This window comes from Xiphophorus couchianus, chromosome 11 (genome assembly GCF_001444195.1).
Source record: "Xiphophorus couchianus chromosome 11, X_couchianus-1.0, whole genome shotgun sequence".
Taxonomy (NCBI): Eukaryota; Metazoa; Chordata; class Actinopteri; order Cyprinodontiformes; family Poeciliidae; genus Xiphophorus; species Xiphophorus couchianus.
The window spans coordinates 26,971,627-27,111,182 of NC_040238.1; the positions used below are offsets into that span (position 1 = coordinate 26,971,627).

General features: G+C 39.4%; 12 protein-coding genes across 15 annotated transcripts in view; 1 reads left to right on the top strand and 11 right to left on the bottom strand.

Moving 5' to 3' along the window:
- Nucleotides 1-4,694: 4,694 nt before the first annotated feature.
- On the bottom strand, nt 4,695-15,101 carry tmprss2 (transmembrane serine protease 2). The gene is made up of 12 exons (XM_028032112.1): nt 14,984-15,101; nt 13,452-13,541; nt 13,214-13,330; nt 12,989-13,118; nt 10,340-10,456; nt 10,210-10,250; nt 9,879-10,047; nt 7,957-8,123; nt 7,754-7,852; nt 6,996-7,138; nt 5,194-5,346; nt 4,695-4,803 (listed from the first exon to the last, which is right to left on the bottom strand). The coding sequence occupies exons 1-12, from the start codon at nt 15,006-15,008 to the stop codon at nt 4,780-4,782; spliced, it is 1,275 nt and encodes a 424-aa protein (XP_027887913.1). The 5' UTR covers nt 15,009-15,101; the 3' UTR covers nt 4,695-4,779.
- Nucleotides 15,102-15,975: 874 nt separating this feature from the next.
- Nucleotides 15,976-24,244, bottom strand: acat1 (acetyl-CoA acetyltransferase 1). 2 transcript variants are annotated; one of them, XM_028032110.1, is made up of 13 exons: nt 22,984-23,244; nt 22,882-22,938; nt 21,853-21,900; nt 21,609-21,726; nt 21,016-21,111; nt 20,414-20,514; nt 20,109-20,252; nt 19,882-20,032; nt 19,703-19,798; nt 19,016-19,129; nt 18,865-18,929; nt 18,157-18,314; nt 15,976-17,655 (listed from the first exon to the last, which is right to left on the bottom strand). In XM_028032110.1, exons 1-13 carry the CDS (start codon nt 23,200-23,202, stop codon nt 17,535-17,537), a joined length of 1,488 nt encoding a protein of 495 aa, XP_027887911.1. In that variant the 5' UTR covers nt 23,203-23,244; the 3' UTR covers nt 15,976-17,534. The 2 variants fall into 2 exon arrangements, with proteins under 2 accessions (XP_027887911.1, XP_027887912.1); XM_028032111.1 differs by lacking the exons at nt 22,882-22,938; nt 22,984-23,244 and adding an exon at nt 24,092-24,244.
- Nucleotides 24,245-26,680: 2,436 nt separating this feature from the next.
- Nucleotides 26,681-30,809, bottom strand: LOC114152677 (matrix metalloproteinase-18-like). Its single transcript, XM_028030622.1, is given in 11 exon segments — nt 26,681-26,933; nt 27,294-27,391; nt 27,499-27,661; nt 27,749-27,882; nt 27,993-28,239; nt 29,362-29,523; nt 29,622-29,750; nt 29,978-30,126; nt 30,215-30,430; nt 30,432-30,460; nt 30,539-30,809. Coding segments are annotated over 11 exon segments (1,530 nt in total). The 5' UTR covers nt 30,638-30,809; the 3' UTR covers nt 26,681-26,829.
- Nucleotides 30,810-34,068: 3,259 nt separating this feature from the next.
- LOC114153711 (collagenase 3-like) lies at nt 34,069-36,689 on the bottom strand. The gene is made up of 10 exons (XM_028032416.1): nt 36,562-36,689; nt 36,180-36,427; nt 35,938-36,086; nt 35,712-35,840; nt 35,456-35,617; nt 35,224-35,347; nt 34,983-35,116; nt 34,730-34,889; nt 34,474-34,577; nt 34,069-34,363 (listed from the first exon to the last, which is right to left on the bottom strand). Exons 1-10 carry the CDS (start codon nt 36,658-36,660, stop codon nt 34,254-34,256), a joined length of 1,419 nt encoding a protein of 472 aa, XP_027888217.1. The 5' UTR covers nt 36,661-36,689; the 3' UTR covers nt 34,069-34,253.
- Nucleotides 36,690-42,553: 5,864 nt separating this feature from the next.
- LOC114153712 (matrix metalloproteinase-18-like) lies at nt 42,554-55,046 on the bottom strand. The gene is made up of 11 exons (XM_028032417.1): nt 54,910-55,046; nt 54,528-54,775; nt 54,271-54,434; nt 54,066-54,194; nt 53,807-53,968; nt 53,575-53,698; nt 53,335-53,468; nt 53,095-53,254; nt 52,813-52,916; nt 52,544-52,702; nt 42,554-43,085 (listed from the first exon to the last, which is right to left on the bottom strand). The coding sequence occupies exons 1-10, from the start codon at nt 55,006-55,008 to the stop codon at nt 52,593-52,595; spliced, it is 1,434 nt and encodes a 477-aa protein (XP_027888218.1). The 5' UTR covers nt 55,009-55,046; the 3' UTR covers nt 42,554-43,085; nt 52,544-52,592.
- Nucleotides 42,692-45,572, bottom strand: LOC114153710 (collagenase 3-like). The gene is made up of 10 exons (XM_028032415.1): nt 45,443-45,572; nt 45,061-45,308; nt 44,819-44,967; nt 44,593-44,721; nt 44,337-44,498; nt 44,105-44,228; nt 43,864-43,997; nt 43,611-43,770; nt 43,355-43,458; nt 42,692-43,244 (listed from the first exon to the last, which is right to left on the bottom strand). The coding sequence occupies exons 1-10, from the start codon at nt 45,539-45,541 to the stop codon at nt 43,135-43,137; spliced, it is 1,419 nt and encodes a 472-aa protein (XP_027888216.1). The 5' UTR covers nt 45,542-45,572; the 3' UTR covers nt 42,692-43,134.
- Nucleotides 55,047-56,898: 1,852 nt separating the features above from the next.
- On the bottom strand, nt 56,899-71,334 carry LOC114153708 (matrix metalloproteinase-18). The gene is made up of 10 exons (XM_028032414.1): nt 70,070-71,334; nt 66,071-66,324; nt 62,644-62,792; nt 62,440-62,565; nt 62,149-62,304; nt 60,431-60,560; nt 60,217-60,353; nt 59,922-60,081; nt 58,751-58,851; nt 56,899-57,524 (listed from the first exon to the last, which is right to left on the bottom strand). Exons 1-10 carry the CDS (start codon nt 70,205-70,207, stop codon nt 57,394-57,396), a joined length of 1,482 nt encoding a protein of 493 aa, XP_027888215.1. The 5' UTR covers nt 70,208-71,334; the 3' UTR covers nt 56,899-57,393.
- An 8,639-nt stretch (nt 71,335-79,973) lies between these two features.
- acer3 (alkaline ceramidase 3) lies at nt 79,974-92,335 on the bottom strand. 2 transcript variants are annotated; one of them, XR_003597279.1, is made up of 12 exons: nt 92,163-92,335; nt 86,008-86,118; nt 85,866-85,918; nt 85,705-85,757; nt 85,133-85,214; nt 85,005-85,040; nt 83,344-83,402; nt 83,151-83,252; nt 82,795-82,899; nt 82,681-82,726; nt 82,413-82,571; nt 79,974-80,809 (listed from the first exon to the last, which is right to left on the bottom strand). XR_003597279.1 is itself a non-coding variant. In XM_028031476.1 (11 exons), the coding sequence occupies exons 1-11, from the start codon at nt 92,263-92,265 to the stop codon at nt 82,518-82,520; spliced, it is 804 nt and encodes a 267-aa protein (XP_027887277.1). In that variant the 5' UTR covers nt 92,266-92,335; the 3' UTR covers nt 79,981-82,517. The 2 variants fall into 2 exon arrangements, 1 of the variants encoding a protein (XP_027887277.1); XM_028031476.1 differs by having other exon boundaries at nt 79,981-82,571.
- Nucleotides 92,336-93,044: 709 nt separating this feature from the next.
- Nucleotides 93,045-97,882, bottom strand: serpinh1a (serpin peptidase inhibitor, clade H (heat shock protein 47), member 1a). The gene is made up of 5 exons (XM_028031475.1): nt 97,694-97,882; nt 95,108-95,716; nt 94,933-95,031; nt 93,979-94,211; nt 93,045-93,867 (listed from the first exon to the last, which is right to left on the bottom strand). Exons 2-5 carry the CDS (start codon nt 95,703-95,705, stop codon nt 93,565-93,567), a joined length of 1,233 nt encoding a protein of 410 aa, XP_027887276.1. The 5' UTR covers nt 95,706-95,716; nt 97,694-97,882; the 3' UTR covers nt 93,045-93,564.
- A 4,527-nt stretch (nt 97,883-102,409) lies between these two features.
- LOC114153267 (serine-aspartate repeat-containing protein C-like) lies at nt 102,410-103,732 on the bottom strand. Its single transcript, XM_028031669.1, has 4 exons — nt 103,644-103,732; nt 103,076-103,545; nt 102,905-102,978; nt 102,410-102,823 (listed from the first exon to the last, which is right to left on the bottom strand). The coding sequence occupies exons 1-4, from the start codon at nt 103,730-103,732 to the stop codon at nt 102,734-102,736; spliced, it is 723 nt and encodes a 240-aa protein (XP_027887470.1). The 3' UTR covers nt 102,410-102,733.
- A 3,763-nt stretch (nt 103,733-107,495) lies between these two features.
- gdpd5a (glycerophosphodiester phosphodiesterase domain containing 5a) lies at nt 107,496-131,681 on the top strand. 2 transcript variants are annotated; one of them, XM_028032625.1, is made up of 17 exons: nt 107,496-107,769; nt 114,029-114,203; nt 118,998-119,101; nt 120,450-120,543; nt 120,621-120,680; nt 120,775-120,873; nt 121,371-121,464; nt 121,764-121,909; nt 123,098-123,180; nt 123,415-123,565; nt 123,688-123,909; nt 124,808-124,953; nt 125,666-125,813; nt 126,097-126,179; nt 127,608-127,622; nt 129,004-129,116; nt 130,163-131,681. In XM_028032625.1, exons 2-17 carry the CDS (start codon nt 114,087-114,089, stop codon nt 130,252-130,254), a joined length of 1,767 nt encoding a protein of 588 aa, XP_027888426.1. In that variant the 5' UTR covers nt 107,496-107,769; nt 114,029-114,086; the 3' UTR covers nt 130,255-131,681. The 2 variants fall into 2 exon arrangements, with proteins under 2 accessions (XP_027888426.1, XP_027888427.1); XM_028032626.1 differs by lacking the exon at nt 127,608-127,622 and having other exon boundaries at nt 107,497-107,769.
- Nucleotides 131,682-132,111: 430 nt separating this feature from the next.
- The window catches only part of samsn1b (SAM domain, SH3 domain and nuclear localisation signals 1b), a 12,624-nt gene continuing 5,179 nt past the window's right edge, over nt 132,112-139,556 (bottom strand). Inside the window, exons 6-13 of the mRNA XM_028030485.1 lie at nt 139,036-139,150; nt 138,563-138,957; nt 137,467-137,574; nt 135,939-136,071; nt 135,524-135,675; nt 133,827-133,961; nt 133,562-133,688; nt 132,112-132,373 (exon numbers count right to left, since the gene is read on the bottom strand). Of these exons, the coding sequence (XP_027886286.1) occupies nt 132,252-132,373; nt 133,562-133,688; nt 133,827-133,961; nt 135,524-135,675; nt 135,939-136,071; nt 137,467-137,574; nt 138,563-138,957; nt 139,036-139,150 (1,287 nt within the window). The 3' untranslated portion in view covers nt 132,112-132,251. The remainder of the gene's footprint in view (nt 132,374-133,561; nt 133,689-133,826; nt 133,962-135,523; nt 135,676-135,938; nt 136,072-137,466; nt 137,575-138,562; nt 138,958-139,035; nt 139,151-139,556) is intronic.

Consider the following 139,556-nt stretch of genomic DNA (forward strand, 5'->3'; position numbering starts at 1 on the left):
TTAAACATGATCAAACCCGGAAAAAAAAAAGAAATCTGCTTTCTGTTTTGCTTTGTCATCAGTGTTCAGGTTGAAGAGGAATCTGCAAATAGCTCCTGTTTCACACAGGAAAATAGAAGCTGCACCCGCTCAGAACTGGTTGACCTACAAAACCAGCGAGACTGCTGATGTTCACCAACACTGCAGGACCCCGGTGTGTCGTAAAGACTCATGCTGATCTGAGAGGCTATGAGGCTTGACGTGTGACATCGACCTCACGAAGGAACAGGAGGGGGAATAAACACATAACTGCCCGGTAACAGCGGCGCTCTGCTCATTGGCTGCAGAAGAATGTTGCATTGACTGTTTTCACTGTGCATAACCACATAGACAAGAGTACTGTAACACAGACACACACTAGCTTTTGTGAGCACAAAACACACACTCGTGCACATGGACTTTCTATCACCCTCACATAATTAAACATCACAATGACACACTGACAAACTGTTCTAGAGAACTGGAGCAGAGCCACACAGCTAAGCCTCTTTTTAGTTAAATATCTGCTGAGAATTCAGCAGTTTCCTCCCTCCACTTAGATTAGCATTTAGCCCCGAGTAACGGTGCTGTCATTTTGTCTTTACACGTCACCCGCCATGCTTCAGACTTAACGTCAACGCAACTCCTTGGATGCGTTAAGGAGCGGCGCATTGCTTATGCTTTGAAATGAGAAAATTCATTCATGTGTCTTAGCTCCAGTTTGGTGGAACTTTTAAGCACACGGTTCACAAAATGAGACAGCTGAAGAAAATGTTATTTTAGCCAAATCTATAGCGTCAGTACGTCAGACGAGACCAAATCAAATGTTTTTAGCATACATGCAAAACGTTTTGTCCCTGCACATCACACACAGTGATGCTGTGGAAATTATTTTCTTTCGAAAGGAAAAGGAATCTGGTCAGAGTTAATAAAAAAAATGGATGGAGTTAAATCGAGGGCAAGGCACGCAAGAAAACCCATTAGACATTGTAGACCACCTGAGCCTGACAGAACCATCGTTCTGCCAAACAACGGTTTAAGCATACAGCCAGAGCTGTACTGTAATGGTTTAGATGAAACATATTTGGAAGTTGGGTGTTCTACCTTTACATGTAGGGATTTCTCCGGGTACTGGTGTGTAATGTTATTTAACCACTTAAAGCTGCCAAGTGCCAAGGGTGTCAAAATAATGGCTTTCATTGTAGAAAAAAATTGTTCTGAATTTATTGGTATTTCAACAAAAAAAAAAATGCCATGTTCAAAAGTATTGATAACCTTCTCAATAATCAAACCTAGCTCTAATCCAAATGTTTCTAATAATTGCTGATAAGCTTTTTGCATGTCTCCACTGGGATCTTTGACCATTTCTCAAATGTTTTTGCGGCTGTCAGGCCTCCTTACCACCACCTTAACCCTTAGCTCACTTTATAGATTCTCCATCAGATTCACGCAAGTCCTCTGGCTAAGCCACTCAGAAACGTAAATATATTTCTTAAGTCACCTCTTCAGTAGTGTGTTCTGGGTTATTGTCATACTAAGATGTCCAGTGTTGCCCGGGTTTCTCTTCAGACTGCCTGGTGTTGTTGAAAACCAGTTGCGGCCCTGTCGGGTTATTTCCAGCTATAAATCCAAAGTAGACATATATCAAAATATATACAAAGGTATACAAACCTGTGTATTTACATGAATGAAAACAAACAAAGCTACATTATACCATGTAGTGTTCCACTTTTTGTACATACACTTTGCCCTTCTATCCTTGAGGGAAGTAAATTTCTCAGTGGTTGAAGTCAGGGATGCTTTTGAAAGGTTCTTCTCCAGAAGCCAATGCATTGAGGCAATACATTTAGTTGCAACAATGCATATTAGCACCTATTAAAAAAGTAGACTAGTATATCAAAGGGCCTCTTCTAAGGTGTGTTGCGCACTTTTTCACGATACAGCGCTACCATTTAAAAACATTGTAAAACACCTACACCACATATTTATCCTCCATCTCACCTCATCATTCACCTGTCTTAATCCATGCTGGGTCATATCCTGATGTTTGTAAAGGAAGGCAGGGAAAGTAGAACAAAGCGTTAGTCTCGCTACGTTCAGTTAGCTAACCTGTCGACTTGTCATTCAGACTAACTTTACTTCAGCTCCAGCCGTCGCCTTCATGGCGGGAAGATCAAGCTGATGCAGATCAAGCTGCATTCAGCTCTGGGCGCAGCAGAGATCCGCCCCCGAATGAGCGTGAGCTGAAGAGGACCTACTGCGCATGTACAACCTTTAACGAAATTTTTGCGCCCCGGAAATGCGTCACCAATCGGACAACGTCGATGAACGAAAAAAACTTTACTCATCATAAACTATAAACTATTTACTTCACACAACTAAAAATATACATACAAATATTTCGAAATATTTTTATTTTATTATTTCATTTTAATGTAATTTTTAAAAATGTTTTATTGAAGATAACTGGCGAGTGGTCGGCGCCCTTGCGTCCACCCGCCGGCCGCCGGCACTTTTGAAAACCTTGATGTAGTTTTGTTTTATATACCTTTTACCTGAGGTTTACTTGTTGAACAATATTATTAACAATTTTTAACCCAACACCGTGAAGAAACCCATGATTTATTTTATGAATAGTCAAACCTTGGGGGAAATGGTGTGTCTGGAGAGCTAATTGAAGCCCCTTCTCCACGGACTTGGCTTTAAGCAACAGGTGTAAAACTCCAGTCCTCAAGGGGCGGTGTCCTGCAGTTTTTAGTTGTGCCACAGGTACAAAACACTGAAATGATATGGCTTAATTACCTACTTCTTGTGTAAATAAGTTCTCCAGAGCCTTGTTAGTGACCTAATTTTTCTATTCAGGTGTGGTGCAGCAAAGGCACATCTAAAAGTTGCAGGACACCGAACCTTGAGGACTGGAGTTTGACACCCCTGCTTAAGCAGTTCTACCCAGTTAATCCCGGCCAGATTTGTCTTCATGCGCAGGTCTTGGAAACCAGCCAAGCAGTTTTCTGGAACCATCTCAGAGGTGGTATAAGCCGACCTAACCAAGTCTTGCACACAAATGATGTGATTGGCAGACTGCATTCATTGATAGCGCCATGGATTTATGTCAACAACAATACCTCAACTACAATTTTCAATCTGTAACTAGACTGTAGTAGTTGGCAACATGGTGAGCTGATAATAGATATTTCCATTGTCAAATCTTGAGGCCCAATTCTTTTTATCAATTGTGAAATACCGGGTAAACTGGTATAGGGGTAGGACAATCCGCAAAATGACATCTTCAGAGCTCCTGCGTGCAAATGGCCCACCCACATTCCTGCAATGATCCTGCCCATTTTCACATCCACATAGTGAGGAACACACTGCCAATGAAAACAAACCCAACTTGCCTAGAACCAAGTCAGACATTAACCGGCTGGAATTAGACCTGGTAATGGGGAAAGGGCTTTACTTTTAGAGATGGTTACAAATAATATTGGTTTAATAGAGCAGGTCTGCCCACTCACTTGAGAAGCATCAAGAAAAAAGGCCAAACAGATAAAAGGCAGATATGATGCTATGTAGGTCCTCAATTGAGTGGCTAATTGTGTCATCTGTTTAACCCACTGAAGAGGTGTTGGCTCAGTATCAGGGGCCCATTAATTGGTACAAACAGGTAGCAGATGTAGTCTGGGAGATTGAACATCTGCCAAACAGTGAGCCAACCGCCATGAGCAGTGATTCGACACCCAACTGATGGAGAAGGATCAAAGAGAGGACAGAGAAGAAGGGGGAAAAAGAAGACACTTTAAATATGACACACAGAAACCTTTAATTATATCATCAAATGAATTGTATCTGGTCTGTTTCTCTATTCTCCTAAAATGAAATCAGTGCATTTAGTTTACCTGGATGTGATGTCACTCCTACATCTGAACTCCAACTTTTGAAACTGTTTTTAGATTGATTATTTCACAATTTTACAAAAGCAGAACAGGGAATATTTAGAAGAAAATGCTATAAATGTCTCATTCATAAAACAAAACAAAAAAAGCAACTGTTAAGTGAGATACAAAACATTAGCTGTAGCACTTTGTATCAACACCCCAAAAGTAAAATCTAAGATACAAAAAGTTTGGTGACCCCTGGGCCCTCATCTACATGATGTGGATGTAAAGCAGGAGGATTCTATTAAGCACTCTTTTACATGATTGTTTTCTGTTCAAATAGGCTTTAATCTCAGGAGTTCCACAAACATTTGGTGAATCATTTAGAGTTGTTTTACAAAGAAATCACCTCACACGGAGCTTTGCAACAGTGAGAATACACAGAATCCTGAATAAGATAGTTAAAGTCATAAACAAGCAAAAGACAACATGAAATTTAAATGTACATTTCCAGTTAAATAATAAAAAATCTCAGCCTGAACATTTCCTCAAACTATCTCCCTATTTCTCAATGAAGTAATAGATCAGTTTCTGTAAAGTCACACCTTGTAGCATGTTGGGATGTCTGTTTATGTCACATCCAGATTAATGAGTAGGTTAACTGTTCATTAACAGTGGCAGGAATCCACATTCAGACAAATCTCACACATCTGAGCAAATAAATAGCTAGACTTTTTTTCTAAAAGCAAACATTAAATGCCTGCATTGAGAAAAAAACATATTTAATAAGATTTTTTTTTCCCCCGATACCTGATTAAATTTAAAAAAAAACCTCACTGATCACATTTCCCCAATGTTGTGGACTCAAAGTGCATTGGTAGGGACCTCACTCTTCTACTTTCCACTCATCCTGTGGAGATTAAAAAGGAAAGGCAGAATTAGATATTTGTGCTAATGTTTATGGTTTTAAAATCTGCACATTATTCACATGGTCTTAAACCATGTCACAAAGAATTACCAGATTCCACAAAAACACAGTTGAATGTCTTGGAAACACAAAGCAAGATCAAATAAAAAGCTAAAGTGTAGAGTTTAACAGTATTTAGCTGCTGTTAAGAAAAAGTGATTAATTTTAATGCTTAATACAGTTAATCTTACGGCAAAAAAAACAGAAATCTGCTGACATGCAAACATAAAAATCAGGAATAGATGTTTTGTTTTTTAATCATTCAACGGTGAAGATTTAGGACATACAATTAAATAATTAAATTAGACATGATGTTGATGCACACTACTATACCTGCATTTGTTTCTGTATCCACTCCATAAAGAAAGATATATTGCCATACAATCCTGGCTTGGTCCTCAAACCACATCCATAGCCCCAGCTAGTGACCCCTATCAGCCACCATACATTTCCTGAGTTAACCACCAGAGGTCCTCCACTGTCACCCTGCAGGACACAGGACAGAAATTTGTCAGGACAATGTATTTATAACACATGCAACGTCATAAAACAATATGCTGCACAAGCTTTTGCTGCATTCTTGACTTCTGATGTCCCATCAAAACCCTGGAGAAAACAAACAAACAAACAAACACGTCTCTTTTTTATGGTAAAATACCAGCAGCTGTGGCTGCCAGAATTTTTAATTCGGTAAAACTCTGGCAACCACAGCTGTCGGTATTTTAGCATACAGCCTTTTTTTTTACAGTGTAGCATTGCTTTAATTATTTACTTTACTTAACAAAATATAAGACAAGGAAACATAAAGATAACTGAAAACACCAAAGCAGCTGATGTCATATTTGAAGCATTAGCTAGATTTCTTTCTTTTTTTTTCTCCCCTCCAGGGTTTTTTTTTGTGGGATTTAGTGTCCCTTATATGAAAGTAGGCTGACAGGAAAGGGGGAAGGAGAGGGGGGAAGACATGTGGCAAATATCGCCGGGTCCGGGAACCGAACCTGCCTGTTAAGGACTCAAGACCTCCAAACGTGGGTCGCGCTATCCCCTACGCCACCACAGCACGCCCCAGCTAGATTTCTTTTCAACATTTTGATACCAAACATTTTCCTATTAAATTTACATATGCTGTCCTAAAATAGGGCTGCACAGTGGCGCAGTTGGTAGCACTGTTGCCTTGCAGCAAGAAGGTCCTGGGTTCGATTCCCGGCCGGGGTCTTTCTGCATGGAGTTTGCATGTTCTCCCTGTGCATGCGTGGGTTCTCTCCGGGTACTCCGGCTTCCTCCCACAGTCCAAAAACATGACTGTTAGGTTAATTGGTCTATCTAAATTCTCCCTAGGTGTGTGTTTGTGTGTGAATGGTTGTTTGTCCTGTATGTCTTTGTGTTGCCCTGCGACAGGCTGGCGACCTGTCCAGGGTGTACCCCGCCTCCCGCCTGGAACGTAGCTGGAGATAGGCACCAGCAACCCTCCCGACCCCATTAGGGACAAGGGTGCACAGAAAATGGATGGATGGATGGATGTCCTAAAATAAATATCTAAACAATATCAAATTATCCCTGTACATCCAATCTACGAGTTACAGTAGAATCATTTGTGTATTTATTTTAAATGATATTTTTCTTATACGCCAATAAAAGTGATAGCAAGGTAGTTTTTTTTCCTTTTTTTTTTCTCTGAAGAGTTTTTGCGGCGCTAGTGGCACGTATTTTTTTGTACAGTAGGCAGACAGGAAGGAGGGTGAGGAGAGGGGGGAAGACATGCGGTAAAGGTCGTCGGGACCGGGAGTCGAACCTGTGACGGACTAAGGCCTCCAAACGTGGGGCGTGCTAACCCCCTGCGCCACCACAGCACGCCCCAGCAAGGTAGGTTTAAAAGCATGTGTATAGTGTTATCATTGTTGTAGATTTCACAGTGTTCTGCTGTGTGGTGCTGTGTTCTGTAATGTTTATTTTTTTATTTACGCTCATATTGAAGGCTTAAGATAGAGAAACAAATTCACCGCTTAGTGAGTGGTCAGAGAATTATTAACTAAATTATCCTGAAATCACTTGAAATAATTATAATATCTGATTCTTAGTTGTGATTATGCAGCTCTGGCATGTGAGAGCTGTGATGCTTATGAGGCAAAACTAACTTGGCAGGTATCGACGCCTCCTCGCAGATTGCCTGCGCAGAACATGGTCTCAGTTACCCTCCCATTCAACACGTAAGGATGATTACATATCTGTGGCAGATAAATGGTAACCGGAGCTTGATGTAGTGTATCAGGAGATGGACCTGAAAAAGAAAAAATATATATATTTGCAAATCTATAGTTAACTTTACGGAAGTCAAAAGTGGACATTTTACGCACATTCTTTTTCCAGATGGTTTTCTTGAGATAACGGGTACATAAAACCACGGTTTTTTTCAAGACGAGTTAATCTCGAGAAAACAAAATTTGTTGTCTCCACGAGATGACTGGTGTGTGTTTTGATCCTGAATTCAGCCTCAAATGCATGCCGTTGTGGCAAGCGTTTGAAGGATGAAATCGGGTTTAATACACACGCAAAACCATTGGAAAATTAACATGTTATAGCGAGAAAACCATATCCTGAAAACGGGAAATTAACTTATCTTGAGAAAACAGGAAATTATTTTATCTTGAGAAAACCATCAGGAAATTGACTTGTTATCTTGAGAAAACCATCGGGACAAAGTATATATGGGAAATCACCCACTCTCGGCTTCCGTATAACTTAACTTAGTCAATCATGACAATTACTGATCCTCAACATGTGCTGGAAGCAAAATTCAGAAAAATTAGGAAAAAGAAGAAACACAGGGAGGAAAATTTGAGAATGAAAACAGCATGAAATGTCAGGAAAAGCTGGATATGTTCAATCAGCTCACCAGATGAATACAATTGCCCCCATCCAGTGATCCAGGATCCATTGCTGCTATGTATTTGAAGCCCAACATTGGGGAGACACAGTGGTCTCACTGTTCTTTCTAAATAAAGAAATATAATGCATTTTGTCAAGATGAAGTGAATTGATGGTTCTCATAGACGTTAGTCTATAGATGAAACGTGGATTTAAAGAAGAAGCACTTACGTTTGAAAATGATGGGCTTACTGAGTTTTAGCAACGCAATGTCGAAGTCATTGGTCTTAGGGTCAAATTTCTTATGCCTAACGATTCTCTTAGCTGACCTTCTAGTTGGCAGGTTTGACAAATGCACATCCCCATAGGCTACCGTCCATAATTCAGGATCAGAAAGTCTGTCATGGAAAACAAATGCAGTGGATCTCTCTAGACGTCTTATGAGTAAGCCTTACATGAATAATTTTTGTAGTATGGACAACTACCAAGAACAGAACAGATCATTGAGTTGTAAACATGATGCACATTGCTACTGCATGACACCCAGTCATTAAATTAGTACATTACACAGAGCTTAATATTGAAACCAACAAAACTAAGAGGTCCAATATAGACATAATTTATTTGGTCCAAAGTCTGTCCAGATGTACATTTGTAAAGACTGAGTTTTCAAGGAAGGGAAAGCTGTCAGAGAGCATAATTCACATCATTTCTGAAGCAGTTTTTTTTTTCCTTTTTTTTCTCCAAAGAGTTTTTGCGGCGCTAGTGGCTCATATTTTTGCGACAGTAGGCAGACAGGAAGGAGGTTGAGGAAGACATGCGGCAAAGGTCGTCGGGACCGGGAGTCGAACCCGCGATGTCCGCGTCGAGGACTAAGGCCTCCAAACGTGGGGCGTGCTAACCCCCTGCGCCACCACAGCACGCCCCAAAGCAGCTACTTTGACAGTGGGAACAGCAGAATCTTTCACTGAACACTACAAGCCAGTCGCAAGCGATCTTGTTGTCCTGAAAGGGCTGAGATGGCACGGTCAAAGTCAAGTCATAACAAATTTTGCTGGGCGATGAATTGTCCCAGTAATTACTATAACATTGTTGTTTTGAAAACGTTTTCAAGTAATATAGTGACAATGCCACAACAATGCAAATTCTCCCTCTCTGAGACTAATAAATCTTAATTTTGTAGGACTCTCCATACTGAAACTCCATAAATATACGAAATAAAGCAGAACAACCAAAACCGATAACTAAAAAAGAAATAAAAACCACATACAAGCCATAAGAAATGGATTACAAAGTTTCTGTAAAGAAAATATGAATCATCAGAATGAAAATTATTGAGCTCATTTTAATTTAGCATGCAATTAATTGATCAATTGATTAATTGCTTATTGCGACAGGCTTACGAGGATGTGACCGTCTCCAGACATACACAATGCCTTGTAGTTGCATAAGACAACATTAAAAACACTTATCAGAGTTTGATATGGTTCAAATTTAGGGTTGAATTTGAATGGTTGGAATTTGCAGATGACTGGTATCTATACACCCTTGTTCAGGATACCTATGTACCCAATCACCTGAGATATACATTAACCCCAAAGGTAAGATGACCGACCGCCCTTTTAAAAGTCTAATTGCAACTGTTTCCATTGCAAATGTAACAAAATTTTAGTTGATCTTCCACTAATAACAAAAAGACAATTTTGCAATTGCAATTACTGAATAAGAAACTCTATAAAAATCACGTGAGTAAATTTGCTCATGCGCAAATCATTTAAAAAAAACAAAAAAAACACGCCAAACCACAATCCTCCTCCTAGTTCCGGTCGTCTTCTTTTTCATATGACGCAAAAAAAGTTCCCATTTTCGATCCACCCAAAAAAACTGCCTAATCCTAGCCCCAAAACGTTTTAGCAAAAAACATGTTTTTTTTTATTGCTGTGTTTCAATTGAGCAAATTTGACATTTTACAATTTTCGAAATGCCAAATTGTACAATTATATGGCAAATGGAAATGCAGTTTTTGTCATCAGAATGTCACCAGTTCTTAACATACCAATCACATAGTACTAAATTATGCCCAGATCGAACCATAAGACCTAAACCCTTGAGTGTTTTTACGTTTATTTAGAAAATAATGAGTAACGACTCACGTTTGGAAGCAGTGCGCTGCAGTCAGGATCCAGTATGGGCTGATGATGGAGCCGCCGCACACATGCTGATAGTAAACCTGGAGGCTGACTTGCCACGGCCAAGCTCCTTTCACCGCCTCAGAGCCGCCCATGATGCGACTGCTGGGAGCTGCGAAACTCTTGCCACATTCTCAACATTCAGAGTAAAAGAAACAAAAAAATAAATAACTTTGTAATTTAGTATTTCACCCTGTCACAAACACAAAGTCTCTGTACTTGTCTGATTTATTCTGTTATGAGTCATGCACTAATATCTTCTTATCTTGCACTCTTGTGCCAGTTAGAAACTCACCAATGCAATGAAGTTTAACAACTCTGACTGAGCACTCTGGGCTGCAAGGTAAAGTCAGATAAGATTATTATGTTATTATTAGTTCACTCTATAAATCACTATCCATCCTAATATGACGGTGTGGCCATACCTGTGCATGAGCTGTGTCTGTATCGGGGATTTATAGCTACTTCCAGACTTTAGCTTCAAGTATCCCTCTGGGGCTGAGGTGTGAAAGCTGACTTGAGTAGAGCTCTCATAAAACTTGCTGTGGGATACACAGAGAGACAAGAAACAGTGAACTTTTTAGAGTATTCAGTGTTATGATCCATTCGTGTTTGGACGTTTAGCCTCCTCTGTCTATGCTGTAAGCATTCCTTTATTGTTTTATTCCTTTTTTCTTGTCATCTTATTTTATCTTTTGTTTCAGTTCAGTTCGTTTCATTGTGTTTTTCATTCTCATTTCCTCTTTTCTCTTTCCCTGCTCCCTTCCCCAGCTGCATCCGTTCACCTGTTATTATCTCTTTGGACCCTTTGTCATCTCCACCTCCTCCTCAATAGCTAAGCTCTTCCTCATCTGTCACTCATTGCTAGATCCTCTGTTATACCTCACAAATATTTTTATGTTACTTTAGTTTTGTCTCTGCTGGACTGAATGCTATGGGACACTCTGTTTCGTTTGCCTACACTTGTGTCCTACACTGAAGAAGGTTCTGTCTATTATGGACAATAAACAGCACCCTCTCCACCACATAGTGGACAGACAGCGGAGCACCTTCTCACATATTCTGCTCCAGCTCTGCTGTCGTAGGGACAGATACAGGAAATCCTTCCTGCCACATGCCATCTCACTGTACAATAAAAGCTAAATTATTGTTCTGCACTAATCAGTCCAATTTTGCACAACTGCACTGTGGCACACTTGCTGTACATATATTTGCATATACATACTGTATCTGCATTTTTGGAATCTTTGCAAGGACTGCTCTAAGCTGCTTTTTATATTGATAGCATTTTATATTTTATTTTTATTTTGTCTACAATTGCTACTCAGTGGTGGTTGTTGTGTGTCTTGTCTCTATGCTGCTGTAACTGCGAAATAATTTCCCTGCTGGGATGAATAAAGTAATTCTATTCTATTCTATTCTATTACTCTCCACATGACACTGAGATCTTTAAATACAAAAGTTTATAATGAATATATGCCAGATACTTCTACAAACCTTTAATTTTTTACCAGCTAAAAAAATCCCAAACACAGATAGCTGAATGGATGGAACTTTAAGACAAAAAGGACATAAAGTTTGGTAATACAGTTAATAATAATTAAGACAAAATCTTTACTGAACCTTTGCACAGTTGTCAGTTTTAATGTGCAATTTACCAAATTGCTCATGGAGTTCAAGCTGTTTATCTGTCATATAACTTAAAGGAAAATTTACAACTAATCTTGAAATCTGATAGGCCACCTTGCCTGGTCACCTACACTAGAATTGTCAACCACTTTGTTTGTAGCACACGTAGATTAGTGTTTCAAATTGGAATATTCAGACTGGAGACCAATTTAATTATAAGGACATAAAGTAGTTTTGTTCCCTTTTTAACTTCAAATTTTGATAACAAATCTAAACATACAGCCGTAGCTGCAATGTGATGGTTTAGATTAAAGACATATTGATATTTCATGTGCTATAATGGCCTAGTCAAAGTCTGGAACTAACTCTAGCTGAGAATTTATGGCAAAATTAGAAAATTGGTGTCTGCAGTTTAGATCAAGCTCGATCTAAACTGATCGAGCTTGATCTATTTTGCATAAAAGAACAGGCAGAAGTGTAAGATGTGAACAGTTGGTAAATGTGATGGCCAAATCCATGGCCACACTCTGATGTCGGTAACTCTTTTATTATGCACAGTTTATTTTTTCATATAAACACAACAACACTTTAGTTTCAATAAAAACATTTATTAGTTGATTTGAATGCATTTGTTCTATTTGTTAGCGTGCACATTTAGTTAGCATATGCATTTATATCAACTTAAAGTTAATTTTGTTTGCTTAAGATTAATTCTGTTTGTTTTCCCACCGGTACTTACCTGCCTTGGAGTTGCCAGACAAAGGATGGGGCCCAGGGCTCAGCAGGCTTACATGCTGATTGGACTCCACCACTAGTTCCTGCTGGCAGGGGAAATTTGTAGTTTCTTTGTTGAGATAAGTTTTCTATTTAAGTAAATATTAGTATTTAAAGTTTAATATTTTTTATTTTCATTTTTGGGTCTTTAGTTTAGCCAAACTTAGCTGTACTGTTATTTGTTTTTGTGTTATTTGTAATTGTATTCTGTTTAGTTACCCCTATTGTGTCTTGGTCTGATCAGCCAGTATATAAACCCCTGTGTGTCATTTCTTTGTTAGGTCAGTTATTTTTGTTTGTGCAGCCAGTTTGTTTACATTTTTTGCCTGAGTTCAGTTTTGTTTCTTTGACCTCTTTTATGAGCTCAGTTTATCTTTGTCATTTATAATCTTTGGGTTAAAATAAAAACCCTATTTTTCTAATATGTCCTGTGACTCCTCCTGTTTTTAACTCGGTCAATCACAATAAAGATATACTCCAAAAGACTGACAGCTGTATATGCAGCAAAAGGTGGCTCTGCAAAGTATTGAGTCAGGGAGCTGGGCATAAATGTAGGTCACACATTTCAGAGTTTGCTGTGTAACATTGTGAAAACCATGCAAATGAATACAAATACTTTGCGTTCCATTACAGTTTAAGATTCAGTAGATACGGGGATAAACTATTAGCACCTGTCGTAGCCCATCTGCACACACACAGTACTCCCGTAGCTGTCATTCCAGTTCTCAGCACATACAGGCAACCAGGCATCGTCGTCTGATGAATAACTTTGCAGCAGGAAATCAATCCCCTGCAGGCGAACTGTGCAAAACAAACAACCGTACTCAGGGATTACAATGGCGTATTGGTGTGTATGTTAGTGAGGAACATTTAGGATTTCCATCTCAATATCTTACAGCATTGGGACTCATCTTCTCCGTTTGAACAGTCCTGTACACCATCACACCACCGGGTGGTGCCCAGACACTTCCCACCCGGTCCACATGACTTCCCAAATGGACACTTGTAATATACTGCAAAGACACACATAGAAACAACAACAGCTAATAAAAAAAGGAAGTGGAAGGACACAAGCAGAATCACAGTTAAGTTCAAAAACAAAGTAAAGCTACAAAGTTCTCTAAGTGAACGTACAGAAATACCAGAGCAAGATGACGACCACTAACAGGATGATAGCACCAAAGAAGATGGACCTCCGGGGACACAACTTTTTTAGTGCGGAATCTGAAAAATATTCAAATTAGAATGCAAATGAAAGAAGGAACCCTGTATTAGACAGCAACACTGAAAAATACCCATCTTTTTTTCTTACTGTCTGACATAAAATCAGGTGAAACTTTTCATGTTTTAAGTCACGTACATTATTGTAGGGTGCTGTTTTCAAAGTTATACAGTAAAAACAAATACTGTATAATTATAGCAATATTTTTGGTTAATTTAGCTCGTCATAGAGAAAGCAAATATGGGTGTTCATTTTAAAAAGTCATACTTTCACCATGTTACATTTAGAAATGTCAGAGTTCCAAACTTAATGTTGAATTCACAAGCTACGTATACAGTCTACAAACTATTTAGCTTTCAAATTAACTATTTTGTTTGGAAGCTAAATATTAGTGTCCAAACTACATGTTTAAGTCTGAGCTAAATATTTAGCACACACTAGTCTGGAAAATATTTATTTTCCGAACTATATATGTAGTTCCAAACTAAATATTTATTTTAAAACTAAATATTTAGGTTGCTAGCAAAATATTTAGTTCCAAGCTAATTATCTAGCCAATATACAAATTAGCTGGGTTTTGAGGACCTGTGTATAAACTCCGCATCTCGCGGTACTGAATCGTTGCTCAAGTAACATTTTCTTTTCAATCATCGATTCCACTCCTCTCGAGTCGACGTGTCTAACGTGCGGCGAGAAGACGCAGGGGGAACCGTATCTGATGTAACGACGGTTGCACAGACGTTTACTCTGTACTTTGCAGCAGTCTTCCTCTGTACTAACAACAGTCTCACTTTACAAGTGTGAAATAGTTCTTTATTTCCATGCGTTTGACATCATTGAAAAGCTTGTTCATGGTTTTATCGTGGCCAGTCACATTTACAAAACATTACCGGCCTTCTCATTTGTTAACAGACTAATATTTTCATCTCAGGTTTAGATGTTGTGTAATTGTGGGGGAAATTTCAAGGTAGTTGGTCCGTGAGTATTTTGTTAAATGGGCTAAATGATCCTCAGCCTGAAAAGGTTTGAGAAACGTTGTTTTCCAGGAACAGTTGAATCAAGAGACGATAGTACGTTCAAGCCAGAACACTTCCGGTTCATGTTCATTTTCTCTTAAATTGCTTTAGAGCAGCAATCGAAGTTGAAGACTTCCCGTTTATTCATTCGTAAAACAAAATTATGTATGTGAAAATTAGTACGAAAACTGTTTGTTTTGAAAACGTTGCTAGCAGCTCTAAAGCGGCTAAAACGTGAATCTAACATGAACCGGAAGTGTTCAGGCTTGGTTGTAATGGTGGACGCTGATACAGAAAACTGTTGCTATAGAAACATGAGTAAATGTCTGGATAGCGGCTAAAACGGTACGCCCTATGTTTTCAACTAATACGTTGGACATGTCAAGAGAAAAAGAATCGATTATATACATATTAAAAAGAAACTTTACCTAAGCGACGACGGAAGCGACTCATTTCCGCCAGCAGCAGAATTTAATAGAAGTCCGCAAAACCCAGCTTTTATTTTGACATTCCACTTCCGTTTATCGGCAGGCTAATTTGCATATTAGCTAAATATTTAGGTTGCTAGCAAGTTTGAAAATTAAATGTTCAGTTTGGAAAATAAATGTTTAGTTCACAAAATAAATATTTAATTTGGGGCTAAATTTTTTTGCCAATCCCTCTTGCAGTAGAACACTCCAATCACAACACAAGAAATGTCTCCTAAAATGTAGGCTTCTGTTTCTGAAGCCTGTAACTTGGCTTGTTGCTTTGGGTGTAATGGTTTCTTTGTAAATAAGCTGCATCTTAGCCCGAGTCCATATGGGAAACATTTTATTGTGGATAATGATACTTTCTTATGATACTAGATGCTAGTTTCAGCTAGCATCCTCAGAGGGCTTTTTGTTATTGTTAAATCACATGGATGCTCCCTATGTTTTAGCTGTGCAAGTTAAGAAATATAAAGTGTAACTATGTTTTTCTCACAAGTTGTCTTTTTTATTTTGATCTGTTAGTAAAGATGTATTTCATGTATGATGCCATTTTTATTTCTTGCTGTTTCATTTACATTGTATTTACTGAATTTAAGACTGAGTAGTTTTTATGTTATGAAAAATTACTCAAACTAAAAGATATTTTGGAATCTGTTACTTTGAAAATTATTAAATTCAGGACTGCAGACTGAAGGAATTTTACTGCCCACTTTATAGTGTTAACACTGGTCAGCAAACATATAGTAATGGGTTAATCGCAACCATTTATAAAAACAAAATAAAGTAGCAATAAGTTGGAAAGGCTTATTAATCCTTTTAGACTAAGACAACATTTCTATTTACTTTATTTTTTACACAGTAAAACTTAATTGTGTTATAGCAAGCCATCAAGATCAATTATTTTAATGTTTAAATAGTCAGTTGAAGCTGAGGTGTGGTGCTGATTATTAACATGAGACAGTTTTATTCACTAAAACAATGGTTTGATAAAGTATTCATACCTCTTGAACTCTTAAATGTTATTACAGTACAACAACAAACTCCAAATTCGATCCAATTCGATTCGAGCCAATAAAAAGCGGCAAACTATGCAACTGTGTCATCGATCAAAAGGATTCATGAAGTTCAATTAATGTGGTCATTCATTAATAATAATTTCATTTATAAAGAATTTTCTAGAAGCAGAACAGTTTACAGGAGGTAAAATCCATAATAAGAGATACAGAATGAAAGCAGATAAGAATCGATCAGTAAATAATAAAAAAACTCTTAAAAGTACAATTTCAACAAATGACAGAACAGCAAAAATAATCAGCTCCATAACCAACCAAACATGGTCAAATAATGTTTATGGTCATATATGAGCAGCTGCTGCTCGTGTTCTCACTAAAACCAAGAAGATAACAGAGAGCATCATCCCAGTTTTAAAATCATTACACTGTAGCTCAGAGAAGACTTTAAAATACTTTTATAAATGGCTTGTTGATGTTTGTTGCCTGTCTTTCCCCTTCCTCTAGTTACCAGCCTTCCTGTCTTAATAAAACTTAAATAATACTTCTATTAGTTTATAACCAAACAGCTTAGCACCAAATACATAAAGGATTTGTTGTGTCAACCTTCTAGACTACTCAGGCCTTCTGGTTCTAGCGGAGAAAGTCATGACTGTGTGAAACCCAGCGGTGGACAGTATTTACTTGAATACTGTACTTAATTACACTTTTGTTGAGTATCTTTAATTTGGCCATTTATTTTTCAGGCAACTTATGATTTTCATTCCTCTACATTTCAAGGGGAAATATTGTACTTTAGACTCATTTGTAGGTAGTTTGTTACTTCTGTTATAGGAGGATTTATTCTTTGGACTCCAGATATCACAAATGGACCCAGATGTCAAACAATTCAACTTAATACTTTCTCACAGGAAGGCCAGTTACTTATGTAATGGAATCAGGTTGGTATAACAGTTTATACTTACATATTTGAGCTTGTAAAGAAAAAAAACTTTTAAAAACAACCTTACATTTTCATTCCCCTTTTTCTGTTGAGAACCAATTTGATCACATCTTCTCGTTTTATATGTTCCATCCAAACTGCTTAGTCTCTGGCACATAATTAGCTGAAACGTGTAAAAAAAAAAAAAAAAAAACTCGCTGCAGCCTCTAGTGGCAGGCTTATGAATTACATCATGAGTACCTTTAAGTTTCTTCTTGAAGGTTAAACCAGCACTGCAGTCAATAACCACACAGCACTTTGAAAAACTATTTAATCACATCCTTTCACAGCTTAAATATCAATATGTGATTTTGACAAGACATTCCGTCAAACAAGGGAGTGTTTGGAACGTTGGAGTCATGACAATATCAGAGTGTTACGTTTTGTTTGATTAAGGCCCCTGGAACTAAAGTTGTAACAAATGAACTCTCTACAGTCACGTTGATGTCCTAACCACTTGGAGCAACCGGCAACCACACGATGTAAAAGCAGGAAAAACGCTCAGCTTGTTTTCCTACAACTTCTGGATGAGGATGGAAGATGCTCCGCCTCCTCCGTTGCAGATTCCTGCGAGTCCATACTGACCAGACTTCAGGTTGTGCACCATGTGACCCACGATCCTTGCCCCAGACATCCTGAAAAATTCAAGCAGGTTAGGTTTGCTGGTTTTGTAAATGCAAAAGGAAGACTTTTCTTCAGTCTCAAAAGGTTTGATTATCAAAAATAGACAAAATGTTCCTTCTTTGATCAGCAAGTTTGAGAGTTTAACAGAAGCCGTCATCGTATTTTGAATGAAAAGCAGAACTCCAGGCTAACGAGTTGGTACAATACTGCCATCTTGTGGTGACATCAAAACATGACAATTAAGTTGCCATAAAAAAAACAAAAGAAACCCCAAATACAATTAAAAATGTTCCATTCTGGAAACTGTGGATGGGATATAAAACTATCAGTATGATTTAGCTGTCAACTGAGAATTATCTCATCAGTTTCTTCTCCTTTACAATATAAACATATCAACAGAAGGTGAACAGATCCTAAGGTTGGTGTTCTGTAGAACCAGAAGCTGGTTTACTGTCTTGTACACATCCTGGATCACCATCCCCACCGTTGCACTTTTCTGTTTGACCTCTTACCCAATCGGGTGTCCCAAAGACACAGCTCCTCCGTTGACGTTGACTTTTGCCGGGTCGATGTCGAGCATTTTGATGTTGGCCAGCACGACCACGCTGAAGGCTTCGTTGATCTCCCACATGGCGATGTCCTCCTTCTTCAGGCCAGCTGCGTCCAGAACCTGCAACCACAGGAGTACATTTTCTGTATAAAGTTGCATAATGATTTTTCTCTCAGTTTAATTTTGAATCTGACAAATCATGTTCTCTTTTGCAAGTTTGTCTATTTAGTACAGATTTACAGTGAATACATAAACATCCAGTTTACGTATAGAAATATAAAAGGCAATTCTATCCAATCGTTTGAACAAATTTCATCTCAAATGCAAACAGTTAAATTTGATCCAAGTCATCATTCAATAAAATCAAATGTTTTCTTATTTTTAAAAGCCTGTTTGAAATAAATCAAATCATTTTCTTGGCTTCCTTCGTCTTGCTATGATCTTGTGACGATGCTGTTGGCTCCTGTTGGTCAATAACTTTAAAAATCGAACCACAGACGGCGGCGTCCATCATTACTAACATAAACAGTGCGCTGCTGTTTGATTGCTACGTTCTTCTTCTGCTCATGCAGACTTTGAGGTCGTAAACCGTTCAAAAAGAACGGTCGCGCTTAAATACTGGAATGAATGCACTAGAAAATGAGATTAGCTAACTCCACCTTCCACCCACCTTTGGGACAGCGTACGCCGGAGCGATTGGGAAGTCAATGGGTGCGACAGCCGCATCAGCGAAAGCTATGAAGCAAGAAGAATAAATCGTGGATCATCAGAGCTGCGAGTTCGATGGATAATCCCTTCAACTCGCTGCGTTTGGCACCTACAGACGATCCTGGCCAGCGGCGTGACATTGAGTCTCTTTGCGGCGTCTGCCGTCATCAGAACGAGAGCGGCTGCTCCGTCGTTCAGTGTGCTGGCGTTAGCTGCCGTCACCGTGCCTGAAAAGAAGCAGGACTTATTAAAGCTTCAGTATGTAGCTTTTCTAAAAATATGTTTTTTTTCTTATTTGTTAAAATTATCCTTATGTTGTGACAGGATGAGACAAAGAATCGGTGGAAAAATTTAGCTACTCCTTGCTATTGCCGTCTGAAGAAATGCACTGCTCCCGGTCAACAACCAATCAGAACCAGGAGGAGGGACTTAGAGCTGCCAGTCAACTTTGTGAACGCACTGCTAAATGCACTTGCAACAGAAAAACAACTTACTGTTACAGGAAAAACCATTTCCATTTCCTGTAACAGGAAGCCATGCTAACTAGCCTTGGCATCCACAACAGGCTCTGCTGATATAGAGAAGCTATAGTGGAGAGGCACACACACATACATGACTGACAGTGCTAACACCCAGCTCCTGACTCTGATTTTACAAATATGTAAAAAAATATTTTTTTATAGAAGTTACATACTGCAGCTTCAAATGAATGAAGTCCAACTGATCAGCAGTCTGAATATTAACCAGTCAGCCAAAATCAGGCCTGTTCTGCCTATACACATATCGGTTATGATCTTTACCGTTCTCTTTCTGGAAGACTGCCTTCAGTTTGGGCACTTTGCTGAAGTCCACCCTCCTCCACTCCTCGTCCTCGGACACCACCACGTCTGGTTTCCCTACAGAACCACAGAAACATCAGCCCAGTGGAACTTAACCGCTACGTCCTGCCGAGAGCAGCGCTCTCTGGGCGCTCCTGCACCTCTCTGTGGAATGCTGACTGGGACGATCTCCTTGGCCAGCACGCCGGACTCGTGCGCCGCTTTGCTGCGGCTGTAGGAGCTGATGGCGTAGGCGTCCTGCTCCTCTCTGCTGATCTTGCACTGCTTCGCCGTGTTCTCTGCACAGTTGCCCTGTGGAAGTAGCACACGGCAGTGTTGTGGTGCTGCAAAAAACCACAGATTGAGACGATTTTGCTCCAACATTTACCATGTGGAACTTGTTGTAGACGTCTGTGAGGCCGTCCTTGACAATGAGGTCCTCCATCCTCACGCCTCCGTAGGGTGGTGTCTCTCTGGCCATGACGTACGGCACGTTGGACATGCTCTCCATGCCTCCTGCCACCATAACATCCTGAACACACACACACGTTTTTATTCTGAAAGTCTGCAAAGGAGTCACAATCTTGTTGCAGAACATTAGATAGTGAAGCTGAAGCTCTAAAGAAAACAAACAAAACAAAAAGAAAATGTGGTAAAAGTGGACTTTGTTGCTTTTAGCCTCACTTGTATTACCTGATGTCCACACATTAGACTCTGTGCCGCCAACATGATGGACTTCATCCCAGAAGCACACACTTTGTTGATGGTTGTTGCCGGTGTCCCAATGGTCAAACCTGGAACAAAAACGTGAAAAAAATTTCATTTCCATCAGCTTAATAAACTCAGCTAGTGGTGTGTCCTTTGATTTTGAATATTGGTCGATATCTGTACCTGATCCGATACTTCAAAAATACATTTAAAAAATGAAAAGTGAATAAACAGATTTAGGATATCCTGTATTTTTTTTTCTTATATCCACCTTATTTATCATTTAACTACACCGAGGCTGTGTAAGTCAGAGGCAAGTACTTTTTTTTAACTGAGCAAGTTTCGGTAAAAGAACAAAAACATTGAGCAACATGAAAAGTTATATTTACTGTAATCTAACTCATCGGGATGTATCACAAAGATAAAAATAGAAACTATATAAAATTTGACAAAAAAAAAATACTGCAGAGTAAGGGCACAATTTCAACATCTAAACTGGACAGTTATTAAAAATAACTCAAGTCTTTTTTCTCCTTCACTTTAATTTTGTTCTTAGTTTTATAAGAAAAGCACCAACATGACCTTACCTGCCCCCAGCAGGGCCTGTCGTGTGGGAGCCTGACCCTCCGCCGCCTGAAGCACGTTGCCCATGTAAACTTCCTTCACCTCTTCAGGAGAAATTCCTAAGGAAACAAAGTCAACTCATCATCTTGTTTCAATTGAGCAATCTTTGTTTCACTTTAAAATAAAAACAAAAAACATACACCAAATTTTGGCGCAAACTTTCATTCTCCTGTTCTGGTAAAGCTTAGACCTACCCATATAGATTTTAATCGGTTCTGCTTTCTGTTGGGGAACAATAATTTACAAAGATGTAAAACAGTGTTCTTTATTGCTTGTCATTTAGATTAAAAGCAAAGGGAGACAGATGTTACAGTAAAACATCTGTTACATATTTAAAACAATGCACACAATGCTAATGCCGCTTGTAGTCATCTGACTTGACTTGAAATAAACGAGCAAATGTTTATAATCCAAAAGTTTGGTCAGGTAACAAAAAATTAACTTTTTTTGTTTTTGTCATAGTAATGATCCCTGTTCGTTTACAAAGGTTTTTAGCAAACCTCTCACAAACGCATGTCAAATCAGGCTTTAGACGGAACCAACTGTGTGGACACACCTGCTTTCTCTATGGCTCCTTTAATAGCAACAGAGCCCAGTTTGGTGGCAGGAACTGCTGCCAGGCTGCCTCTGAAGGAGCCCATTGGAGTACGCACCGCGCTGACGATGACAACTTCCTGTAAACATGCGATTTTTTTTGTTTTATTCTTTTTTTTTTTTTTTTACATAAAACTGACAGACCGTTTTATGTTAAAAATGTGATCCAAACACAGCTTGTTTACGATGCTTATAGGGGTACTTACATTAAGCGAAGGCCGTGATGTGTAGGTTCTGGCAAAGTAACTGTGAGCCTACAATGACAAGACCGTAGAAAATATGACAATTCAAATAATTCATGAAGGATGCATTTGAAGACTTGTTTTGTAAAAGTGAGGTTGCAAACATAAAAAAATGGCTGCTCTAAGGCTTTACTCAGGTGAACTAAGGCGACTTGGGACATGTGCGAACTTTTTGTCAGATAAGCCAAAATAGTGATAAAAAAAAACAAACAAAAACAACATTATAAAATCCAAAATCACAAAAAAAAATTACTGCTCAAAAATTAACTAATTATGCAATATTTTTACTTAAAAGCAAAGTAATCAGATTTTTTTTTAGAAGTGATGTTGCGCTAAACTTAAAAAGGAGCTAATAAAAAACCCCCATCCAGTTTGCAAATTCTTTTAGGACACCGTTGCAAGGTTAAGAAGATGATAGAAAATTTAGTCTATTCTCAGCTATAACAAGATTTGGGTCTCTGAAAACAAACGCTTTATTTGGTCAGGCTAAATAAAATTTATTTATAGCTGGTTTGGCTGCACTAAAGTCTGTCTTTGACTAAAAATTGGTGTAGAAATCTCATCTTATGATACAAAAAAAACGAAAGTAAAATGATTTAAAAATGCAAATATTTTGTGCTGTACCAGTTATTTTGTTTTTGTGGACTTGTTCAGGGTCTCAAACATAAAAACAAGTGTGTTTCTTTAGATCCGCAACAAGTTGCTCTGAATTTTCCAAGTTTTGTTTTTGGGCTCAAATCGCCTTTATTGAGCAGTAAACAAACAGAAGGGGAAGACATGCAGCAAATGGGCCGACACCGGGAATCGAACCCAGGACAACTGAGTCGAGGACTACATACTGCGCTCTAAAATATATGGGACTAATACAAACTTGCTGATGGAGGCCGTCTCTGCATGCAAACGAATGGGCAATATCAGAATCTGAAAACATTTCACGGAACACGTCTCCAACTCATTCTTTTTATTTTTATGACTGGAGTTTTCTCACAATACCTCTGTTTTCAGAGGAGGCGTGACGCCGAACAATGTCCGGAACTGTGGCGCTGCTGTCTCGGTTGTTGATATCGGGGCTGGAGAGACGAGAGTGGAACAGAACTGGGGAAAACCTTCTGTTTGTTGGCAGCTTGATTTTGCCCTTTTGTGTCTCATGCTTCGCATGTGCGACTCCACTGCCTTGATTCCCATCGTTCCGAGTTTGAAAAATTTCTTGCACAAAATACAACGTGCTACGTACATATTCGCTGGTACCGGTCGCAGCCATGTTGAAAAATTTTGGTTGAACAGCCAATTTTCGTTGAATTTACACTTTCCCATCTGGTCCTGGATAAAAACAATCACTGCTCCTGCTACAAGAGCGATGTGCATCGGCTCTGAGAGTCCCGCCCGCAACAACATCGCTTTTATTGGTTCCGCTATCGGGATCGCGTGACGTTACAAGGAGAGGCATTAGGTAAACCATTGGAGAAAAAAAAGTCAAGTTATTTTAATATTTGAGACGACTTAAAAAAATTAAATCCAATTTACGACATGTTAACATTTTAATATCAATTACGGGTTTATTTTTAAATTGATGAACCGCGGGAAACCTGGCACTTAAGATTTATCTCTGTAATCCTTTAGCACAATTTAAATCACATTTTCTGGCGGGTCAAATTTGTACCATTCTTCACCTGTAATCTGGGGCCAGAGTGGGTAAAAGGTGATCCAGATTTACTAAATACTATGAAATATCCCTTTGTCAAGAGCCACACGGGAAGCTTAGAATGGAACTCCAACTTTACCCGTTGTATTACTGAGGTCAAAACTTATTAATAGAAGCAATGCTGTAGCTTTGGATAAAATGCATGACGGTTGTGCCATAAAGCTAGCAGCAGAAACTACAAACAAGTAAAAGCAGCTCTGCAGCCCCATTGCAAAGTAATGCTAAGTTTAATGCTAAGTAAGTGGACAGTGGCAGTTTACTTATTAATTGCTTATTAATTGTTTTTATGAGTGCTATGATTCACGGTGAGCCCAAATAACACAATGACCCTCTCTGCTGCTGTCAGACTGTCAAAGTTTGGCCAAGGACGCTTCTCAAACAGTAAACACTTAGCACAGCTGCTCCAAGTTACGGCCTTCTGTTGCCATAGAGGTGCTAAAATGACTTTATTTTTGGCTAATATGCGCTAAACTTTACCGTCATTCTCACACTGTGACTTACCAGGCGCCTACACGTCCGAGCCTGCACGGTTAACAGTCTGCCGGGGGACATTTTAGCCTCCAAGACAAAACAAAGCAGGAGAGTTTCACCTTCAAGCAGCACACTGCAAAGGGTTAAGAAAACACCAGCCAGTACAGAGAGGGGTGTGTTTCGAAGACGTCATCAGTTGCTTGGCATTATGGTTGTTGTAGTTTAATCACAGTTTGTTTAGTTAGATATTTTACTCTATAGCACGAAGGAAACAAAAGAATGAAAAGAAATAAAAAGAGGTAAGATGAGAAATAGGGGTCCATTTTACTGAAACATACACAATATAATTGCTTATATTTTATTTTGGTTTTCAGGTGAACTCTTCCGCAAGCTTTTTATGAGAAGCTCAATTCGTCAGCTCTGCAGGCTTTTTCCCCCCAAGATTTTTTAATGAGGAAAATCCTATTTTTTCTTAGATGTTGCCAGACTTATTGTGTTTTTTTTTGTTTGTTTGTTTTGTTGTTTTTTGTCAAGAAGACCTTATTCAGCAATTGACAGGTGGGCACCTGTGTGGTGTTTTTCTGTTCCAGAGGTTTACAACTTTCATGATCCAAAGAGTAATTCTTTCCCTCAGTCCAACTAACTAAAACTCTTTTAGAGCCGTAAATGTTACATGACCCTTCGAAAAAAGACAAAAAAGAGAAGCAGCATTCAGCTTGCACCACAAATCTGGAACAAACTTTCAGAAAACTGTAAAACAGCTGAAACACTGACTTCCTTTAAATCTCGACTATAAACCCACCTGTTTAGAGTTGTATTTGAAACGTAATCAATTACGAATTTAACGATGGCGCTTGACTTAATGTCATGTTTTGATTGTTCACTCTATGTTGCATGACTTTGTGTTTTTGTTTGTTGTCTTGTTGCTGAAATGTGCTATACAAATGAAATTTGATTGATTGATTGATTGAACCTATAATTTTCTATTTCTACAACAGCTGTCATTTGTAAAACCAATCATTTTATTTCTGATTTTATGTTCTAAAGTAAAAATAAAAACAAAGACAATATACACATTGTCTCCTTTGAGCTGTAGATATTTGCTGAAAATTATGTAAAAAAAATTTTTTTGTCAACCTATAAAAAGTATTAATGGCAATTATCTGTAATGGAAATTCATTGTAATTATTACATGAAAAAGCATTTTTTAAAACTGCATCTTTTATTATTTTATGTTTAAAAACATCAACTGGTTCTTTATCATTTTTAGCCAAAGTTATTAAGTCCCCATTTTGAAGCTACAAAGAGTCACTTGTGGCTCCCAAACCCTGTTCTATTAAATCTTTTTTTTCTACTACATTGGTAGTTTCTATACCAAAACAATCTTCCAAAAAAAGAATTGTAATGGTATTTTTCTCCACTGCATGATTTACAGCATTATTGTATATTTAGCAAAAGACATGCAGACATTTTTTCTCGTCTTCTCTCCAAACAAACCAAGGAAAATGTGATTTTCTAGTGCGCGGAAACAATCAGTTTTTACCATGTGTCTCAACCTTTAAAATCCTGAGTGAAATACAGAACAGGGGCTCAACAACCCAGCTATAAGTAGTTCATCAAAGTGTTATGGGCTCTTCTTCGTTGGTAGTGGTATTCTGTTTGTCTTGAGCCGGAGGGAAAGTACAGGTGACCTAGAAAGGGTCAGACGCATCATTGGCATTGTGTTGAGCCACTGCATGATTTTTTTAGAGTGACTGACCTTTAACCGAGCATTTACCTCTGTTCTCAAAAGCAGCATCCACTGTTTGACCAATCCCAGGCAGATGCCTGTGGATGGGTTTGGGGTAGCCAAAGTTAGTTGGAATTGGGAAAAATTTATTGTCTCCAGTTGTTAATAATAGTCAATAATTTTCAGGATTGCCCTGTTTAGAAAACAGCAGTAAGTTAAGATTATGGTATTTCCTTCTTTTTGAGCAGCAACTTTCCCTTTTTTTTAAGCTTGTGATTAAAACAAAAAAAGGTGCTTTTTTGCGATTAAAACAAAAAACACCTTTTTCTTGTGGGGACGCCTCCACCGATCTAGGGAAAGAGAAATGCTTTGGAGTGAATTACAGAGGGAGCTGTGAGACCAAAAAATGTGACAGAACCTTTCTGCTGAAGCCGTTGTTTCATCTGTTGACTCATTTGATATTTACCTAAAACTGTTCAAACTGGCGCTGAATTCTTTGGAAGGCATCACATCTTATATTTCCATCATTTCGTAATTTACCAGCTGCACATTGGTGAACATGACGAAGACTTGTACATACACGGCAGTGCTTCTCAAACATCTGTCTTCATCTTGATCCATGTCAGATTTCTAATCTTGTGGGTGTTTTATTGGAAATTTCTGTGAAACACCAACGCAAAGTAGTGCGATGTTGTCAAGTGTAAGAAAAAGGATATATTTTACTTTAATTTTTTACAAATAAAATGGTTTGTATTTGCTTTTAGCTCATTCTGCTGATACCCTAAATAAAAATGTAGGAATGTTCTTGTGAAAAGAAAACATGACCATAAAATGTTGAATGATAATTCTTTATTCACACATTCATTGGACAAATAATGTTTTCAGCTCCATCTAAATGATGACATTTTTATTTTTTTTGGTTATTTTTTTTTAATTCAGAAGAGTGTATGCCTAAATTTTATCCCACCACCTCTACATTAAATACATTCTTAGATAAGATGAAAAGCTACGTAATGCCAAAATAAAGTAATCCCTTAAGCTAATTACAGCCAAGCAGGTAGGTGTTCTTCAGCACACGTAGCAACTTCCCGCTCAACAGGTCATACATGTACATGTAGAGGCCACTGTAGATGTGAGCATAACCTGAAAAACAGAGACTAAGGGTTAGACTCTTTGATGAATGGGAATAAGACCTAATCCATCAGACTCCGATGTACGGATAAGCAGGTACATCCAATGGCTGGATAGATGGATGCCTTGTATGTCCATATTTAGTATTAAAGTTGAAATGCTAAAAACTGCTGACATGGCCGAATGAGTCAACGGTTCCTGTCAGTCATGTTTAAAGTTTAAATATTGGGCATTGTGGTCATCATGACCAATATTGAGCAGGAGTTTCTGCTCAGTTGATGAGCAGAAACTTGACAAATGAGCATTTGTACAAGCTAGCATTTGAAGTAAAGCTAATATTCCCTTAGATGTTAATGCCAATGCTATATTCACCTTCTTTCTCGGTGGCTGCTGCCACCTTGTTGCTCATTCCGGAAAACGTCTGTCTCACCCAGGAAAATGATTCCACAGCCTTTCTGCTTTCATCAAAACTGAAGCAACAACAACAACAAAAATAAAACAAAAATTATAGATGCATAAAACCAGGGCAAATAAATGATCCATGTTGTAAATGGAGATCAGTGCACATCTGACTCACGTTAAGTAGAAGTAGCCCCCCCAGAACAGATAGGTTTTTCCAGACCGAGCATCTTGAAAAGCAGCGTCGACTTTTGTCAAAAAACTTGGCAGACCGAATTCAGAGAGGGACTTTGGGTAGCCCGGTACCGGCTGGGTTCCAGAGAAGGCCCATACGTTAGAACCTTTAAACAAAACAGTGGCATCAAAGAATGACTAATGCTAAATGTGAAATAGGTCTGATCCGGTGAATGACTAGGGAGGAATATTACCTTTGAAAAGTAAGACGTTGCCAGTCCTTGGGTTCTCGTAAGCAGCATCAACGCTTGTTGGGGCGTTGGGCCAGAAGCTTGAGATAAGACTTTTTTGGGGCGTGCTGCTCTGGGAGCTGCTGTGCCACAAGTAACTGAGAGCAGATATGAACATAAGCATTAGGTGCTAATGCTAAGGAACAATAAACTTCAAAATTTTGATTTAGATGTCAGCATTTTGCCATGGGGGATGAATGTGTAATACCTGTCCTTGAAGAAAAACATTTCTCCTTTCAAGGTGGTGACCGCATCAAACTCCACAGGTGAGCTGCAGACATCAGGGATGGTGGGAGCCTGAGTTGTAGTTGCTCTGGGATCTCCAGAAGGTTTTGAACCTGTTGTAGTTGCTGCGGTACCTCCAGAAGGATTTGAACCTGTTGTAGTTGCTGCGGTACCTCCAGAAGGATTTGAACCTGTTGTAGTTGCTGCGGTACCTCCAGAAGGATTTGAACCTGTTGTAGTTGCTGCGGTACTTCCAGAAGGTGTTGAACCTGTTGTAGTTGCTGCGGTACCTCCAGAAGGATTTGAACCTGTTGTAGTTGCTGCGGTACCTCCAGAAGGATTTGAACCTGTTGTAGTTGCTGCGGTACCTCCAGAAGGATTTGAACCTGTTGTAGTTGCTGCGGTACCTCCAGAAGGATTTGAACCTGTTGTAGTTGCTGCGGTACTTCCAGAAGGTGTTGAACCTGTTGTAGTTGCTGCGGTACCTCCAGAAGGATTTGAACCTGTTGTAGTTGCTGCGGTACCTCCAGAAGGATTTGAACCTGTTGTAGTTGCTGCGGTACCTCCAGAAGGATTTGAACCTGTTGTAGTTGCTGCGGTACCTCCAGAAGGATTTGAACCTGTTGTAGTTGCTGCGGTACCTCCAGAAGGTGTTGAACCTGTTGTAGTTGCTGCGGTACCTCCAGAAGGATTTGAACCTGTTGTAGTTGCTGCGGTACCTCCAGAAGGATTTGAACCTGTTGTAGTTGCTGCGGTACCTCCAGAAGGATTTGAACCTGTTGTAGTTGCTGCGGTACCTCCAGAAGGATTTGAACCTGTTGTAGTTGCTGCGGTACCTCCAGAAGGTTTTGAACCTGTTGTAGTTGCTGCGGTACCTCCAGAAGGATTTGAACCTGTTGTAGTTGCTGCAGTACCTCCAGAAGGATTTGAACCTGTTGTAGTTGCTGCGGTACCTCCAGAAGGATTTGAACCTGTTGTAGTTGCTGCGGTACCTCCAGAAGGATTTGAACCTGTTGTAGTTGCTGTGGTACCTCCAGAAGGATTTGAACCTGTTGTAGTTGCTGCGGTACCTCCAGAAGGATTTGAACCTGTTGTAGTTGCTGCAGTACCTCCAGAAGGATTTGAACCTGTTGTAGTTGCTGCGGTACCTCCAGAAGGATTTGAACCTGTTGTAGTTATTGTGATAACTCCAGAAGGATTTGAACCTAGAGGTGAAAAATTTCAGCACAATTTAAATTCATAATTTCTTGTTCACAGAATAAGGTATAATCAGCATCTTTTTTTTTTTTTTTTACAAGATTCTTAACAATGGTTTGAACTTTCCCCAGAGATGTAATTGTTTAAGCACTAACCATAAAGCGACTGGATGCCTCTGACATCATCTTGGGGCAGAACAAAGGTGTTGGGGTCTTTGTAAGAGTACAGAGGGTACATGAGAGCAGCGCGATTGTCAGAGTGGGACAAGCCCAGAGAGTGGCCGAACTCATGGGCAGCAACCAGGAAGAGGACGTAGCCTAAAGCAGAAAAGTACATAATGAAACGGTCATCTTGGCCAATTTCTACAAAGAAAACAAAATCCCTTCCCAAAATGATGTATAAATGACCAACTTACCTTTGCTTGAACGAAATGTGAAGGTCTCATCGTCGTCAAAGTGAGCGTCTCCTCCGATGTCAGGAGAAGGAGCAAAGGCGTGGGCAAGAGTACTGCCAGGCCCGTCAAAGGGGTAATTATCACCGTGTGCTGTTCGCAAAAAGTGTCTGATTAGTTTGCAAACCTTTTTCGATACAACCTTTTCAAACATGTTTAATGTTTCAACAATGAAGTGACTGAATCATTGTTGTGAATAGTAGTACACAGCAAAGTCTGCAAAGAACTTTTGCTGTTTTAGTTTCTCCCTTTTCATGGAGCCACTAAGGATGCAATCTTACTGCCGGTGAGACTCTACAAGAAAATTTGCTTCCACTCACATCGGCGAGCAAAGGAGATCATGATGTCAGCCGTGCCACTGGTAAGTTTTGTGAACCTCAGAGGAGTGACTTTGGCCCAAACCTCTAGAGCTCTTCGAATGGAGTCATCCACCTCTGCCTGAGACATGTCTGGGGTGTAATTCACAAACCTGTTTTACAAAAACAACAGTCAACCACATCAGCACCATAGCTGGGTATGACATATTTTACTGTACAGGTCCTCTTCAGACCATCCACCTGTATGTGATGGTGTTTTTTTTCCATTTGAGGCCGTCTCCAAAAGTCGAATATCGGGCAATGTTTTCATCTGCGACTCCACAGCGGGGCTTCTTCATCACCTCCACGGTGTCGTTATCCAGAGTCCCCGTTATCTGGAGACCAAAGAATTTCTGCATCTCACTCAGCTTCTTGCTCATTGGGTTGGCTCCTTTCCGAGATAACGGCTCTTTCTCCTGTCAGGTTGAAGAATCTCTTCAGGTAACCCTGTTAAAGGAGACAGCACAACTCAATGTGAAGTCAATGAAACTTAAGGAATTATCCAGGACAGAAAACAAAACATACCTTTGCAAAGCTTTCATCTTGCACTGTTACTTTGGAGACAGGCACACAGCAGACTGCGGCTGCAAAGCTTAGTAGCACGTAGACACCAAAAGACTTCATCCTTCTTTCCTGAGTTGGTTTGTAGTGATACCCACTGAAGTCAGCTGTTATATAGGGTGGATGGTTTGGAGAGTAGGCAGGTTAAGCAACCATCCTCTTGGGACAGAGACACGGGAAACATTGCATGGATGAAAAGGGATCAATGGATCAGAGGAGAGGAAGATAAGTCCAGAAAAAACCTCTGTAATTAGGACAAGACGTCAAATGACAGAGGCATGACAAGACTGATTGCTAAAGTAAATATAATGCCATAATTAAGTCAGTTAAATAGTATTGTGAAACAGCCAGTAATTTGTACTGTATAGATTTCCTTTAAATATTAATATTGATGACTTGAATACATTTTACTTTGATTTTAGTTTGTATTTGAATATGTTTCTAATTAAAATCACTGGTTATTTATACCAAAGGCATCGCCTCCATAGCTACGTTACATTGACCTCTGTTTGCCCTTCCTTGAACACCCTGTTGTTTTGTAACATGTTTTGCGCTGTTGACATGCTAACCTGGAAACACACCATTAATGCATCACAAAAGCCTGTCTTTGTGTCAGCTGCTCTTTTAATCGTCTGCTCCATGCAGGTCGATGCCGGGAATCCAAAGATCTTCACTCACAAAAGTCTACTCCAGCCCTGAGGCTCCTGGCTCTGCCGAAAAGTCACTGATGGAGTCGGAGTGCTAATCTGTACAAGCTGGGTCATGCCGTGAACAAAAGCAGCCCTACTGTCTACACATTTTAAAGTTTACCATAAGTCAAACCACAATTTGAGTCCTTATGATTTTAGTGCAACTGCTGCAACCTGAAAAAGATATAATATGAACGTATGCTGTAAGGCACTGTGTGCTATCTGGGTACATTGTGCACAAAATAATTAAGGTTTAGCAAAGTTCTCTCCAGTTATCACTATTTAACTGCAGCTTTCCATCAATACGTCATAAAATCCTGTGTCACGAAAGAACATCCCATTGTAACACCGCAATCCTTTTGTCCCAGACTGCATTGTGGTTACTGTTTCATAACAGTGGGCACCGGGAGGGGCAGAACCGTCTTCATTGTGTAAAACGTCTCAGTTCTGATTGAACAACACACGTAAATACGCTGTGTTGAAACTGCAACCCAATGAACTGACAGACATTCGTGCTGCTGTGACACGTACATCTTCTGTGGTCTACAACAAAATCTGTCATATCTTTGACTAGTTTTGATGAAGTGATGAAACTTTCGTCTGTCTATCGGTCGTGTCTTAGCGTCTTATTTTAGCCCCACTACTCATTCGTCATCAATCATGACTAAATATGTTGTGGTTATGATATCAGGAAGTAGATCCGCACGGAGAAATACCCCTCCCACACAATATTATTCAGCTGTTTTTCTTTTGTTCAACACTTAAACATAAAGAAATATGACTAATTGTAGGATTAATATAATTACATGAACACCTGATGTTTTGAATCACAACAAGATGTACAAAACGTAAACCTATGTGTTTTATTGATGAGATATCTGGAGTAATTTAAATAAAAGCATGTATTTGAATCGAAATCATGGCTCCACAAGACTGGGTGAAGCTGTGTTGGTCAAGGCACTAGATTGCTAATTTCCCCGACATGTTTATGAGTGTATCATGACAGAAAGAAATGCACTGCATGTACGTAAAGAGAGACGACAGAACACACTAAAATATAATGAATTGCTGTGACAAACTGATTGTGTCGTGCGAATAGTGGAAGTATGACCGTCTGAATCATCATTCCTGAAACTGCAAAAAAAGCATTGGAAACTGTTTACCCTCTGACCTTTAAGATTCAGAACAACAATAACCAACGGAGAGTTAGTACCACACATACACACACGCACACGCACAAATATATTATATTAACATTTACGAGTTTGTATCCCTATCTTTATTAGGAGATTGTTTTGAGTTAATTTTACTTGCGTATCAATCAATCAATCAAATTTTATTTGTATAGCACATTTCAGCAGCAAGGCATTTCAAAGTGCTTTACATCATAACAAACACAGAAATACAACGCAACATAGAATCAACAATCAAAACACGACATTAAGTCAGGTTTCATCATTAAATTTAGTGTAATTCAAACCCTCACAAACCAAATTCACATTTTAGTCCTCACACCAACCTCCAAACCAAAAAATAGTTTTCCACCTCAATGGGTTTCAGACCCATAAAAGTGATTTTAAAACAGAAAAAGTTTTAAAATGGTAACAAAAACCATAAAGCACAAATTTGCATTCATGCATCATTCAGTATCAAACCGACATGCTAATATTAACATCTCATAAAAATCCCAGTTCTTCAAATAAATATTTGTGAAAGATACGTAAGATCCAAAACCTCACAATGCTAAAATATGTGATGAATTTTCAGACCAGCTTCTTCTTTTTGATATGTTTTCCTTACAGAAAACATATCTTCCTCACTCTTTGCTATGTCTTTCTCATAATATAGACTTTGTTATGTCTGTGTTACGGGGAATCAGATCATCTTCCTGGAAATCTCTATCATATATTTACCCTTCTTCTGGATTTAAAATGTAAGAAATGTATTTATATATTTTTTAGTTGGTCTGCCTGCGACATGGAAACACACAGTATATTAGCATATTCAATATTCTGGAACTTTATCATATTTCATCACAGTGCAACAAACCTCAGTTTATTTTATTGTGATTGTACCAACACAAAGTGGCACAAAAGACATAAACACATAATTGTGTGAAGAAAAAGGTTTTCTCTTTTTTCCCACAAATCTAAAGATCATGTTTGTCGCACAAATTCTCATTTTCAACAACAAAATGTTCAGAAAACTTACAACAGAAAACAGTAAAAAATCATAAAACAGTAAAAAAGAAAAAATCTAAATAATTACAAAAGTTTTCATTTCTTTTTTCTGCTGCAGTGAAATCAAGTAAAATTCTCCATTCTTTGATATTTACCATTTCTTGATTGTCTTTCTTATCTGCAGATTTACATGTAAATAAATTACCTACTGTAACCAGCAGTAGGAATGATCTCAGAGTGGAAAATCTAAATAAAACTCCCCACGGCATTGTCTACCTAACTTTTTCTTCAGAGCCACCATGAAAAAATTGCCACTCTCCTTCCCTTCAGTCGAGCAAAGTTATACAATCTTACATACACAGCATGCATGCACAGGATCTGGACGCTGGTACAGGCTTAATTTACTGTGACAAGCTGAATACTCTGGCATCAACGTAAAGCTGAACGAGACCATAACCTGAATCATCATGTCATTTTATTTTTATCACTTTTTCGTGCAGACAGTCAAATAGTGCTGGAAGTGAGACATACAAAAATACTTTTTTTTACAATTTTATTTGATTTATTTAAATAGAAACGCAAATAGCAACACAAACAAAGCAGACATAATTAAATGGTACAAATAACACAAATGTAATACTTAAAAAAAACACTGTCATTAAAAAAATCCACATTAATAGAATACAAAAGGACAGATTATATTTCTAAAGTGTGGGACAACACAACAACATAAAAAGGTTTTATTATTATAAATTATGGATGTAATTTTGGCATTAATTGAACCTTCATTGGTTTTCTTCAAAAGCTGATCTAGTAGTTGTTGCAGGGCAGGAAGTAGCTGTTTCTCAGTAGACGCAGCATCTGCCCCGTCCTCGAGCTGAACTCGTACATGTAGGGACCACTGTAGAGGTAGGTGTAACCTGCAGAGCAGAGATGATACGTGTTAGTGAGGAAAAAAGTACTGGATTGGACAGAATCACTGCAGTCATTTAGTCATTTCATTAATCATGTGCTTTTGGAAGCAACTCACCTCTGTTCTGTAAAGCTGCTGTCACCTTCCTGGTCATTCCAGAGAAGGTTTTATCAACTCGCTTTGGGAATCCTGAGTCCATCGCCTTTGTAGTCTCATCATAGCTGAAAAGGACAAGATAAAATATAATAATTATTTCTTATTAAAAAGCAGGAAAGCATGTTGCTTGGAAAAGGAGAACAGACTCATAATTTTCTTGGACTTTACTTCAGGTTCACACAATTCACCACTGATTTCTGGTCTTGCTTGAACGCACCTGTAGTAATTGCTGTCAACGAAGAACAGAGTCTTTCCAGTCTCTGGGTCATTGAGGGCCGCATCGACTTTCTTGATGTCCTTTGGCAAACCGAAGCTGGAAATCGATTTGGGATAATCGCGTACCAGATCATAGCCACTGAATGCCCAAACTTGACGACCTGTCAAGAAAAAGTTTAAAGTAGTTATTTGGGTGAAGCTATTTGGGTAGTGTATAAAAATACCTTCAGTCAACAAAGACAGAAATCAAATACCTTTAAAGAGAAAGACTCTGTCTGACTGCTCACTCTCGTAAGCAGCATCAACACTGTCAGGGGCGTCAGGCCAGAAGTTTGCTATGAGAGTTTGCTCAGGGGTGTTACTCTGGGGGTGGATACGCCAGAAGAATCTGAAAAAAGACATAGAGAAACTTAAAACACATCTTGGAGCAGATTTTTAGCAAGATAAATAATTGAGTCCAGCTGGCGTTATTGGAGACTTAAGTTTCTGCCATACCCGTTCTTGAAGAACAGCATCTCTCCTCGTAGTGTGGCAACAGCATCCAAGACCAGGGAGGAATCACAGGCATCAGGAGTGGGGGGAGCAGTTGGTCCAGGAGGAATTGGATCCTCGTTTTTGCCTGAAAAAATAGATGGTGTATTACATCACACCTCAGGAATAATGGAGAGGTTCTTGAACAATTTTAGTCTAAGCTAGTTTGTTCAAACATGGATTTTATGATACTAACCATAAAGCGACTGGATGCCTCTGACATCATCTTGTGGCAGAACAAACGTGTCTGGGTTTTTGTACGAGTACACAGGGGCCATGAGAGCACCAGGGTCGTTAGAGTGGGACAAACCCAGAGAGTGTCCGAACTCATGGGCTGCAACCAGGAAGAGGACGTAGCCTAGGAAACGGAGGATGGGTTACACCTCTTGTAGTTTAAATGAGGTAGGAAGGGCTGAGAGAGTGGTTGCTGACTGTGTATGGAATAAACCTACCTTTGTTAGTGCGGAAGGTGAAGGTCTCATCTTCATCAAAATGGGCGTCTCCTCCGATACCAGAAGAAGGAGCAAAAGCATGGGCAAGAGTACCGTCAGGGCCGTCAAAGGGGTAAAAATCACCATGTTCTGTTAGAAAGGACATATTTCATTATGATTGAAACAAAGAAAGAAAAAACTTTTACAACTTCTAATATAATAATTGCAAAAAGAGTTTGATACTCACCACCACGACCAAAGGAGATCATGATGTCTGCTATGCCACTGTAAATCCTTGTGAATCTGAGGGGAGTAACTTTGGCCCAAACCTGAAGAGCTTTCTCAATGGATTCATCTACCTCTGCTGCAGACATGTCTGGTGTGTAGTTCTCTATCCTGAAGAAAGAAGAAAAATGTTCCACATTAAACCACAGACAACATCTGTGATAGCACACATCACTGAATAGCTGATCTTCTGAGATCTCTCACCTGTATGTGAGGTCATTCTTGTCCCATTTCAGATTGTTTCCAAAAGTGGAGAACCGAGAAACATCTACGTCTGGGACACCACAGCGTGGCTTCTTCATCATGGCCAAGGTGTCAGCATCCAGGTTCCCTGTGATCTGAAGGCCAAAGAATTTTTGCATCTCCATCAGCTTCTTAGACACTGAGCTGATGCCACTTCTGAACGTTGGACCTCTTTCCTCTGTCAGGTTGAAAAATCTCTTCAGATAGTTCTGGTGGAGAGAAAGAACAGAGAGGCTTCAGTCTGCTGCTCTATATGTGCTAGTCAACATATCATTTGTTGAATTAAAAGAGCATTTAAGTTTCTTACTACAAAGTACGTTCAATAAACGTCAAATACACATACCTCTGCAAACGTCTCATCCTGCTGTGTGGGCTGCGACACCGGCATGCAGAACACTGCAGCCAAAAGGCTCAGGAGAAAACTCAGCGTGAACGTCTTCATGTTTCCTTGTTGTACTCAACCTGTGTCTCCCATCTGGAGGGAGCCGTTATAAAGGACCTGGACAGGGTGTGTTGAGCAACTACATGCTTCAGAGAGTGACTCTTGACTCCTTTTATGGGTAGTAGAGGAAGTTTACAGCTGATTGTTCACCCGACACAAAATTTCCCCAAAACAAGACACTGTAATTATGACATGTGCTCTGTATTGTTGCCACATGCACATGGGAAGACTTTGCATGCATCATAGAAAGTAATAAATATTGTAAAGACGTATATAACGTTGTAAAGCTTCTGTTAGTGGTGTTAATATATTTTACCACTATGTTAAAGGATTGTTAAAAAATATAAATTTGATTTGATTAAATAATTTGATGTCACATAGAAAAAAGTGTGTATTACAAACAATTTTAACAACGTTACCTGTCTTCATAAACCGATTTCAATAAATTAAAGTTCTGAATTAATTAATTGCAATTAAAAAAAATTTAAATGATAAAAAATGACTAATAAATGTTACATACTGAAGCCCACGATCCTCTGCACGATTGAGGGTTGTGGATGTCAGTGTCTGTAACTAAGACCGAAGCTCACAAGCTCATCCTTGTGAGACAGCCTTCGGTACATCATATCTTTTTAAAATCAATCTGGAATAAACAGGAGACACATTTTCTTTTTTTTTGTTTACCCCTCCAGGGGGTCTCTTGTGGGCTCTAGTGTCCCTTATATGAAAGTAGGCTGACAGGAAGGGGGAAGAACATAGGGGAAGACATACCGCAAATGTCGCCGGGTCCGGGAGTCGAACCCGCGACGGCCACTTCAAGGATTCGAGGCCTCCATACATGGGCCACGCTATCCCCTACGCCACGGCACGCCCAGATTTTTTTTTTTTTTAACATATGATAGAAATGCACGAATGTGCCTTCCAGTTCTACTTATTTTCAAACAACAATTGCATTTCATTGTGGCTTCCAAATTAATACTTTGGTATCATGTTGATACTACTATGTTCAGATCATAAATCTGCAGACATGATTAATTCTACTGCAACTTTGATTGCAGAGGAATGCTAAGGTGACATCCGTTGATTCATAGGAAATCTAAACTCTGACAGGTTAGGGAGTTTTGTGAGTCAGCATGTAGATTCACTATCCACTCCCATAGCTTTATTAATCCAAGCCCAGTATGTTCTGCATTGTGAATGGAAAGCTACGTTCTGTCAACAGTTGCGCAACACGGGACGCTGAGAGGAACGATAATGACTGATAAGCAATGTGCCGTCTACAAGGATTTGCTCAACCGCAGTAATTGCAGATACGTTAAAAATGCGTTACAGTACTAAAAACACACATATTGTGGCATTAATCATAAACATAATTAAGGTTTTCTACATAACAGGCACTATTAACATCTCTATTTTGGAAAGAATCTACAGTAAATGTAGATATAATTTCTTTATGTTACATATTTAATACAAATATTGTTCTCATTCCTTTTATTCAACAATTGTTGGAGATCTTAAAAAGTAAAATACATAAAGTGCAAACAAATTAACCAAAACGACAAAAAACATTTTAAATTTGCAAATAGCTTCAATAGATGGTATAAATTCTTTCTTTCAACACTATTAGTCACTGAGGTGTTACTTTTAATCGGTTGCAGTATTTATTAGTTTCCCAGTGTTGCCAACGTTGTGGTTATTGCTAGAAAGATCCGGTTCCTCGTGAATATACACTCTCTACAATGTCATCATCAGGATATTTCATCATCAGAGTACGTGTGTGCATAATTGTGTGAAGAGAAAGGTTTTCTCTTTTTCCCCATAAATCTAAAGATTATGTTTGCCGAACAAATTCTCATTTTCAACAACAACCTGTTTAGAAAACGTACAACAGAAAACAGTAAAAAATCATAAAACAGTAAAAGAAAAAATCTAAATAATTACAAAAGTTTTCATTTCTTTTTTCTGCTGCAGTGAGATCAAGTAAAATTCTCCATTCTTTGATATTTACCATTTCTTGATTGTCTTTCTTATCTGCAGATTTACATGTAAATAAATTACCTACTGTAACCAGCAGTAGGAATGATCTCAGAGTGGAAAATCTAAATAAAACTCCCCACGGCATTGTCTACCTAACTTTTTCTTCAGAGCCACCATGAAAAAATTGCCACTCTCCTTCCCTTCAGTCGAGCAAAGTTATACAATCTTACATACACAGCATGCATGCACAGGATCTGGACGCTGGTACAGGCTTAATTTACTGTGACAAGCTGAATACTCTGGCATCAACGTAAAGCTGAACGAGACCATAACCTGAAGTCAGCCAGTCTCAGCTCTGCAGCTTGTAATTTGACAATTAAACGTGTTTCTTGTGGTTCCTGTGGTTGTGTAATCAGATGAGTCCTGATTGCAGAACCCATCCCCATTTATTCACCCCAACAAGAGAGAAACACCACAAAACCAGAAACATTTTCTCTCTGTTTCTGCTGGTTAAATTACCTGTAATAGCACAGCATGTAAGCGAGTGCAACCAAAAGCTTCTTCCAGCTGAGTAGTGCAACCCTCCACCACCTGTTGCTGTGAGATACAATTTAGCTGACTGAAAGAACAAACAAGCGTTTTGGAAACAATTTAGAAAAACATGGACTAACTTGGGATGTTGTTGCATCATCGATGCATTTAACAAATATACAAAATGTGTTTTTTTCATCATGTCATTTTATTTTTATTACTTTTTCGTGCACACAGTCAAATAGTGCTGGAAGTGAGACATACAAAAATACTTTTTTTACAATTTGATTTGATTTATTTAAATAGAAACGCAAATAGCAACACAAACAAAGCAGACATAATTAAATGGTACAAATAACACAAATGTAATACTTAAAAAAAACCCAGTCATTAAAAAAATCCACAATAATAGAATACAAAAGGACAGATTATATTCCTAAAGTCTGAGACAACACAACAACATAAAAAGGTTTTTTTTATTATTGTTATTATCAATTATGGATGTAATTTTGGCATTAATTGACCCTTCATTGGTTTTCTTCCAAAGCTGATCTAGTAGTTGTTGCAGGGCAGGAAGTAGCTGTTTCTCAGCAGACGCAGCATCTGCCCCTTTACAGTAGACGAGTGTTCTTATTTGGAATAATTGTGTTTTGAAACTAATGTCTTCAGCAACTTCTAAAGTCAGTGTGACTGCAAATGAAACAACCTCTTACAGGTTCAGTATCAGGGCAGATAATATCCCTGACTGCCAGAGGTCGCTATTGCTTTTCACATCACAAGTACGTCTCCATTAACACTCAGCTCCCAAGTAAAGACATGTAAGTCCCAAACTCAAGACATGCAACTCTTAAGTCAAACCCTAAACTTGTGTGGATCCACTGCCTGTGTTTGGGTTTTTCTTTTAAAACACAAAGACTTGGAGTGTAGATATAATAATAACATGAACTAGAAAATCATGACATTTTAATGAAAGAAATACTGGAAATTTTACCATTTAATTTTATTATTGGGAAGTTTTCAGATTGCAGTGCTAACCGTTAGAATTAATTGCCAATTTATTATTTCAGGTAATAAATAATGTCTAAATAAAAACTTGAAACTCCATAAATACGTATAAAAGTGATTCTTCAGGTCCCATGACTCAATTAGCTTTCAAGAAACACCTTAGTTTTTAAGATAACAATAACCACATCTAAGTTGTTATGTTAACTAGTATTAATCAGGATCCTAAAAAAATGGAGCATATTATTGAATTAGCCAGCAAGGCTATTGGAGTTGAGCAGGCATCTGCAGCTGAGCTGTACATTGAGCTGACTTTTTAAAAAGAATGAAATTCTTGTGGCTCCATCACATCCTCTGTTACTGAAGTTTGTCAGTGGCAATAGCAATAGGTCTACAAAGAAAAATCAGGAAATTTTAGTCTTTTAATTCACCCCACTGCACATTTATACAACATCTTTAAAGGGATTTTTTGGGTATCTGTTGTGTATGATTTTAGTTAAAGTTATCTGATTTCTTATCATGGTTGATAGTCCATATGTTTTACTTGAATTGCTGTTTGATCACTTTGTAATGGAGTAAGAAAATTAATTAATCTTCATCACTTGTGTTAGTTCTGCAGTTTGTGGGTGGTTACTACAAACTGTCTGCAAATTTAAAAAACTTAAAAAATGACCAATTTCAGAAATGTAAAATAAACACTTTGTTTATTTTGGACCATTAGACCAAGGTCGTACAGGGACTCATCTTCAGCCTTTCATTTTTAAGCCACCCGCACAAGATGCTGCCCTGGGCGTTTGCCCATTTTGGCCATATTAGAAACCACCACTGAACCTGCGCTATTACTGCACACCGGTTCAATTAAAAACAAATTTAAAAAAAGGTATAACCAGCCCTTGTGACCCAAATATTAGATCGGTCAGTGGGATTTCCCCTGAACCTCTTGATTAGCAAATCCAGATCTGCATTGGTCCCTGTGAATACAAATTACTTTATTTAATAAGTAAGCTGTAGAATAAATTTTGCATGAGAAATTTAGAAAGCAACAAACAACATCCCGTCCTAACCAACCCAATTTAAAAAATAAAAGATGCTCTCTGTTTCAGAGCATTTTGAGTTGACCTTATCATAAAATTCATTGCCACACATTTGTGGCAGCTCTGGCATTCTGTACAAATGTTAATATAACAATTGGCAGCAATCACATCAATGTCTAGGCAACTGCAAAAGGATCAGTCTTAAGATATTTGGTTAAATCTGTGTTACTAAAAGTGTCTTAATATTATTGAATAGTCAGGGCGTGTAAAGGGGGGAAAAGTTAGGATAATTTCAAGATCCCCTGACTGACGGGGGTCCACCGCAAAAATAGTTTTTTTTCTTCATAGAAATAGAAGAAAAATCGGTGCCTTGTCAATTACAAAATGAATTATGTCGTCTTTTTTTTTAATTGTTTTTATCAATAGAAATTAAATGTTACCCCTTCTAGACCAAAAAGCTCACATCCATATTTGCCCTGAACACCCCCGTAGATCCGCATGAAATGGTTCGTTCCTGCTTGGCGGCTTGCCGGTGTTCAGCAGAAGTCAGCAGAAGACAATAACGGCTATCGCAGTTACTATACTGCTAAGAAAAATGATAAAGTCAGGTTTTCAAAAGGAGAGAGAGAAAAAAGACAAGAGGGTCAATTTGTAGCCCAGTTTTTCTCCAAGAGAGGTGGGTAGACTGTGAGAGATTATCAACCATTTAGCATAGTTAGCTTAGCTACAGACTACTGTTTGCCTCCATTTCACTAGCATTTACAGAACAAAGGTAATAAAATCTACCAACATATTGATATATTTAACTTGTACCTGTTACCACTCTTAACAACAGATGAGTCAGACAGCAGCAGCTCCAGCCACCATATCAGAATAATCCCTCTTCCCTGTCCCAGTGAAAACGGTGAGCAATACTGTGTTCAGTGACAAGCTAGTTAGCATCATTGCAGGGAGTCTGTAGATTTTTCCTGCCTCACTGCTCTTTTTACAATTACACAACAAAACAGTCAAGTCTAAAGTTATTAAACTTGTGACTCAAACTTGTAATTTGATTCCAAGTTCCATGAGTCGCGTTAACACCTCTGCAAACTAGTAAAATGCAAAATCAGTTGATCAAGCTCCCGATTCTGTTTTAAAAACATCATCTGTGCTAAGTGTTATGGTGGAAAAGTCAAAATAGCTGTAAATATTTTATATATTTACATGATTTATATGTTTACAGCCATAGTCAGAATCAATATTTCAGACTAAATTGAATTGAACTTTTATCCAAGTTTGCATATTTGTGTTGAACTGATAAAAAGAAATAGTTTCATCTCATAGAAAGTCATTAAACAATCAAAATCACATATTTGATCATAACACATTTATTTCATTTAGATGACCTGGTGAATGAAAACATGTAAAAACGTACAACTCGAATTTTGGGTATAACATGTCAGGGGATCAACGTTATAGTTGATGCATGGTCATGTGCTTATCATGAAGAAATTGTTTGGTTTCAAATGATAATAACTGAATTTACAAAAATACACAAAACGGCATTTTTTATTGTGTAATTCTATTTGTAATATAACTTTGTTGAGGCAGTCAAAAGGCCCACATTTGTACAACGAATGTAATAAATTAACTTATAAAAAGCAAAGAACACAAAAAAAGGACTGTCCAATAATCTTAATAAATTATAATAAAAATAAAGTTAGAATAACTTAAAAAAACCTTTTTGGCATAGAACCTAGAATACATTAACATTATAAATAAACATTAACAAAACAAAAAAAAACATACACTTAGTATAAAGGTTCATTATTTTCCTGAAACTACATGACAACACAACAACATAAATAGGTCCTATTATTATTGTTACTATAAATTATGGATGTAATTTTGGCATTAATTGAACCTTCATTGGTTTTCTTCAAAAGCTGATCTAGTAGTTGTTGCAGGGCAGGAAGTAGCTGTTTCTCAGTAGACGCAGCATCTGCCCCGTCCTCGAGCTGAACTCGTACATGTAGGGACCACTGTAGAGGTAGGTGTAACCTGCAGAGCAGAGATGATACGTGTTAGTGAGGAAAAAAGTACTGGATTGGACAGAATCATTGCAGTCATTTAGTTATTTCATTAATCATGTGCTTTTGGAAGCAACTCACCTCTGTTCTGTAAAGCTGCTGTCACCTTCCTGGTCATTCCAGAGAAGGTTTCATCAACTCGCTTTGGGAATCCTGAGTCCATCGCCTTTGTAGTCTCATCATAGCTGAAAAGGACAAGATAAAATATAATAATTATTTCTTATTAAAAAGCAGGAAAGCATGTTGCTTGGAAAAGGAGAACAGACTCATAATTTTCTTGGACTTTACTTCAGGTTCACACAATTCACCACTGATTTCTGGTCTTGCTTGAACGCACCTGTAGTAATTGCTGTCAACGAAGAACAGAGTCTTTCCAGTCTCTGGGTCATTGAGGGCCGCATCGACTTTCTTGATGTCCTTTGGCAAACCGAAGCTGGAAATCGATTTGGGATAATCGCGTACCAGATCATAGCCACTGAATGCCCAAACTTGACGACCTTTCAAGAAAAAGTTTAAAGTAGTTATTTGGGTGAAGCTATTTGGGTAGTGTATAAAAATACCGTCAGTCAACAAAGACAGAAATCAAATACCTTTAAAGAGAAAGACTCTGTCTGACTGCTCACTCTCGTAAGCAGCATCAACACTGTCAGGGGCGTCAGGCCAGAAGTTCGGTATGAGAGTTTGCTCAGGGATGTTACTCTGGGGGTGGATACGCCAGAAGAATCTGAAAAAAGACATAGAGAAACTTAAAACACATCTTGGAGCAGATTTTTAGCAAGATAAATAATTGAGTCCAGCTGGCGTTATTGGAGACTTAAGTTTCTGCCATACCCGTTCTTGAAGAACAGCATCTCTCCTCGTAGTGTGGCAACAGCATCCAAGACCAGGGAGGAATCACAGGCATCAGGAGTGGGGGGAGCAGTTGGTCCAGGAGGAATTGGATCCTCGTTTTTGCCTGAAAAAATAGATGGTGTATTACATCACACCTCAGGAATAATGGAGAGGTTCTTGAACAATTTTAGTCTAAGCTAGTTTGTTCAAACATGGATTTTATGATACTAACCATAAAGCGACTGGATGCCTCTGACATCATCTTGTGGCAGAACAAACGTGTCTGGGTTTTTGTACGAGTACACAGGGGCCATGAGAGCACCAGGGTCGTTAGAGTGGGACAAACCCAGAGAGTGTCCGAACTCATGGGCTGCAACCAGGAAGAGGACGTAGCCTAGGAAACGGAGGATGGGTTACACCTCTTGTAGTTTAAATGAGGTAGGAAGGGCTGAGAGAGTGGTTGCTGACTGTGTATGGAATAAACCTACCTTTGTTAGTGCGGAAGGTGAAGGTCTCATCTTCATCAAAATGGGCGTCTCCTCCGATACCAGAAGAAGGAGCAAAAGCATGGGCAAGAGTACCGTCAGGGCCGTCAAAGGGGTAAAAATCACCATGTTCTGTTAGAAAGGACATATTTCATTATGATTGAAACAAACAAAGAAAAAACTTTTACAACTTCTAATACAATAATTGCAAAAAGAGTTTGATACTCACCACCACGACCAAAGGAGATCATGATGTCTGCTATGCCACTGTAAATCCTTGTGAATCTGAGGGGAGTAACTTTGGCCCAAACCTGAAGAGCTTTCTCAATGGATTCATCTACCTCTGCTGCAGACATGTCTGGTGTGTAGTTCTCTATCCTGAAGAAAGAAGAAAAATGTTCCACATTAAACCACAGACAACATCTGTGATAGCACACATCACTGAATAGCTGATCTTCTGAGATCTCTCACCTGTATGTGAGGTCATTCTTGTCCCATTTCAGATTGTTTCCAAAAGTGGAGAACCGAGAAACATCTACGTCTGGGACACCACAGCGTGGCTTCTTCATCATGGCCAAGGTGTCAGCATCCAGGTTCCCTGTGATCTGAAGGCCAAAGAATTTTTGCATCTCCATCAGCTTCTTAGACACTGAGCTGATGCCACTTCTGAACGTTGGACCTCTTTCCTCTGTCAGGTTGAAAAATCTCTTCAGATAGTTCTGGTGGAGAGAAAGAACAGAGAGGCTTCAGTCTGCTGCTCTCCATGTGCTAGTCAACATATCATTTGTTGAATTAAAAGAGAATTTAAGTTTCTTTCTACCCAGTACATTCAATAAACGTTAAATACACATACCTCTGCAAACTTCTCATCCTGCTGTGTGGGCTGCGACACCGGCATGCAGAACACTGCAGCCAAAAGGCTCAGGAGAAAACTCAGCGTGAACGTCTTCATGTTTCCTTGTTGTACTCAACCTGTGTCTCCCATCTGGAGGGAGCCGTTATAAAGGATCTGGACAGGGTGTGTTGAGCAACTACATGCTTGAGAGAGTGACTCTTGACTCCTTTTATGGGTAGTAGAGGAAGTTTACAGCTGATTGTTCACCCGACACAAAATTTCCCCAAAACAAGACACTGTAATTATGACATGTGCTCTGTATTGTTGCCACATGCACATGGGAAGACTTTGCATGCATCATAGAAAGTAATAAATATTGTAAAGATGTACATAATGCTGTAAAGTTTCTGTTAGTGGTGCTAATATATTTTACCACTATGTTAAAGGATTGTTAAAAAATATACATTTGTTTTGATTGAATAATTTGATGATGTCACATAGAAAAAAGTGTGTATTACTAACAATTTTAACAACGTTACCTGTCTTCATAAACCAATTTCAATAAATTAAAGTTCTGAATTAATTAATTTCAATAAAAAAAAATCTCAATTATAAAAATGACTAATAAATGTTACATACTGAAGCCCACGAACTTCTGCACGATTGAGGGTTGTGGGTGTCAGTGTCTGTAACTAAGACCGAAGCTCGCGAGCTCATCCTTGTGAGACAGCCTTCGGTACATCATATCTTTTTAAAATCAATCTGGAATAAACCAGAGACACATTTTCAAGAAGTTGCAATGTCAGGATCTGTGTTTTTCCTTGTTTATTTAGTGTTCTGTGTCCTTAAGTCTCTTCGTTGTCCTGTCCTCCCCTTGATTGTTCCCAGGTGTGTCTCGTTTCTGTAATTACCCTCCCGTGTATTTAACTCCACCTGTGTTCCTTGTTCCTCGTCGGGTCCTTGTCGTCGTCAATGTCTAGTCCATTCGTTGTCAGTGTGTCCATGTGCCTGCTGCTCGTTGTTTGGACTGAGTTTTCTTCATTAAATTTCATTATTCATCATACCTGGGTCTGCTGCGTCTGCCTCACCACACCGTTCCATGACATGCAATATTAATAATTTATTAATTTATCCATCCAAACCCAGAGATCCCTCTCCTTAACCAACACTTTCCAGGTCTTTACGGGTGGATACCAAAATACTTCCAGGTCATAAGGGGGATACAGTTTCTCCACTGGGTTCTGGGTCTAACCTGCGGTCTCCTAAAAGAGTGGGACATTCCCTAAAATGAGGAGCTCAGGAAGCTCCCTGATCAGATGGTGAAATAAATTTCATTACTCATAGCTTTTCTTTGTACAAAGCAGCTCCACTTCAGGCTGTTTCCAAATAATTGAGCTTCTCACCCTTTCACTGAGCCAGCCCCGCCTCCCCACACAGAACGCTCCTTTCAGCTGCTTGTGTGGCATCTCAGCATTTAATTTACCGCCCATAATTCTTGACCAAAGGTAAGTGTCAAACCGTCAATAGACTGAGATAGTAATAGCTTTGCTTTACAGCTCAGACTTTTGCATCGAACAAGACACCAATATTCTCGGAACTTCTCAGCTTGCAGCAAAAACAGATCCCCTAGTTTTCAGCTTTTTCTGATGGAACCATTTATTCAGACTTGATGCACTTACTCTCACTATGAACTGCTCCAGTACACTCACTTTTGTGACCTAAGAACACCAAGAGAAAATCATGAGCCAACATGAGACCCTGAAGTTCCTGACCCACATGCTTTACACTTAAATATGTTTGAGATCAAGCTCATAAACACCACACACAAGATCCCCCACACAAGGGACAAGACGCAGTCCTGGTGACGTCCAACCCACATTGTGATAAGCTCTTGCTTCATGCCAAGATTGTAGACACAGCTCTTGCTTTGGGGATGAAAGGGTTAAATAACCCTTTGACAACTCTGGTTCCCCATCTTCCCTAAGGACCAAACAATAAACCAGACCTCCAATCTCTCTTGACCCCCTTGGAGAGCTACCAGACACTTGTCATACATTTAATGGGACACATTTATGGGGCATTCAATCAATGAAATTTTATTTGTATAGCACATTTCAGCAGCAAGGCATTTCAAAGTGCTTTACATCATATCAAACACAGAAACACAATGCAACATAGAATCAACAATCAAAACATGACATTAAGTAAAGTTCCATCATTAAATTTGTAATTGATTACGTTTCAAATACAATCCTAAACAAGTGGGGTTTTAGTCGAGATTTAAAGGAAGTCAGTGTTTCAGCTGTTTTACAATTTTCTGGAAGTTTGTTCCAAATTTGTGGTGCATAGATGCTGAAAGCTGCTTCTCCTCGTTTGGTTCTGGTTCTGGGGATGCAGAGCAGACCAGAACCAGAAGACCTGAGAGGTCTGGAAGGTTGATACAACAACAGCAGATGTTTAATGTATTGTGGTGCTAAGCCGTTCAGTGATTTGTGAACTAACAGTATTTTAAAGTTTATTCTTTGAGCTACAGGGGGCCAGTGGAGGGACTTTAAAACTGGTGTTATGTGCTCTATCTTCCTGGTTTTAGTGAGAACGCGAATAGCTCGAAACCTTCTCTGTACAGTTCGCTATTCGAAAGCCTATTCCTGAATCACAGTTCAGTCAACTCTAACATATGCTGTCGGTTTTCGTGCGTCTCCCACACATCGTAGTGTCCTACTTTAGGATGGCCTCTTGAAACCTTTGAAACCTGGCTCTTTCCATCGACATTATCTTTCAACGACAAATAAATCAATATGTTTTTCATGTGTAATGAGTTTTGTTTTAGGCTAAAGTAATTTGGTTGTTGAATTTCGCTCTTAGGGGATTCAACATGGACGGACCTTACAGGCATTTGCCAGATTTTTTTTTTTAAACATATGATAGAAATGCACGAATGTGCCTTCCGGTTCTACTTATTTTCAAACAATTGCATTTCATTGCGGCTTCCAAATTAATATTTTGGTATCATGTTGATACTATTATGTTCAGATCATAAATCTGCAGACACGATTAATTCTACTGCAACTTTGATTGCAGAGGAACGCTAAGGTGACATCCGTTGATTCACAGGAAATCTAAACTCTGACAGGTTAGGGAGTTTTGTGAGTCAGCATGTAGATTTACTATCCACTCCCATAGCTTTATTAATCCAAGCCCAGTATGTTCTGCATTGTGAATGGAAAGCTACGTTCTGTTAACAGTTGCACAACACGGGACGCTGAGAGGAACATAATTAAGGTTTTCTACATAACAGGTACTATTCACATCTCCATTTTGGAAAGAATCTACAGTAAATGTAGATATAATTTCTTTATGTTACATATTTTATACAAATATTGTTCTCATTCCTTTTATTCAACAATTGTTGGAGATCTTAAAAAGTAAAATACAATAAAGTACAAAAAAATTAACCAAAACAACAAAAAAATATTTTTAATTTGCAAATAGCTTCAATAGATGGTATAAATTCTTTCTTTCAACACTATTAGTCATTGAGGTATTACTTTTAATCACTTGCAGTATTTATTAGTCTCCCAGTGTTGCTAACGTTGTGGTTATTACTAGAAAGATCCGCTTTCTCGTGAATATACACTCTCTACAATGTCATCATCAGAATATTTCATCATCTGAGTACGTGATGCAAGTATTTATCCCATGTGATGCAGAAAATCAAGAATCCAAAACGAGGTTCAGACGCAGCGCTTCAGAAAACACTCACAACCTGTAGTTGCTTCCACATTTTGTCAAGTTGCAACCATAAACCTTATGGAGGTTTTCTGGGACTTCAAGTAGAAGACCAGTACAATTTAGTGAATAATTGTAAGACGGAAGGAAATGGATGCATTCACAGTTTTCAAAATGTATTTATTTATTAAACACTCTGTATTTATTAATAAACAATGTGTCATGCTTTTGTCTTCTACTCTACCCCATTTCTTCTGATTCTCCTGAAGACAATTCTGTGTAAGGTACTGAATTTATCCTCAAACCAGTTGCAGTGAAGTAATTAGTAAACAGAGTCCAGCTGCATGTAATTTAGTAGGAATGCAGCTGCACTCTGAAGGCTTCAAGCATTTGTTAGGGATCAGTAGATATTTAGCAGTTATTCTCCACATGCACATTGTTTCTCCTATGTCCCTGCTTCTCCAGGGCCTGTCAGTAGACGTCAGTGGTACAGGTGCTTACTTTCAGAACATGCTTTCAAAAAGGTGTGTGCAATATAAGAAACAGTACAAAGCTTATTTCTGCGGCATAACAATGTACAACAAGAAAAAAGTTGCTGTTTTCCCCAAAATGGCAAGTAAAAGCAAGTGCCTCCAAACTCATCTCTGTTAAATTCCCAGCCTTAAGGCAGTGATGCAAGTTCTGTCAGGCAGTTACAAGTAATGCAGTAATCTGTCATTGTGTCGTTGAGCAAGAGGCTTCACCCGCCTCTCCTGCTGGTGGTGGTCAGAGGGCCGAGTGGCACCGGTGCACGGCAGCCTGGCCTCAGTCAGACTGCTATCAGACTGACTGAGGCTGATAGTTATGAATATGGATAAATATGTTTATCCATATTCATAAACTGCCACCATCAGCGAGTGAGTGTGAATGAGTGAATGACCGATTTGTGAAAAGTCAATTTCACAATTGACTTTTCAATTGTGACTTTGAATTGAAGTCACAATTGAAAAGTTGTGACTTCAATTCAAGTCATAACTTTGACTGTTGTGAAAGTTGGGGCCCTCTGGTCTTTTAAGTGCTGTGCAAGTACAGAACACTTAGCAAACTTGGTTGTGGGCACAACAAGTCAGCGGATCAACTTTTATCATTTAAGATGTTTTTATTTCAAGGAAATCATTTCAAATTATAACATTGATGTGTGACAATACACAAAATGTTTTTTCCCCGATATCATTTCCTTTAGATGGTTTAGTCATAGAGATTTATTCATACACTCAAAAAGGAATCCACATTCATGCAGCTAAACTGACATTTGATTTATTTATTAGAAGCAAACAACAGAAATGGTTAAACAATTGAACAGTCTAAATAATCAAAATAAACTGAAATAAACAAAGATAGTAGGGGTGTAGCAATACAATAATCTCACAATACGATACGATATTCTGATCACGATACGATATATATCACGATATTTGGCAATCGATACAATTCAATGCACTTTTACGATTTTCTGAAAGATTTTAGAAGGACAGAATGATTTTAGTGACATTTTCTGTTCCATAGACGTGGATTTAATTAACTCAATACTGAAGGTAAGCACCAACTACAATACCTGACTCTGATTGGACAGAGTCTAACAGTCTACAGCTGGACAAAATGAATCAAAGATGCAGTGAGAAAATTAGTTTCTGTCATTTAATTCATGTGGGTTTGATATAAAACTCAAAGTTTCTACAGTGATCCAGGAGCTGAGTGGGGAGATTATCAGCCTCTGTAACTCTCAATATGCAAATGATTGCACTTATGTTTTTCTTTTGGACATATTGTGGATGCATTTTGGAGTACAAAAAGTCTTTTGGACTATAGGGAAAAAGCTTTTCTACCTTGTCTCCCGGAGTTAGCCATGTGTACAGTTAGCTGTTTACTACTAGCTGCTGGGGCAGTCTCTCTGCATCACCCCATAGTGATCCAGCCGCCTAGCTTACATTCCCTTTTCGTTCTGTCGGTGGTACAGTGGTGATGTCAGGGACTGAAGGCTGAGTTATAGTCGCTTTCAAAAGTTCGGGTTGAACATATTTTTGAGCCAAGACAGCAATATCGAGTTTATAGTTAAGGTTTACATTGGAGTTGCCTGGAAGAGCATCTTCCAGATCGTCCAGTTTGTGTGAACGGCGGCGCACGCAATCCGAGCCGAGTTACAATCATCCAGAGGTGCACGGGGTGCTGCGACACACTGCGCATGCGGGGCGAGCCTCTGCGTACCCGGTTCAACGCGTCAACAATAAACGTAACTTCAGCAGTTGCTAGCTGCTCCAAGCCCTGAGTTGAAATTGATAAAGTGTTAAAATGATCTGATCGCTAGTCGCGGTTCTGAACTGATTTGAATTTGTGTTGTTTCATCATTAGTGACCAGTAGCCTGATGTTTCTGTTGTTCTCTTGGTTTGTTGTACTTCATGTCAGATGGATAGCTGAATGATATAGTTGCTCTCTGTGGTGGTGAAACTTGTAAGATCCGCTGTTGCAGGCATGTCTATGTTGTAAAGCTAAATTATCATGAGCTTTATTATTTGGGTATAATGGGCCCAGTCATTAGCCCCGCCCCCACACCTGATTCTGACTTGTTCCGCTAGTGCTTCAGGTAATCCTTTATATACAGAACAGAAACCACTAAGCTAAAATCAAATTACGAAGTGGATGCCACTAGTTGCTCCGATATCCAAACTTTGCATTAATTTCGCGATCTTATTGCTTTTGCTGTTACTCCGTTTGCGCAGCTACTCTGTTTCGCTTCTCTTTCACGGTTACTTGTGCAACTTTACTTCATTTCTTAGCAACAAAATACAGCCAATTGTTATTTGTTGAAGATTTGAGATTTACAAAACCAAAGGAATCTAATGTTGCGTTTCATTTTTTACGTTTGGAAGCTCATTCTCTTTCACATAACCGGAAAAGCCGGTTTTTGACATTTCTCTGACATTCGGAAAAATATGGTTTACTTATTTTAGCATACCTCCGGTTTTATTTGGCCTATTAACACAATTTAAAAACTGGTGGGTAGTTTATAATGTGGACTTTAAGCACAAGTTGAAAGTGAGACTGGGGGAGGCGGAGTCTTGCTGCTACGCCGTCACAAACCAGACATGTTAAAAAGACGGTATAAGCCTATGGACCCCTATGGTTTAACGTATTGAAACTCACGGATGAAAAATTCAATACCTTCCAATTGTGGAAAAAAATCGATAAATATTGTACAATCGATATAATTATACAGCCCTAAAAGACAGTGTGAAAAAAAAAATTCAGATCAATATATAAACATAAACTTTATAGAAGAAGGTTCATTATTTACCTGACACTATGGCACGAAACAATGGCATGAAAAGGTTTTACTGCTATAAATTATGAATGTAATTTTGGCATTAATTGAACCTTCATTGGTTTTCTTCAAAAGCTGATCTAGTAGTTGTTGCAGGGCAGGAAGTAGCTGTTTCTCAGTAGACGCAGCATCTGCCCCGTCCTCGAGCTGAACTCGTACATGTAGGGACCACTGTAGAGGTAGGTGTAACCTGCAGAGCAGAGATGATACGTGTTAGTGAGGAAAAAAGAACTGGATTGGACAGAATCACTGCAGTCATTTAGTCATTTCATTAATCATGTGCTTTTGGAAGGAACTCACCTCTGTGCTGTAAAGCTGCTGTCACCTTCCTGGTCATTCCAGAGAAGGTTTCATCAACTCGCTTTGGGAATCCTGAGTCCATCGCCTTTGTAGTCTCATCATAGCTGAAAAGGAAGAAACAGATAGAATCAGTATTTCTCCTCAAAAAAGCAGGAAACACTTTGGTTGTGTGCAAACTAGGAAAAAAATAATCCAAGAGAAGAAAATTGACAGCAAACTCTGTTGGACTGCTCTTCACATATAAACATTTCACCATTCATTTCTGGTCTTTCTTGAACACACCTGTAGTAATTGCTGCCCATGAAGAAGAGAGTCTTGCCAGCCTCTGGGTCATTGAGGGCTGCATCGACTTTCTTGACTTTCTTGGGCAAACCAAAGCTGGAAATCGATATGGGATAACCATGTACCAAATCATAGCCACTGAAAGCCCAAACTTGACGACCTGTCAAGAAAAAAATTATTTTGGTGAAGCTATTTGGGTGACATACAAAAATGTAATCAATGAACAAAGATATCAAATACCTTTAAAGTAAAAGACTCTGTCTGACTGATGACTCTCATAAGCAGCATCAACACTGTCAGGGGCGTCGGGCCAGAAGTTTGCTATGAGAGTTTGCTGAGAGGTGTAACTCTGGGGGTAGATACGCCAGAAGAAGCTGAGAAAAGACAGAGAGAAGCTAAGCTACATCTTGGAGCCGATTTTTTGAAAAGTTAACTGTTGACTCCAGCTGGCGTTATTGGAGACTTAAGTTTCTGCCATACCCGTTCTTGAAGAACAGCATCTCTCCTCGTAGTGTGGCAACAGCATCCAAGACCAGGGAGGAATCACAGGCATCAGGAGTGGGGGGAGCAGTTGGTCCAGGAGGAATTGGATCCTCGTTTTTGCCTGAAAAAATAGATGGTATATTACATCACAACTCAGGAATAATGGAGAGGTTCTTGAACAATTTTAGTCTAAGCTAGTTTGTTCAAACATGGATTTTATGATACTAACCATAAAGCGACTGGATGCCTCTGACATCATCTTGTGGCAGAACAAACGTGTCTGGGTTTTTGTACGAGTACACAGGGGCCATGAGAGCACCAGGGTCGTTAGAGTGGGACAAACCCAGAGAGTGTCCGAACTCATGGGCTGCAACCAGGAAGAGGACGTAGCCTAGGAAACGGAGGATGGGTTACACCTCTTGTTGGACCAATCAGGTCATAGGAAGAGCTGGAAGAGTGGTTGCCGACTGTATAAAGAATAAACTTACCTTCGGTGGAGCGGAAGGTGAAGGTTTCATCATCGTTAAAGTGTACATCTCCTCCGATGCCGGACGAAGGAGGAAAGGCGTGAGCGAGATAACCGCCAGTACCATAAAAAGGACTATTGTCACCATGTGCTGTTAGAAAAAAATTACTTTAAATTTGAACAAAGAGAACTTTTTCAAGAACGTCCAATAAAATAAGCATAAAAACGAGTTTGATACTCACCACCATGACTAAAAGAGATCATGATGTCTGCTATGCCACTGTAAATCCTTGTGAATCTGAGGGGAGTAACTTTTGCCCAAACCTGAAGAGCTTTCTCAATGGATTCATCTACCTCTGCTGCAGACATGTCTGGTGTGTAGTTCTCTATCCTGAAGAAAGAAGAAAAATGTTCCACATTAAACCACAGACAACATCTGTGATCGTACACATCACTGAATAACTGATCTTCTGAGATCTCTCACCTGTATGTGAGGTCATTCTTGTCCCATTTCAGATTGTTTTCAGCAGTGGAGACCAGACCAAGGGGTTTTTCTAAAACGCCGCAGCGTGGCTTCTTCATCATGGCCAAGGTGTCAGCATCCAGGTTCCCTGTGATCTGAAGGTCAAAGAATTTTTGCATCTCCATCAGCTTCTTAGATACTGAGCTGATGCCACTTCTGAACGTTGGACCTCTTTCCTCTGTCAGGTTGAAAAATCTCTTCAGATAGTTCTGGTGGAGAGAAAGAACAGAGAGGCTTCAGTCTGCTGCTCTCTATGTACTAGTTGACATACCATTTGTTGAATTAAAAGAGCATTTAAGTTTCTTACTACAAAGTACGTTCAATAAACATTAAATACACATACCTCTGCAAACTTCTCATCCTGCTGTGTGGGCTGCGACACCGGCATGCAGAACACTGCAGCCAAAAGGCTCAGGAGAAAACTCAGCGTGAACGTCTTCATGTTTCCTTGTTGAACTCAACCTGTGTCTCCCATCTAGAGGGAGCCGTTATATAGGGCCTGGACAGGGTGTGTTGAGCAACGACATACAGGAGTTACGCTTTTTCTGGAGAATTTTGTTCATTTGACACAAAAGTTCCCAAAATATTTCCCTGTAATTATGACACATTAAATACTGTCCACATGTACCATGGAAAGACCTTTCCTGTATCATAAAATGCAGTACTCCTGTTGTGTTAGTGCTGCTAAGCATGGTGAAGAAAACACATCGATTCTGCTTAAATGGTTTATTTATATCAGATAGAAAAGATAAAGTATATATAACAACCTTGTAGTGACTTGTAAGTGGGAGTCGGGTCATGGAGTTTGAAGCTTACAGGGATGTCCTTGTACAGAGCTGTGCATGCATTATACTTTTGTTATGAACATTCTTTAAACTCAAGACACATTTGCAAGAAGTTGCAGTTGTACTGTCATTAATAAAGATACCAAGACACTGAGACTGCTCTGCTTTAAGAAGAGGCTCAACCTCCAGTCTGCAGGGAGCAGTCAAGCTGTTACTAGTTGAGAATCAAGACTTCAGAGGTGCTGTCTCTCATCCCAGCTGCTTCAAAGTGGGAACTGCTCTAGTCCAACTGGAGGGTCATGGCCTTAAGACGCCAACAGAATATCATCCACAAAAAGTAAAGATGAGACCCTCAAGTTCCCAATCCAGAAACTCTCCTCCTGCTGGGACACTGGCTATGATGCTTCTTCACCAGGGAGGTGTCCTAACCAGTCCTTTTGATGCAGAGAAGCAGTGGCTCTGTTTTGAGTCCCTCTCGGATGACCCTGTAGAGGAAACTCATTCCAGCAGCCTGTATGCATGATTACGTTCTTTTGGTCACTACCCAAAGTTTGTGACTGTAGATGCCTGTGGGAACGGAGATCAACTGGTAAATTGAGGCCTTCGCCTTTTGACCCACCTTTCTCTTCCCCACAACAGATCAGTACAGCGCCCGCTTCTCTGCAGATGCAGCACTAATCTGCCTATTGATCTCACACTGCACTTTTCCCTCAGTACTGAACAAAATCCAGAGATACATAAACTTCTCCCCTTAGCGCAGGACCTATATGCCAACCCAGAAAAGGCACTCCACCCTTTTCCGGCTCAAGACCATGGCTTTGGATTAGGAGGCACTGATCCTTAGACAAGGTGCATCCCCAAAGACCCCTCATGATGATTGTCACCAGTGGAAGCAGAGTTCCCTCTCTCAGATGCTGGCATTTCAGCCATGTAAAGCTGGGTACAGCCTGAAGACAAGATTTGGGCTCCCCTTGAGGAGGGGCGGGGTTAATGTATTTGACAGATTTTTTTTGACCTTGTAAAATATGTGAATGTAGCTCATTCTGGCATCCTGCTTTAAAATAAATAAATAAAAGTTGCCGCTTATTCTGCCTTTCAAAGAAAGACTTTGGCACCAGGATGGGAGTCTAATGTTTACAAATCTAACAAAAACATGTTTGATTCTACCATAATTCTGATCATTAGACATGTGACTCAAAGGAAAAAGGCTTTATTGGAGCAGAGAGTTTTTGAGTCAGCAGGTTGGTTTACTGTTTAATCCTCATAGTCCTGTATTAATCTAAGCCTTGTATGTTCTGCATTGTGAATCTAAAGCTACATTCTGTCAGCAGTTGCACAACACAGGACGGTGAGAGGAACGACAATGACTGATGAGCAATGTGCCGTCTGCGAAAAATTGATCAACAGCGATTGCAGATACTCACAAAAACATTTCAATAATAAACACTTACTAGAATATGAAACCAGATATTATTGTTTTATTTATAAAAATATGTACCAGACTTGAGGCTTTTCTATATTCCAGGTTACAGACCACAAAGTCACAGTTTCAGAAAGAAGAATAATTGACTTTATTCATAATGCCCCTTTTATCAAATTGAGATCTCAAATTGCACGTTCACATGCTGGTGATGGCAAGCTACTGGTCTGTAGCCACAGCTGCTCTGGGGCAGTCTGGCAGAAATGAGGCTGCCATCATGACCACCACCAACAAGGTGGGTGAAGTGACTTGCTCAAGGACACCCAGATACATGCAATCTCTTTTTGTTTAGAAAAAATATCTAATACAGGTATTGCTGTCATTCATTTCATTCAATATTTGTTGCAAATCTTAAAAAAAAAACAAGTAGAAAAATTAAACTAAAACATGTTTTTAAATAAATTTCCTTTCTTTCAACACTATAACACACTGAGGTATGACTTTTAACCACTTCCCTACAGTATTAGTTCCCAGGGTCACAAATACTGTCGTTGCTGCCGGAGAGAGACCTTTTCCTGTGACTATACACACTCTGCAATGTCATCGTCAGGCCATTTCATCATCAGGATATGTGCTTGTTACCCTTTCCCATCTCGCAGTCCATTAGGTCGTTAGCTCTGTTGACGGAGACAACACGGTTCTGGCCAAAGTCGTATTTATATTGCTTGTTTCCCTTGAAGAAGTTCACAAATCCTGCAGGAAATGAAGAGTCGATTATGAGGTTCAGACAGAGTCCTTCAAAAGGCATTCACAAGCTTTGCTCTAAAGCAGGGGTGGGCAACTCAAGGGTCAGTCTCCTGCAACTTTTAGATGTGTCTCTACTTCAACACACCTGAGTCAAATAATGAGGTCATTAGCAGGACTCTGGAGAACTTGACTGCACTTAGGAGGTGTTTCAGCTGTTGGATTCAAGCGTGTTGGACCAGGGAGACATCTAAGAGTTGCAGGACAACGGCCCTCGAGGACCAGGATTGCCCACCCCTGCTCTAAAGCAAAGTTTGGTTATAAAATAATATCTCAAGAAGCTACTAGGGTTCTGTTTAATTCATCATCTGAACATGAAAAGGTACAACACAACTGCAGCCCTTCACAAATATCTATCTAACCTGACATGCCATGTAAAAAGAGCGCCCATGATCACTCTGGGGGAGCTGCAGAGATCCAGAGCTCACAAAGGAGAATTTGTTCATAGAACAAGAATCATTCAAACACTCCATAAATTTGTATTTTATGGAACAGTAACAACAAAAGAGCATTTATTGAAAGAAATTGAAATTTATTTAACTTTAAATGTGTGGCAACATGTGAACATTTTTGTCCACCTAAACTCACAGAGACTGAGCTGTTGTGGAAAGAGGAGTTTGGCGTAGTCTATAGCTGTAAAGCTGGTAGAAACAAGACTCACTGTAGTTTTCAGATTTTATTTATAAAAATATTTTAAATTCTTGCACCATTTTATTCTCACCAGGTAAATTATCCACTATAAATAATAAATAATCAAGGGGTATGAATGCTTTTGCAAGATTCTCTATGTAACAGTACTCATTGAAAATGACTGTAACAAATGTAGGTTTAATGTTATTGGCCTGAAGCTAATTGTGCCATTAGAAGGGATGTTTTTGGACATTCTTCATGGTTTATACCAGGCTTGAAAAACAGCTATTGACAGATGATAACACGGATCTGTAGGTTTATATCCTGAAAACAGATTCTGTGTAAAAAAAAAAAAAAAAACTGCAACAAGATTTTCAAAGTGATGACCGGAAAGTCAAAATTCAACCTTAAAATACAGTGGAAGAAAATTAGGTCCCCCCCCCCCAAAAAAATGCAACTTTAAAAAACAACTGAAATCGCATTTCCTGTGCATTTTGTTTCTGTAAAGCCACAAAAAACAAGCAGAAGAGAGATTATTTAACTACCCTCGTAGTAGACAGCTGCGTCTATAGGGAATGGGATTTCCAGCCACTGTTGCTCGATGAGCATTGGTGATCCCTCCATCACGGCCCGCAGTTCATTGTACCTAAATATGACACACATTTGGGTAAACGGATGTTATTTGCTTCTTGGCATCATTGAGTAACACCATGATACACTGTGTGAGTCAAAATATTCTTCTGCATTCACATGGGAAAAATGTTCTCTTGTTTCATCAGAACCGAAAAGGAAGCAGAACATCTGGTCTACTCTGTACCCAGTAACAGAGTTTGTCAGAACAGGGCTGCTGTGAATTCCCTCCTAAACTCAGTCCAGCCACCTTGCAGTGGAAGTTCCTTTTGGCCACTTATTTCCAGGTTCTTGTTCTCAATAATCATAGGTGAGAGTTGGAATACAGTATACCGTATTTTCCAGACTATAGAGAGCACCTCACTATAAGCTACATCTACAATTTAAAAAAAACAACAACTGGAAACGTACATATATAAGCCGCACCGGGCTATAAGCCTCTGGTATCTCCGTATCTCGATTTTGGACAAAGACCTCTGCAGCCCTCTGTATTCGTTAAGGACGTAGCCCTGCGTCTCCAACGCTGAACCATGGAGACGCAGCGGCTTGCATGCCACGGCTCTATTTCCCTCCTGTACTGCCAGATCGATTGCCTTCAACTTAAAAGCGCCGTCTTCGTCTTGTTTCTATGATGAGGGGGTTTGAGTTTGAACACATTTCTCCGTCGTGCCTGCTGCTAGCATGTGCTTGTTCTAAATGAAAATCAGCACTTTCTTCTTTGATTTCCAATTTTGACTTCCAATGATTCACTTCCTGCTAAAGAGCCCCCTGGTGGTTGAAGAAAAATCCACAGAAAAGCCGCACCGGGCTATAAACTGCATGGTTCAAAGCATGGGAAAAAAGTAGCAGTTTTTAGTCCGAAAAATACGGTAGACAGATTAGCAGATTAGAACCTGGATTATTTTCAGATATCCATCTCCCGTTCCCCTTCCTTCCTACAGTACATTGTCGCTTTTAGATGAGATATGCAAGTGGATTCTATGTTGATTTTACAAATTGAATGTAAGATCTCTTCTAAATTTGTCCCAGCATGACACAAATAGCCAAATCAAAGAAAAAGATGGGAAATGCGAGAATGTGACCGACCTCCAACACTCATGGCCGGTGAAGAACACAGTGTAACGATCTCTTCTGAAGTGCAGAGCAGCATCCACTGACTTTATTCTGGAGGGGAAGCCCAGGTCTGAGATGTTTCTGGGAAAACCTTCCTGTAGCATTAACTGCTGTACTTTCCAGTACTGATCACCTACAAGAAAAATATATATATATTTTTTTGTCTTCAAAACCACCACATAAACATCTCGTGTGCTTGTAATTCGGGTGAGACTCATTTTAAAACTCATGTAGAGCTTCTGTCCTCATTCCATCATGTCTTACTTACCTTTGAAAAATAAAATAAAGTTTTTCTCCACGTTCTCATACACAGCATCCAGGTGAGACGGTACAGAGTCTGACCACAGGCTGCTGATGAGGGTGATGCGTGTTTCAACAAAACTGGGATGTTTTCGCCACATGAATCTGCAAAGTCAGAAAGCTCTGGAGTAAATCAGTCATCTTCAACAGAAAAAAAAGCACACTCTTGAGGAAACACACACCTGTCTTTGAAAAACACCACCTCTTGTTGTAATTCGGTCACAGCATCAAAGGACAGATCTGGATCGCATTTGTCAGGGGTTTTGGGAGGAGGCCTTTTTAGTGACTGTAAGTGGAAGTTGGGGTTTTCACCTGAGGCAACCAAAGAAAACAACATAACCTTAGAAGAACTGTTTTATCCCACCCCGGTGGAACCACTGTTTACAGTGCTGAGTAAAAATATTACTGAGTCAAGTCACTAAATAATAGCCCTGTTCATTCAGTAGGACTGTAAATGCCTCGTTCAAGACTTGCCACAGGAGATTAAAGGATTCCTCAAACATGCGTGAAAGAATCAAGGCAACACTCCAGGGATGTTTATTTTTTTTTGATGAGGAAATTATAATATAACATTATAAAAAGAGTTAAGCTTCAAAAACAATTGATTTTGCATAATACTGCCTCTTTACTGACTGTAAACAGAGATGTGTGCAGAATGAGAAACCTGCGTCTGCATCATGGCGAGACAAAGAATTTTTTTGCAAAAGATAGAGAGCACGAAATGATCTTCATTTAGGCTGAATCGATTTCTTTTGTGACTGTGGTTTTAATTGTTGGGCATGTCTGTGGTGTCAGCGGGTCGAGGTCGGAACAAACAAATCTGAGGAGCTTGAAATAAACTTTGAAAAGCTTTTGATCATATGTTGCCTTCAGCTTGTAGAGAGGTTGCAAATGACTCTTCAAAAGTGTGTAGAGTTACTTTCACACTGTTTCATCATCGTTCACAACTTCTTCTTTTCGCCAACTGGCCCAGTTAAAATTCTGCTGGGATTCCAGCATAATGGGAGAAATCCCAGACGAGGCACTGATGGGAGATTGGAATTGACCAAAATTACGTTGGAAAGCAATGGCTGAGCAAGAAGAAACTAGGATTTTTAGGAAAGTTGATCAAATTATGGACAGTATTCATTGCTAGAGAACCTCCAGGTCCACCTCCTAATCTGGCCTCACCAGATAGAGTTTAAAGTCGCAGTATTGTGTAAAATCAACTTTTTGAGCTTTATATCACGTTATAATGTTATTCCCTCAACGAAAACTTACTTTGATTCTTTCATGCATGTTTCAGAAATCCTTTAATCTCCCATGGCAACCGTTCAGCTGTGCAAAACGCCTTGGAGGATGAAGCTCCTCCTCTGTGCTGCAGCTTCCAAGCTTCCCCCTAACAGAGCAGCCGTCGCCTACGACTCCGCCACTCAGCTCCTTCAGACTAGCCAGCAGCAATTAGCAAACACCTGGTGGAACTGATCTGCTGACATCAGTATATGAGCTACTTCTCAGTGCAACGCTGGCAAAGACGCTGTTAAAGGGCGAGTAAAGGAGCGATGGACTGATGAATCCCAAATGCAGAGTTTCAGAAAGAGCAGGAGTTTGTTTTTAAAGACAGACAATTTCAAAGCGTCAAATTACGATGCCAGATTTCTTTTACATAGTGCATTATAATGACAGTATGTGGAAAATACATAGTACTGCCTCTTTTAAAAAAGAACCAAACATGAATGAAAATCTGTGTGTTCACCTGAAGAATGCTGTGGACAAGAAATACAAACAGAAATTCAATCTGATGGCTTTGGAGAATTTTCTGTGGCCGAACGCAAGATGCGGTATGTAGAACATACGACTGACTAGCTGAGAAGGGACTTCTCACAACCCACACAGCATAAGCCTTCGGATTCACGCTCACCGTAAAGGTGCTGGATGCGCTTCACGTCGTCAAAGGAGAGCTCCAAACTGGGTGCAAAGTTGTAAGCTGGGTACATAATGGATCCAGGGTCGGGCGAGTGGGAGAGACCAAGAGCATGGCCGAATTCATGAGCTGCAACAACAGGCAGGCTGATACCTGAAGCGGGATGACGGGTCACACACATTCAAAATCAGTACAAACCCTCAGAAACCCAGAGGAATGTTAGGAGTTGGTGCCAACAGGAGTGAACAGCAAGATTCTAGCATTTAACTCCTTTTTAAAATCCCGTACCAGTAGAATTTAAAGTCCATTCCTCCTCAGAATCAAAGTGCACATCCCCTCCTATTCCTAGACCAGGGAGGAAGGCATGAGCCAGAGTTCCCCCTTTGCCAGAGAAAGGAAATCCATCGCCATGGTCTGCTGAAAACACCGCTGTGTTATCGATTTAGATGATACACTTTTTTAAAATCATCAGGGGGTCATCACAAAGCTCACCTCCGCTGACAAAAGCAATGCCAACGTCAGCCTCTTTTGCTGCCCTCATGCGGAATCTAATGAGGGAAACGCTGGACCACAGCTTCAGCGCTCTCCTGATGGCTTTGTGAGTCCTACTGGCTGGGAAAGGGAGATTTTCACCAGCAATCCTGCAGAGACACATTTTCATTTAGTTTACATGAAGCCATGTGAAATATTTAATCGACATAAAGAAGAGTTAAATATTCCTCAGCTCTGCCATCGCAGGTTTGATAAGCGAAGCCTACGAGAATACGTGTAAACTTTTCTTACACCTACTCTTGTAGCAACAGTTTCATACATTTGAGATCTCACCTTTAAACACATGACAAGGTTTTCAAACTGATGCCACAGGGAGCCACTTCATTTGTAGGCCTGTAGCCTCTGCCTTGCCTTTCCATGATGTATGAGTGTGCACACACACACAAAGTGTGCACACTATTGGTGTCGACATGACAAAATGAAAACAACTTTCCTAACTATTCCTTTATTGTTCTTAGAGAATTTTCTTTTGAAACAAAAAAATTACTTTCTTTGTTGTTATTCTTCATTATTTATCATCTTACTGTGACGAGCTTGATTCTGTAATATGTCTTTCTTATCCTTCTGGAAATTCATAGAAAAGCAGCTAATGATGCTACTGTTCTTTTGATTCATCTTAGTGCATTATTAGGTAACACTTTGTTTGAAGGGGTGTGCATAAGACTGATGTAACACACGTCATGAACAAGAACGAGTCTTCATGAATGTCTGACATGGATTGTCATTTGGTTAATAATGACGCTTAATGGACTTTTAATGCAAATTTTAATAATAGCATTGAAAGGGTCATTATTGACCAAATAATGCAAAGTTTACACTTTTAATTGACTTCTTATGCAACTTCGAGTGCAACTTTGCATTAATACTGTCATTATTTATCGAATGACACTTGGTGACAATAGTTGTAAACATTCATAAAGACTCCTTCGTGTTCATCACCGTTGCTATGGCACGTTTCTGACAGTGTCATGTCAGTCTTATGCACACGTCTTCAAAGAAAGTGTTAACCATTATCATCTTAAAAAAAGTACAAAGCAAGTTGACAGGCTGTTTGGTATTTAAGCCCTTCAAGAACAACAGGCCTCTACAAATGTTTTAATAACTGTTAAGTTTGTGCCATTAATGCAGCAACTTTGTCACATAACATACATCTCACTTCCGCTCTAAAATTGTGTAGTAGTGACTCAGTGGCATTTCTACGTAATATTGTATGCTATGCAAGCGCTCTGTCTGTACATATGACGTAAGAGGCATTACCACACGTGGCTTGCCTGAAGCTTGAGGCTGACAAGGGACTTTTGTTCTGCAGACGCTGATTCTGGCGTCAGTGTCAGAGTTAGATGGCTGTTTACAATTTGCTGACAGCTGTGGTGTTTCAGACACATGTCTAGGTTGGTGTGTCTGAAATGATTCACAGCCTAAGTGGCATTTGGGTCGACAGAATTGACCCAAATAATTAGAATTACGGAAATCAGTTTGCTTAATGGAAACATACCAATTAAAAAAAATCAAACCTTTTTGAGCTATGATGAGGCAGTTCTTCGGCTGTATCAAAACCAGTGTATGTTGCAAAACTGAAATGGAAACACTTTTTTCAGTTCACACGAGTCACGTGACGTATGTATGTAACCTTTATTTAACCAGGCCTGTCTCATTGAGATTAAAAATCTATTTTTCAAGAAAGACCTGGCCAAGACCGGCAGCCACACACCGACATTTACACATCAGAACAACCGGATGTAACTACTGGGCCATAAGATGAAGAAGTGGACAGGAAGTGGTCAGAGGATGATGGCACGGCATGTTTTTAAACGACTTGCTGCATGAGCAAACGTATTTACAACTCACGAGTAATTTTAACTGTGCTTCTTATTTAATGGAAAAGCTGCAATTATGAAGTCATGTTTTTTTGACATTAGCATAAAATTGAGAAATATGTAGCTACTGTGAATTCCACACCCTTGATGCGAATATACATGCACTATTCAGAATGGTAGAATGTCAAAAGCAAGACTACTTCAAAACATGCAACATTATTTAAAAAAAAAATCTTCTCAAATTCCTCTTGTTTACACCGACATGGCTGTGATCAGTTCACCTCCCCATTAATAGTTGGTGTTTGTTTTTCTTAAATATTATATGCACACACTTTGTGTATTTTGATTCATGTAGATCTACTTGAAAGGATTTAAACTTGGTCGATTAGATTATTAATTTAACTTTATGATGTTGTTTTGCTCATCACTGCTCAGCGTGTTCAATCAGCCTCACTGGGAAAAATCACAATGCCTGCAGGGGCTGAGCTGCATTTGGGCTCAGATTACTGTTTGGCTGTGAACTAAACTTGTTAAAATGGAATGTAAATATGTAAATATCTTGTTTCTAGAGATTTAATTTAGTCGAGTGTGTGTGTGTGTGTGTGTGCATACAGAAAGCAAGAATTTCTTTCTCCATGTCTGTCATTAGCAGCGATACGGCCTGCAATGCTTTAACAGCCGGGTGGTCTGAAACAAGATCTCTCTCTCTCTCTCTCTGTCTCGTTGGGGGTTAAAGAAATGGGAATCCATGCCCGTCAGCTGTCAAAGTTTAGGAAAATCATTTTTTGGAAAAGTAAATAAAAACAATATGGAGTTCTGCTCAATCCTGTCTGATTTTTTTTTATGGTGTGTGTTCCCCCCCAACCCCATCCTTTAACTAGAAGGTTTTTGATTTTGGTCTGATATGGAAAAATTACAATAAGGTCACACCTGCTAGCTGTATTGCTATGTGTTTTTCCACAACAGATCTCAGCCTTAAACATGATTTCCGTTTTTCAGTATGTCAGCATAAATATCAAGACTAAACCTGTATGAGGAAATTAGGACAAAAATATGACAGAAACTAAGTTTGAGTCTCCCCTTCCATAACCTACTAACTCATTAATGTACTTCTTAATGCAGCATTACATTTTCACTTGTTGTTTTGCTCACTCTCTGATTTCAGTTGAGAAAGAAAATAAAACCACTTTGTTTCGGTTAGGAGCCAAAAGTTTTAGATTAAACTTGACGGATGCTTTGCTTCATGTAGAGCTCATGATTATCTTTGTGAGACTTGTGTAAAACGTTGTCTTGCTTACACTAAGATTAATCTCCTAACTAATCAGGCGTGTCGAAATTTTTAAAGAAATGCCCACAACAGACTGGGAAGTTTTATATTTTATTAGGAAAACGGGGGTTACACTTCAAATTGGTTGTATTTTGCATCAACAACTACCATAGATTCCACCAAATACACTGTAAAAATATGTTCCTGTGGACTAATCTTTTATAGTCACATGCTTATTTTGGCTTTTTAGCTTGAAGTGCTAAGTTGTGAGCTCTTGTCTCACCTGTAGCTGATGGTCCGTTTTCTCCACCTCACGGCTCCCTCGTGAGGCTCCACATCCGACAGCCCACAGCGCGGTTTCTTCATCACAGTCAGAGTCTCCTCACTGAGTTTTCCATCTGGACTCAACCCAAAGAATCGTTGCATTTTCTTCACCTTATCGCAGAAACCCGTCTGATTTGAATCATCTCTGGAGGCTGCCGCCCTTTTTCGTCTGTCTGGTTTGGGCTGGTAACCATAGAAGTGGTGCAGATATTCCTGTGGAAAACGACTCGGATTACACCAGTGGCATGAAGCTTACTCTGTCGTACCTGAGCAAAAGAAAAACGCTACATTACCTTACTTCTGTCTGAGCAAACTACAAATGTGTAAAGTTTTATTTTAAGGCAAAACTAAGATGGCGATTGCAGTGCTTTGTTAAAATATTCATACCTTCGGATTTTTTCACACACTTTGGTCTAATTTATTGTCCTCTAGTCTATTTTTGTGAGTGGAAGTGGAAGAATAAATACTACAAGGTAGTGCTTGAAAAAAGAGAGGAAAGAAAATCTGCTTTGTGTTTTTAACTGAGCATCAACTTTCTTTCAATAATATGTTTCTCCATACCATTCTTCCATTTTGTGCATAGATTACCCTGGTTTTTATGTAATATTCTAGATTTTGACATTTCTTTTTGAATTGTAGGCCAGTTTGGTTTCATAACACCAAAGCAAATTTTCCCACAAGATTTTGGGACATTTTCAACCTGGATATTTTGGGGAAAAGGAAATTTTATGTCCATGACATAAAATCCCAATTAAATACAGTATTGTTATTCTAAAGTGGGAAAGTATCGCAAGGTACTCCATGAACTAAACATGTTTTCCAACACCTTTTTCTTATCTTCATAAAGACGAGAGCTGTTCGATCTGAGATCACGATGAAACCACATCCTTGGAAATTCGATGGTTTGAAGGCATCATTTATGTGATTCAGCGGAGTGCAATGACTCGTGTTTAAACTCATGCGGACAGTAAACATTCCAGACGTGTTTTTTTTTTTTTTTGTACATTAAATGACAGGATGTTGCAGAAACTTTGCTGCAAACATGTAATCGTAGGTGTCAGCGTTGTGGGCTGCTAAAACATGCTCCGCCTCCTCCGACCTACAGCATTTCTACTGATTTGTAAACACATATAACTTTTCTTTGTTTTTCAGCCTGCAGGTATTTTGTCAAAATAACTTCATGGTTAAGAAACTTTAAAAATGATTAAATTTCAAACCATATCTGTTCAGTTCTTAAAGTAAATAATTGCTTTCCCAAAACATGACCTGCTTTTTTAAGTCTTTGTTGACTCATTTTAAGTTTAGTAACTTAGTAAAAGTGTAAGAACTCTCAGAAACTTGTGGCTGAGAAAGTTTTTGTGCAAGAACTAATGCTTGTGTTCAGCTGTGGAGAGACTGCTAAAGCTAAAGTGAAACTTAAACGCAAGCTGAGCCAACTAGTAAACATTCTGGGGACGCCATACACAGTTTCTTGCTGATTTTACGGCCAAAAGTCTCCACAAAATTAAGTGGTTTAAGATGGGGTAAAGACCAGTGAGTGAGGGAAACAAATCTGATCGGACCTGAGTCACACTCAAACAAACATGTTTGAATTTGTGGAAGTGGCTTTGATCCCAGTTGGGCACTGAGATCCAACTGCGATCATTTGTTCCTGACAGCCAATGAAAAGAGAGGCTGGCTCACAGCAAACAAAAAAACCCAACGACGGCACACTCAGGTAAAACATTTCAGAACAGTTTCCACCTACCACAAAACCACACATTAATGTTTATCACCACGATCCAGTCCAAACTTGACACTGTCATGTGTTAAGATGGAAATAATGATGTGTTTAAACTAAAACGTAACGTTGGAAGTCATTTCAAATCCCACAAACATTCTCACCACATCAAACACATGTTGCAACCTCTGACCATGAGCACAACACAGCACACAAACAGCCCCAAGCAAATCACACTCACTTGAAAAATGTTTAACTTTCACATCTTTCTGTTTATGGATGAAGTGGAAAATATTATCAGCTAAATTGTGACAGTATCTTCAATTACTGCCACTCTTTCTGTACGAGTTCCTGTGAGGCTTTGATGCTCATTTGGCTGTAGTTGGTCTAAAATGTCCAACTACAGTTGATGGATCACATGTAGAACGTGATCCATCAGCAAATCCAGTGGTTAAGTAGATGATCCCCAGTTTTCCAGTCAGAAAATTTTATATTTTCAAAATCTGTCAAGACTATGAAAGTTGTGCAGTGTGCCGAACAGCTGTAGCTTCCTGCTTAGCTAGTTGCTCGGCTTGTTGTCAAGGAGATTCTTTTTCTGCCAGCTTGTTAGAGTGGATTTACCATTTCATCAACATTGAATTCCTTAATCGCCAATCACCTCTTAATTTTTTACCATGGAGGGTAAAAATGAGTCAGATGACTTACCCTAACCGATATCTAAAAAACTTATAGGACACCGGTAGATTATTCAGGATTAAAGCATTGGAAATACATGGCAACATCCTGTTGCTTCAGAATTGTTGAGTGTACAAATGTTTGTTCTTCCATTTAACTAAAAAAAAAAAAGTTAACGTGTCTCTTTACCTTATTTTTGAGTCAAACATAAAACAGAATACACAAAACAAAATTGACAAGGCAGACACAGAAAATAAAGACTGGATGTTTTAAACACTGAACAGCTCTGATTGGTGGAGCAAGGAGGATGTAAGTTTTAATTAGCAGAAGGTGGTCATTTTTCCTGAGCTCTGCCCAGCCATGTTCTGTCTGGAGCTGAGGAGAAATGACTAACTGACACAGGAAATGTGCAAGGAAAGCATTGGAGTCAGGGAAGCTCAGTCAGCAGGGGAAAGCACAGCAAACATAACCAAACGACAAGACAATCTAAACACCAGAACCTAAAAATGTACAGAAATACAAGAATAATACGAAATTACACAGTAGCTCCTTAGCATCCTGAAACATGGCTACTTGTGACACAAAATCTAATGGGTTGAATTTGTTGTAATCCAGAATAAATGTAAGCATTAGCTAAAACAAGAATAATGTTGCACTACTACAATCCTGAGGGATTGTGCTTTTTGAAAGAGTCAGAACTGAACAAATGAACATTGTGTTGTCTTTACATGTTTTACAGCTGTGCAGCATTATAAAATAAATCTGTCATTCTGTACATTTATGTCACTCTTTACAAAAAGAAACGTTTTAAGTCAATTCAGCACTGTTTATCCGTATCGGATTGGGGGAAAAAAAGTGGATCGCTGCATCCCTAAAGACTATTTTTTTCCTGAAGCAACTCAGTGTGTGGCTGTCTGTATAATTTGTCTGCTGTCACCACAAGATGATGCTGACTGTGAAGACAAACCTCGTCTCCCACTGCTGCTGCTGTTGCCTCCTGCAGAGGAGATCGAAGGCAGATTGGGGAATTGGCAGCCGTAAACAGGAAGAATCCCGCCTGCCAATATCACTGGACCACATTTCGCTTCAGGTGAAGCTTCACAAAGAGATTCAGCTGAGATAAATTAGTTCTGTGATTATCATTCCAAAGAATGATATGGGTCTGTTTTACAATAACAAAACTCAAAGAGGGGAAGAGCCACAGAGAACATTTGAGATGTCAGCAGGCGAAATATAACCAAAGAAAGTCACTTTTCATTATTAAAGAAAGAAATATTAAAGACCAAATTAAATATGGCTTGATCTGGTGCCACTTTTCTTTAAATTGTTTCTTTGAGAAGAAGCTTTATCTTAATAAAAAAAAAATTTAAAGCAACTTTAAGAATCTTGCATGGAACATCACCACGTCCTGCACTGGAAATCGCTCAGATTTGATCAGTTATATTTTAAAGAGGCCCAAAAATGACTCCCAACACCCTAAACCTCACTATCCAAACACAAAAAGTCTGCAGGAAAAGCAGCATATAAAAACATATTGATCCAGCAGGTAAAAAGTTCAATTACCTCCGCAAATTTCTGGTCAGCCTCAGACGGTCCAGCTGGAGGTTGTGGAGGAGCAGCGGGGATGCGGAGGGGTGAAGCCCCCGCAGGACTCTGGTGGAGCTTCATGAGAGTCAGGAACGTCATGCAGAGCAGATTCATGTTGAGCCGGCAGGAGCGTCAGTGAGCGTATGGGCCGACGCTGCGCAGCTTACACACAGAGCTGGATGCAAAGCAGCAAAAAACCACCTGCTAATTATGTGAGAATGCTCCTGTCTCGACAAGAACAGCAAGGTGGCTTTTCCTGTGCCTCTCCTTAACGTGTCTCCAGATGAAAAAGAAGACCCCTCTTCTGCAACCCCACACTCCCGACTTTTATAGACCTTCCCAGAGGACAGAAATGAGAGCCAATCAGGCTCATTCTGAGCTTCATATACTTTATCAACATTCCTGACTGTTTCCAGCCACCCTTATCTCCACCGAGGTTCACTAGAACCGCAGAGCTGCCTTAACCTGCAGGGGGGACACCTGCAGCAGAAAACACTACTGTGCTCTCTGTTGGTTTTGACTGAAGAAGACAACAAGGATCTTGCAGAGATTACATGTGAGAGATAATCTCCATTTGGAGTTTGTGACAAAGAGCTGAAGAAATCTTGTGTCTTTTTTTGTTTTTTTTTGCACAGAAAGGTTCACCAACAAATTCAGATTGACTAAAGGAAGGCTGGTGGTTCGAGTAAATAAGTGACAAATGATCTCACTTCTGTGTTTTACAGATGAAAATATAGATAAAATTCTCTCAGCTCTGTTCTCGAGATCAGCTCCCGAAATGTCCATGTTCCAACTTTATCATATTCTCCTTTTGCCATTGGGTCAAAACTGTGACCAAGTTTGTTCCTTTAGATAAGAGACTGATGACATCACACGAATCTCATCTCTGGTCAAGATTCCAGGAAACTAGATAGAAAATTCATCCAAGAAGTTCATTTTGCACTTGTTTTCCTTCATCCATCTTTGTTTTCTGCCGTCCCTCTGTGTACTTGCAGCGGAGTCTGTTTTGCAGGATCTTATCACGCCCTCGTCGTTGCTTATTCAGCTTTGCATTGGTGGCAGAATGATTTTGCTGCAAACTTCCCGGTAAGACCCTTACAGAAGGAAAATATATTCACCAATTTATAACCAATTGGGATATAAATGTGTTTATACATCCCAAAATGTTGTGACATATAAGTTGCATGTGAAAAAATAGTTCATATGTATATTTTTTTACAGTGATACACACATATATGGTCAATGCTCATATTGAGGAAATACAAACATTAAATGGGAATACATTGCTTGTACTGTATGAAGCAATCTGATTGGTTCATATGGCTCCAAAAAAGCTCTTCCCTCCCCAGCCTCAATGTCCTACATTTAAATTGATTTTAATGAACTCCGTCTTTTGAGGTATCCATTGGTAACACAAAGATTTCAAACACATCTTCATCTCTTCCATATTCATCAGTCTGCAGATTAGAATGATAGTGTGATTTCCCAGCTTCAAGTTCAGTATACCAACAGGATGATCATTTTAGTTCAGGATAAAAATGTAAAGCAAAAAAAGAAAGTGTCTTTTTTTAACATGAAAGCAATGTGAAACATGACTGGAGACAACATGGCTGCCTTTTTCAGTGTAACCGTCTCAGTAAAGTTTCCATGGACCGGAACCAGATTACACACAGGCGAGATCAACCCGAGTTGGATAAACACAATAATGTTGACAGACATGAAAATAATCTGTCTTCCTTTTCCTTTTTCACATTGTATTTTTTTTTATATTGAGAATATTATCAATCAGAAAACAAAGAGGAATATTTTTGTGAACTGGAGCTCACCCAGGAGTGTCACGTTACAGCTGGAAAAGGAGCCAGGGACTTTGCAGAGTGTTTAGTAAGAAACAAAAAAAACCCCTAAAAACTCTTAAAAACCATCACTTATTAAAATTCAGGCCAAGATAGAAATTTGATAAAACTCCCTTTACATGGGAAAACAGAGATTTAGGGTCCTGTGCGTTACAGTCTGCTTCAAATAATGCTCCAAAAGATCCACATACTGTATGTGTCTGACATAATTCCCAACAACTCAACATTATCTTGCGTTTTAATAATTTTATATTCTAATTAGTGCTGTCAATTGCATAAAGAATTTAATCTGATTAATCTGGCGCTGTGATTAATTACTATATCTAACGTTTTAAGCTTGAAATATAAATATGCACATAGTTGTGGTTTTTGCAGGAATGGTGCCTTGGGCAACCGTCTCCTTCTACCGCACTCCAGCTAATTAAAAAGCAAACAAAAACTGTTTTTTTTTTTATCCCCCCCTGTTTATTTTTTCCCCTTTCTTTTTTTGCAGCAGCAGCTGCAAAAAAAGCTCCTTTAGTTGCTGTTACTCAGCAGCAAAACTTACTCTACTACACATGCGTACAAGTAGTGGCAAACATGTTCAGGGAAGAACTGACATAAGATTTCATTTTCTAGCTCCTGGGTGCTCCGCCCCTTTCTGATGTCACCCTGGGCAACTGCCCATATTGCCCATTTATGAACCGCTACTGTATGCATGTTTTCAAAAAATGCTTTATTCTTTTTTGGAAGCTTCTCAGTTTTATATGTATAAAGTTTTAAAGGAAGACGTTTCGTTTTAAACGTTAATTTTTTGTTTTTGGGCATGTGCACCGACTGATGGCACCCTTTGAATTTCGTTGTCCTTGTGACAATGACAATAAAGATTTATCTTATCTTAATTTAGAAATGTCCCTCCATTCATTTCCTATGGAACTTGTGCGATGAGAGGACAGTCACTTTTCCTCATCCAGCCAAGTGACTGGAGTTATTCGTGCGTGGGGATATTGGACCTCATGCACATAGATGCGCACATGTGTGTCAGGACTCGTCATCATTAGTGAGACGAAAGTCCAGCCAAGCCCAGATGAGCAGTAATCAGATGTTTTATTTCTGTAAACTAGCAACTTCCTCATATAACGATGCAGGCATGAGCAACATGGAGGATCCCACAACAAAACAGACGCATGAATTTAAATATGCTCAGAGAAATCAAGAAAACAAAAACAGCTGCGTCAATTACGCGCAGGTGGTGGGGATGACGATAAATACTAAGGACTAAAAACCCAATCATGACAGCAACCCCCATCAACGACGAAGGAAAAACAGGAAGATGGTTTTATAAAATTCAGAGGATGGCAGGAGAAAGAAGAAATGGAAGACGAAATAGAAAGGAGGAAAGAGTGATAACAAGGTTAAGATTTGGACATACAGGACTTAATTATAAATTTTTTAAAATACAAAAGCATACTACTGGCAAATGTGATTACTGTGAAAAATATGAAACAAAGGAACATGTTATATTGGAATGCCATAAGTATGAACGAGAGAGAACATATATGAGAAGAGAGTTTGAATGTTTTAAGGAAAAGGTTAATTTATTAGATATTCTGAAGAAGAATTTGGGGAGTAAACATATACAAATAGTTATTCGATTTCTAAAGAAAACTAAATTATTTCATAGAATTTGATTATAGTAGGTGTTTTTGTGAATGGGTGCATGATGGTGGGTAGAACATAAAGTTATATATAAGTATGTATGCGTGTGTGTATGAGTATAGATAGGTATAAATATTTACATGTATAGGTAGGATATATTTATGTATTTATTATTAGTAGAAGTAGATAGATAGATAGATAGATAGACCATTACGAACCACACTCCATACCAGTAAGTGGCGGTAATGCTACTAAAAGTTTGTTGCCAACCGCCATTAAAAACAAAAAGAAGAAGAAGAATAAATCCAAGAAGAAGAAGAACCCCGTCAACGACGGATACCAGACGCCAGAAAAAACAAAAACAACAACAAAAGATACTCGGTTCTGGACGCCCCCCTGTGGACGAAAAGAGACGAGCCCAGGAATGTCTGGATCCCTACCCAAACCTTAGAGGACACCCGGTCCGGTCCGGTGGGCGATGGTGCATCGGGAGGAATGCAAGGCGAGGGTCCGGCGGGTGATGGCGCCTAAGGCGGAGCCGCCGGGCGCCAGTCAACCGGCTCCGATAGAAAGGATGAAGGAACCAGAGAAGCCTCAGCTGAAGCCGGCGGGTGATGGGTGGTCCACGAAAATGGACCGACCAGGAGCGGCGTCGGCCCTGGGCCTCACTGGACCCACCCACTGATGGGGAAGTTGCGGTTGGTGCAGAGGACGCTGGAGACGCCTCGGGGCCGGGATCGGCGGCGGCACGCAGAGATTTTGGTTTAGCCTTGGTCGGGATGGCCCCGGACCCCCGCAGAAACATTCCGAGGCATCTGGGAAGTTTGCCGCTGGGTCTAAACCGGAAGGCTGCTCCAGATGGGCGTTGGAAACGGCGGGGTAAAATGCCATTTTCAATAGACCGGAAACAACAAGCCGCTTTTCCCCCGAACACGGAAGGTGACGTATGGCACAGAGCCCATTCCTTACAGGAAGTTGTGGTTGATTTGAAGCAATCTGATTGGCTGACATGGGTCCCCGCACTGCCCCCTAGGGGTAGGGCATGTTTACAACAACACTCAGGGACATATTTGTGCTGGTTCATATGGATGAAAACTTTTCCAGAAATCGATTCCATGTGTAAAATAGTATATTTTTTAAATAATGTGAGTTTTTATAAAGTCCTGGCCACGCGTTCAGGGACCTTAAATGATGAGAGTCCTGATTACTGGAAAGGATACAGATGGCTGATTGGACCAGGTCGCAGGTGTGAAGGAGAATCAGAGGGCAAACAGGCAGGCTGAGGGGATGAGACTAATTAACAGGAAGCAAATGACAATAACAAAGAAAAAGTAAGAACACACTAAGCTAAAAACAACAGAGAGAAATAAGAAGAGCATAACTAAAACTACAAACAGAAAAAACTAAAACTACCCAAATACCCAAGAGAAAAAGTTCATGACCTTATCCTCTGTGTTTTATGAGTTAAGTTAAACTTGTCAGAGCTTGCCATTGAAGGAATCCTCACTCTTAATTAAAATATGACTTTACATTACTAACTGTATGCTTACCTCTTCATGCAAAACCAGAACCCAGAACTCTGGTATGTCTATTTAACTACTTTGCAGTTGTTTGAGTTTGGTTTCTTTGGTTTTTAAAATAACAGCTGGGCAACTCACAGACGTCACATAATGAGCTGGTTGTTCAGTGCAGGCAGCATGAAGCCACAAGGTTTAAACAGGAAACCACATCCTTATCCCTTTAGCTTCCACAGTGATGCAAGTTTGTTCTTTTCTGTAGCAGATTATAGAATTGAGGGGAAATTCAGGCGTAGCAGGAGTAAAGTGACAGGACATCGAGGCATGTAGGTTCACGCAAACATAAGTATTAAAAGACATATATAAAAATATAATGTATTGTATGGTGAGAGGAAATTCTAACATAATAAACTGTGCAGTTATAAAAAAACAGAATACTACGATCCAAAGAAATGTGCAACTGAGTAGGATAATTAAAAAAACAAACATTTACAAAATGAGTATTTACAACATATGAAAACACTAACATAGTGTTTGCATAGAGAATGCTTCATTGTATGGTGGGAAAATCATCATTAGTGTCCTCTAGGCACATAGCAAACTTAGTTTCTTAACCAAAGGATTTAAGTATACTGTTGCACAATATTCACGCGTGGAGTAAAAAAATACAATAAAAATAAATTATATATATATATATATATATATATATATATATATATATATATATATATATATATAGGATGTACTTCTCTATTTTGGATGGATGTAATGTGTGGATGTTATGGACATAGAATAATTTCGGTATCGATGCAATACCAAGTAAATTCATGGGCAGTATTGCTGAAAATAATACAGATACCGATACTTTTAAAAAAAAAAATCATCACTGATTAATTTATAATTTGGTGAGTCAACTTAAATATGGCCGTAATCTCAGCAGGAAAAACTATTTTCCTTCAATGGTTAAAATTCAGTTTTATTCACATACCAGGTTTGAGCAAAAAACTTTGCTTTTGCCTCTGGTGCTAATACTTTCAGATTGTATCTGAAAGAAAGCAGACACTTTTTAGTGCAAACCTTACAAAGGTGTGAAATCCTGCTCTCAAACTGAAAATATAAACCCTTTATGTTTAGCTTTTTAATTCCTAAATGTTCACTGGCATGAACTCTGAGGAAATTTGAGCAATCAAAGGACAAATAGATACTACTTTAAAAAAAGTATAAATTTTATTACGCTAGTATCTATCAATTCTCTAACAGCACATAATGAGTGTCGGACTTTAGGCTATGACTCAAACTTTTATTTGAGTATATTAAGGTGTGACGCAGGCAGACCTTTTGAGAGATGCAGTTGACAAAAACACATAATGCACTAACCACACAATACATACTGTAACATCCAACAATAGATGCTTAAACGAAGAAAAACAAAACAAAAAGAGACAATGGAATTTTCTCATTGGTAGTAAAACCCTACAAACGCTAAAATAAATGGATCCAGATCAACGATCCGTTGACTAACAGGCAGCACCTTGGAAACAGTGTGTCAACTGCGTGAACGTAAACTGAAGTGTTTTCATTCAGCTGAAAGGTAGGGATTCCCAACATGAGTCATCCAACAGGTCTCACCCGGATTAATCCACTTGTGTGTGTAAAACGCCGACCTGCACGACTCCTACGCTCTTTATTCCTGCACATGTTCATTATTCAGGTGCTGGCACCGATTCTGAGTCAAGTACAGTAGTCACCGAGGGGAAGGAGGGAAAAGCTTGCATCAGGACACACATCCTGACACTGAGTCATAAAATCTTCCCCAGCTCCCTTCAGGCCAAAACAAGAGAGGACTATAACAACATTCTGAGAATGAAGCGCTGTTGTTTCTCAATAGCTGGATGATGAGTGAAAATTACTCTAATGTTTCTTGCTATTACTCTCTAATGATATTTCTAGATGGCTTATGAGTGATACTCTACTCCACATTTTGTTAGTGTGCATAAATATGCACTTTCATAACACACCTGAGCAGAAATCTAAACTCAGTCCGAGGGATAAATTCTTAGTGAACCCCATCACAGATTTAAGGAAGCAAGGACATTCATAAAGATTTATCAGTATTGGAGTGAAAAACAAAGATTTTATAGAGAGAACAATTAACTGATAAAGAATCTAGCTTTTAGTAAATACACTAAGGTTTACTGCCTAAGTCATTTATATATATATATAAAAAGATACACACACACAAAAGCTAATAAATAACAGCATGCATTTCTACACAAATACCAAAGGCGGAAAGTTTGGTGGAGGGAAAAAGGGAGAAAAATACAAACATTCTAAGCCACCTGTCAATCTTCGGCATCTTGCAACAGAATTGCTATCCTACGACAAACACAAACATAGTGAGTCTTTACAATGTGAGTCAATACATTTTGGTATTTTATATTTTCTCAGTCCAGAACAAGTCTGTATCTTTGCCCCAGTTCTTACACTTCCGTCACTCTGCTAACTGAACGCTGGGTGGTTCTTCTGTCTGAAAACCATTTGGATTCCCCTGGCTACGGTTTAGTCTGCTGGGAGTCCCGGCAGGTCCTCAGTTTGGAAACCTGCAGCCAGGGGAAGGAGGACCTGATCAGCCAATCAGAATTGAGCTTGGGAAACACGCAAGCCATGCTATGTTCAACAGCCAATATGTCAAATTCATTTATTATTATTTTTAAAAACAGATAGACTTTGAATGTAAATAAACTATTTATGTAAATAAAACTATGTCATACGTCATGCTTTCACATTCAATGTTTTGGAAAGTCCGATTGTGTAAATTGGATGGTTAAAGAAGGTTATGTTTTCATAATTAAAACACATTAATCAAAGCTTGAGGCTTATTAATCATTTCAAAAGCTCACTCACTTCCATGAGTGAAAGTTCAGAGCTGGTGTTTTCTGTTCAATACAAAAACTTCCATACATTAAAATAGAACAAATCTCAGGATTAGATTTTTTTTTTTTTTAAAGAAAGACTTACTGAAAATGTCAGTAATTTAAATTGAAAAACAAAGTGTTAATGTGCTCTGTTATTCTGAGACCCGTCTGGTGTAACAGCTGTTCGGTTCTGATTCAAGCTGTTTTACTGGAAGGAGTAAATACACTCGGCGTGGGCCACGGCTGGACCTGTGTACAACAAACTGGGACGATCGTGGAAGGACGTTGCCGTCTTTAATAACGCCAAGGAAAAAAAAATAACACTGACTGACGACCTTTTACACAACACAGCTTACGGCTAACACCCCTGGAGGAATGTGCTGAAACGTATGGCTGTTGTAATTATTCTGTCTGTACTTGTTCCTCTTGAAAAACTTGGTACTTTGCCAGCAGAAGCCGACAGCCTCCGCTGTGCTCTCTGAATGTTGCGCATCATGTTTGAGGGTCAATAATTAAGGGATGCGCTCCAAACCAGGCAGGTTTCCTCCATTTCATCCAACATTAAAGTCAACTTGGTGACTGAACCTTCCTCTGAACCTTCACCTTTAAAAACAATACCTATTATTAACAAGAACCAGGTTGCATTTTATTAGGCGCCAGATGTGATATCAACTCTGGCACAAGGTCAGTGTGCCAAAGGCGCTACACTCATTTAATCTCAAGAAATTGTGGGCAGCAGATGGATCAATAAAAGGACTCGATGACTAAAGCAACAAAGTGGGATTTGGACTGCGGGGGAGGGAGGGACGTGTAGGGCGGTATCCAACACAAACAACTTGGGTTCAGGAATGAGTCCTCAGTTTGCTTCAAAACCGGAGGACAACAGCAGCAGCTGTGTTTCCATTAAGAATAAAATTGCGCAAATTGATAGGATTAAAATAAATGTGGCCAATTTCGGTGTGGTTGTGGGGGCGAGGGGAGAATAATTTATTTTGCTGTTAAAACGGTTTTATCGAAACGCTCCATTGACTACAATTTCCGCTATTATTATTAAGCGCTTCCAAATCTCTTCAACGCCTGAATAATGTGATAATCTGATGGCTGATGAGTGAATTATGAAGGTTAACTGTTTACATCCATTACTACCATGATTTGTCTTGACTTATCGCGTGAACAAGCCTCTTCATGTGCAATTTTAATTTAATTTTTTGTTTAATGGAAACACAACAATTGCAGTTATGTTTTTTCAACAATAGCAGAACATAGATAAAGATTTGAACACATTTGTAATGGAAACAGCTACTGCCACTTACGCTTTGTTTACATTCTGTCTCAAACACAAACATCATTTTATTGGGATTTTTGTGATTCTGCCGACAGTCTAATTGTGCACGACACAAATCTGGCTTTTATGGAAAAGTGTCACTAAGAGAGTTATCAAGAGAAAACGACACAAGAAGTCCGATTAAAGTTGGCCACAAGCCATTTAGGTGGATGTGTTTTGCTCTAGATCAAAGCATATTTAAACATGTGTTAAAATGGCCCATCAGTATCGAACCGAGAATCGGTGGCAATTTATGTTCACATTTATGCTTCCGATCCGACAAACTACAAAACCGGTAGCTGTAACGGCAACAAAATATGACTCTACATAATATTGGCTAAGAGAGATGAATACAAAAGTCATACTAATCATTTCTGCATTTAGAAAAATAACCTGAAAACTATGAATCATTCATCTACTTCCCAGTTACAGCAAGGCGCTGTAATCTCTTTAGGTCACCTCAGTCCTGCTTTAGCTGCAACGTTTTGAGTGGAAGTGTTTTTTGCTATATAGAGTTTCTGCAAATACTTCCTGTTTTTTGCTAGCCACTGTGAAATCACTACCAACATCCAACGTTGGGTAACCACCATTGCAATATCTCCTGTAAGGCGCCCAACAACTCGAGTCACAGGATTTCAAGAGAGTTTGACACAATATTCTTTATTTGACATCAACAAAGACTGATCAAATTACAACAAAACTGTTGGCAGAGTTTGGTGTTCTGGCCATAAACACAGAAACCGTTACAGGATGAGATCTTTGTACAGGCAAAATGTACACGGAACAGAGTGGAAGTTCCACACGTGATCTGGATGGGAGGCCAAAGAGTCAGGCACAGACTTAACATTTAAAGCCGTAAACGTTGGTCCTTCTGAGGCGTCGGTGGCTGATAACCGGAGGGGAAGGGCGAATACACCGGATGAAATGAGAGGTTTATCACAAATATCAAGGCAACTTGGGTTACACTGCAGTGATAACAATAAGGCACCCTCTCTGAGATCTGCTCAGTTCTTACTGATGAGCAGTGACTTCGAGATAACACAGAGCAAAGACTCACAAAGACACCTGGAGGAGGCTAATACTTATGTTTCATATATTGTGCTTATGGATGTTTTTAACACTGAAAAAACCCAACTGCATGTGTGTATCGTGAAGGACGAAGTGATGCGTCGTGTGCTGCCTCAGATTACACAAACGTAGCTCCTAATGGCTAAAATGTGCATATTCCAGATATTCAGTTTTTGATGCTAATGCGTCTGCACCGCTTCACAGTAACAAAAAAACACTAAAAGCCCTTAGTTGAACACAAAATCTAAGACATGAAAGCAGAGGCAACGATTCCTGCGGTTCTGCAGTAGGAAGGTTTTAGACCGCATGTTCCGCAATGAGCTGGAAAGGTGCGCCATCCAGTGGTTGAATCACAAACTACTCATACTCCTCTGTGCAGTCATCTGGATGAGCTGTGATGACTAAAAGCAATAAATAACAGAAAAGAATGCAATAAATAAGTGTTTGAAGTAAAATGCAGCACAGTCAGTGATGTTAAAGTGTTGCGTTCAGTCATGTGATGAGATTTCTTGTCTCTCTTAGTAAATGCTGCTCAGGCTTGTGATAAAAGTGAAATCTTGTTCAGTTTTAATAATTGGATTTTGACTATGGTCGACAGTCTTTAGAAGCGTTGTTGTGGTAACTAAGCACGGGGCAATGTTAGACTGTATAAAAACTTTAGAGTTTATTTATATAAAGTGAGTAAAATGCATTGATTGATCTCATTGCTAATGGAAAATTAGCTATTTTCCTGCTAAAATAATGCACCTCATTCATTTTCTACAAGGGATGTCCCAATCTGATCCAGATATTACATATTTCTGATTATGGCAGTGTTAGAAATTACAGTTTTTGGAGTTCCTGAAAAATTTTATGCCAGCTGCACCTCTAGGAATGCATGACTATATTTGATGCAGGTAATGTGCAGCAATATAGTTTGCATCCTCTAACCTGTTCATCAGATCTTGGTTTTCTGTTTATATTAATATTCACAAACAGATAGAGAGGCTGTAGCAGCTTCCTGTCTGTCTCTGTCAGCAGATGGAAATAATCAACAAGACGTATCAAAACGGAATAAATTTGCTACTAAGAAATGATGAAAATGCACATTTTGGGTGACATGTCGTCAGAATCTGCTGATCGTTATTAAACGATTGGTTTGGTATTGGGAACAAACATCCTGATCAGGACATCCCAAGTTAATACATAACTGTATGTAGCTATATGTTATTGTTTCTTATTGTGAGCCTGAACGCTACAATTCAGTGTTACAAGCTTTCATTAAAACATTGCAAGGTAAACCAGTAATACATTTCACACATTGGATCACAACTAAATACAAGCGAACATGTGCAACTTTGGCAATAAAGTTAATTAGGATTAAAAAGAAAAAAAACCTTCATCTGAATTCCAGTTATGGCATGTAATTTTGTGGAAAATTCAAGTAAAATTTGAATTTTTACTTTCCTCATTAGATTAAAACACAGTCACTTGCACTTTAAGTTTCTTTTCTAAAACTATACAATAAACTGATTTAGATTCTTAAGAAACTAAGCCTAAGCAATGATATTATCTCATTTGAATGGGGCCATAAATATATTTTGGCTCATATTTGATTATTTACTTGATTGGTCATAAACTGAATTAATTACAGCTGTTCAATTAATTTACAATGAAACCTTTATAACTCCTTATATAATTGCCACTAAAGTGGGCTGAATCATTCACTCACTGAAAATGGTTGTTTGAAAAAAAAAAATAAAGAGGAAAAAAAAGAAACTACCCACTTAAAAATAACTTAAACATACTATTCATCCATCCATCCATTTTCTGTACACCCTTGTTCCTAGTGGGGTCAGCAGGGGTGCTGGTGCCTATCTCCTAAACATACGAATCTAATAAATTATAATCAATGGAAAGAATCTTCAGTTTCTTGAAATAATTCAGTGCTATACTTAGTCATTTTCCACAGCTCAGAACCAAATGGTCCCTAGGTTGGTGCCCTGTGGAACACCAGCTGCTTGCCTGTGGGCCAAGTTCCCAGCAGTAGCAAGGTGACACAGGCAGGTTTCTCCCATCAGTGCCTGGTTCGGCAGTCACCATCCTTAAGCTGCTCCTCATCTTCTCACTTCAGCTCGTCTTCTGTGGTTCAATGTGCAAAGTGGGCCAGACGCCACACAGAAACTGAACAAAGGGAACATCCAGCAACAGGTGAGGACTCAAGAGTGTCAAGCTACAAACATTTCATAATCTCTTCAAAGATTATCCCAGAAAAGTAACAATATTGGCATACCTTCACTTTTGGTCTATACTTGAGGTAGGTGGATCTGATCTGCAAGCTGGAGGGATGCAGGCATCGTAAGTCATCATAACCGAGCACTTTGCTGACACAGACTAAGGATCTTACCTGAAGAGAATGTGCAGGTAGGAACCAAGACCCGTGAAAATATGCCACCAAGCATGGAATTGTGTCACCACTCCAACACCAGGGGGCAGCACTTGTCTACTGGCTCTGGGTTAGGAAAAGGAAAAAAAACCCTACTCTTTCAGGCAATTTTATCAACTTTGATCAACAAATATATCCAAAAGAATTTTACTCAGTTTAATTTATAATCTTAAAAATGTCTACACATCTTAGATATTTTTCAAAAAAAAAAATTACTATTCTTTTACATCTAAGTGATCAATTTGATGAAATCTGTGATATTTCACTTGTCTTTTTTACTGTCAACATGACATTCCTAAAACTCTAACTTTGCTCACCTTAACGAGTCACAGAAAATGTTGTCGATGTTCCACAGCAGGAATCCCAACATAAAGATCCCTAAAGAGGTGTAACACAGGCCCCTGAGCCACGGGTACACCCTGAAAACACAGGGCCGAACAGCCTTTCATCAGGACGCCGCTTTATTGAATACGTCTGAACTTTTCCCTTCACATGACTGGTGTTACTTACCAGGTAACAATGAAGACAGAACGCATCACCAGGCACGCTACCAGGGCACCATACATGACCTGAAAAGAGGATCCGTACTTAGATCTAAAACAGTCCATAAGCAAATGTTTGCTACAGTTTAAAGAGTTACGCCAAGAGAAGTTTTGCTGGGGAGAAAACCGTCTTTTTAATGTGTTTTCATTTGGCTTACTGAAAGTGTGAAAGGAAAAACCAAAGTGTCAGCAGTTTCACTTCTGCTTACCGGGTAAATAAATATCCTGCAGACTAATTGGTGGAGGAATGTAAGTAACACCAGTTCAGGAAAGTGCATCACCTGGCCTGGAAGGCAGAAAAACTAAGCAATTTGTTTACTTCTGTATTTATAAGAAAAAAAGTTTTAAAATTAGCTTTAATTTTTTTTTTACAAAGGTCAGAAAAACCAGATTAACGTGTAAATCCAAATTAGCTGCTGCTGGCCACGCCGCCCAACTCAATCTTTAAGCTCTTACGTGATAACGGCTGCAAACAGATGAACTGTTATGCAACCGTGCATCTTTGAAAAGCAGAGGTGGTGCCTCCTGCACAATCAACAAGAACCCAGCAAGCAGTTTCTGGATGGTACGTCAAAAATAAAACTCTTGTATTTTCTAGCAGCCCAGGAGCGGTTTCTTGGTGACGGACGGTGCTGCTGGGGTTGCCAAGTAACAGGCTGGGCTGTGCTGGGATCAGAGGAGCAGCACCTGCTCATTTGTGACATTACATTCCAGAGGTTTTTGAAACAGGTAATGTTTGAAACCCTAAAAATCATTAATTTATTACCAAAAATTGGTTGAGTGGTTTTTTTTTTAAGTGACAAGGTCGTTTGTAGAAGCAGTAGGGACCTAAATGGAAGAACTTAGTGCACACAGAACAACCCCGGTGAACCAGAGGAGACGGGCAATCCCAACAGAGACAACGCAGGTAGTGGATTGTCTACATATTTAAAACAACTCCAAAGTTGGCCTGTGACGCTAACAAATTTTGCTGGATGACAAATTGTCACAATAATTATTGCTATAAATAATAATATTGTTGTTTTGGGAGCATTTTCAAGTAATATATCAATAATGAAATAGTAATGCAAGTTTGCCCTTTCAAAGACTAATAAATAATATATACACAAACCTGTCCTTCAAAAATATACAAATCATTAGAATGGAAATTATCAAACAAATTTTGATTTTACCCATCAATTGCTTAATTGCTTAACTCCGTATTGCCACAATAAGGAGTTACTCCAAGGGGATTTAAACGTTTGTATTTTCAGCTACCAACTAAGTCTAAGATAAAAATTCCTAAATAACCTTGACCATTTTCAGGTGGTTTTAATGTTGTGCAATTGATCCAGGGACTGAATCTACCTATATTATTGAAAATAATCAAACCAAATCTCCAGTCAGTTCTGTAGTAGCTACTCTTTGAAGTTCATAAACATAAGAAAAGCAAACAAATTAAAACAAAGTTAAAAAAAAAGTTCTTATGATGGAAGAATACCAAAAATGCACTGAACCGTGTATATACTGCCTACCAATCAGCATCTACCATCTAGAGCGCGCCTGCTGTGTGGGTGGGTCCAGTGTTTACATAAGTTAAAGGTGACCTACTGCACCCTGCTAGCAAACAAGGGCAGATAAACACCTTACCTGGTGAAACACTGGCTCTTTCCACTGTAGGTACACCTGAACAAGATATACAAAGAACGAGAGGATATGACTGTTTTTGTTTACTATGTTTACAGTAAGCAACTTTTAAAGTACTTGCAGGCACTCACCAATGTGACCGAGACGCTGAAGATTATCAACAACACGATAGGAAACACACTGATGCTGTTCTCTTGCTTGAAGCACTCGTACCTGAACAAAAGAAATATGTCCTGTCTTTTAGCTTCAGCTTAAGCTGCGTAAAAAAGTGACGCTGAAAGAAAGTGGTTCATGAAGTACACACATGGCTGGAACATTGTAGTTCCCTGTAGCAGTGAGGCATTCACTTGAAATTGGATTCAACAGGTCTTTTTACAGCCCTATGTCACATTATACAGGTGTGGACAAATTGGCTGCCTTGGTAAAAATAAAAATGAACTTAAATGAAATCCTTTTTTACTGCAGTAGCAAAACAAGGGAAACAATTAGAAAAAACTCTAATTTAATTAGAGAACATATATTCAATCAGGAAAAACACTAAAAATTATGTATTTCTTTCTGTAGCAGAATTATTGCTAACCCTAATAATTCATTTACATAAAATGTTACTGAGTATTTTAGACCAGCTTTCAAAACCAACTCATCGGTAAAGGACCTTAAATGCACCAAAAGAAGAAAATTAAATAAAATCTGAACCACTTACAGACAGTACACAAACACACATGTACTGTAAATCATTGGCAACTCGTCCAGCAGCTGGAAAAGAGCAGAAAGGAAAGATAAATAATAATATAATATTGAGAACAAGAAAGCTTGTCTGTGGATGTCTGGAGTGTGAGAGGATGAAACGGCTGCGTATCCCACCTGCATCTCATACAGCAGCGTCATGTGGAAGCACCAGGAACCGACACCTACGGCTGCATCCCACGAACACACAGAAAGAAACGGAAAGACGTTTTAACATCCTGTTGTATGAGCGGCGTGACCAGCAGAAGCATCGGCTCACCTGAAAGACCAAGAAACGAGCAGATATAACGAAACTCCAGGCCGTCCCGGAACGTCTGGACGGCTCCATATATGGGAGGAAGAATCATTATCAGGTTGCTGACAGTGTTCCCTGTTCAAACAGAAGAAAACAAGTCAGTGGTTCTGACTTTAGATTGAAACATCTGCAACTACTTCTATTGTTGAGCTGCTACTTCTAGATGGTACTCTACTCCTGCTTTGTTTAAAGTCTTCCTGTTGGTTTAAAAAGGGCCCGCAGTACAAAACAGGATGTGTTCAATCCGGTTTCCAAGGTTACTAATTAGGTTTCCACCACGTTCAGGCTTTTCCTGGTCTAATCAGAGTTCCTGTTTTCTTTGAGGTCTGACCTGTTGATTCCTAATTTGACTCAAGTTGGCCAAATATTTGCATTTTCTATCACTTCTTTTAACTTCACAGGTTTATTTTTAAGTTAAAGTTCAGATAAAAGATGACAAAGATATCCAACCTTATCAAACTTCTAGTATGGCCAAACTGTTGCTTTACAAAGTGCCTTTGCAACACTATAAATGCATGTGGCCTGACTAAATATCAAATTCTAAACAGCTCAACACCACAAAATCCTACCAAGTATTTTTGGTTTTGTTTCTACTGCAAATATCTCAGTACACTTGAAATAAGACAAAACTAACATTCAAGTAGCTTTTTCAGTAGAAAAAGTTACTTTTTTTTGAAAAAGTAACTTCTAGGGAGTTTGTTTGAGTAAATACTGTAATTCCTTAAGATTGACGAAAAAGTACTTGTTCACTTAGCAGCTTCCCTTATAACGAGATATTTTTTCCCATGATGTAAGTGAAATAATCTGCCAATGGAACAAGTACTTTTTCATCAATATTAAGCAATCATCGACTTAAAACAAGTTCCTCTATCTTGGTAAAAAGTTATCTATAAGTTAGTTTTATCTTATTTCAAGTGTACTGGAAACCAAACCAAAATTACTTGGTAAGCTTTTGTGTTCTTGCGGTGAACATAAACATGCGGCTCATGATGAACATCTCCAAATAAAAACAGACGCCACTAGATGACGTTATCAAAACTCCACCAGTCGGACAAAGCAACAACGACCTGAATAAAACGCAGGTGCACCATCAGACATATCAAGGAGAACAAACTGTTTATCTCCAGCAGAGGCTCATTAAGGTAACATAACCCTGTCGTTGTTTCTAAGACTAAACAGATAATGTTTTTATGGCTCTGTAACACTGCGTGAAACAGGAATGCTACGTTATAAGAACTGACTCAATCAAGCATCAGACCCTTCAACGTTTATTTGTTCAAATTATTGCAGAATCCACTGGTTCCTGCAATAATTTGGCACCTCTAAGCCTCTTAGCGCTCTTGAATGGGCCTCTGCTGCCTTTCAGTGGGAACACAACTAGTTGCTGAGTTGGCAAAGCAGTCACCTTCCTGGGTCAACTCAGGAGGGTTGCTTTTATTAGGCTTACAGCAGTCAGATAACGAACCGTCATTTGTTGAACTTGCTTCACAGTCCACGCCTAAGTGGGACAATGGGTCTGTTTGATTCTGTAGCACATGTGGCTGGTACAGAACTCAATATGGAAGGTTTCAATCTATTTCTCTCCTTCAAATTATATCCAGAGAAGTGCTTACACTTCTTGTTGTAGAATTACCTTTGACTGACTTGGTGTCCATGTTGTACCTGCTTGTTGTACTACTTTAACATTATCAGAACCACAGGCAATGTGATTTTAGTAATAATCACAGTCATGTATGTTCAAGGTTTCCCCCAGAAAACTTGCTAAGCCCGGTGATAGGGTGCTGGGGCAGTCATTCATCCGGCAGTTCGTCGTGTTTTTGAGTTAAAAAATGTTTCAAGTTGTCAAGAAAATTTGAAAATATCACTTGATAATTATGTGTTATTGAATGATTGGAAGATTAATACCTGAACACCAACTGTATAGCCTTAGAAATGCAAACATTTTAAAAAGACTTAAATAAGCAATGCTTAGCCTGGTGGGGGCCCAAAGAAAGCCTGGTGGCCCACCAGGCTTATAATACACTGGGAGAAACCCTGATGTTTAACCCATGCACTTAGGTGCATTTTTATAAAAAATGTACAAATGTATCATCTATAGTGCTGAGTAACAGACGATTTCTCTTTTGCTGTTGTTGTTGTCAGTTAAATATTTCACATCATCAAACAATTTCCAATTTCCAATAAAGAGAACCTGATAAATATAAAACACAAACAACACCGCAGCAACGCATTCAGATTTATTCCAGACTTCGACTTTGGCATGAGCGATAAATTGATTTTTATCAATTAATCAAATTTTCTGTTTGTGAAGATATAACTTTTTGGAATATCTGGATTTTGTTTTTATCAACAATGAACTCCTTGGATTTCCACAGCTCAGAGTGAAGCTAGCCCACCCAAGAACCACCATCTTTTTTTATGACAGCGTCTATTTATTTCAACTCTGTGTTCAGGTCAACTCACAGAAGGAAGGATAGAAATAAAAGCTAGTTTAAAAGCCAAGATATTTTCTGTAATTTGTACTTTTTATAAAAAAAAAAAAAACGAGCAAGAAAATTTGATAAAAATTGGAAATCAAATTTTGGATATTCTATTTTTAAGCAATATCACCCAGTTCTACTATGAATAGGCTACTCCGAAATATCTCTTTTTCCTTGTTTGTTTTTGCTGATGTGCTTCAGATTATTATCCTCCTGCAATAATAAGCGTAAGGTCAAAAACTGATGGCAGGACATTCTCCTTGATGATTTTCTGCTGGAGAGCAGAATTAATGGGAAGTTGTCCACAAACCTTCACACCCAGAATTGATAAAAAACTAGAAAACTACTTTATATGTGCTCAGGCTTGCAACATGACTTAGAAGGGAATTAAGTCTCGTCTAGAAGGATAATGGCAGAAAGGCAAGTTGTAGAATTCAGCTCATTGTAGCAATTAGAGCAAGCCTGGATAAGCTGCTAAACGCTGAAAAAATAATTCCTGTGCAGAAGTGCAAGGAACAAGGCGACCATTATTTTCTGAAAAAGTTCTATATTAACAACAGGTTGGGAAGCCTTGCTGTGGATGTTGTTCTGGGTTTTCTGTGACTTCCTGGTTGAGTCGTTGATGAGCCTTCAGTGATTTTGGTACCACAAGGAAGCGTTAGCGCCCCCTACCACCTGTTCTCCCTGTTTGCAGATACTTGCTCTCACTGAAACCCCAAAGTCTTTGCAGTCCTAATTCCAGACTGAATTAGGTCTGCAATCCCGTTTGTTTTTTATCTTCAGATAAGAGAATGACATAGAGATGTAGAAATAATCAGGGAGTAACTGGTGAAATGGAGCTTAATTTTGTTTTGTTTGTTTTTTAATGTTTAGTTACAATTAAATTATGATTCACTGAGAGGAGCAATCCGTCTTCAAAATTTAAATCATCATTTTAAAAGTGCCTTTTAGTTTTTTTCAGGTTATCTTTGATACAAAATTTAACTCAAAGATCTGAAACATTTAAATGTGATAAAAAAATATGAATAATTTGTAACAGCGCAGCATTAATCAAATTAATTCTCCATATATTGAAATTGGTCTGACACAGTATTCACACTAATTTTTATTGTACATGCTGTTTGGGTCAGCTAGCTTTTATAAACTAAGACAACCTGATTAGACTGAAATAACTCCATCTAAAAGACATTATTTATTGCATTAATGTAACATTTCCTTACATTAGACTAGGAATCGATGTGGAAAAAGTGGGAGCGAAACAAAAATAGTCCTTTAGTGGTTGTTTCACTTCATGCTCAACTTTATAACCAATCCTAAAAATTTAAGAAATGACAAAAGTGGTGCAATGAGAGGCGCCGATTGTGGAAACAATCAGAGATGACCCAGAATTTGAACATAAAAGTTAAGGCATGTGCCATTTTAAAATGCATGCTCTGAGGCAACGGATAATAAACGCGAACAAACCCTGAGCATGCTGCAGCGCGTCACTGTGGGTGCGCTGTTTAAACATTTCAACGACAAGTGCAAATATCTGAATGGCATGTGTGCTGCGATGTCCCTCACAGCGGCCACGCTTCGCTCCGCCGTCACAGAGATAATCCACTAACGTGACGCCTCAGATGTGGGCTGAACGTTCCGGCCGCTCCAGGAACAAAGCCGCATTCCGGCCACTGAAACCTGAACAAGGGTCGTTTAAATGCCAAGCCATTCTCCTGCAGCTGACAACCACCACCTGTGCGGGGCCAGCGTGTGTTATTTATGCAAACAAAAGCCTCAACTGTTGGTATTCAGCAGGTGTGTTGTTGGTGGCGTAAAGATTTAGAAAACCTGTCAGCGATATTCTGCTGATTGTCGCTACAAAGGAGGTCTGAACTCTGACCCAGCTGGCCTGACTTCTCTCTGAAAAAAGTTGTTGCTTCAGGCAGACATAAACCAGTTTACCTGGACCAACCTATTAACTCTGCACATTTTAACTAATTATTTTCCCTTTCTTTATTCTCATACGCAATATACGCATTGACGAGTGATATTTAAATAAACGATCCCTGCGATGTTAAATGCTGCTGAGATGTTTGTGCGCGTGTGAGTAAAAGTGAAGCTTTTGCCATATCGTTGCATCGTCCTGCTGACACGGCAGCTGTTTAAATGGTCTGATAGGAGCACTGTTTACACCTTAGATAATGGTGCTCGAGGAACCAGTTTTTGTCGTTAGACCAAACAAGAAGACTCAAACAGAACTGAAGGAATGTTTGATCAGCTTTAAAGATGTGACTGAGAATCACGCACCCTAACTAACTTAAAATCAGAGGCAGGTTTAGACATTGAGCCCAAGGAATTACCTAACAAACGCATGATAAATTTAATTTATGAACTATCTGCTCTGTTGTGAGTCGTAGTAGCCAACGCTAATTTCTGGTGAGGTTATATTTGCTCTGCCATACTTTCTCTTTGCTGCTCGTAAACAAACTTTAGCTTAGCTTCTGCCACCTACTGAACTGGAGGGTACCAATTAGTGTTACTGGAGTGCGAAATGATGGAGCTGCACCCTTTTAAAAATTAATTAGTAAGTACATATCTGCAAATAGATGAATCTGTGGATACCGAATCCTGACTAGTCGGACGTCCGCTGAAGTCAAATGCAGTAATATATTTTTATTTTATGTATCTCATTTACCTATAAATGTCTTATTACAAAGATATACTTATAGCAAAAACAAAGTACATTTTCTGTTAAGCCACACTACATGTTTAAAAATAGAGACAATGCCGAATGGAAAAATCCCTAAAAAAACCAATACATTTTAAAACATATGTACAAAACGCATGAAACCTTAGAAATACATGCCGTACACTTTTTTTTAAAAACCAGAACTTTATGTATACATGAACCTCGTAATGCCGAAACCAAGTAATAGTTTAAACCTTTGAGGTTAAAACATTTATTAGCATTAGTTCACCAACCACATCCACAGAAACTGCAAACAGGGCTATAGGTCAAGAGTCCCAAGATTTTTATTTTTATAAAATGGCTAGAGAGATTTTTCTTATATCAATTTATAAACAAGGACTAATTGTAGAAATAAGATTTAATTAGAGTTTAAATAAGTTAAAGTAAATATTAAAAGAAAACCAAAGAAAAGGGGCATTGAGGGGAATAGGGGGGCAACCTGGCTAGTTTCGCCCAGGACTCCAGATAGCTAACAACCACCTCTGGTTGAAATACAACACAGCTGCTGTGACAAAGAGTACGGTAAATGTTTTAGGATTTTGCTAATGATCACATTACCCAGCTGTCGCTGCACTGCACGAATCGATCTTTAGTAAAACTATTCGTCAGAGAGCAGGTTCACCACATTCACAATATGTTTCTGTTTCCCTTGTTACCATACAGTTTTTATGGCAGGTCAGGTGCCGTACATGCTAACACTTAGCATATAAACAGAGCCGAAATTAACGCGGTATTTCAGACACGCTGAATAATTGTTCCAGTTGTGTAGCCGTACATGCCCAGTCTCAATGTTTACGTTATTACGGGCGACTGTACGTGTACAGTGTGACTCTTACCGCCGAAAAGTCTCTTAAAAATGAACCCCTGGACACGCGGCTTTCCGGTAAAAGGGACAGAAACGTCTTACTCACAGAACTCCGCGATGTAGAAAGAGACGACATAATTCTCCTCGCACCATTCCAGCGTTGAGGTCGGCCGCCCCCAGTATCCTTGCCTGTCTATCGAGGGAGCCATGATGGAAGAGGAGGAAGCGGAGGGCGCTAACGGGTTTTTGTAGTCCCATCACAGCGCGAGCTGTGCGCGCGAGCTGTGCGCGCGAGCCCTCCTCCTCTGGAGCTCGAGACGGACTGGCAGATAAAAACAGCTAAACTGGACCGCAACAACGCAAACAACAACAACACAGCACAACATGCGCGTACAGTCAGGATATTTGCGAAAAAAATAAAAAAAATTTATTCATTTGGTTCTAAAAATATAATATGACGCGTACTAGTTGAAAACAGTAATAGTGAAAATCTAGGCATGAACACAAAAATGAAAACTACACCAAAGGTAACCAGTTAATAGCACAGTTTTTACTTTAAAGTATTATTACCACACTTGCAATATTTAGACATATGTGAGGGTAGTTTGAAACATACACAACTGTTGTTGATTTCGTTTGGTGTTTCAAAGTTTATTTTGTTATAAAGCGTTTATGTAATAATGTAAAAACGGCAACATTACTAGATATTATTTTCTCTCAGATTAAAATAAAAGTAGGGGAGTTTCACGTTGGAACAGCTGTATCCGTATGTAGTTTAGCCATATAGCTGCTAGGTGGCGCTAAAGGCACTGAAACATTAATATGTACAAAAAATAATAATAATTCCAATGAGAAAAACATAACATCAATATTACTGTTATTATTTACTGTTTTCCATGTGTTAATAGGATAAACCTCACATTGGGGATTGCTGACATAAAATTACACATGCAAGTAATTACATAATAAAAAAACAAAACACAGCTACTTGTTTTCTCACATTTTTTATTTTAAAAGAAGGAAATGCCTCACAGACGTTTTTTTCTCAAATATGAAAGAGATTATTTTAAAAAATGAAGAATATTTAGGTGAATCATCTGTTTCCAAGTGCATCAGGAGAGCATGAAAAAAATAACAACAGACTGCAACAGTGCGAAGAATAGAAACAAAAAATATAGTTACCACTTTTGGAAAAAAATATGGCTTTGTTGCCTTTTTCTATCTCAAATCTTAGAATTTGCCAAAGACAAACACTGAAATGCTTCATCTTGAAAATAACCCAGTCAGACATTACAGTTTAACAAATATCCCATAATTGACCGCAATAATCCAAATTGTAGTATTTTTATTTTTTTGTTCTCAATCTATTATGTAAAAATATTAAGTAATTTATTGTCAATTGGAAACATACCTAACACAATTCCCACATTCTGTGTTTTGGAATGGATTTTATATCAGTGGATTGCAATTATACAACATCAAAACATATCCAGAACATACAAATTCAGTTATAACTCATCTCTCATCTTTTCTCCTTTGGGCCTGACCATCCGGCCGATGAACAGTAGGGAGTTTGTTTTCTTGTCCTTGATGAGGAAAATGAACGGGTGGTCAGCATAAAACAGCCTTGGGTTTTTGAGTTTCTCTGTGCCAAAGATGCTGGTATCAATTTCATTTCCATGAGTGTCCCATTCCAAGGCAGCAGCATGGAGTACGCCGGACAGATAGAGATCCTTTTTCCCAGAGACGTTGGACAGATCAGCTTTGGATTTGTCCACAGCCTCGGTGAGGCCCAGGTCCTGAAGGTGCTTCTAAAAATAAAAAGGAGCAGAAAGATTTGATGTGATGAAACTGTAAGGGTGAGAATCTGAGAGTGATGAATTTTCTCCAAATCAAGCCTCATGAAGTGTGGCGTGTTTCACCTGCAGGTTGTGACTAACTTCCATGCTGACTTTAGGCAGAGAAACAGCCACTGCTGTCTGTTTCATTTTTCCCATCCATGTGTCCAGCTGCTTTTTACTAAGCATCTTCTCTACTCTGTCCAGAGGCTCCATGTGGTGTGGCATGACGAACACCACTGTGGACTTCTTATGAGCCAAAGGCATGCTTAGAAGATACAGTTTATTGGTTGTGTCATCATAGAAGTCAAATAGACCTGAAAAAACAGTGGCACAGATAGAGATCCAATATCTGTTCTTACACCACACCCTGGGGAACCTCTTAAAGGGGCATTATTATGTGTTTTCCAGGCACATAGTGCCATTTTACAGTACAGTCATTAACTATGTTAACTTCAGTTGTTATAAAAATGCTATATTTTTTATTTTTTACACTTTGTGCAGCACTTTGTGACCCTGGTCTGTGAAAAGCACTATAGAAATAAAGTTTACTTACTTACTTACTATATATGTCAAATATGACTAAAAGACATTTGACTTTGTAATGTAACGCCTTAAAATTGGGTCTCTTTCTCTTTAAAACTCCTGCTCTTTCTGACACTCCACCTTCAGGAAGTCATCACAACATTTACTCCTCTATCAACATTTACTGTACGAATTAGCAAATTTGGGTATAAATGAGTATAACTTGGACCGCTAGATGGCGTCAAAGCGTTTCCATTACTTTTTTTCTTTTTGCCAGTTTGGGCTGAAAATGCAGCAAACATTTTATAGGGGTTAATGAAATGTACAATAACACACAAAAAACTATCCCTTTAAGTAAAATAGTTTTGTGTCATATCTGTAATTTGCGAATCGATCTAAGCAGTTAGTGACCAAAAATTGTTTTTCCACAGTTTTTGTAGCGTGAACAGCACAAAAGTTCCTTATGTCTATTTTTTCCCGCCAGCAGAGAAAAATAGAGACTCTGTCACCCACCCGTGCGGTGCATCATCTGTAATGCCACTGTGTAGCTGCGGGACACCAGGAACCCTCGGTTGTCCACCATGGTGGGGTGGAACTGCTCATCCCAGTGAGCTGTGAGGAAAGGCCAGGCTTATTTACAGTTCTTTCACATGAAAGAGTTCAATCCCACACAGAGATACACACTTACGTTTGAAAAACATAGCATTGATGATCATTGCTCCATCAGTGTTTTCCACGTCTTTGGTGACCTCGGGCAGCTTGCCGCCGGTGGACTTGGCCGCCCACTCGTTGATGGAGTTAACAGCACTCTTTTTATCTCTGAAGTTGATCTTGGAATGGTCACATTTATAATGCTTTTTGCTGCTCTTCACAAAATCTTCCGCAAAGGTGACGGAGCTCGGTCCGTAGAGGCGGTTGCTAATCTTCCAGGTGACATTGCGCTCTTTCGGGTCGCTCACCTCAGTGAGAAGTTCTGCCAAACCGGAGTGCAGCTGCTCGTCCTGAACCTTGGCTGCGTTCAGGATGGTCTTCACTTGGGAAGCAGTGGAGCCCTTTCCCCCGAGAGCCACCAGACCCAGGGAGGAGGCCACCACCACGGGGGAGATGAGGATGTTCTCTGCTCCTTTTTCCTTTGCCATGTTCTGGTAGAGGCTGATAGCCAGATTGGCGCTGTTGTCAGCCAGAATGGTGGCATGGTTGCTAAGGACTTTATCTGCTGTTGTAGCCGTGGCAGCTGAGATCGCCGGGGCCAGAAGGGCCAGGGACACCAGGAATGTTAGCCACATTGTTACAAAACCTGGAAAGAACATGAAGTCATTTATCAGTGTAACAAGCAAACGCTTTCTCAATTATTTTATTTTTGGGTTTTTTTGTTTTTTTTATTGTGTGTCAAACTTCTACAGACAGAAGAACAAACCCCCACTACTGTTTAGTCAAATGTTTGTTAGCAAGTAAAAGCTTTGTAGCCCTCTCCATAGTTTTGGCATAATTCTGGGAGGGTAATAGACTTCTAAAGACCATCCCCTCGTACTATCTGGCTTGGTACGTACAGAGGGTTTGGGCTCTCTGCTGTTGAGAAAAGATTGCTTCCTGGAGACATGGACTCTGATGAGGTTTTAAATGTTATCCAATCGCTAACGTTTGCCTGTGACACATGTAATGCAGCGGTTCGATGCTATGAAGCTTACTGGAAATTGCCTGCACTGTAAACAACCATCCTCCACTGCGAGGAGAGGGAGGCGAAACAGACGGCTGTTTAATGTTAATTCAATATTTGGTATACTGAACGACTTTGTTCACTTTCTCGGCTGCCATTGCTTAAACTACCGGCAGACGACAATTGTAAAACACTGCAGAAAAATATACCTCATTCTTCCTAACTTCTCCTTCTGTTCGGTGATTGGCCCCGTTGAAATTCTACCGGAGGGAATCCGAGTCAATGGGAGAAATCTCACACTGAGCTGTGAACCAAGATTTGAATCCTGAATAGTGAAAGAAGGCAATGGCATGACTAGGGAGGTGACTATTTCTTTAATTGTTATTCTTGGATGAAGAAACTACTAAGGCTTAAATCTGATGTGAACATAAAACTACTTAAAAAAACAATGTGTTTGTATTTGAGCTTGTATGTATAATTTGGACCATTGTGGATCGACAAAAATACACCACAAACTCAAATATTCACCTTTCTTGTTGAAATTTATCGAAATTCTTTTGGAAGTCAGAACTACGTATAGAAAACTCCCAGAAAAGACTTGAAATTGTTGTGCAGCCACGTAGACAGTTGTGGATCTATCTGAACCAGAACCCTGGTCTACTTGATCTGAGACGCTCATGACTGGGCACTGCACTGGATTTCAGGTCTCAAATGTCATCTTCCAGTGGAATGAATGTGGTTAAATCTGATTGGCTCCGTTTTGTGTGGGAAAAGAGGCTGCGTGCTGCTACTTGTGCTGTAAAACGTTTCCTCTGGTTCCCTGTCAGCGTCTGTGAGCCTGAAGGAGCGTAGATCTGCTGCGTGACAACAGGCTGCTTGTGTGCTGCTGCTACCAGGCATGTTTTCTACACGCTGATTTAAGCCTTGAAACCAAAATAAAAAGATGAAGCGATGTCTGGCTTCACCTGGGTTGGTTTTTTTCTGCTCAGCAACATTTTTCTAACCTTGGTGTAGCTTGGATACTGACTGTTGTTGGCAGCTTTCATGAGATCTAAACGCAATGCTGCATATGACACTTAAAGATTAAACTCTCTTCCTTTAAATATCAAATGAATAAGTGACGCATTGTCTTAGACTAGCACAAGATCTCCATTTCAGAGGTAAAGTTGGATCACAACTGTCTCTATAGAACAATTGTTCTATAGAGACAGAACAACTCTATAGAACAAAAAAAATTCTTTCTTTGTTCTATAGAGACAAAAAAAGCTTAAAAAACGGTTTGAATGGATATCAAGGATCTTGACACGTTTATGTCCAGATTAGACATAAGCATTATTATCATGTGTTTATAAACAGAAAACCACTGAAGAAGAAGAAACATCCTGCTTCCTAAATGAAACCAGATCCAAAGCTGCAGCCATCTCACATGACTACACCCACCCGCTCATTTATTCTGGCTTACAGACTTCAACATCCACTCTCACCAGCAGGTTTCAAACACCGTCCGTACATGTGCAACAGAAACTTTAACACCAGAGCATAGGCAGACAGACAGACTAAATGTCTGGACATTTGTTCTCCAACACTCCCTCCCTCCACCATACTCCCAATGTTTACCTTATTAGGCCTTTGGAATAATTCAGCAAGTTTGCTGTCTAGTTGGGTTCACATAGGTCCACAAGCTCCGGCCTTCTGAGCATGAAGTCAGAGTGTCTCACAGAAGAGAACAAAAGTTTGGGAAAAGGAGTTCCTGCGCTGGGAGAGAACAAAAATCTGCCCTGGGCTCCTATTTCTAGGCCGTCCCACCCAGAAGGAGCAGTGGGAGAACAAAATACCCCGCACCCCCAGGTCCTAAAGCCTGGATCTGAAGTTCGTAGCAACAGTATGGAAATCAAAATATGTTCTTCAGTTGATAAATTTCGAAAAGTAGCTTTTAAAGTAGGTGAAAAATGTTCTATTTTAATACAACTTTAGCTTTATTTAATCATATTTAGTGCAGCCTCATAAAACGCCTTGCAAAAGTATCCATACTTTTGAATCTTTCTGACATTACTAGATATTATTAGTAAAGAATAAACAAAACGTGTCTCATTGACCTTCACAATTTGGTACAATTTTGTGTCAGTGTTTTTCATAAAATCCCCTAAAAATTACATTGATGTTTGTGATGGTAAAATTACAGTTTCAAGTTTAAGGGACAATAATACTTCTGTAAGACACTTTTCTCTAGTTTAAACTTCCTTTTCCTTCCCTTCCTCTTCCTGTAGCTGCATATTTGTGTCGTCATCTAGGACTAAGGAGGTCGTTGGATGTATTTAAATAAGAATCAAAGGGTGATGTTGATTTTAACACCCTTGGTGAGGCTCCATGTGTGAGTCTGTGCTAAACTAAAATTACTGTCAAAATATTAAAAGAAGATTATTATCTTCACACCCTATAAATTGCAGGGCGTAGGGTTAAATGTAAAGGAATCCCACCTCCCATGTCACATCCTCCTGAGAGTTGCACATTGTTTGGAAGAGGATCATACTGCAGGAAGTAGCAGAAGCAGCGGATGTATATCCGGCACAAAGCTGCCAATACACTTAGTCACTACAGCTCTGGAGCCATTTTTATTCACTTTGGGTTGGATGGGAAAACCAGACAGACTTGATGTCCATGAGAGATTTAGGTAACGTTCAAAACAGTCAGTTTGACATTATACTGCCCCTAGCAGTAATTCTGTTGGATGCAGAAAATGTTAGTTAAATAATGAATAAATGACACCATTATAACTTGTCAACCAGTTCAGCTATTTGACAAGAATGGTAATGTTGTTACCTTTGTTACTTCCCTTGCTAGCTAGTTAATGCTAAAAAAATAAATCCAATCCTCTTTCTTTTCTGTGCAGACGTTGTGCTCACTGTTGCCTGATAAAGAAATCTTTGTTGACACAATAGAAAGAGCAAAGGCAGGGAGCATTAGACAAGAGGCCAGCAGCAGGGATGATGATGATGATGATGATGATGATGATGATGATGATGATGATGATGATGATGCAGGGTCTTCTCAATTAAGGAGAGATTACAACTTCACTCTCATTCATGCTTACAATATTTTTGTCAGTACTCAGTAGATAATCTGTCATACAGCAACTGTATCTTCATTCAGAAGCTTCTTCAGCTTCATCAGTTTTCAAGACTGACTGCTACTGGAGATCCTTCCTCCCCCATCCATAACAACCCATTGAAGATACTTAGATGATATAAGTCACACCATTTATTTTACCTTTGGGACAAATAAAGTATCTTTGAATTGAATTGAAGGTTCATCACAGTGTACAAAGCACACAACAAAGACACAGACAACTCATTTCAAGCAAATTCAGTTTATTTATGTAACAAAACCAGCTGATTGCATGAATTCGTCAACACAATCCCCCATCGTGGCAAGCACTGGGCAACAGAGGGGAGGAAAAACTCCCTTTTAACAGGAAGAAACCTCCAGCAGAACCAGGCTCAGGATGGGCGGCCATCTGCCTCGACCGGCTGGGGAGTGGAGGTGTAAACCAGGGCGGAGATGGAGGGAGGGAGGAAGAGAAGGAGTGAGGAAGAGAGGAGTGGGTGGAGGGAGAGATGGAGGGAGGAAGAGAAGGAATGAGGAAGAGAGGAGTGGGTGGAGGGAGAGATGGAGGGAGTAGGAGAGGAATGGGTGGAGGGTGAAGAGAAGGAGTGAGGAAGAGAGGAGTGGGTGGAGGGAGAGATGGAGGGAGGAAGAGAGGAAAAGATGGAGGGAGAAATGAAGGGAAAGATGGAGGGAGGGAGGAGGGGAAGGAGGGAGGGAGAAAGAGAGGAATGGGTGGAGGGAGGGAGAGATGGAGGGAAAGATGGAGGGAGGGAGGAGGGGAAGGAGGGAGGGAGAAAGAGAGGAATGGGTGGAGGGAGGGAGAGATGGAGGGAAAGATGGAGGGAGGAGGCGAGGGAGAGAGGGAGTAAGAGAGGAATGGGTGGAGGGAGAGATGGAGGGAGGGAGAAATGAAGGGAAAGATGGAGGGAGGAGGCGAGGGAGAGAGGGAGTAAGAGAGGAATGGATGGAGGGAGGGAGGGAGGAATGGGTGGAGGGAGAGATGGAGGGAGGGAGAAATGAAGGGAAAGATGGAGGGAGGGAGGGAGGGAGGAGGGGAAGGAGGAAGGAAGAGAGGAGTGGGTGGAGGAAGGGAAAGATGGAGGGAGGAAGAGAGGAAAAGATGGAGGGAGGGAGAAATGAAGGGAAAGATGGAGGGAGGAGGCAAAGGAGAGAGGGAGTAAGAGAGGAATGGGTGGAGGGAGGGAGAGATGGAGGGAGGAAGAGAGGAAAAGATGGAGGGAGGGAGGGAAAGAGGGAAGGAGTAAGAGAGGAATGGGTGGAGGGAGGGAGAGATGGAGGGAGGAAGAGAGGAAAAGATGGAGGGAGGGAGGGAAAGAGGGAAGGAGTAAGAGAGGAATGGGTGGAGGGAGGGAGAGATGGAGGGAGGGAGGAAGAGAGGAAAAAATGGAGGAAGGGAGAAATGAAGGGAAAGATGGAGGGAGGAGGCGAAGGACAGAGGGAGTAAGAGAGGAATGGGTGGAGGGAGGAATTGGTGGAGGGGGGGAGAGATGAAAAGATGGAGGGAGGGAGGAGGGGAAGGAGGGAAAGATTAAGAGAGGAATGGGTCGAGGGAGGGAGAGATGGAGGGAGGAAGAGAGGAAAAGATGGAGGGAGAAGGCGAAGGAGTGAGGGAGTAAGAGAGGAATGGGTGGAGGGAGGGAGAGATGGAGGGAGGGAGGAAGAGAGGAAAAAATGGAGGAAAGGAGAAATGAAGGGAAAGATGGAGGGAGGGAGGAGGGGAATGAGGGAAAGATTAAGAGAGGAATGGGTGGAGGGAGGAATTGGTGGAGGGGGGAGAGATGAAAAGATGGAGGGAGGGAGGAGGGGAAGGAGTGAGGGAGTAAGAGAGGAATGGGTGGAGGGAGGGAGAGATGGAGGGAGGGAGGAAGAGAGGAAAAAATGGAGGAAAGGAGAAATGAAGGGAAAGATGGAGGGAGGGAGGAGGGGAATGAGGGAAAGATTAAGAGAGGAATGGGTCGAGGGAGGGAGAGATGGAGGGAGGAAGAGAGGAAAAGATGGAGGGAGGAGGCGAAGGAGAGAGGGAGTAAGAGAGGAATGGGTGGAGGGAGGGAGAGATGGAGGGAGGAAGAGAGGAAAAGATGGAGGGAGGGAGGGAAAGAGGGAAGGAGTAAGAGAGGAATGGGTGGAGGGAGGGAGAGATGGAGGGAGGGAGGAAGAGAGGAAAAAATGGAGGAAGGGAGAAATGAAGGGAAAGATGGAGGGAGGAGGCGAAGGACAGAGGGAGTAAGAGAGGAATGGGTGGAGGGAGGAATTGGTGGAGGGGGGGAGAGATGAAAAGATGGAGGGAGGGAGGAGGGGAAGGAGGGAAAGATTAAGAGAGGAATGGGTCGAGGGAGGGAGAGATGGAGGGAGGAAGAGAGGAAAAGATGGAGGGAGAAGGCGAAGGAGTGAGGGAGTAAGAGAGGAATGGGTGGAGGGAGGGAGAGATGGAGGGAGGGAGGAAGAGAGGAAAAAATGGAGGAAAGGAGAAATGAAGGGAAAGATGGAGGGAGGGAGGAGGGGAATGAGGGAAAGATTAAGAGAGGAATGGGTGGAGGGAGGGAGAGATGGAGGGAGGAAGAGAGGAAAAGATGGAGGGAGGAGGCGAAGGAGAGAGGGAGTAAGAGAGGAATGGGTGGAGGGAGGGAGGGAGGGAGAGAGGAAAAAATGGAGGAAGGGAGAAATGAAGGGAAAGAGGGAAGGAGTAAGAGAGGAATGGGTGGAGGGAGGGAGAGATGGAGGGAGGAAGAGAGGAAAAAATGGAGGGAGGAGGCGAAGGAGAGAGGGAGTAAGAGAGGAATGGGTGGAGGGAGGGAGGGAGGGAGAGAGGAAAAAATGGAGGAAGGGAGAAATGAAGGGAAAGATGGAGGGAGGGAAGAGGGGAAGGAGGGAAAGATTAAGAGGAATGGTTGGAGGGAGGGAGAGATGGAGGAAGATGGATCTATCTCTAGATAGATCTATCTCTAGGTAGATCTATATAGATAGGTAGATCTATAGATAGGTAGATCTATATAGATAGGTAGATCTATAGGTAGGTAGATCTATAGATAGGTAGATCTATAGATAGGTAGATCTATATAGATAAGTAGATCTATAGGTAGGTAGATCTATAGGTAGGTAGATCTATAGATAGGTAGATCTATATAGATAAGTAGATCTATAGGTAGGTAGATCTATAGGTAGGTAGATCTATAGATAGGTAGATCTATATAGATAAGTAGATCTATAGGTAGGTAGATCTATAGATAGGTAGATCTATATAGATAGGTAGATCTATAGATAGGTAGATCTATATAGATAGGTAGATCTATAGATAGGTAGATCTATATAGATAGGTAGGTATAGGTTAGTTTTCAGCTTGATAGTACACATGTAGGCGTTCTTACCTCCATACTTACCTATCCATCGCTCTGTCCTGTGTGCGGATCTGATTTGCACCTTAAAACACAGACACACAGTTAGTGAGAAATTATAAACTACAGAGAAAATTGAGGTGCGATTTCAGTGATAATCGCTGAATGCAATGTCCTGTCCTGTGATACTACTGCTAATTTATGGTGGGTGACAGTAGTCATTTGTTGTCAGAGTCTTCATCAGCTCTATTGGATCCATTATCTTCCCTTTGCAGTATGCATTGGAAGCCTGTGAATGAGAGGAGAGTTAGACATGATTTGACTTATGTTTGTATAGTGAGAATAAAAAGATGTAATGTTGAAAACATACCATGTCCTCTGCAAAAAGGGATGCAGGAGACTCTTCAAGTGGGAAGGTCATGGCATAAATCGGGTAAGCCAGAACTGATTAATGAGCAGAGACAAAGCAGAAGACAGCCAGGTCAATGACATTTACTTTAAAACACAGAATCTCAAAATGTTTGTTAAATAAGGAAGTTACCAAAAACCACGAGGCATGTGACAAAGAACAAGCTAATGTTCCCGTATTTCTTTTTGGGGAACAGCTTACTTCCGACGGTCCTCCTTCTGTTTTCAAAGTGAAATTCTTCTTCTGCTATCATCCTTGCTTCAGTATTCATGTTCAAGTCTGGGTGACGGATGGGTTCTGTGTCTGAATCTCTGTCCGAGTCTATGTTTGTGATGGTTTCTGTGTCTGAGTCCATGTCTAACACCGTGTATGTGACGGTTTCTGCGTCTGAGTCCGTGCCTAAGTCTGTGTGTGCGATGTTGTCTATCTCTATGTCAAAGTCTGTGTACGGGATGGTGTCTGCGTTCGTCTCCAAGTCAAACTCAGAGTAAACGATGGTTCCTGAGTCCGAGTCCGTGTCTAAGCTCAAGTTCATGTCTCTGTGAGGAACGATTTCTGCTTTCGGGTTGGCAAATCTAGGCTTCCTTCGCTTTCTGAAGATTCTGCATGAGTCAAATGAAAGAAAAAGAGAATAGTTACATTGGAGACAGCAGAGGACTGTGCTAGAAATATACGTAAAGCTGGACATATTGCAGCTTACTTGGATGAAGTCTCTCTGTAGGAGACGATCGGCAGTCCGTCTGAGTTGTAGTAACCCAGTGACTGTAGTCGAGTGCTTCTTCTCATCATGACTGTAAACAGAAAGCGAGACATGGAGAGAAAATCAGTGATTCGCTTAGACAGAGCACGTTTCTACACCATATTACTGGACTCTAGCATTGCGCTGCTATTGGTGGCAGCAAGTTGCTCTGATACATTATTTCTAGTTTTATGAATTTTGTAGACTTTGGTTTATAGACACGTTGCTTTTAGAACAATTTTTCCTTTCGAAGTTTGATGATGTTCAACTGGGTGTATTTTTACTGTTTATTTATTTTTGTTGCTGTTGGATAAATGGTGATAGTAGAGAATGTGGACTAGCAATATTTGTCAGTAACAGATTATGTCATCCATATGCTTGTGTGAAATATTGAAATTGTTGCTTTTAACAGCAACAATTGAGAAACAATTGTTTGTGGACAAACAAACAACATCTTTGTTTGTCCACAAACAGAGATGTTGTTTGTTTGTCCATATGATGAGCAAACAAACACGATGTGGGGTTCCTCAAGGGTCGATGTTTGGACCACTTTCATAGAATTTTACATGCTCCTCCTTGCTTGGCTTATTAGAGCATTACATCTCTTACTTCGCCTGTGAAGATTAAACACTGCATCATTTTGGGTTAGATTAGATTTTTGCTTGTAAAATAAAAAGTAAAAATAAAACCGTATAACATTTAAATCCACAATATATTGTGGATTTATTGCTGATATCTTTTACATCCACTTTGTACGAGATGTTCATGGTTATTGGCATTTATTTATTCATAGATACCTACTTTTTTAAGGTTAAACCCATTAAAATAATATTATTTAAAGTTAGTTAGTTAGTTAGTTAGTTAGTTAGTTACTTACTTACTTACTTACTTACTTACTTACTTACTTAGTCAGTCAGTCAGTCAGTCAGTCAGTCAGTTAGTTAGTTAGTTAGTTAGTTTGTTTGTTTGTTTGTTTGCGTGTGTGTGTGTGTGTGTGTGTGACTTCACGAGGAAAAACACAGGTAGAAAAAATATTGTTTTCCTGTTTTTAGTAATTGCACTTTTTTTTCTTCACTTAATTTCTTTTCTGTTTTCTTATCCAATTATTCCATATTTTTCTGCATACATCCTATTCAGTATCTTAATCATAATTCTGCAACTATTTCAGACCACACGTTACTTGCTTTTTGTTGTAATCTCGACAGAAACTGTAGAGCAAATCCAAAGCTTGTCCAGCTTCTTCAAAGGATCGACTCCTTCTGGCTGCACAGAAGGAGCTTTGTTCCAGAAACTCACCTGTTGCGTCACGTTCTCAGTCGCGTCACGTAAAATTCAGATTTGACCCAAAGTTCCGCGCTCACGTGCGCGCAAACGCGACTGAGATATACCAGTTAGACAGCATCGTATTTTATTTATTTATTTATTTATTTATTTATTTATTTATTTATTTATTTATTTATGCCGTAGGAATTCATTCCCTGTTCAACGAATCCATCTTTAAACTCTTACTAAAGTCACTTTGTACCTGCTTAGGAGCCAAAAGACAGCGAAGTTAGCTTCAGATTAACTTCAGAAGTTGATAAAGAACTGCCTTTCACTTATTTATAACGACAACAATAATAGTAATAATAATAGCTTGTTATTATTGCTAAAAATACATTTGATAATGAGAAAACTGATATCAAATCTATTGTTTGTTATTTATTCATGTATTTATTTATTTATTATGAAAGGATGACTAGCATTCTGTAATTTAAACCAATTATTCACTCCTTAAAGCTATTGTTTAAACATCTTAGGGTATATCTATTTTATTTTAGGTGTCACATTACAAACAAGGACTAAATGAATAATCATTATTCGAGTTACAAATAATCGTAAATACACCGTTCTCGTTATTAATCACTTAAAGTAAAGTAATGACTATTACGAATGTATATTCCACCATAGGATCTTTGGAAAATGTTCTTTCTTCAAGTGTTTTTTACTACTTCAACGTTGTCCAGTAAATGTAGTTACTGTAAGCGGCCACTAGAGGTCAACAAATACCTGTGTTAGAATAAGAAGATAACAAGAAGGCCTTTTAGGAATCCGTATTTTCCGGATGAAGTTACCCTAATTAATAACGTTGTGTTGGCTACTGTGAGATCACTTATATTAAACGTTGAAGTTAAAAACACAAAGCTCCTTTTCCCTTGCTGGGAAACTTCTAGTTAGAAGACCTTCACTGCCAATTGTTTGGGATTAAAGGGATCTGCCGTAATTATCCCAAACCAACAGTTAATCTGCTACTGCTGAGCCGGGAATAGATAGCTTACAGGATGTTACTCATCTGCTCCAACTCTTTGCCTGTGCTCCACCTTATGATACTGAGATGGTTCTCTTCTGAACAGCATCCAGGTGGAGAGAGGAAGGTGGAGGATCGGCATGTTCTTGGAAAGTTTCACTTTATTCTTATAACCCAAAGGTCATAGATCAGCAATGCGAAATCGGAAATGTGACAGTAAGACTGTCATGCAAGTTAGTGGGCAAGATGTAGAAAAAGATTCGCAAATATTTAAACTTCACAACAAACACAGTTGTTTTGAAGATATAAAATAAGGAGTATACGGAGATCTGAGATTTTTTTGTTGCGTTAACAGACAAACTGATGATCCATTCTGTGAGTTATTCATTCCTCTCAGTCAGTGGAGGTACAATGGCTGCTGGGTGAGCGCCTCCTATTTCAGCTAAACACACACTGCCCAGTGAAGCCCGCTGATCTAAAGCCTTTTCTTATGCAGTAGAAGAATAAAAATGCTAATATGGTCAATGTCAAATGTTGAGAAAATATCTGAAAGATTTATCTGTAGAAATTAAAGTTATGAAAAAAAGAAGAAAAAAAACCTATGAAAGCCTGTTTGATTTTGCAGCACTCAATATTTGTATTTATGGCTGCAATATATACAATATAAGCTGAAGAAATTAAATGTTAAATGTTTCTGTCAGGTATAATAAGAAACAATTAGTTTTTGTTAAGAAAAAACACAGAAATATCACCTCAGATGATTTTGCATCAGGTTTGCAGTGAGGTTTAAACCACCAACATTTAGTTCCTCCTGGTGGTTGAAGTCAGAGTGAACACCTGGTGAAATATAAAGAACTGTCTGAGGTTTTCAGGGCAAAAAAAACTGCAGCAGCTTATGAGTCTTGAAATTTTAAGGCAGCGATTTCCCTGTATGAAAAATGAGCTGGGATACCGACAGATACTCTCTTGATACCAATATGAAAGTGGCATATTGGTATCAATATCCAAGACTTGATAAGTCTAAGACTTATCAAGTCCAAGACTTGATAAGTGTCAAACTGAATTATTTGGACATTATGTTTGACAAAAAAAGAGAAAAAAAAATCCGTACTGAGGCTGTTTGCATATAAGAAAAAAAGAAGAGTACATTTCAGCCCAATAATAATAATAATAATAATAATAATAATAATAATAATAATCTCAGAAATTCGCTTGTTAAAACACATAAATACTGAGAATAATCTCAGAAATTTTCTAGAAGAAACTTTGAAATTTCTCAATTTCAAATGTCAAAATTTTTTAGACTTTTGAGAAAAAGATTCATTTCAAAATTTGAGGGGGTTTTTCTCTAGACAATTTTTGAACTCCTTGTTTTTTCTGAAAGACTATCCGATAGTCTCAATATTTCTGAGTTTTTGTTTTGTTTATTGCTGAAACTTCCTCTTGTTTTCTATCTACAACGACTTTACTACGCCGTCGTAGTTAGCTGCTGCTGCTGCTGCTGCTGCTTCTTCTTTCTCCAGTGTAATTCCTAACTCCTCCCACAGATCGTGTCACACGGATTAACAACTGCAGCTCAGCCGTGCACGCTCAGGTAGAGGAACCACCTCAGGTTCTGGACAGTCCGGTGTTGTGAAGGCTGATGTGGGCCACTGGTTCGCGGGAGAAGGCTGCTCAGTCATATTCCTTTTCTGTCTGAAGCTTTTATCTGCGAAGAGATGTGAAGGTCCGTGGAAATAAATAGGGAATTTGTAAGTGTTCAACACCTGAGAAGGTGAAGAAGTCTGCAGAGAAGACAAGGTGAGTGTTTGTTCGCTCTTTATTGGATTATCTTCATATAATCTCTCTTGGCCCGCAGCGGGATCATTGTTGACTTCTTGTAATAAACGTAGTTATGGTGGGATATTAAACGTACATTCAGACAGTTTCACTGTCAAAGCAGGACTTTTAATATACGATAATAAAAATTGATTGAATTTCTGAAAACGTTAATTGTTATTGTTGACATAAATAATCACAGACAATTCAGTCAAATGTTATATTTGCTCTACAGATGGATTAAAAAACAAACAGCTTGAATCGGTTTAATGTAATTAAATTGATTCAACTGCAAATAAAAGCTGCATCAAATAAAATTAACGAAAAGTAAATATTCTAATTCTTTAATCCTGTTCTGGTCCATAAGTAAGCTGAGAAACGTTTAAAGAAAAAAAGTAAATAAAGTCAAATGCTCAGCAGATAAATGTTCAACAATAAAAAAAAAAAGAGAAGTTCACTTTTAAAATGTTGAGTAAATACCTTCCTCCTGCAAAACGTTGTTTATTTATTTATTTAAATCTTTATTCATTTCATTCAACACAAATAAAAAAAATAAAAAATTTAATACAAAGAAAAAAAACAAAACAATTTAAAAATGAAATGAAAGGTAGCAGAAAGAAGAAAATAATCTTATAATATCTGCCCCTTTTTCTCAACTATGGATCAAAACAACAAAAAACAAACATCCATCCATCCATCCATTTTCTGTTCACCCTTGTCCCTAATGGGGTCGGGAGGGTTGCTGGTGCCCATCTCCAGCTACGTTCCGGGCGAGAGGCGGGGTACACCCTGGACAGGTCGCCAGTCTGTCGCAGGGCAACACAGAGACATACAGGACAAACAACCATTCACACACAACACTCACACCTAGGGAGAATTTAGAGAAACCAATTGACCTGACAGTCATGTTTTTGGACTGTGGGAGGAAGCCGGAGTACCCGGAGAGAACCCACGCATGCACAGGGAGAACATGCAAACTCCATGCAGAAAGACCCCGGCCGGGAATCGAACCCAGGACCTTCTTGCTGCAAGGCAACAGTGCTACCAACTGCGCCACTGTGCAGCCCAAAAAACAAACAAACAAACAAAAAAAAAAACTAAAATTTTTTTGATTTGTCTTATGTGACAAAAAAAAGAAAACAAAGGAAGAACAAAGAAACAAGGTCAATCATCAATCTCAACTGAACAATACTATACTTTGACTTTATACTATTTCATACTTCTTCAAAAAAACAATCTTTAACATTCTTTTAAACATGTGTAATGATTTAACATTTTTAACATCGTTTTGCAGGTCGTTCCACAGTTTGACTCCTTGTATCGAAGTACATCGTTCTTTCAAACAAGTTCTGAATTTAGGTTTCTTAAAAATCTGTGTCCCCTTAAGGTTATAACCACTCTCTCTCTTTTCAAATTTTTTTTGGATGTTTAAGGGTAATGTTTTTAGGTGTGCCTTATACATAACCAACAAAATATTATAATCAACTAAATCATTGAATTTCAAAAACCTCAAATTACAAAATAATGTATTTGTTGGATATTTACCATGTTTTCGAGCAATAACTCTTATTGCCCTTTTTTGCAAAACAAAAACAGATTTTGTACTAGTATAACATGCCTTTCCCCATACCTCAACACAATAAACCAAGTGTGGAACAATTAGTGCATTATACAACATAAATAGTGCATGATCATTCAGAAAATCCCGTACTTTATAAAGCACTGCAATTGATTTTGCTAATTTTGTTCTTAAATAATTCAAATGGAATTTCCATGATAATTTCTCGTCAATTATCACACCCAAAAATTTCACCTCACTAACTCTACAAATCTCTACACCATCAACTTTAAATGGAGTGTTTACAGTTCTTTGTCTCCTTGTAAATAACATATAATTTGTTTTGTCCAAATTTAAAGATAATTTATTAAGTTTGAACCATTTATGTATTTGCATAAATTCTATTTTCATTTCTTTTAACATCCCTTTTATATCATTGCCCTGACAAAAAAAAGTGGTATCATCCGCAAATAGAATACATTTGAAAAACCCTGATACATTTACCAAATCATTTACATATAAGATGAACAATTTATGAGGCTAATATGGTATAAATATTACTAAATGAATCTGTGGGATGAACCAGTACATCACTGGTCTATGCTTCTTGTAAACATTGCTCAATTACACATTTTGCACATTTTGTCCTTTTCTTTGAATATCCTACACAGTTGCACATTTTTGGGGAGGCATATTGTACTTAACTGTATTTCTAATAGTCTTTTTATGTTTTCAATTTATTTTATTTTTTTTATTTTCTAATTGTCTTTTTCTGTTTTTATTTATTTTTATTTTTTTCTAATTGTCTTTTTCTGTTTTTATTTATTTTTATTTTTTATTTTTTTCTAATTGTCTTTTTCTGTTTTTATTTATTTATTTATTTATTTATTTTCTAATTGTCTTTTTCTGTTTTTATTTTTGTGTATATCAAGTTCCAGTCATTTTGCTCCACCTGAATTTTCCCCACCAACAGACAATAATTGATGTCTTCTTCTGTTGCTCATTGCTGAGGATTTTGCAGTCTTGTGTGGTTGTTTAGCAACAACAGGTCTATGAACGCCGAGGGCTTAAATCAGCAAAGCAAATACTAAAAAAAATAAGCAAACTTAATTAGAAGATATATCAACACTTCTCATATGTGCAGCATGACTAAAACTGTGCTGTTGCCTCGGTCACTCACTGTCCTGGCAGAAAGCTCTGCCGGAAGCGTCTCACCTCAACTTGAGCTCTTCTCGTGTCCTGCTTAGCTCGGCAGCTGCTAATCTCATTGCCTTTGTTTCCTGCTGGAACCCTCCCACGGTTTCCTCTGAGTGGGTATTGAGTGTTTGTCACCGATGGAAAGCGCTTTCAGGCCAGGTTCAGTGGGAGATTAAAGACGTTATCGGTGTAAGTATTTGTGACAGAGTGGAAACAGACAACAGTGTCTGAGATGATAATGGACAAACGCAATAAAGGCTTTGTGGAAGCTGAGTGGCTAAGATTAGGGATTATTGTATTGTTTGAGTCGAGATTCGGTTCAAGCCCCGATGATGAGAAAGCAAGGAGGACAAAAATAAGACTTTTTGAGAGGGATTTTGACTAAAGCCAATGAAGATGTTTGCTTAGTAAAAAGGCAACTTTTCCACAAAAGCACAATTGAACGTCGGTATGTTTTATTGTCACTGTACACGATAAACCAATACAAAATAGAGCACAATTGTAAAGAAGAAACTAAAAAATGCTTCTTCTTTCTATGAAGATGTGTGTTTATTTGTATCTAGCGCCCTTCACCATGACACCCCTAAGTAAAATCCAAGGCTACTAATAGAAAGTATCTGAGGAGTGTCTCTGGTTAGGGTGGGTGATATGTCTGAAAAACATAACATGTTACAAGCGTTTCATACCAATAATTATTGATCTGGGGGTTTTTTTGTTTTAAATATCTGAAATACTGCCAAACTGTTGACATGACCGTTTCTGTTTCCTCTCAAGCTGTTGTACTCATTTTCTGTTTTCATTCCACGCTGTTGCTTTTTATTTGACACTCCCTGTTTGTTTTTTTCCTGAACTCTAGATTGGACATTCCCAAAATTTGATATATATATATATTTTTTTACCTTTTATTTTACTGATTGGCATTTGGAGCTGTTCAGAATTTCATTGACTTCAATGAAAACCTCAGAGCTGGAAGCAGGAGGACAAAACACAACCAAGCTTTGTCTGAAATTCTTGCAAAAAACTTACAATTGTTCCTACGGCTTGCTCAATAATACATGAGTATTACAGCTGTGCAACCACTCTACTTGTTTTCTCAGTTAAATTGGATTGTTTAATTTCAAGGTCTAGGTTCTGAAGGAGCCCAACACCAAACTGGATTCTATTGACAACAATCACAAGTTTTAATAGAAAAAAAAAATGTATTTATGTCATTAAGAAGTAAACAAGCAAAAAAACAAACAAACAACACCTTTAGTTACAAGGCCCCGTTTCCAGTTCAACAATAACAAAACAAATTTTAAAAATATTTTCACAAGTTAGAGTTTAGAACAATTTATTCAGAATCCAAGTTCTTCACAAAACGGTTATTTTCTCACTGTTAGAGATTCCACGGGAACATGAAATCATCCAAAACAAGTCTGACCTATAAAAAGGTTAAAAAACCCCCAAAAAACAACACCTTTAAACATCTATTTGATTGTAAAACAATTCGAAACAAATGTTAGGTTTGCCTTTAGCTACAGCCTCCATCTTGAGTTAAACTCAGAACAATAAATATATCGGATTTTTTGAGATTTGTTTCCATCTCACACAAAATCATTAAACTGAACCCTGGATCACAGCTACATACAACAATGATTTAGTGCTTTGATTATCTAAGGATTTTGATTTTGATAAATGGACCAAAATACAGACCATTTGTTGAATGTGTTAGGAGTTTTCAGCAGTCTCATGCTGTGTCATGGAGGAGCACAACAAGCTTATATTAGCTGCTATATTGTGTTGCTCTGGTTAGTTATCTGCTCAGGTTGCAACATGCAATACTGCAAACTCACTTTATTAGCAAAATACACATATTTGCTTCTGTTTTGCTGTGAATAAAACAAGCAACAATCCAAACAGCTCAAATGAGTAACGTAAGTGTAAGGAGTTTCTCAATGTAATTTTATTTTTAACTGCGTCAGTCTAAGCAATATTCAAGCATCTTCAGTGCTTAGCAAAGCACTTTTTTGCTGTTATGATCTGCTGCACATATGGTTTGTTGTCCTCAATTAGACTGCACCCTCATTGAAATATCAATATGTATAATATTCATATTGCAAAGTGAATATTATGAATGCAGCAGTGGTTCGCTATGGCACTGTGTGTCAGAAATGAACACTTTCATTGTTATCTTGTTGGATGAAGCCTGATCGCAACGTTCTTGCAACATTTAACTCTAATATTGTTTTGATTTTCTAATATTGTGTGCCTCTAATGCATAGCCAGACTACAGCTTGGGTGACACTGTCTCCCAAATCTTTTTCTATACTAGACTGAATCCATCGTTTGCTCCACACACTGCGGGTTTACAATCCCAAAAGATGACAAGCAAGGCTTAGATCGTGAAGAGACCACAATGTATTTGGTCACCATTGTGATTTTCTTTGCCTTTTGATCATACTTTGTTTTGGTTTTTTTTTAAGTTTATGTTCCACACAAGTGGAAATGAAGCCGTCCACAGTCAGGCAGATTTAGCTTGGCCGTCCTCCATGTTGTAATTTTTCCCGTTAAGAGATAAGGACAAAGGAGCAGTTGGTTTTGTCGAAGCTTGTTGACCAGGAAACCGACCCTTATCTGTGAAGGAAATTACTATTTGTTCCAGGATCTCTTCAACAATATGGGTGAGGAAAATGCTGATTTCAGAGTAGATAAAAAACCTCCTTACAGCTGATTTGGTTGTTAAAAAGAGACGAAGCCGGGTTTATATGTGCTCTGGATCACTTGAATTGAGTTAACATACTGTAGTTTCCAAAACACACAGAAGAAAAGGAGCAAACCTTTTACAGGTGTGTTTAATATATGTGATTATACATCTGTCTGTCTTTTTGTGTTTAATCATGTCGTTTTTCAGCCACACAGTGCAAGTATAATACCTAAATTTATGACCATCAAAGAAATATTCCTCACTTGTTGAAAAAGAGCGATTTAGCTTGGTCGAGTTATTTACTTCCGTCTGTCTTCTTTAAAACTAATACACAACACACTTCACGGCAATCAGAATGAGCTCTAGTGTTGAATAACACTAAGATTACAGATAGAACTATGAATGTACATTTTGTCATGTAGACATTATTTAAGAAACAAGTAGAAAGGATTGGTGCTAGACATTGGACAGACTGCTTTCTCCTTTTCACTACCAACCCACTGATTTCTCTGTTTTAAAAGTGAAACAGTACCTGATCTTTAAGTCTGACTCAAAGGTGGTTAAACAGAAACCATATCATTATGGTAGACAAGAGTCACCTGTAAACAGCATGTTGCTCTGCGCTTACAAGTGTCGTCACACAGAACAAGGCCGAAGGCTGGCAACATATTGATGTTGTTGGGCCAAAAAAGGTGTGCGTACCTCATGACATAACATCAGGCAGAGGAAAGTGTAATTAGCTGCTGAAGGATGAGGATGTTTTTCCAAGGTCTGCAGTAACTTCCTCATGCCTTCTTCAGGGTTCCCAGTCGTGTGTGGGATGTTAACGGACTGGAGGCGCGTTGAGGCTGAAGGAGCATGGTGAAACACCAACCCTTACAGGTCTACGAGAAGCAGGTTCTTCTGTCTTTGGTCACCGGGATCTACGGTTGCCGCTGGAAACGCTACCAGCGTTCCCAAGACGAGAGCTCCAAGGTGAGAGAAGAACAGAGTATGGGAACCATAAAATGGCTATGATACAAAGAAAGTTGTGTCTGCATCTGTCAAGATCATCTTTTTTTCTATTTTTTTTTAGGGAAAAAGGCAGAAAAGTGTTTTGGACACTTTTCTAAAACTGTATGAAAACGATTTATGGAAATAATTTCTTGATTTTTAAAGTGGAAACATAAAAAACTGTCTTACTCACAAGATATCTACAACAAAGAAAACGATTATGTCCAATTTTAGTTGAAAAGCGAAAGCCAGAGGGCTGACCTGTTTAGCAATGGCATGTCTACATCTATACACAATACTTGATATAGGAAAACTGTCTACTACAAGTAAAGCATTAACAATTTGGCTGCACAGTTGGAGGCAAAAAGACGTAATTGCAGTGTAAATAAGGATGCATATAAAGACCTAGTGATGAGTAAATAGTAATATGATTCATCATCAAAGAAAGGATTTTTATCCATGACTATCTTGATGACCACAGATGTAAGTTGAGGGTAAAATATTTTCACTTCAGAGACAAAATAAAATGACTTTCCAGCCACTCAGTTTTTTAATCAAAAATAAATATTAGCTTACTTACGTTCTGTTTAGCTGTAAATAAATTTACCTCTAAGTACATTTTAAGTTACACCGAATATAATTAACAGTCTCTTAGTTAATAATTCAACATTTTTTAGGCGTCATCCTTCACCACAAGCAGATGTTGTTTGATTATAACTCAAATCACCTGTGGTTCGAAGAATTTTGATGAATCCTGATACTTTTTCTATGCACATTCTATGCACAAGTGTCACATTTGAAAAGACAAAAATTGGAAATAACTTTCCCACTTTTTGAACAAAGGTTTTTATGCTCCTTTAAGATGTTGTTTTTTGTTGCTTTTCTGAAAAATATTTAATTGGCAAAAAGGGGAGATTTCCAAATAAGTTCAGACGTAGCAAACATTTAGCTCAAAGTGACTTTTCTTTCTCTGCGTCGCTACATCATCACTAGTTGACATAACAGAACTATTAAAACTTGAAGTAACATTCCTGAAAACCTCTCTCCATCTTTCTGAGACGTGTGATCCATGCTGCAAGACAACATTTGATGACGTTGGTGATTGGCTTAGCCTGGTTGATTCACTACAAGCCACTTTCAATACCGATACAGTTATCTGTATCGGTATCGGTACAGGTATCTGTATCGGTACCTGTTTTTCTGTATCAATACCATAACAGATACCTGTATCGGTATTGAATACAATACAGAAAAACAGTACTGAATTGACTTAAAACGCTTCTTTTTGTTTTAAATGCAGACATACATTTACTGAATTCCAAATTTATTTATTTCACAAGCTTGGTGAAAAACAGCACAACTTTAATTTGTTCAGTCAGTGCAATTAGGAGCATAACAGCCAATGGAAAATAAATAATAAAAACAAAAACAATAGGTTGACTACTTTGGTCAAACATGTAAAAATAAACTGCAACAAATTTTCTTTCAAATGGTTGATAAAGTACAATTAGTCATTTTAAACATAATGTAAAATAAATAAAGCATGACATCGCTCAGAGCACAAAGCATAGAACCAAACTCAATAGATCTACCCTTATAGATGAGGCACATTGTCATCAATATCCAATCTATGTTTGTTTGTTTGTTTTTTTCAATATTGCAACCGATACAGATATTGATATCGGATGACATCTCCTTTTACTTTCTGTGTCTCCGTGTCATGATCTCATTGCTCAGCTTTGGACATTTGGATTTAGACGACTTTCCGTTGTTATTTCCAACAGTCTGAAACAAAACCTTTAGATCTCATTCTTTCTATGTGGTGAATTCTTACAGGCCTCCCAGATCAGGCCCCAGTAACTGCAGGAGCTGATCCTCTTCATAAAGGCTGCAACAAATTTAGTGGAGCACTGAAATGAACCAGACATCCAGCTGCGTTTCGGTTTCCCACTGCGCTGCCACATCCCCCGCTGCTGCACGTCTCATTTTATCACAGAGCGACAGCAGCTCTGCCATAAATTAGCCCATTTACTCAGTTTCAGAGCTGGGAAGTGTCGATATGTAAACCAAGAAGAGGAAAGCCATCCGAGCACGCAGCTGACTCGCCTTTATGTTGTCTCCCTCAGTGTGATCAAACTCTGGCAGAGTCCAGCATTCAGAAAGAGAAACAGTAGCTGTGTTTCCTTTAGCCTTAAAATTCACAATTTGACATTTCGAAGAAAAAAAAAAAAAAGAAAGTCGCTTAACGGAAGCACACAATAACTTAATGTTTCAATATAAAGTATAAAGAGGTGATTTTGTTGGCCTTATTGAAATCAGTGCAATGGAAACATTTCTTTCTTTTCATAACCAGATGTTACTACTGGTGGAAAAGGCAAAGAAGCGGCACGAGGAGCAAGTCACTTATCGCATGAACAAACTTATTCACATGATTTTTATTTTTTGCTTTTCTTGTTTAATGGAAACACTGCAGTTGCAAAATTTTGAGTTTTCTTTTTTCGACTTTAGCAGAATATCAACAAAGTCCCGCGTACATTTGTAATGGAAACACAGCTATTATCTGCTTCCACTGCAGCGCAGAGTGACAGTATTAGAAGAGGAGACGAGGCAAGCAAAGTGGCAGTGCTGTGCACAAGAATAAGTGGTGGGTTACATGTGGTCACTTTGTCTCTGATCAGTGGAACCAGAAGACAAACCCCACAGGAGGCCGTGAGTTACAGCTCAGAGTGAAGAATTGTTCTTCTCATTTATCTTCACCAAGGTGATTTTCTCATCTTGTCTTGTTAGTCACGGCCTCGTTTGAACTCTTCTTCACCTCTTTGCCTGAGACTGCAAATCTAACCTGACAAAGAAACTGCCTCCCTGAGAGCCACAGACGTAGATCAGCACAGAGCAACTTGAGTAACGCTTCAGGAAATTAATCGGTTCCATTCTGGAAATCTTCCGGTATCATCTGTTGGTGTGATTCAGTTCACGGTGCTGTTGTTTCTCACTAATCTGATTTAAGCACTTTGTATTACCTTGTTGCTGAAAATGTGCTATATAAATAAAATTACCTTACCTTTCCTTTTCCAGATAGCGACAAAAAGAAAAAGAAAAGAAAAAAAGACACAATTAAATTTGTTATTGTAATAACCAAAGCCAGTGTTGGTTGAAGTGAATTTTATATTTTCATTTTTTATAACAAATTTTTGTCATGGCATTTTCTGTCACCCTTCGCTTCTGTCATTTCAGAGCCTTTTATATAAGCTTCTGGAAAAGGGATAGTCAAGGCACAGTGTGCTGAAAAGTTAATCTAAGCTTACCTATCATACTGGACTCCTCCCCCTCAGCTTGGATTAGCTTCTAATCCGGTTAACCACTGAGGGGAAGAGTCCTTCAGTGTCGCAGAAGGTCTCTGTACCTTTGCTACACAAGTCAGGACATCACAGGGGAACACAAAAACACACAGGACAAACAACCATGCATTCACACACTCATACATAAGGACACTTCAGAGCAGAGGTGGGTGGAGTACCAAAACAATTGTACTCTAGTGGGAGTAGCACTACTTCAACATATTTTATCTCAAATAAAAGTAGCTGTCCAAGAAATTACTAAGATATGAGTAAGAAAAATGGGCAAGAAAGGGATACTTAAATACTGAGCAGCTGAGCATAACATCTGATTTAATATTTTAAAATAATGCCATCAGACAAAAGAAAAGTTATGTGCAAAGTTTAAATAACATAATTATACAATAACAAATTAAAACAAGATACAAAAAGTTTTTTTTTTACAAAGCTAACACAATAAGTAGCGTACATGTATGTTAGAACAAGGTAAGTATAATGTTTACTGTGTCTTGGTGGTACTGGCAGATGAAAATTAACATTAAAGCAACAAAGCTGGTGTTAAAAAATAAGTCTGACTAATATAAATGTTATGAGTGTGTCTGTGTGTGTTGCATTTTTCTTTAAAACATAATTCTTATTCATTCAGTGAAGTTACTTTCAGAAGTTTCATTCAAGTGAGAGAAGCAACACTTTATGATAATATTGCTGAAGCAAATTCACCCAACAAACATGTTTTTTAGACTGTGGGAGGAAGCTGGGGTACCCAGAGAGAACTCACACATGCACAGGGAAAATACGCAAACAGATTCAAACCCAGCACTATTTTGTGTACCTCATTTTCAAAAACTAGTGTTTTTTTCTTTCTTTTTTATTTCCATTAGCTTCCATTAGTAGTTGACGCCAGCAGTGAATGGTAACACAACATAGCTCTTCATATCTTGCAGTTGAGAGCAAAGTGCTGAATGTACTTTTGAGTACCCGATTTAAGATAGAAATATTGCTCTAATGCATTTATCTGATTGGTTAAAAAAAATAGCACGGAGTCAACAGCTCAATAATAAAGGTGTGAGGTTGTGGATTTCCATCCATTCCTGGATGTTGTTCCAGGGATCATGAACAACATCCTGATCTCTGTTGTTCCTGAGGATCTCTGGATGCTCCAGTTTAGTCTTCCAGTTCATGTAAGGTTGAATGCTGGTAAGTTGGCTGAAGTTTGAAGCATTGTAGCGTCCTGTTTTCCTTGTTAACTGTCTGGAACTTTTACCATTAAATCAAACAGATATAGAATATGGACAAGCACAGTATGACAAGTTGCAATGATAAAAACGTTTGCAGAACTGAAAATGCTAGAAAGCATTAGATACAGTGTATTGAACCTGAATCAGACTGTACCTGTCAATTCAGATAACAGTTTTGGTTCTTTCACTGTTTTTCTTCACAGTGGGAGTGTGCATGGTTCACCATCTTGAGTAGTTCCTTCCTTCTCCTTCTCTTTTGGACCTATTTTTGGTTGGTGGCTCAGAATGATTTCAATGACTTCAACTGGTAAGTGTTGTCCTCTCTGATGTAACTTACTTATTGGGCAAAATATTGGATATCTGAAAGGTCAGGGACTTAATCTAGATTAAGTTGGGATCCTAATTTACCTCACAATACCCCCCAACAACATATAGGGACATAGAACATTTCTTTTTAGGTTTTCTTTGAACTCAGTGATGTAAATCATGATCAAACATCTTATCTTTGGTCTCAATTTTCCAAAAGGACACTGGTTTTAGAAGTCCATAGGTGTGCTCAGATTGACACAAGTCATTTTTTGTTTTGGGAGAAGAAAGGAGAGTTGTTTTCTCCTGGCAATCCATTCAACAAAGACGGGATCTTATTCATCCATCCATTGTCTTCCTCTTATTTCAAGTTGTGTTTGCTAGAGTAACAGCATCAGAAGGAGAAACAGAGACATCACTTTTCTCTAGTTCATTTTTGGGAATCCTGAGTCATTCTCATGAGGGATAATTCCTTCTATAAGGGTTTCTCCCAGTAGACATCCTGATCATGAAGTACAGGAGATCAACTACAACTTCCTCCTGGATGATGAAAGTTCACACTCCATCTCTAAGGTTGGAAGTTCAGCTCAGCCACTTGAATTCAGGACTTTATCTTTTCCTTGTGATCCCTATGTCAAGACCGTAGTTGAAGTTTCGCACAAGAACCCTCTGGGTTGGGGGTCAGTCTCTCTCTCAAAGACAGGAGTTTAAATATCATCTTGCTCATAAGTAATGGCAGAATGGAGCTAGAAATGGCTAGACCAACTCTGGCCTCATCTGCAGCAACGCCTGCTGAAGAAAAGGTTGAGGCAAATGGCAAAGTTCTTGATTTAGTGGTCCCTCCAAACAATCCTACCCTGGTCTTACATTCTCTCATTGCATTGTCATGAACTTTATTATTCAACATGTTAGCTGTATGCCTGTAGAGTCTTAAATGTGACAGTTGTGTTTTATGTCGGCTTTGAACTCAGCTACTTACCCCCTTCATTTCCAATCGAAGCAATCTCATTTGGCAAAAGCACGAGTTAAATCAGCGATTCTTGTCAACGACTGGTGGTGTCATCCAAGACTTGTTCCCAAACCAGTCTCTACTGGGTTCCTGTAAATTGAGCTGTTAGCATGCTACAGCAGTCACGAGGATGTCAAACGTTAACAGTCTTCAGCTAGAAGCCTATTCTGATTCTTTGCCAGACTGACTGCTGCCAACAGCATCAACAATGACTCTTTCACAATACATAAGGTATTTTTGAACTGGATTGACTTGAACTGAATATTTTGAAACGCAGTATAGTCTTGTTTCATCATGGCACCACCTTGGATAATTCAGTTCTTATTTGTTCATACTTCAGGTCGGTGTATAATCATTCTGGGGAGTGGAGAGATGAGACCATTCCCATCGTCACCTCCACCACTGTGGGATTCATCTATATCACATTCCTCCTGGTAACAGCATTTTCCAAACCTTTAAGCAGCTTCAACAATGATCACTTGATGTACAGCTCACTGTTTGTACTTTTTAGATTTTGGCACTTTTCCATATATCCTTGGGTCAACAGCTCAATCTCTACTGGGTTCACAAGGTGCTGTAAGATGACCTCTGAAGCTATTACCACAGATGTACCCGATTTACACTTCAGAACCACAGCTTAGGTTTACCAACCCTTGTCTCTACAGATTGGAGTACTGGCTACTCTACTCACCATTGTCTCTGGTTTTGTCTCTGTCGATGACGTCTGGGGAAATGAGTGGGAAATTATTCTTGTTTCACTTCAGGTGGGAACACAATTACACCATATAAATCACATTTTCACAATTATAGCCATTTTGATTCTGTAATACGTATGAAAGAAGACAATGAAAATGTTACTCCAGGTATAGCTTCTGGGGGGAGGTTAGAAACTACCTGGTATTATACTTATTTATCCAAAACGGGAAAAACTAACAAACTATGAACCAATGTTATGCTAAGATGTCAAGCTTTACAAATATGCTAATGTAAGCCACTGAATACTATTCCTTGCTAATAAATAGCACCAATGCAAACTGCCTGAGTGACAATTCAAATGCTTAGCAATTTGTCAGACTGTGCACAACACCATCTTAAAGTCCCGGGTCAGTTAAGCATCACAACTGACCCGGGACTAAAATATCACTGACTTGTGATATTTTATTATCACAAGTATTCATTCCATTATGAAGTCCCTATTTTAGATTCAAATGTTTTCTGATGACTTCACACATTTAAGAGCAGCCCTATTCTTTCTTACTAGTTCACTGCTCCTTTCCTGCACATTGGAGGCCTGATCACAATCACAGCTGTGAGCTGGCTGGTAGCTGGCTATGTGGTTCGCAAAGAGAGATCCAGTAAGTATTGATGTTTATATGAACTGAACATTGTGAAGGATCCAACCTTCAGTTGCATTAATGTGTAGGGAATGTTTTTTTTTTTCTTCTTTTTTGCTCTGTTAGGGATTGAAGTTTGTACTTTGTAATTGTATGGATCTAGCTGCTCTATGCATTTGCTGATACCTGTCCACATAATTAACTGAATCCTTCAAGAACTAAATACTCAAAAAGCAAACTAACAAACAGCGAGTATGTAAAAGTGGGTAAAGGTGATAAAAATTACCTCTAAATCCGTCTTGTCTTCTTTTCATTATTAGATTTCCAGGTGATGGTGTTGGCGATCTACATCCTAGTGCTCCTGGCCCTTTGCCTTGCACCTCTTACCTTCACCTGCCCCTGCATTATGGACCGCCATGTCCTCAAACCACCACCAGTCATTATTGGTCGACGGGGAGCTCCTATGGTGAGCTGAGACTCCAACTGTTAAAACAGAGGCCACTGAACTTTCAGAACCAAATTAGAGGGCCTCAGTTGGTATTCTGTTTAGTTTTGTAAATAATACAGCAACAATGTAATATTTTAATACTTGTTGATCTGATCTTTTCTCTCAAAAGGTGACATTATGAAGCTTCTTTAACATACAGAGTGAAAGTGTGCATGTTTCAAAGCGGAAGATAAGATGTAAAACTGAATAACAAAATAAGCCTGATGTTGTTCAGCTTGGTGCATGATGGTATGGACATACTGGTCAAAATGGTTGACTACAAATGCAGTGATGTTCAGAGCTGTGCTTCTCTACTGAGATTATGGTCAGTCGACAGACTTCTCTGCAAGAATAACAGCCTCCAACTAGCCTGGCCGACGCCTTCCTACGCAATTCCTCTTGATTCTCATCTCCCTTTAGTTCTCCATCTGGAATTTCTTCCATTGAGCTCGATTTCTCAGGATGAATTTCATCCTGGTCAGACAGCAAACAGAAGGAGAAGTAGTGAACAATGACATTGATTTTCTGTGCTGTTTTCGAATTGTAGTCTGCCTGTGGTTGTAGTTTGGTAATGACAATGGATGAAGCGAGCAAAGCCCTCCAATCCCTGTTGGTCACGACTCCAGATATTGAACAATTACAGAGAAAGATGAATGTTTAAACTCTTTTATCACTGGCAAATATATCACGACCCCTCTCATTAACAGCCATCTTGTTCAGCTTGGTACTTCTCTCTTCGCGGTGGGTGATGGGTCTTTACATCGCAATTTTCATGCGAAATTGCGTGCTTCATAGCTTAGCTTCCTTCACGACCTACTTGGCACATTACATGGTCATCAGCAGAACTCTATCGTTTTATTTTGTGGTGTTGGAATAAAAAATTGGCTGATCAGAAATGCGTGGCATCAATAAATAAATACATAAACGTAAAAGAGAACGATAAATGTCAAAATTTCAGGTCTTACCAAAGACCTGAAAAAACATTGCAACACCACAGTATGCATTGACCAGAGCATCTAAGCTTCCATTTTCTTCTAGTCAAGTCTGGCAGTTCTCAAACATTTCCATGTCAGAAAACACAGAAGATCTAAGATATTTAATTAGCAGTTCAGTTTTGGTATTTTCTATACTCTGCAGAGTGACTGACTGTGGCATTCTTTGCTCTAGCTGGCCCCTGAAAACACCATGATGTCCTTTACCAGAGCCCTGCAGCACGGAGCCAGCTCTCTGGAAGCAGACGTCACCGTCAGGTGATTAATTACAAAATAATGACTTATTCATATTTCATGGTTCTGAGCTTCTATATATAGATCCTGGCTGATATGTGGAATAGTGATTAGAGATTGATGTGAGAGATGCAGTAAAACTGTAATTCATCAAACTAATAAATCATGTGTTGTATCTGTAAGTTAATTTTGCTCTACATTTATTAGGAAATGTATATACTGGAGATAAGGTAATGGATGTTTTTTTCCCTCTGGAAGTGTGGATGGAGTTCCTTTCCTCATGAGGGACCACACCTTAAGACGGACCACAGACGTCAGTAAGGTCTTCCCCTCCAGAGACCATGAGGACGCCTCCTTCTTTAACTGGACAGAGATTCACTCTTTAAATGCAGGCCACTGGTTTTTGGAGGTACTGGATTCCACTCTGGCTCAGGCAGCTTCCAGTCTAATTCTGAAAACACATAAATAGCGATTAGAACAGTGGAACTTGTGTGATCCTCAGCCTCTCCGTTTGCTCCCTTCTGCTTCCAGAGTGACCCCTACTGGACGGTAAAAACCCTGAGCCCAAAGGATCGCAGCCGGATAGGAAACCTGACGATTTGCAGCCTGGTAGAGATGCTCCGTCTGGCAGCGAGGGCCAACAGCTCCGTGCTGCTCAACATCCGCAAGCCTGCGCCGGAGCACCCGCGCTTCCGCAGCTGGTTTATGGACACGTTGTGGACGCTGCAGAAAGCAGGGATTTCCCAGAGAAAGGTGATGAGCTAGAAATGCACTGAGGAACTGGCTGGTACCCAAAACCTCACGGTTTTCAGCTTGATCAGGCCCTTACCGATAACCGGCCGATCTGAAACTGAAAAATGAATCCTTTTTCTGGTCAGTGAACGGACCATATGCTAGGGATGGTGACCTGAGTAAAGACTTCAGACTTGAGTTAGACTTGTGCTCTAACAGCCCAAGACTCAACTGGATATGAGGTGTTGGACTAGAGTCTCAACAACAATCTTTACTGTATGTAATCAGCAGTAAGTGAAGATCATTTGAGTAAATGATTATTGTTGTCCCATTTGATTAACCATTGTGGTTGTCATGGTGATGTAAGACACAGTATGCAAGCTACCGTGCACAGTTTGGAGGAATCCCTAAATGGTCATGCTTTAGATTAGCCTGATGATTTGAATTGATAACCTACGAGAATTTTGAGATTAGATGGTACGCATCTCATACAAGAATATTCATTTTGATCATTAAGGACTTGACTTGGACATGGAAAAAATGACTTGTGAGCAACAAAATTACAATTTTTTTTGTTTTTTAGAAGGACTACTCTATCGAAGACATAGTGGGGCTTCACTTCTGCTTCTAATAAAATTCATTGATCACCACTACTGGCAGCAAGGCTCAGAACAACAAATATTGCGAATACTGTTTCATCATCGTAAAGAGAAACTGCAGTTGGCTAAAACCAGGCAGAATAAGAACTCTACAGCCGGAAAAATCAGAAATTGGGCTCAAAACTGATCAGTGTATTTGTAGTTTGAAGTCATTCAAGTAAGGGTCAAGTAGCAGTTTCCCCCTTATATAATAATTTTTTAACACCTTATCTGCACACTGTTTAGTCAGGATTTTTTCACGTTCTGCTTCTTCTTGCCAGGTGACCTGGGCCCCTGACACGGACAGAGGAAGGGTGCGAGGTCTTCTGCAGACAACAAATGAGAAACTGTCAGTGGAGGAGATAAGGCACAGAGGAATTACAAGTCTGACCATCCACTACAGAAAGATCAGCTACCAAGACATTCAGTAAGAGCGAGCGACTATTGCTTAGCAACCGATAAAGGGCTCAGAAGCAGTCCTAGGAAGATAAAAAAGGAGCTTATTTTTAGCCGAGCTAATGATATCCAGCAATGAATCAAGTTTTAACTTTTTTCTCGTGAAAAACCTTCATCGTACAGAGCAGGTCAAATTTGTCTCTGGACTGAAATGTTTTTCACATTTTCCTTGTGTTCTTCCTTTATGTCTTGGCTGTTGGTTTTATGGTTGTATTTAAGATCAGAACATGTAAAAGCAATGGAGCAAAAAGTGATCATCCTTTAATTACACTCATTGGTTCAAACATATAATTCAGTAGCATCCCATCATTAAAATGTTATCTCTGCAGTTTAAAGTGCAGTTTATTTTGAGAAAGCCCCAAAATCGAAGGTAAATAAAAACAACAGATAGAAGTAAAAATGGATTTGTTCTCCAAAATACATTTGATTTAATAAATTACTTTTTCAAACTAATACTATGAACTACATACTTTGTTCACATGTTCTATAGAAGAACACTTGCTACTGAAAAACCTACAGTTTCAACAGCTTTCATCAAGATGCTCCAGTTCTGACCAGTATTATTAGCCATATAAGTTAGTTTTAATAGTTCTAGCTTTCCACTGACTGCAGAGAGACAAAAAGAGAGTTATAGGACCTCTGTTCTTACTGCTGACATGTATTTTTGTTTTCCCCGCCCTCAGGGTTTATCTGGCTAACAACGTGAGCGTGACTGTCTACCCTGTGAATGAGCCCTGGCTCTACTCCATCCTGTGGTGTAGCGGGGTGCCTTACGTGTCTTCTGACGCCCCTCAAGTTCTTCAAAAAGTGCCTTACCCCGTCTGGCTCATGGTAAACACCTCTCTCGTCCGACAGCACACACACTTCAGCTTGCAGACGAGGTCACTCAGAAACACAAGAGGACAGAGGGGGAAAGGAAAGAGACCGATGATGGCCCAGCGAGGCAGAGATGTGGAATAAGTCTGTAGTTCAGCACACGACCCTTGAAAGAAGCTGAGAACAGATCGGAAGTGATGATGCTGTCCTGAGCTGTTTTTGTTGTAGTAGCTTTAGATATGTGGTGACATCTAGTGGCAACAGCAAGAAATTACATGACTTCTTTCCTTCTTCACAGAGTCACAGTGCTTACAACTTCATCTGGATCTCTTCAGACCTTGTCTCTGTCGCTGTCATCATGGGGATTTTCTTTTTCCAGAAGTACGTTCATTTTCACAGATATAAAAGACTGTTCAAAAGCCTCCAGTCAGTCCTCTTTCTTTAACGTGTCATTTATGTCCAAGTAGCCAGATTTTCTTCTAATCTTTCAAAGTGGTGTTGATCCACCATTCTCTAGCTTTGCTGAAGGTATTTTTGGGTTGTCTTATAAACATTGCTTCTCTACTCAAACATACTGCTTTACCTACTGTTGCTAATGGTGGAGAATTTGTGATTCTGTGGGTCTGTTTCCTTTATTGTTAGGGCTCTTTAAAATATCTGGACATTTTAAATAAAGATTGTGTGGCCTTTGTCAGTAAACCATACTTTTGTGATTAATGGGTCTTTCAGCAGGTAAGCGATCCATAGCCAGCTCGTCATACAGAAGGTTCATCAGACGCAAAACTCTGCCATCTTCCAGGAGAAATTTATACGACGGCATATGACCATTGTAGATAGAAAGAAGTAGGAGTAAATTTATACCAAAAATAAAAAAAATACTCCAAAGAAATTTTGAGCTCAATCTCAGACATTTACTAGAAAAAAACGTGGAGATTTCTGCTTTTGCAAAGTTGAAAATTTGCCAGAAAAAAAGTTCTAGAAAAAGCTAAAAAAATGTCAGCGTTTTCAACTGTTTTTTTCTTGAAAATTTCTGAGCTTTAACTCAAAATTTCTGTTTATCAACAGAAATCTCAGGTTTTAGAGCGGATTCAAGGTCTCTTGGCAAACTCGTCAAAACGTGTAACATTTCCCAGTCAACATAAATGTAGCCTCAGTCCTCAGACTTAAACTCTATAGAAAAGCTGTGGAGAGTGCTGAAGAAAAGACAAGAGGAGTGTAGCATGTTATCCTTCTACAGACAACCTTGTAGCATGTTTTGCTTGGCTAATGTCTAGAGAAAGAAAACTGATCGTCAAACGAAGACCGAATGTAGAGTGTTTAACTCGAATATAAAACGTCCTGCTTTGCAGTGTGGATTATTTCTGAAGAGCTGAAGTTTTGGAAGGTGGGGGCAACGTTTTCGTTCAGTGAACTTCCTGACTTTTACAGTCTTCTTGCAAAGTGCCTGGTTTGAAATGAGTCTGTAGTGCTGACACTGAGCTTCACCACATGGCTCTTTATGCTTCTCCTTAATCTCAATCACGATGAAAGCCAACTGAAACTTGTGTCGGAAAACATAAATATTGTTTTGATAACATTTTGGAATTTTCAGCGACAGTTTGTTGTCCAGACAGGATGTGTGTTGAACTGGACCAGATTAAAGTTTTGTCCGCTGTAGCTCGTCATTCTCATCATGTCGGCCATCTTCGTCCTCTGTGCCGCGACCTCTCACTGTCCTCCTGTCTTCTTCTTCTCTCACGCTCTTTCTTTGTCCTGCGCTCTGCCTGATCTGCATTCAACCTTCCTCTGCTGCTCCCTGGCATCTGTCAGCTATCATATGATCAGGTAACCGTGGCGTCCCCCTTAGCCTTTGTTTCCACCTCTCTCTGTCCTCCTCCTCGTGCTTTGTACGCCTGCCACTGTTGGTCTGATCCTGCCTCCCTTCACTGTCCTCTCATATCTGATTTTCACCCATGTGTGTCTACGGTATAGTACTCAGCTGGCTTAAATCTTACCTGTCCAACAGAACCTTTTGTGTGCCCATAGGCAACTTTAAATCCAAAGTGAACGAAATTACCTACGGAGTTCCCCAAGGTTCCATCCTGGGGCCGATTCTTTTCAATATCTATACGCTTCCATTAATTCAAATTATACAAAATAATAAGATAGAATACCACAATTATACCGATGACACACAGCTATAGATTAGTCTTTCACCAGGAGATGACAGTCAGGTTCAAATACTCACTAAATGTATTGAGCAGATTAATGTCTGGATGGGCCCAAAATTTTCTCCCAACTAAATAAAAACAAAACTGAAATATTAGTGTTTGGACCAACAGAGCATAGATTAAAAATAATCACCCACCTTCAGTCCGTTGGTTTAAAATGCTCTGACAAAGCCAAGAATCTGGGAATGATCATGGATCCTGATCTGAACTTTAATAACCACATCAAATTTATCATAAAAACATCATACTACCATCTAAAAAATATTGCTAAAATTACACAACTCATGTCCCCACAAGATTCTGAAAAATTAGTCCATGCCTTTGTTTTTAGTAGACTCGATTACTGCAATGGCATTTTTTACTGGATTATCAAAAAAAAGCAATAAGAGAGCTCCAGCTTCTCCAGAATGCTGCTGCAAGAGTCCTTACTAAAACAAAGAGAGATCAGATTCCTGCACTGGCTGCCTGTTGCTCAAAGAATAGAATTTAATAGTTTACAAAGCACTTCATAATAGAAACCCAGACTACATATCTGATCTTCTTCAACCATTTATACCACTCAGACCTTTAAGATCATCAGAATCAAACCTACTAACTATTCCGAGAGTCAGAACTAAACATGGTGAAGCAGCTTTTAGTTTTTATGCTGCAGCGGTCTGGAATAAGCTTCCTGCTCACTGTAAAAATGCCCTTACCTTGAGTTTATTTAACACAAGGTTAAAAACTTTCTTATTTGATATTGCCTACTCTTACATTTAAAAAAAAAAATCTATTCATTCCTTACACTCAAAATTTTAATATTTATTTTTTTAATCTGCTTGATTTTTTTTTCTTATGTTTTTAATTTGAATTTTAACTTTGAATTGTCTTTGGCTGAAAGGTGCTATATAAATAAAGTTCCCTTGCCTTGCAGTCGCTTGAACACAAAGCGGGTTGCTCCTTCTATCCAATACCTATATTTTCTCACAACGGTTTGAATGTGTTTGTCGCAACAGGTGGAGGATAAGCGGCATGCAGAACTATAACCCAGAGCAGATCATGCTGAGCGCGGTGGTACGACGGCCCAGTCGAGACGTCAACATCATGAAGGAGAAGCTCATTTTCTCAGGTGCAGCTCAGATCCCAGTCACTGTTTTCAAATTCATAATTAAGCTGTTCAGTGTTTACTGCTAGCTATAATGTTAGCTAAGCTGCTGATAGCTACGGGAGCTGAAAAGGTGCAGTTCACGATATTTGAAGCAAAGTTCTGTAAAAGTAGGGCGATAATAATGTCTGATAGCGTATGAAACAACGTCACTGAACTCCAACCCAGAGCCGCACGGCATTCCGGGGGATGTAGGCAGAGGAAAGGCTTCAGGAGCTCAGCCCCTCAATGCTAGCACGGTTGGTGGCATCAACAGACACTCGCTCTTTGGTTACCTAGCAACAACCTGTTGAGTAACTCGCGCAGTGCAGTTCCAGGTTTCGCCACCGTGCCTCATAACTGCTTAAAAATTAAAAACACCTGCGTGGAGTGAAAAGAGAAGATGAATGCAACAGCATGAGAGCAAACTGTGAATAAAACAAGAAAGGTCACATCACCAGTTTAGCAGTATTTCAGATATTAAAATAAAAAATCAAGTATTTTTCAGGTATATTGTCTATACCTATCTAATAGGTCATTTATTAGCAGCTAATATCTTGCCTGAGATAGATAACTCAGATGCATCTTTATCCATTGATTTATTAGTTTGAGACCTCTCCAGAGGTTGAAGCTAATTGTTAATATAAGGGGGGCAACATCAAAGTTGTCTTAAAACTGGTCCACTTAAAAAAAAACTCGTAGGGGTTTAAGCAAACACTGTTTTATCCACATTTAAGTCACCATAAATTTGTGTCTCTGGTGATTATTTACACAGAAGGCGATGATTATTTATCAGGAAATTAATGAAGGAGGTAAGGCGTGGCGTACCGCCAGTGACGACTCAGCTTATCTGTTACCTCAAAGAATTGTACATAAATTTAAAGGATTTGTTTTATCCGTGCCTACTCAGAATACAGTTTGGGAAATGTAAAGTGACGACATTTTTTTTTATTTTTTTAAGTTAAGCCAAGTGAATGATTCCAGTGTTGGGTGAGTTTCCGTCAGTTTTCCTGTCTTCCTGCGTCTTCCAGAGTTGAACAACGGGCTGGGCAGCACAGAGGAGCTGTCTCTGTATCCTGAGAACGGCCATGTTAGATATTCTCACGGAGGCCTCAGCTGCTGAGCGACACAGACAGCTACAGGAACGGCTTGGATTTCGGCTGCTTCAGATTTTGTACTCTGAACGCGCTTCCCGACGGGGCAGACAAGAACGTATCCTTGCAGCGGTAGGGAAATCATGAGCGTGTAGCTACCATCACAAGCATAAATCAGTTGGTTTTCTAGTTTAAATGTTATAACAACGCTGTTTTTTTTTAAAAGATCATTTTAATGTTTTTCATTTTAAACCACATTCTTTTAATGTAATGCCATACTTCCATTAAATCCAGCGTTTTTGTCTAGGAAAAAAAAAAAAAAAAAATATATATATATATATATATATGTATAAAAGCATCATCATCATCATCACTACCAAAGTACTAATTTAAAGTATGAAGTATGCTGCTATGTGTCTATCACTTCATGAATTAAAGTACCAGCATACAAATAACTGACCTTTAAAACATAAAAAAATAAGACATGAAACTGAAATTTCTTTTCTTTTTAACAAATTTACCCTATTCTAATAAAAAGTAGCCCAAACACTTAAAACATGACACCGGAAATGAATATCTCTTACAGTGGACCCCCACAAACACCGAAATCCTCAAACACTGGAGGCTTCCTCGAGAAATACTGATAACTGCCTATTTTAATACTCCAAACACCAAATATACCTTAATATGCATTAATACTCACCATGGAAACTGTCTCAGCACTACTAATCAAGGAAAATTAAACTCCTGAATGTGCTGCTTTCCAAAAGCTAGCCAGTGGCGTGTCGGGTAGCATTGCACCTCGCCATCTCAGCTTCCCAACATGCATCTTTCTTTTGAATGTGTTAGATATGCTCTACGAAAAATCCAGAAATACATTTTCTGTGAATAAATTAGAGTAAACTCGCACAGAAAAATCCAGGAATCGGTCAATCAGCAGCTATGAAAGTGCGAGGGTCCCTCTGTATTTTGTTTGTTCTGAGAAAATTGTACAACAGATTTATTTATTTTTTTGGCAGGTTTATTTCTTTTAAATCCAAACTAGACTGAAGATTGAAGTTGTTTTTGTTAATAACCGATGTAAATATAACTTTGTTTTCAGAGGATTTAAAAAAAAAAAGTTTGAACAGTGTGAATTTTTATATTTTAAATTTGAATAATCTCGATGTCAACGTGGATTGAGGGGTAATTTCATGGTTAAAGATTCTTTGGGGGCTTTGCAAAGGAAGCTATGAACATTCTGCCTCTGCTGTCGGGCCGTGATTGTTTCACACTTGTACATAAAGTCCATTTAGCCGATGTGGCGACTTTCACATGCTGCCTTTTTGCTACATGGATGTACATGTGGAGTATTTTGATCTTGTAGGTTTTCACAGCGATGCTAACTTCAACTTCCAGCGACTACTACAAGCTGCAGACGTGATGAGTGTTTAATAAAGTTTCTCTTTTCTTCTTACGATTGTGCAGTTTGCTTTTTGTGGAAGTCTGTTAAAACAAAAATATACCATAGCTCAGAGGTTTCTAAATGTTTTTGTCACATTGACCAAATACTCAAGTCAGAAGTAATTAGAGGCCAAGAAAGCAAGAAGGACTTTGCATAACATAACAAATAAAAAAAACATATATTTGTTTTTGAGCTCATGTGTCTAGCCAATATTTCAACCGCAAAAAGGTTTTTGAATTTAAAATCTTGCTTATTTTATCTACGTATAGTTTTCTAACAAAATGTGACTAACTACAGACCCCGCAATTAACCTGATTAAAAATTTTAATCAAGTATCCCTATTTTAAACCATTAAGTAAAACCACAGAGAGTAAGATGCTGATTGCTCGTAAACTCTCCACAGCAGCTCACCTGTAATGATATCAGTGAGAAAGCGTGTTCATCAAATCTTTATTTCAGAAAACAAATCGAGCTGCAGAACAAACTCGTGTGAAAAGAAAAAAAAACGTGTGAGGACTTGAACATTAGCAAAAGGAAGCGATTCCCCTTCACAGCACGTTTACGTCGGGCCGTGCAGCGTATTCAGAGAGAAAATGAGGCTGTGTCCTCCGTCATGACGCAGCCCGAGTCTCTGGGACGGCTCTTCATGTCTTCACTGGACCGCTCCGGTTCCGGACTGGATTCATCCTCCGCCAGGCTGTCGGCTAGAAGGCAGGGAAGCAGGTTTTGGTTGGATGGAGCATGTGATCAGAGAGGTGGGTAGATAAGAAGAAATCATGTACTGCTGTGATTGGAGGAAGAGCCTATCTGCCCTCATTTGTTCCGCTCTATTCTCAGAAACCTCTCCGAGGTTATCCTGTTAACTTTCACCTCTTTAGCTTTGGTTTCACCTCTACTTGCGCTGGAATGCCCCTCGTCCCGATTCCCTTTCTAGAACCCCAGTACTTGTTTTTTTTGTTGTTTTGTTTCAGGTTTTGCTGCAGAATATTTGCATTCACAATGTTCCTGAATGATGCTCAGATCAATCAAGTTTATTGAGCAACGAGGCAGTTCAAAGTGCGTAACATGAAAACATAATGAACACATCACATAGTGCAGTGTTTCCCAACCCTGGTCCTCAAGGCACACTGTCCTAGATGTTTTAGAGGCTTCCCTGCTTTAATGTGCCTGATTCAACTGACTGCAGTTCAACAAATGCCTGTTATCCGCGAGGCCATCAACTGAAATCAGCTGGACTGAAGCAAGGAAATACCTAAAACATGCAGGGCAGAGTGCCTTGAGGGCCAGGGTTGGGAAACACTGACATAGTGAACAATTGTAAAACTCGCACAACAAATCCGTTGGTCATTGATACATTAATTGTGGTTCAAAGACACGTGAGCGCGTTTCGTTCCTCTACAACACTCAAAAGGATCTGAATTCTTTTCGTCAACGGCTGTTTGTTTGGTTTTAGTGCTTAGAATATGTTTTTTCCTTCTTCTGACTGTTTTAGTGTTGAATTGTACTGTAAAATCCTTACTGGCAAACGTCTGAATGGGGCGTCTTTTTATTTAAAACAACCTTTTCATTTTATTAAGCGTAATATTGTGTGTGACCTTAGAAAGTTAAATAATATTCGCATTCCTTTAAAGGCGGCTTTAGTTATTCCCGACTAAAACAGGTGGGGTTTTAGTCTAGATTTAAATAATATTTCAACTGTTTTCTAGTTTCCTGGAAGTTGACTCCAAATCTGTGGTGCATAGAAGCTGAATGCTGCTTCTCCCGAGAGGTCTGGAAGGTCGATACAACAGCAGATCTTAAAACGCATTTTGGTGCTAAGCCATTCAGTGATTTATAAACTAACAGGAGTATTTTAAAGTCTGTTCTCTGAGCTACACCGGTCTGGTGCTTACAGTGCAGGAGCTGCAGGGAGTTAACGGCGGTCAGCAGACGTTCTCTGCGCTCCGGCTGAGTCACGTTCAGCTCCATCAGGTCATCTACTGTTTGGTAACCGCCGCGCTGCAGGGACGAGGCGTATTCCTGATGAGGCAAAAAGCACGGTTTAGAGTTTAAGTCAACGTGTCCCGATGAACACAGAGGCGTCATATTAAAGAGGAAGAGCTGCACCTCTACACGGAGGCGCCTTAACGCCTCATGCACTGTTGATTTCTGGCTCACCTCATGCAGGGCCGTGCTAGAGGTGTGTGTGAGCACGTCCACGTAGATGAACTTGAAGTTTCCTGTTCGACCGTTCAGCGAGCCAGTCCATGTTCCCATCGGGGGCTTGGCGATGACATCAATCACATCTCCCACCTGCAAACAAGTTCCTCTCAGTTTCAGTAAACCAGTTTTATTAAATCCCCCAAATAATAGTTGTAAAGTTACGGCTTAAATCATATGTACACTCTATGAAAAGACGCAACCTTTTTTTTTTCCTCACTGTGAGTAAAACAGCTGAAACACTGACTTCTTTTAAATCTCAACTAAAAACCCACTTGTTTAGAATTGTATTTGAAATGTAATCAATTACAAATTTATTGATGGAACTTGACTTAATGCTTTGTTTTGATTATTGATTCTATATTGCATTGTGTTTCTGTGTTTGTAATGATGTAAAGCACTTTGAAATGTCTTGCTGCTGAAATGTGCTATACAAATAAAATTTGATTGATTGATTGATTGATTGTGAGTGAGTGAGGATTACCAAAATTATTTCCATCTGTTACATGCCAAAATACTGAGAGAGATTTTTTTAAATCCTTTAACTCTTTCTTTAAAGGGGCAGCATTGTGTATTTTCTTGTTTCATAGTTTCAAATTATAGAACAATCAAGTAACAATGTTACCTTGAGTTGTTATAAAAATGCTATATATATTAAACATCAGTTTAATGGACATCAGTGCCTCCAAATCCGAGGCCATGGTCTTGAGCCGGAAAAGGGTAGAGTGCCTTCTCCGGGTCAGGGGGGTGTCCTGCCCCAAGTGGAGGAGTTCAAGCATCTCGGGATCTTGTTCACGAATGGGGGAAGAAGGGAGCGGGAGATCGACAGGCGGATTGGTGCAGCGTCTGCCGTGAAGCGGGCGCTGCACCGGTCCGTCGTGGTGAAGAGAGAGCTGAGCCAAAAAGCAAAGCTCTCGATTTACCGGTCGATCTACGTTCCCACCCTCATCTATGGTCATGAGCTTTGGGTCGTGACCAAAAGAACAAGATCGCGGATACAAGTGGCCGAAATGGGTTTTCACAGGAGCTGGAACAAGTGGTCGGGGAGAGGGAAGTCTGGGCCTCCCTTCTGAAGCTCCTTCCCCCGCGACCCGACCCCGGATAAAGCGGAAGAAAATGGATGAATGGATTAAACATGACTTAAAATAAATTAGACTTTGCCATTTAATGCCTTGAAATTGGGCCTCTGTCTCTTTAAGAATCTACCCTCTTTCTAAAACTCCGCCTCCAGGAAGTCATTACAACGTTGCTCCTCTAATAACCTTTTTACCAGCATGCAACAGCTCGTATAATGACCTCAGCTGATGCGCAGTTTAACCAGGTGTTTGCTAATTGCTGCTGGCTAGTCTGAAGGAGCTGAATGGGGGCGAGTGCTGCTCTGAAGCTTCGTCGTCCAGCTTCGTCTTTGAGGCCTGCACTCTGTCCCCCCAATTGTTTAGCACACCGTGTAATCTCCACGGTTGCCATGGGAGATTACAAGATTTGTCAAACATGAGAGAATCAAGGCAACACTCCAGGTATATTTTTGACGAGGGAATAATATTATAAAATGATGAAAAGCTAAAAGAAAAAAAAAGTCTATTTTACACAACAACAAGGTAAGCTCAGGTTTCACTTGGAGGAACTATTTCCAGGCTCCTCCAGGACTCGTATACCTTGAGTGTGAGCGACTCCGTGTCGTACGGACTTGGAACAAACTCCATATGAACTCTCGCTCGGCAGCAGAACTGCCGTGTGAATGTCAGATCGTCCTCCAGCCTCAGACTCTCTCTGTTACTGGAGCAGTTTGACCCACTGGTGACACCACCTGAAGCACACAGGATAAGAGTCACTACACACATAGTGGCTTGAGCTGCAGATAGAAATGTCAGTAAGGACTGTCTGTGGCTCATAGGATACTTGAACATGTGGCAATGCCAACGTAAGATACTGAATCCCAAGTTACCCACCAAGATAGTGCATCTGTGTGAATGGGTGAATGTGACTTATAGTGGAGAAATACTGTGCTATACAAGTTCAGTCCTTTACTACTGCCGTAAATAAGCAGGGATTTCATGAGTTATGTCTTACTGGAGGAGCTCTGTCCACTCTTCAGGCTGTAGAGGCTTTCCAGGGAGTTCCTGGACCGTCTGCGTCCTTTAGCACACGTTCCTCCGTGGCTGGCCTCCCTCTTCGCTGCCTCATCGTTCTGCACGTCTCTGCTCTGTGGAGTAAAAATAACAGTAGTTGCATTTTTATCTTGCTCCTTATCTGCTCTGCCTTGTAGTGTGTGTGATTTAGCTCCTGCAGTCTCCATGCTCCTCCTACCATGTAGGAGCTCCTACCATCTGGAGCTAAAAAAAACAACAACCAAAAAAAAAAACAGCCAGAACAAAGCAAGTCGATAAGCTCCATCAGAGCACCAAGGTGCAATTTAATTCCTCGTGTGACGGCGTAGTTTAAATCCCGTTCTTTTCTGAGACGCGCAACTGGTCTGGCAAGCAATACGCATAATCCTGTAAACGCTGGCTTGCTTTTTATAGTCAACACCAAAGAGGTTTGCTCTGAGTGAAATCCCTGACTACCTGTGGACAGCTTTCACTTTTCTGCTTCCTGTTTCTGTACAAACCACAAATGGTGGCCAGTGTGATCGCACTGTGTGACCCAACAGTGACAGTTGGGTCACTGTTCTAAATATCTGTCAACAGTGGTTTCAAGCTTCAGTCCTTTTAGGTGTCTCTCTGCTTCAGCACATCTGGCTCCAATATTAGCTGATGGCGGTGAGGTAGTTTAGACATTTAATTCAAGTGTGTAGAACAGGGATGTCAAACTCATTTTCATTTTGGGCCAAATCAAAAATCTGAATGTTCTTAAAGGGCTGGTTGTGCCAGAATGTATAGATAAAACCCATTGAACTGTTAAAATATTCATATATAGCTGTTTGCTTCAGCATTCAAGAAGTGTCTCTACAGGATATCGTCATTGCTTTAGTGTTGATTTTTTTGCTTTCAAAATTACAGATTTTGCTCATTTAGAAATGTTTGCAAGGAATTTCTACGATATTTGCGTTAATGTGTGATATTAAAAGCGACTTTTTATTATTACTTGCCGTATCGATTACTTGACATCAAATAAAGCTGAGGCAGCGCTGACTTAAACCCAATGTTTTTGACCAATTTTGAGAAAAATTTGCAGTAAAATCAGAAGGAAAATGTGGGGAACTACTGATTTTGTGTGAATTTTGCCGATTTGTGAAAAACCGGAGGAACTTGTTGATGTAATTCGGAGTTTAGAGGGCCACGTAAAAGTTGCGGCAGGCCAGATTTGGCCCCCTGGCCTTGAGTTTGACACACGTGGTGTAGGACGAGGAACAAAAGTAAAAGCTGCAGGACTCCGGCCCCCGAGGACTGAAGTCTGAGACTGCTGACGTATCAACATGCCTACATCCTGGTATTAGTTCATCATGAGTTCAGTTGTGTCCTCTCACTATAGCATGACCCACAAAACAAAAAGTCCAGAAAAGAGTTTGGCGTTGCAGGTGTGCGGCTGCCAGCTCTGTCCCAGGTGTTTGATGCGTGAGCTGCAGCAAAATTACACTTTTGTTTGATGCATAACTTACAACGAGAGCTGCCCGGGTTTCCTCTGGCGAGGCGTCGATGTCCTTTGAGTCGCTTCCTGTCTCCGTCTCCCTCCCCTGCAGCTTCAGCTCCGTGGTCTCCTGCTTTCCCTGGAAATAAAGCACGTTTTAAACTGAGAGAAACCGCCGCAAACGGATTTTAGTTTTCAGCAAGTTGCTTTCCTGGTTGCACTTTTTAAGTCAGATTGAGGAGTTTGGGATTCTGGAGCCATTATCCTGGATTCGTTTGAGCCCCTTGTCAGATGGCAACAAATCACTCAAGCAGAACCAACTGCTTGGGTAATAGAGGGATTAAATATGTGTATTGTGGTGACAGATGGACATGTTTTTTATTCTCGGTATGACCCTACAACATAAACGGGTCGTGATCATTCCCTGTCTGTGACGACGATGCAGAATTAGGTTAAACCCCGTTAGCCATGCAATAATAGATAGGAAGTCTGTGCGCAGAAATGCGTCTGTGGTCGTGGGGGGGAGGGGACCGAACATCTGCACTTATCTTCAAAAATAATAAATTTTTATTTTTCTCGTTCCTTGAAACCAGATGTTCGCATACAACATAAGTCATCCAGACTTAAATTTTATAGCACAATCAAGTAACTATGTTAACTTCAATTGTTAAACAAATGCGACATATATCAAATATGACAAAAGAAATTTGAGAAAAAAGAGGCCTCTGCTCTTTCTGACATTCTGCCTTCAGGAAGTCGTCACAACATCACTCCTCTCTTAACAATTTATCAACATTTTTATCAGCTTTGCACTGAGAAGCAGCTCCTATAATGAGCTCAGCAGATGCACAGTTCCACCAGGTGTGTGCTAATTGCCGCTGGCTAGTCTGAAGGAGCTGAGTGGAGGAGACGTGGGAGAGGGCTGCTTGAAAGCTTGGAAACTGCAGCTCAGAGAAAGAACTGCACCTCAAAGGCATTTTTGCACAGCTGAGTGGTTGCCATGGAAGATCCAAAAATTTCTCAAATGTGCATGGAAGAAATTTTAACTTAACTCATAATCACCGTTACGCAACATAGTGAAAAAATACGTTTTTGTCAGAAGATGTTGTTGTGTGTCCTTATCTCACGTTGCTTTGTGACAGCTGCAGATCTGTGAGGGACCGGATCATCCGCGACAGAGACAGATCCGACTGTTTCCGGTCCAGCTCCCGGATCAGACTCTCAAACCGATTCCACTCCGAGCTCCAGGGCGGGGACGAGACGTTGCCGTCGTAGGCGCACAGTTCCCGAGGAGTCTGGTGGCGAGCGTGCGGACACTCAAACGTCCTCTGCCTGCGACGCCCCGTCTTTGGGCTCCAGAACCCTCCTGCGGTCGGGTTTCCATGGAGACTCCTGGCGTTCTGATGCGGCTGAAGCGGGTGTGACGCTGCAGTGGCTCTAGAGGAGCTCTTCTCCGTCCTTCTCGAAAGGCCGATGCAGGTTAGCACTGTGCTGTCGTGTCTCACCCCTTCTGCCAAGCAATCTAAATATAAGCAGAAATTATTATTATTCACCACTTTAACTCGGATCACAGAACAGAGACAAACCTACAGTGACTCACCATGTTTCTTGGTTGTGCATGAGTCTTTAACGCCATCAGTCTGATGGCCATTCTTTATGTGAACCAGTTTTTGAATCTTTTTCAGTCGTCCTGTGGTTTCAGCAGAGTCACCAGGCTGCAGTTAGAAACAAAGCATCCGCTCAGCTTAGACATGTTTGAAACTCACACACAAACCCAACAACACTTCACAAAAGTGGACGATAAATGACGGAAACAGTCGCAATTAAATACATTTGAGTCGATTTACGTAGCACCAATCCGCAACACGCGATTGACTGATTCAATCCAATCGTGCAGACAGGTTTCAAGTCAGTTTCATACATTCCAAACAGATCTTAACGTGTTTGAGTGATAATGTATGCTCGTGTGTTTTGAATGAACAAAGCGTGAGGGGTGAGCAAAGGGATCATGAAGGAGAATCAAGAGGATGAAAGAAATGAAAACAGTTAAGAAGTGGGATGAGGAGAATGAGTGTGAGGGGAAGTAAAAGCAGAATAAGGGTTATAGGTGATAGAATAAGG

What these genes read in the sequence shown, in the direction of transcription:
- tmprss2 (XM_028032112.1), bottom strand. Translation starts at nt 15,008, where the DNA reads ATGAGTCGCTTCCGTCGTCGCTTAG. An exon ending in GGGGCAATTGTATTCATCTG is followed by an intron (nt 7,139 to 7,753) that starts GTGAGCTGATTG and finishes TTTCTTTTTCAG; the next exon opens with GTCCATCTCCTGATACACTA. An exon ending in GGATACAGAAACAAATGCAG is followed by an intron (nt 4,804 to 5,193) that starts GTATAGTAGTGT and finishes TAATCTCCACAG; the next exon opens with GATGAGTGGAAAGTAGAAGA.
- acat1 (XM_028032110.1), bottom strand. Translation starts at nt 23,202, where the DNA reads ATGGGAAAGTGTAAATTCAACGAAAATTGGCTGTTCAACCAAAATTTT. An exon ending in AAACAGAAGGTTTTCCCCAG is followed by an intron (nt 22,939 to 22,983) that starts TTCTGTTCCACT and finishes TCAACAACCGAG; the next exon opens with ACAGCAGCGCCACAGTTCCG. An exon ending in CGCCTCCTCTGAAAACAGAG is followed by an intron (nt 21,901 to 22,881) that starts GTATTGTGAGAA and finishes TTGTCATTGTAG; the next exon opens with GCTCACAGTTACTTTGCCAG.
- LOC114153711 (XM_028032416.1), bottom strand. Translation starts at nt 36,660, where the DNA reads ATGAAGACGTTCACGCTGAGTTTTCTCCTGAGCCTTTTGGCTGCAGTG. An exon ending in GATCTCCTTTGGTCGTGGTG is followed by an intron (nt 35,841 to 35,937) that starts GTGAGTATCAAA and finishes CCTTTCTAACAG; the next exon opens with AACATGGTGATTTTTACCCC. An exon ending in AGCAGCTTTACAGAACAGAG is followed by an intron (nt 34,364 to 34,473) that starts GTGAGTTGCTTC and finishes TCTGCTCTGCAG; the next exon opens with GTTACACCTACCTCTACAGT.
- LOC114153710 (XM_028032415.1), bottom strand. Translation starts at nt 45,541, where the DNA reads ATGAAGACGTTCACGCTGAGTTTTCTCCTGAGCCTTTTGGCTGCAGTG. An exon ending in AGGATGAGAAGTTTGCAGAG is followed by an intron (nt 45,309 to 45,442) that starts GTATGTGTATTT and finishes TCTCTCCACCAG; the next exon opens with AACTATCTGAAGAGATTTTT. An exon ending in GTTGACAGCAATTACTACAG is followed by an intron (nt 43,459 to 43,610) that starts GTGCGTTCAAGC and finishes TGTCCTTTTCAG; the next exon opens with CTATGATGAGACTACAAAGG.
- LOC114153712 (XM_028032417.1), bottom strand. Translation starts at nt 55,008, where the DNA reads ATGAAGACGTTCACGCTGAGTTTTCTCCTGAGCCTTTTGGCTGCAGTG. An exon ending in ATGCTGTTCTTCAAGAACGG is followed by an intron (nt 53,469 to 53,574) that starts GTATGGCAGAAA and finishes GTCTTTTCTCAG; the next exon opens with CTTCTTCTGGCGTATCTACC. An exon ending in CAGAGTCTTTTACTTTAAAG is followed by an intron (nt 53,255 to 53,334) that starts GTATTTGATATC and finishes TTTTCTTGACAG; the next exon opens with GTCGTCAAGTTTGGGCTTTC.
- LOC114153708 (XM_028032414.1), bottom strand. Translation starts at nt 70,207, where the DNA reads ATGAATCTGCTCTGCATGACGTTCCTGACTCTCATGAAGCTCCACCAG. An exon ending in GTGGTGTTTTTCAAAGACAG is followed by an intron (nt 60,354 to 60,430) that starts GTGTGTGTTTCC and finishes CTGACTTTGCAG; the next exon opens with ATTCATGTGGCGAAAACATC. An exon ending in ACCGGCCATGAGTGTTGGAG is followed by an intron (nt 58,852 to 59,921) that starts GTCGGTCACATT and finishes TGTCATATTTAG; the next exon opens with GTACAATGAACTGCGGGCCG.
- acer3 (XM_028031476.1), bottom strand. Translation starts at nt 92,265, where the DNA reads ATGGCTCCCTCGATAGACAGGCAAGGATACTGGGGGCGGCCGACCTCA. An exon ending in TTTCTACATCGCGGAGTTCT is followed by an intron (nt 86,119 to 92,162) that starts GTGAGTAAGACG and finishes CTGTTTGAACAG; the next exon opens with GGAACACTGTCAGCAACCTG. An exon ending in TACCTGCACATTCTCTTCAG is followed by an intron (nt 82,727 to 82,794) that starts GTAAGATCCTTA and finishes GCATCCCTCCAG; the next exon opens with CTTGCAGATCAGATCCACCT.
- serpinh1a (XM_028031475.1), bottom strand. Translation starts at nt 95,705, where the DNA reads ATGTGGCTAACATTCCTGGTGTCCCTGGCCCTTCTGGCCCCGGCGATC. An exon ending in CAATGCTATGTTTTTCAAAC is followed by an intron (nt 95,032 to 95,107) that starts GTAAGTGTGTAT and finishes CTTTCCTCACAG; the next exon opens with CTCACTGGGATGAGCAGTTC. An exon ending in AAGTTAGTCACAACCTGCAG is followed by an intron (nt 93,868 to 93,978) that starts GTGAAACACGCC and finishes TTTTATTTTTAG; the next exon opens with AAGCACCTTCAGGACCTGGG.
- LOC114153267 (XM_028031669.1), bottom strand. Translation starts at nt 103,732, where the DNA reads ATGATGAGAAGAAGCACTCGACTACAGTCACTGGGTTACTACAACTCA. An exon ending in TACAGAGAGACTTCATCCAA is followed by an intron (nt 103,546 to 103,643) that starts GTAAGCTGCAAT and finishes TGACTCATGCAG; the next exon opens with AATCTTCAGAAAGCGAAGGA. An exon ending in CACATGCCTCGTGGTTTTTG is followed by an intron (nt 102,979 to 103,075) that starts GTAACTTCCTTA and finishes CTCATTAATCAG; the next exon opens with TTCTGGCTTACCCGATTTAT.
- gdpd5a (XM_028032625.1), top strand. Translation starts at nt 114,087, where the DNA reads ATGGTGAAACACCAACCCTTACAGGTCTACGAGAAGCAGGTTCTTCTG. An exon ending in CCCAAGACGAGAGCTCCAAG is followed by an intron (nt 114,204 to 118,997) that starts GTGAGAGAAGAA and finishes TTTTCTTCACAG; the next exon opens with TGGGAGTGTGCATGGTTCAC. An exon ending in GTCGACGGGGAGCTCCTATG is followed by an intron (nt 121,910 to 123,097) that starts GTGAGCTGAGAC and finishes TCTTTGCTCTAG; the next exon opens with CTGGCCCCTGAAAACACCAT.